Raw genomic sequence first — 144,179 nt, 5'->3', positions numbered from 1 at the left:
ACAAATGATGTTAATTCATCTCAGAGAATTACCATAAAGTAGCCTGACCATAAAATCAACATTTTGCAATGGCCATCTCAGTCTCCGGACTTGAGCTCTAATGGAAGGCTGTGGTTTGAATTGAAGAGGGCAGTCCATAAGCACAGAGAAAAGACATCAAAGATCTGGATAGATTCTGTATGGAGGAATGTATGGAGGAATGGTCTAACATCAAATCAAATCAAAGTTTATTTGTCACGTGCGCCGAATACAACAGGTGTAAACCTTACAGTGAAATGCTTACTTACAGGCTCAATGGTGCCAAAAAAACAAAACAAAAACAAAAAAAGGTGTGTGTGTGTGTAGGTAAGTAAAGAAATAAAACAACAGTAGAAAGACATTTGAAAAAAGAGTAGCAAGGCTATATACAGACACCTGTTAGTCAGGCTTATTGAGGTAGTATCTACATGTAGGCATCGTTAAAGTGACTGTGCATATATGATGAACAGAGAGTAGCAGAAGTGTAAAAAGAGGGGTTGGCGGGTGGTGGGACACAATGCAGATAGCCCGGTCAGCCAATGTGCGGGAGCACTGGGTGGTCGGGCCAATTTAGGTAGTATGTATATGAATGAATAGTGAAAGTGACTAAGCATATAAGATAAACAGAGAGTAGCAGCAGCGTAAAAGAGGGGTTGGGGTGTGGCACACAATGCAAATAGTCCTGTTCAGGAGTCTTATGGCTTGGGGGTAAAAACTGTTGAGAAGCCTTTTTGTCCTAGACTTGGCACTCTGGTAGTAGAGAGAACCGGCTATGACTGGGGTGGGTGGGGTCTTTGACAATTTTTAGGGCCTTCCTCTGACACCGCCTGGTGTAGAGGTCCTGGATGGCAGGCAGCTTTGCCCCAGTGATGTACTGGGCCGTACGCACTACCCTCTGAAGTGCCTTGCGGTCGGAAGCCGAGCAATTGCCGTACCAGGCAGTGATGCAACCGGTCAGGATGCTCTCGATGTTGCAGCTGTAGAACCTTTTGAGGATATCAGGACCCATGCCAAATCTTTTTAGTTTCCTGAGGGGGAATAGGCATTGTCGTGCCCTCTTCACGACTGTCTTGGTGTGTTTGGACCAATCTAGTTTGTTGGTGATGTGGACACCAAGGAATTTGAAGCTCTCAACCTGCTCCATTACAGCCCCGTCGATGAGAATGGGGATGTGCTCGGTGCTCCTTTTCCTGTAGTCCACAACCATCTCCTTAGTCTTGGTTACATTAAGGGATAGGTTGTTATTCTGGCACCACCCGGCCAGGTCTCTGACCTCCTCCCTATAGGCTGTCTCATCGTTGTCGGTGATCAGGCCTACCACTGTTGTGTCGTCAGCAAACTTAATGATGGTGTTGGAGTCGTGCCTGGCCATGCAGTCGTGGGTGAACAGGGAGTACAGGAGGGGACTGAGCATGCACCCCTGGGGAGCTCCAGTGTTGAGGATCAGCGTGGCAGATGTGTTGCTACCTACCCTCACCACCTAGGGGCGGCCTATCAGAAAGTCCAGGATCCAGTTGCAGAGTTTACTTTAGTTCAAGGATCCTTAGCTTGGTGATGAGCTTTGAGGGCACTATGGTGTTGAACGCTGAGCTGTAGTCAATAAACAGCATTCTCACATAGGTGTTCCTTTTGTCCAGGTGGGAAAGGGCAGTGTGGAGTGCAATAGAGATTGCATCATTTGTGGATCTGTTTGAGCAGTATGCAAATTGAAGTGGGTCTAGGGTTTTTGGGATAATGGTGTTGATGTGAGCCATTACCAGCCTTTCAAAGCACTTCATGGCTACGAACGTGAGTGCTACGGGTCTGTAGTCATTTAGCCAGGTTGCCTTTGTGTTCTTGGGCACAGGGACTATGGTGGTCTGCTTGAAGCATGTTGTTATTACAGACTCAATCAGGGACATGTTGAAAATGTCAGTGAAGACACCTGCCAGTTGGTCAGCACATGCCCGGAGCGCACGTCCTGGTAATCCGTCTGGCCCCGCAGCCTTGGGTATGTTGACCTACTTAAAGGTCTTACTCACGGCGACTACGGAGAGTGTGATCACACAGTCATCCGGAACAGCTGATGCTTTCATGCATGCCTCAGTGTTGCTTGCCTCGAAGCGAGCATAGAAGTGATTTAGCTCATCTGGTGGGCTCGTGTCACTGGGCAGCTCGCGGCTGTGCTTCCCTTTGTAGTCTGTAATAGTTTCCAACCCTGCCACATCCGACGAGCACCGGAGCCGGTGTAGCATGATTCGATCTTAGCCCTGTATTGACGCTTTGCCTGTTTGATGGTTCGTCGCAGGGCATAGTGGGATTTCTTGTAAGTTTCCGGGTTAGAGTCCGGCACCTTGAAAGCGGCAGCTCTACCCTTTAGCTCAGTGCGGATGTTGCCTGTAATCCATGGCTTCTGGTTGGGGTATGTACGTACAGTCACTGTGGGGACGACGTCCTCAATGCACTTATTGATAAAGCCAGTGACTGATGTGGTGTATTCCTCAATGTCATCGGAAGAATCCCGGAACATGTTTCAGTCTGTGATAGCAAAGCAGTCCTGTAGTTTAGCATCTGCTTCGTCTGACCATTTTTTTACAGACCGAGTCACTGCATGCTTCCTGCTTTAATTTTTGCTTGTAAACAGGAATTAGGAGGATAGAGTTGTGGTTGGATTTACCAAATAGAGGGTGAGGGAGAGCTTTGTACACGCCTCTGTGTGTGGAGTACAGGTGATCTAGAATTGTTTTTCCTTTGGTTGCACAGTTAACATGTTGATAGAAATTTGGTAGAACTGATTTAAGTTTCCCTACAATAAAGTCTCCGGCCACTAGGAGCGCCGCCTCTGGGTGAGTGGTTTCCTGTTTGCATATTTCCTTATACAGCTGACTGAGTGCGGTCCCAATGTGTTCTCCAATCTCATCAAATATTTGAGAAAAAGGTTCAGTGCCGTTATCCACACAAGGGGAGGGTGCATGTGTACTGAAAACAAGGGTGCCAATCATTTTCACCCCTCTCTTTTTGACAAAAAAATATTATTACTTGTAGCCATCCCAGATCCGGGATCGTGAATACAGCCTCAAGCTCATTACCATAACGCAACGTTAACTATTCATGAAAATCGCAAATGAAATGAAATAAATATGCTAGCTCTCAAGCTTAGCCTTTTGTTAACAACACTGTCATCTCAGATTTTCAAAATATGCTTCTCAACCATAGGAAAACAATCATTTGTGTAACAGTAGCTAGCTAGTGTAACATTTAGCGTTAGCATTAGCATTAGCATTCAGCAGGCAACATTTTCACAAAAAACAGAAAAGCATTCAAATAAAATAATTTACCTTTGAAGAACTTCAGATGTTTTCAATGAGGAGACTCTGTTAGATAGCAAATGTTCAGTTTTTCCTGAAAGATTATTTGTTTAGGAGAAATCGCTCCGTTTGGTGCGTCACGTTTGGCTACCAAAAAAACCCGAAAATCCAGTCATCAAAACGCCAAACTTTTTTCCAAATTAACTCCAAAATATCGACTGAAACATGGCAAATGTTGTTTAGAACCAATCCTCAAGGTGTTTTTCACATATCTCTTCGATGATATATCGTTCGTGGAAGTGTGCTTTCTCTCCTGATTCCCAGGAGAAAATGCCCGCACCTGAAGATTACGCACCAATTTAGACAAAGGACACCGGGCGGACCCCTGGAAAATGTAGTCTCTTATGGCCAATCTTCCAATGATATGCCTACAAATACGTCACAATGCTGCAGACATCTTGAAGAAACGACAGAAAGGGCAGGCTCGTTCGTGGTGCATTCACAGCCATATAAGGAGACAATGGAAAACAGAGCTTCAGAAATTCTGCTCATTTCCTGTTTGAAGTTTCATCTTGGTTTCACCTGTAGCATGAGTTCTGTGGCACTCACAGATAATATCTTTGCAGTTTTGGAAACGTCAGACTGTTTTCTTTCCAAAGCTGTCAATTATATGCATAGTCGAGCATCTTTTCGTGACAAAATATTGCGCTTAAAACGGGCACGTTTTTTTATTCAATAATGAAATAGCGCCCCCATAGACTCAACAGGTTTTAAAGAAAATCTCTTTCTCTGAGAAATTATATTTTTGCTCATCTTCATCAAGGGCGTCAATAATTTCAGTTATGACTGTACTTACAGTACTTACTAACTTACTAACGGGATGTTCAAATAAGTAGTCTATCATGTCGTTATCAAGTAATTTCCTAACAAATATTAGGTACTGTACATACCAGCTACAGGACTAGTAATGATTTACTGTAAACTCTAACTTCAATATGAAGTATCCACATCAATACTGTCTCAAATCATCCAAAATACAGTATAATACCACTGAAATATTCCCCTCAAGGGTAATGAAGGAGTAATCTCCAGTCGCTCTTCTCAGTTACTAGGCCCATAGTGGTGTGTATTGTTCCATAACAGCCCCCTTGGCTGCTTGCTTATCTCTGTGACTGTTGATCGGGGCGTAGAGTGCAGAGGGTTATCTCCCTCCATCCAACCAGCAGCCAGAACCACAGTTCCCCAGCAGCCCGACAAGGGACACATCATATCGAACTGCCGAATCAGTAATCAGAAAGCTAATAAGCTTCTAGTAATTTGGAAATTGTACCTAGTTGTCTGAGGATCTTGATTAACAGACATAATACATTTTCTGCCTTGGGTGTTTTTGTTCCATTGATCGGGGTGGAGGTTGTTGAACGTGTGCTTAGTCACTCTTCTTGGAAACCGTAGTTGGATCAGACTCATGTTGGGACCTGGGTAATATGTCTACCAGTTTAGACAGTTGCAGTACAAAGATTTTGGAATGACACTGGTTCCCCCTAAATATATCAATCAAATGTATTTTATAAAGTCCTTTTTATATCAGCAGTTGTCACAAAGTGCTTTACAGATACCCAGCCTAAACCCCCAAAGAGCAAGCAATGAAAAGGCAGACGCAAAAACTTACAAGGCAGGAACCTAGGAAGAAACCTAGAGAGGAACCAGGCTCCGAAGGGTGGCCAGTCCTCTAATCTCTGCAACCTTGTAAATAGAAATGGACCTCAGATCTAGCCATATTTTAATTCCCAAGTAACATTTATTGGTACCAGAAATATCAATAGTACTTGGCCTTGAACATAGGTTTCATTTGGGTTCTTATCAGCCTCAGAAGAGAAAAATCTATATCCCATTCAGGGTTATCGTGTTGTCAAACAGGTGAGGCCAAGGACGAGACATTACCTTGCTACCATGACAGTGCTATTGCTTACAGGTCTACACAGATATGGTGGACAGAGTAGAGCATTATGGGTAAGAAAAGAGGGGCAAAGCAGCTGATAGAATGTTCAATGTCAAGGTGGTAGAATTCTCCCTATAATGTAAATAATTGAAAGGAAGGAGACGTAGCCCTTTCCTGTAGTCAAATGACCTAGTGACCTCATGGGTAGAGTGGTATTCATATTTTTCATAATTTCATAATTAATCAACTTTATTTTTAAAAAGCCGGAGAAAATCCGTTGTTTCCATATCAACCAGTTCTGTTCTATTTCAGTCTTCTGTGATGTATATAAAGTGTAATATTGGGTTGCAAACTCAAAATGTAATACATTTCAACTCTATATCTGACATGGTACAGGTGTCTTCTTTTTTAAGCCCATAACATGTATGTGAGGTGTATACTTTTGTTTCAAAGTAGATTTGTTTAAGACTACCAAGAAACACTCTGTGTGATCATGATTTAGCCCACGACAGTAAAAGGTTAATAACATACAGCACAATATCTTAGAATTGTACACATAAATCATTGAAACTGATTAAAAGAAACTGCCAGCAGATTATTATTTTCATGACATGCTCTGCTACTTTATCAATCATACATATAAAATATTTGATGTATACACTAAATTAATTATACATTTAAATTAACATTTAGTGTTGTGATTCATTTTTCATTGTCAGGTCTGTGATGCTCACTGTTCCAGACATATTTCTGGTTATCTCAGTTACCAGACAAGATATTCTTTGTAGATTTCTTAGGTATAATACATTTTCTATAAAGAAGATGTCATTTTTAATTGACTTCTGCTTCAGACTTGTTTGCATAATTAGCTTAAAGGTCAAGCTAACGCCCTGCCAAGGAAGTGTTAATAATTCAAACTAGTGAAGTTGTCCTTCAGTTCCCTTCTCTTATCACCACAGCAGTTCGCTCATTTCACCATAAGCAACGTCATACACAGTCAGATTTAAGTGCCATTCACAGATAAGATATTCTGTCAATGGGATACTGGTTTAAACTGGACATGAAAGTTTTATCCCAATTTGATATTAAAAAAATATTTGGTATTTTGGGTATGCGGAAATAGAAAGTTTGATAGTATGTGAAAGTTTGAAAATGGAGTATGTTTTAAACGCTTTGAAATGATTGTATATTTGTATAAATCACATTGGTTATAGTTTATTGATAGTTTATTAATGCTGATTTGTGGAAGTTATTGTAAAGTCTCAAAGACATACATCTTGTGATATTTTATGACATCTTCAACATGCCCCAATCTTTAAAGCCAAACAATTGAAAAATATTTTGACTGTACACAATACCACATCAATGTAAAAATTGCACAGTTATGCAACAGAGTAGTGTATATAAATGCATTATTGCCACATAAATTGTGGCACTTCCACATTTCCATTACTGATGTCATCATCTGACATTCTAATCACTAGAAGACACCCTTAGCAGAGCAACATACAGTAGTTAGTCCCCTGTAGGAATCGAAACCACACAACACTTTGTGACGATGCAATACCAACTGAGCCACACGCGATCTGATCATCTGGTCTAGACATCCCGTCAAAAGGGCCTGCTTTAGTCAAAAACTATTTTTCAGCAGATGGTAAACAACACACTCCCAAACCTCATAGGAACATTAACAGGATTCACAACCATAAGCCAAACCAGTCAGGGAAACATGACACATCAGTGATTCTGTAAAAGGACTCCCACATCAGCAGCATGGTTCTCTGAACAACATTCGTTGCTCTTGCATTCCCCCAGCTGTATTATCCATTTTGTTTTCAGGATACATTAGGGGATAGCTCAAATAAAGAAATGCTGTACGTCTTGACTGTAAATGATATAAGAGCGATCAGCCGCACAGCCAGCCACTGTCTACCACACACCCATGATACAGGAGTAACCTTCTATCCAGGAGTGACCTGTGTGACGGTGGATGGATTAAGGTTACTACAGTCTAAACTCAAAGGGCAGGCTGGAAGGAGAGTGGTGTTGCAGTGTCACCACATCACTGGTCACAAGGGGCTTTTGTTGTACCTCTGAAGTTATTTAAAGAAAGAAGTTAGTTACAAAAAGGAAGAAATAAAGAAGCTGAAAACTAAACAAAGGGTTTGATATGATTTTGTTTAAACACCAGGGCAGAATTTGTCATGGATTTATCTGATTTACTGATTTGAATATCATTTTTTTGTGCATTTAATAAGGAACGTTTTCAAAGTTTCACATATAAAGTTTACCACTACAATTTTGAAAGAATCCTCTCACCCGAAAGACTACAAGTGATAAAATGCAAAGAATAAACGAGACCTTAACCTTGAAACTATGAATTGACATGACGCCAGGGATAAAGACAAAACCAGCAAGTCTTTTCAATTAATCGTTTTTCAGTCAGTTGTGGGGGTTTTTCTTCGAAAAATGTATAAATGAATATCTTCAAGTTAAATCATAAACATGCAAATGCCATGGGGCGGCAGGGTAGCCTAGTGGTTAGAGCGTTGGACTAGTAACCGGAAGGTTGCAAGTTCAAACCCCCGAGCTGACAAGGTACAAATCTGTTGTTCTACCCCTGAGCAGGCAGTTAACCCACTGTTCCTAGGCCATCATTGAAAATAAGAATTTGTTCTTAACTGACTTGCCTAGTTAAATAAAGGTGAAGTAAATACAAATCACAGGTGTTGCAATGTTCCATCCTGTTCACCTCTTCGCAGGGTTAATTTAAACTTTTCCTCTTTAATTAATGATTCTCATTATTTAATTTAACTGTCAGCTGTCTGCTGTGCATGTGATGAATGGCTATGTGCTACATTTGGTGAGATGGGAAGAAAATGGGTAGTCAGGCAAACATGTAGGAAAATAGATGAAAATCTTAGTTGCTTATTTTTATCAGAGCTTCATCGTGTGGTTAGGAGAATATAGGGCAAATGTATCTGAGTAAAAATGTATGTGTAAAGATGCAACAATCCTGCTTACAAGTTCAAAATTGTTTATTTAGATCCTGAAAATGCACACACCATATTCCCATTAACAATTATAGCCATTCTCTGTGGAAAGTAAAAATGGAATTCATATTGAGAAAGCAAACCAAATGGAACTCAAAAGAGTTCTACATTGAACTAAAAAGGATCAAATCAAATCAAATGTTATTGGTCATATACACTTATATAGCAGATGTTTTTGGGGTCTAGCAAAATGCTTGTGTAAGAAATAACAAACAAAAAATCTAAACACTGCTATGTGCTTAGGAGCTAGAAGCAGAGCTGCCATGTCTGTCGGTGTCATCATCTACAGTCTCTGGAACCATAGATTTTGTTTTTTTTAGGGCAGGTGTCTCTCAGTGTGACCCAAGCATAACCTTTGCTGATGAAATATCACATATTGTTCATCTACAAAAAGGTTCACATAACATGACACCCATTGTTCAAGTATGTGTGTCTGACTCACACTAATGTGATAGGACTTAGTCACTTGTCCAAAGTTCTACAGCTGCACCATCGCGAGCATTGTTTGCATCACCGCCTGGTATGGCAACTGCTCGGCCTCCAACCACAAGGCACTACATAGGGTTGTGCGTACGGCCCAGTACATCACCGGGGCCAAGCTTCCTGCCACCCAGGACCCTTATACCAGGCGGTGTCAGAGAAAGGCGCTAAAATTTGTCAAAGACTCCAGCCACCCTAATCATAGACTTTTCTCTCTGCTACCGCACGGCAAGCGGTACCGGAGCGCCAAGTCTAGGTCCAAGAGGCTTCTAAACAGCTTCTACCCACAAGCCATAAGACTCCCAGACTATGGCCCCCCCACACTTTTACACCACTGCTACTCTCTGTTGTTATCATCTATGCATAGTCACTTTAATAACTCTACCTACGTGTACATATTACCTCAATTACCTCGATTAACTGTTGCCCCCGCACATTGACTCTGTACCGGTATCCCCCTGTATATAGTCTCGCTATTATTATTTTACTGCTGTTCTTTAATTACTTGTTACTTTTATTTCTTATTCTTATTCATATTAATTAATTAATTAATTACTTTTTAAACTGCATTGTTGGCTAGGGGCTCGTAAGTAAGCATTTCACTGTTTCACTGTTGTATTCAGCACATGTGACTAATACAATTTGATTTGATTTGATTTATAGCAAAACAATCCTGTCGAGAGGCTCTCACCAAAAAGCTTCCATCATCCATAATACATTTTAATGTTCTGTCCTGAGGGTTCATGGAAGAGTTCATGGATGAGTTCATGGATGAGTTCAAGGGGAAATTAATTGTTCAAAATAATTATCTCTTGAGCGCGAACAAATGTATTGTTTTGATATTTATGTTGTAAGAGCAACTGAAATACAGAACCTCACATTCTCCACCTAGTTACTGGTCTCAACAATTTGTCAGAACAGGTCACAACAAGCATACACACACACTCACTCACAAACACGAGAGCGAGGGCGAGAGAGACCGAGACAGACTCACGTACAGTGCATTTGGAAAGTATTCAGATCCCTTGACTTTTTCCACTTTTTGTTGTTACAGCCTTGTTCTAAAATTGACTAAATAAAACATTTTCCTCATCAATCTACACATAATACCCCATAATGACAAAGCAAAAACAGGTTTTAAAAATATAAAACAGAAATAGCTTATTTGCATAAATATTCAGACCCTTTGCTATGAGACTCGAAATTGAGCTCAGGTGCATTCTGTTTCCATTGATCATCCTGGAGATGTTTCTACAACTTTATTGGAGTCCACCTGTGGTAAATTCAATTGATTGGACATGATTTGGAAAGGCACACACCTGTCTATATAAAGTTCCACAGTTGACAGTGCATGTCAGAGCAAAAACCAAGCCATGAGGTCGAAGGAATTGTCCGTAGATCCGGATTATGATTGTGTCGAGGCAGAGATCTTGGGAAGGGTACCAAAACATTTCTGCAGCATTGAAGGTCCCCAAGAACACAGTGGCCTCCATCCTTCTTAAATGGAAGAAATTTGGAACCACCAAGAATCTTCAGAGCCTGACCAAACTGAACAATTGGTGGAGAAGGGCCTTGTTCAGGGAGGTGACCAAGAACCCGATGGTCACTCTGACAGAGCTCCAGAGTTCCTCTGCAGCACTCCACCAATCAGGCCTTTATGGTTGAGTGGCCAGACTGAAGCCACTCCTCAATAAAAGGCACTTGACAGCCCACATTAAGTTTTCCAAAAGGCACCTAAAGGACTCTCAGACCATGAGAAACAAGATTCTGTGGTCAGATGAAACCAAAATTGAACTCTTTGGCCTGAATGCCAAGGGTCATGTCTGGAGGAAACCTGGCACCATCCAGGTGGTGAAGCATGGTGGTGGCAGGATCATGCTGTGGGATGTTTTTCAGAGTCAGGGAATGGGAGACTAGTCAGGATTGAGGGAAAGATGAACGGAGCAACGTACAAAGAGATCCTTGATGAAAACCTGCTCCAGACCGCTCAGGAACTCATACTGGGGTGAAGGTCCACCTTCCAGCAGGACAATGACCCTAAGCACACAGCCAAGACAATGCAGGAGTGGCTTCGGGACAAGTCTCTGAATGGCTGGGCCTTGAGTGGCCCAGCCAGATCCCAGACTTGAACCCGATCAAACATCTTTGGAGAGACCTGATAATAGCTGTGTAGTGACGCTCCGCATCCAACCTAACAGAGCTAGAGAGGATCTGCAGAGAAGAATGGGAGAAACTCCGCAAATACAATTGTGCCAAGCTTGTAGAGTCATACCTGTAACGATTTTGTTCCTCTTCTGACGAGGAGTAGGAAGGATCAGACCAATGCGCAGCGTTGTAAGTGTTCGTGTTATTTATTAGGAACAGAAACATTAAACAAAATAACAAAGAGAGTGAAACGAAAATGAAACAGTCCTGTAAGGTGCAGCAACACAAAACAGAAAACAACTACCCACAACCCATAGTGGGAAAACAGGCTGCCTAAGTATGGTTCTCAATCAGTGACAACGATAGACAGCTGCCTCTGATTGGGAACCATTTCAGGCCAAACACCTAGACATATAACACACAGAACAAAACATAGAATGCCCACCCCAACTCACGCCCTGACCAAACTAAAATAGAGACATAAAAAAGGAACTCAGGTCAGGACGTGACAATACCCAAGAAGACTTGAGGCTGTTTTCGATGCCAAAGGTGCTTCAACAAAGTACTGAGTAAAGGGTCTGAATACTTATGTAAATGTGATTTCATTTTGTATATATTTGCAAAGATTTCTAAAAAACTGTTTTTGCTTTGTCATTAAGGAGTATTGTGTGTAGATTGATGAGAGGTAATGAACTATTTAATACATTTTAGATTAAGGCTGTAACGTAACAAAATGTGGAAAATGTCAAGGGGTCTGATTACTTTCTGAATGCACTGTACACACACACAAATGCACACAAAGACACACAAACACTTGTGCGCGCCCACACGCATTCACACAGAGAGAGAGAGAGAGAGAGAGAGAGAGAGAGAGAGAGAGAGAGAGAGAGAGAGAGAGAGAGAGAGAGAGAGAGAGAGAGAGAGAGAGACACACACACAGAAGCGTCAAAGACCTTGAAAGCTATTTGCCAACCCAGTGGTGCTATCAGGTACAGTCCTTCAGGTAGTGTTGTCCATGGACTACAGTCAAGGCCATTGTACACACATACACTTCCATAGATTTCCTAGCGACATCTAGTGTAACAGGTTATACATGTAACAAAAACAGGAAGGCGGTGTCTTGGCTGCACCTGCTAATCATTCACCGCCACTGCTTTATTGCTTCATCTGTCATCCCGTGGCGTGTGTGGAGCACCATATAAATAGCTGCCTCAGACCTAAGGATGCCACGAACACCTCTACTGTCAGCTAGCTGTGTTCTCTCTGCTAGGGAGTCTACACTGAACCTAACCATCGGACCTCTCTAAGGCAGCTTGTGATCTGGCATCCACCACTAGCCTTCTGGAGTATCTTTAGCAACCATGATTATCACCATATCTTTGATTTGGGCAGTGGTGATTGGTTTTTGCTGCTGTCTGTGGCTTGCTCTGGGGATCCGCAAGAGGTAAGCAGAGACACGTGCGTTGTATAGTAAAATGCCTTTACATGTCAAATGTTAAAAGATAAGAAATCAGATGTGGAATTTAGACAATAGCATCATGTAATGGAACTCATTGTCATGGAAGGATTTGGGAGATGTGGAATGTGGGTTATGTAGTTCTATTTCTTTTAAGAAAACTAAAGAGCAGCTGACTGAATTGTTTTCTTTCTTGGAGGTGTTATTTGTGTCATCTGTCATTGCTCTTAAAACTCAGATTGTTTTAAAGTTTTGTTGACTTTGTGCTTCTTCATTTTTGTTGAGACTTTAGTGTTGTTCACATTTCAAAAAAGTCGGAGCTAATTCAACGTATTTGACATGTTGCACTTTAAAACCAGATGGTTATGTATAAGTAGTATTGTTATTCTTAGATTGCTGCAGTGTCATTAGGTTTCACTCTGCTGGATATGATTCATTACTTTCAATGTTGTTTGAATTGACCTAGTAGTTTGAGTACATCTTGTTTTAGCACACACTTATTTATGCATTACTATGTTGTTGTTTGGGTTACTTTGTTGCTGTTTAAGTCAAGTGTTTTAACATCTCTTACTTTATGTCTAAACATTACCTTTGTGTTTCTTATGTACAGCTTTCTCTGTTGGCTTGCTTGGGCATTGCTTTCTCGTTGTTATTATGTTACATGAGTGTTGTTGCTCTTCCAGACAACCAGGTGAGCCTCCGGTGGAGAATGGTTTGATCCCGTACCTCGGCTGTGCCCTCCAGTTTGGAGCCAACCCCCTGGAGTTTCTCCGGAGCCGACAAAAAAAATACGGCCACATCTTCACTTGCAAGATTGCTGGAAAATACTTTCACTTCCTGTGCGACCCTTTCTCCTACCATGCCGTCATCCGCCAAGGCAGGCATCTGGACTGGAAGAAGTTCCACTTCTCTACCTCGGTCAAGGTAAGGACAAACCTACCTATGAATTGTTGTTCAACTAAACATTTGGTGATATTGAGTTCGTATATCTATGTCTGTCAATGCAGACTTTCAAGAGTATAATTTTAAACCTCTCTCTGTCTCCCCCCAGGCGTTCGGCCATGACAGCATGGACCCCAGACACGGTTACACCACAGAGAACCTCCACCAGACCTTCTTGAAGACCCTGCAGGGCGAAGCCCTCCCCTCGCTCATCGAGACCATGATGGAGAACCTACAGTCTGTCATGCTGCAATCCGACACCCTCAGCCCCAGCAAGGACCGCTGGGACGTGGACGGCATCTTTGCCTTCTGCTACAAGGTCATGTTCGAGTCAGGCTACCTGACGCTCTTCGGCAAGGATCTGGGAAACAACAAGAATGCTGCGCGCCAGGAGGCCCAGAAGGCGTTGGTGCTTAACGCTCTAGAGAACTTCAAGGAGTTTGACAAGATCTTCCCGGCTCTGGTGGCCGGCTTGCCCATCCACGTGTTCAAGAGCGCCCACTCTGCCAGGGAGAACCTGGCTAAGACCATGCTGGCCGAGAACTTAAGCAAACGCCAGAACATATCAGACCTGATCTCATTGCGCATGCTTCTAAATGACACGCTGTCCACCTTCAATGACCTGAGCAAGGCCCGCACCCATGTGGCACTGCTCTGGGCCTCACAGGCCAACACACTGCCTGCTACTTTCTGGAGCCTGCTTTACATGATCAGGTATGTAGGGCTTAGTCTCATTCCCATCCTTAATGTCTCTTCTATAGACTTGTGTCGTACGTTTGGACAAGCTCACTCCAAGTGAGACTAGTCAGGCCAGACTAAGTAGGCCAGAAAGTGTTACAAAGAGTTTAGTCTGTTAACCCAGAAGTAAAATCTTGCGTAATGTGGTCAATTGCGTGAGTAACTTCTGTGTTCATACGTGTTGAACACCCCCACCGGCTTCATCCAATCCTGATGCATCCAAATAACAAGTTACAACAACAACAAAAAGCGGAACTAATGCTCCTCGGATCTCACGCATCTCATGCTGTGCTCATTGTGGTGGAGTTAAGGCCAGAGTAATGTCTTTTGTAACAGTACATTGGCATCTCAACAATGCTCTGACTGCGGCTTAGCACTGGCTCACAGTAACTCTTCGATAACAGAGGTGTCAAGAACCACTTATTAAATACAGTTGGAGAAACATAGCATTCCCTTTATGTCGTAGAGCTGCATAGAATGACCATATCCTCCTCTACCAAAGTGCACGTTGAGAATATTGTGATTAATCAATCTGTATAATCTGAACTTGATGGTTTTATTGACCCTATCTTGTCTTGTGTCTTCAGGAGTCCAGAGGCTATGAAGGCAGCCAATGAGGAGGTGAAAAAGATTCTGGAGAGTTCAGGTCAGCGTGTCGACCACAGCAAACCACAACTCACTCTCTCCCGGGAGGACCTGGACAACATGCCTGTAATAGGTAAGGGAAAGTTGCGATACACCTGGTGAAATAAAGCCAAAATTATTTAATAAATATTGTAACTAAATCATGTTTGATACCAAAGTCTGTCCATTCAATATGTGATTGTCAAATGTAATGTATTCTTGCTTACAGACAGCATCATTAAGGAAGCCATGCGTCTGTCAAGTGCGTCAATGAACGTCCGAGTGGCTAAAGAGGACTTCCTGCTTCACCTTGACAACCAGGAGTCGTACCGCATCCGCAAAGATGATGTCATCGCCCTCTACCCCCAGATGCTCCACTTTGACCCCGAAATTTACGAGGACCCTTTGGTGAGTGATGCTCAGGCTCTTTCTTTTAAAGGTGAAGGGGGTCTAGTATGAATACCTCTTAACTAGGGCCAGTTTTACTTGATTTTTCTAATACTCCTCTACCTGTCAATCCACAGACCTACAAATACGACAGATATTTGGATAACAGTGGCCAAGAAAAGACGACGTTCTACAGGGAGGGGCGCAAACTGCGGTACTATTACATGCCTTTCGGCTCTGGGGTGACCAAGTGCCCCGGGCGTTTCTTCGCAGTGCACGAGATCAAGCAGTTCCTAGCGCTGGTGCTCTCCTACTTCGACATGGAGCTCCTAGACTCAGCCGTTAAAGTGCCTCCTCTTGACCAGTCGCGTGCAGGCCTGGGGATCCTGCAACCCACCTATGATATTGACTTTAGATATAAACTGAAAACTCAGTAAGACAGACTCGACTGATATACTTTCACCATAATGTGAATTGCATACATTGTATATTTAAGAATTTAAGCCACAATGATCCCACTGGGCACACACTGGTTGAATCAACATTGTTTCCACATCCTTTCAATGAAATGACGTGGAACCAACGTGGAATAGACGTTGAATTGACGTCCGCACTCAGTGGGATTTAAATACACTGCGATGTACTGTTATAATGTTTTTTTAAAGTTGATACAGAGAGGTTTTTGTTAGCCTCAGAAAGGTAGCATTGGTGTAAAGGCCATTTTAGGAAGAGTCCTGTTTCAAAAGTGTCTTTGATGGAACTCCATATAAATGTTATCAGTAATATTTACTGAATCTTCCACGTAAGCATTATTACTGTATCACTATTGCCGACCGCAATCTTTGAACTGTGAAATCATTCAACATTTCAGTTGTGCTTCTGTTTGTGACCTTCACAATCAGTAGTTGGTAATTGCCCCCCATTTACTGTGCTGTTGAATGACTCTTTTTGCGCTGATTGAGTAGTGTAATGTACATTCTAGTTCCGTTGAAGTATTCCCTATGCTGGGATAAAATAATTGTATTATCTGTATTAATGTTTACTGTGATATACCGTACAAAACAAGTATAAAAATGCATGTGATGTTTACTTTACAAAACCAGTATAAATGCAATACATTTCTACAATGGTGTATTGTGCCACTAATTTCTTAATTGACCATTCAGTCATTACTTTGATCACTACTCACGCAAACATACACAAAGAAAAGCCACACTCATGGTATAGGTCATTCAATAAACCTCTAATAAAGTCTCTCTCTCTCTCTCTCTCTCTCTCTCTCTCTCGGGGTCTGACAATCTGGATGGAAAATTACTGAGAATAATAGCAGGCGATATTGCCTGGAGGGAAGCTGAAGTCATTCCGCTACCCAAGAATAGTAAAGCCCCCTTAACTGGCTCAAATAGCCGACCAATCAGCCTGTTACCAACCCTTAGTAAACTTCTGGAAAAAATTGTGTTTGACCAGATACAATGCTCTTTCACAGTAAACAAATTGACAACAGACTTTCAGCACACTTATAGGGAAGGACACTCAACAAGCACAGCACTTATACAAATGACTGATGATTGGCTGAGAGAAATTGATGATCAAATGATTGTGGGGACTGTCTTGTTAGACTTCAGTGCAGCTTTTGACATTATCGATCATAGTCTGCTTCTGGAAAAAGCGTATGTGTTATGGCTTCACACCACCTGCTATAATGTGGATAAAGAGTTACTTGTCTAACAGAACACATAGGGTGTTCTTTAATGGAAGCCTCTCAAATATAATCCAGGTAGAATCAGGAATTCCCCAGGGTAGCTGTTTAGGCCCCTTGCTTTTATCAATTTTTACTAACGACATGCCACTGACTTTGAGTAAAGCCAGAGTGTTTATGTATGCGGATGACTCCACACTATACACATCAGCTACTACAGCGACTGAAATGACTGCAACACTCAACAAAGAGCTGCAGTTAGTTTCAGAGTGGGTGGCAAGGAATAAGTTAGCCCAAAATATTTCTAAAACTAAAAGCATAATATTTGGGACAAAACATTCACTAAACCCTAAACCTCAACTACATCTTGTAATAAATAATGTGGAAATTGAGCAAGTTGAGATGACTAAACTGCTTGGAGTAACCCTAGATTGTAAACTGTCATGGTCAAAACATATTGATACAGTAGTAGCTAAATGGGGAGAAGTCTGTCTATAATAAAGCAATGCCCTGCCTTCTTAACAACAGTATCAACAAGGCAGGTCCTACAGGCCCTAGTTTTGTCACAACTTGACTACTGTTCAGTCGTGTGGTCAAGTGCCACAAAAAAAGACTGGTCAGCACAGTTGTCCCTTGGATGTACACAGAGCTAATATTAATAATATGCATGTCAATCTCTCCTGGCTCAAAGTGCCCTGAAGTAACTTGTCCAGTCATCAGATCATAAAACATAGAGTTTTACATAGATTTATGGATCAATGGATTCACATATTGATTTATGGATCCATATCTAGCTATCAGAGGTGGTGTCTACAACAAGGACACAGTCCACTAGCCATAACCATTCAAGGCCAGCTGTCGTCTGTACCATCCTGGCAGTGTATGTGTGCCAGCTGTGCAAGAGATCAACCCCAGGATGATAAGAGAACACTGTCACTGACACATTGTAACCCCAGCTGCAACCGTCAGCACAGCTGTCTCGCCAACATTACAACAGGCCAACGGGTTCATTTGTGAGCTACTGTCTTTCACAGCTGGAATGTAGTTATTGAATGATTATTCATGCCTTACTGTTGGTACAGCTGGGCTGAGCTGGCTTAATGATGAATGCAGCACAATTAATACGTTTGATCCTTTTTTATCTGTTTGTTTAAAAAAAAAAATTTGATCACATAATATATATGATGCTCTCTCTGTGGTATCCTCTATGGGATCGGTGTCCCTATACCGGGACAGTTGAACTAACGTGCACTAATGTGTCTAGCATGATGTTGTAAGTAACAGCAAACTTTCCAGGACATAGACATGTCTCATATGTGTAAAAAGCTTAAATTCTTGTTAGTCTAACTGCACTGTTCAATTTACACTAGCTATTGCAGTGAAAAAAAAACATGCTATTGTTGGAGGAGAGTGCACAACAACAAAACACTTTTATGATGGCAACTGGTTTGATACATTCACCTCTGAAGGTAAATAATGTACTTACATTCAATAATCTTGTATTGATTTGTCATCCTGAGGGTCACAGAGATAAAATGTAGCATAGTTTTGTTTGATATACAGTATTCAAATGTAGGAACTGGGTTCTACAGTTTGAACCCCTGCTGTCTCTGGCTCCACATCTACGCCGCCCGGCCATCTAGATGTGTCATTTTGGTATAAAAGGATCGGGAGACAGGCGCATGTCACGTTCTGACCATAGTTCTGTTATTTTATTCTTTGTTTTAGTATGGTCAGGGCGTGAGTTGGGGTGGGCAGTCTATGGTGTATTTCCATGTTGGTTTTTGTGTTCAGCCTAGTATGGTTCTCAATCAGAGGCAGGTGTCGTTAGTTGTCTCTGATTGAAAATCATACTTAGGTAACCTGGGTTTCACTGTTGGTGTTGTGTTTGTTTCCGTGTGAGTGTTTGTCACCAGTTTAAAAAAAAACACCAGTTATGTGTCGGTTTTCGTTTTCATCACATCGTTTGTTTTGTATTTCAGTGTTCAGTTCGTTTTTAATAAATCGTCATGAACACTTACCACGCTGCATCTTGGTCTGATCCTTACTCCTCTTCAGACGAAGAGGAAATCTGCCGTTACAGCGCAGGAATGCGTAATAGGGTTTTTTATTACCCCATATTACAGCGTGCCATGTAAAGGCACAGGGACAAAGATCAAACACACATATACAACACACAGGGTTGAAACCCAAACAAAAGAGTGAGGAGTACCTCAAATAAATCACACTAGCGCACAATGATTATCACACGGGATGAGACCCGTAATCATCTGCACACTCCACAATGGCACAAAAGTCAAAACAACACAGCACAGGTACTCACACTACCAACAGACATTGGAACAATAATCGACAGCCCAATGGTGAAATAAAGGGCACATTTATACAAAGACAATCAGTGGGAATGGGGACCAGGTGTGCGTAATGACACAGTTACAGAGGGATCCGTGACAAGACGTGTGAAAGTTAGTGCATAAGCTAATGATCTATCATGTATGACATTCCTGGGAGTGTGTAGACTTAAATGTTGTATTACCATATAATTTTTGTATGTACTTGAACAAAATATTGTCCAGTATTGCAATGCTTCACTGGATCAATCTGAAACTTTGCACACGCACTGCTGCCATCTAGTGGCCAAAATCTAAATTGCTCCCAAATTCCTATATTATATTATGGCCTTTCTCTTGCATTTCAAAGATGATGAAAAAAAATCATAATTTGAAAACGTGTTTTTTTGTTTGTATTATCTTTTACCAGATCTAATGTGTCATGTTCTCCTACAATCATTTCACATTTCTACAAACTTCAAAGTGTTTCCTTTCAAATGGAATATGCATATCCTTGCAAGATCGAATCCCCGAGCTGACAAGGTAAAAATCTGTCGTTCTGCCCCTGAACAAGGCAGTTAACCCACTGTTCCTAGACCGTCATTGAGAAAATAAGGATTTAATCTCGTTTAAACTAACTGGTGATTAGATTGTACAGCAATGGGACTCAGAGGTGGGTGCTCACAAAAAAGACGCTAAACCTTGCGTGTGCCAGTTTTCGCATGAAGGTTGGTATTGATCCATTTTGAACTTGACAGGTAAGTGTGTGTATCTCCACACAAATCTCAGACCATGCATGGAGAGTTGTGTGGAGGAAAGGTGGAATTAGTGGCGGGGAGGATGGAGTCTCACAGTAAAAGCGATATGGATACTAATAGATATACAGTATATTTCCAGGCCTGAGGTTGATGAGGAGAGTAACCTCACAGAAAAAGAAGAAGAGGATAAGGAGAGTCAAGAAATCCGATGATGAGTTTGAATCTGATGAAGGTAGGGCTAGCCAGCTAGCTACCCCTGTCGGAGCTGGTGGGAACATGAAGGGAATTCAACATGGAGGACATTGTAGGGATCCCAACACCTGGGTGGCGGACGAAATTGAACCTGACAAGAGTGAGGATGACTTTACCTGTAGTGATAGACAGCAGAGGGTCGAACCTTGTCCCGATGATGATAAAGATGATTCTTGCCCAGTGTGAGTGAGAATTTGAGAGAATGGATACTTGCCTTCTGACTTATCCATATTTTTTATTTATTTATTTATTTCACCTTTATTTAACCAGGTAGGCTAGTTGAGAACAAGTTCTCATTTGCAACTGCGACCTGGCCAAGATAAAGCGTAGCAATTCGACACATACAACAACACAGAGTTACACATGGAATAAACAAAACATACAGTCAATAATACAGTAGAACAAAAGAAAACAAAAAGTCTATATACAGTGAGTGCAAATGAATTAAGTGCGGTGAGAACCGGAGTTTAACCAGAGTTTATTTTTGTTCAGCTTCATGTTGACATCTCTTGCTGTTTGCAGGAGAGCTGTAAGGATTCTGTCATGATCTGCCATCGCCTCTTCATGTGTGTCACCACATCCACAGAGTAGAATGTCATCTGCGATCACACTCACTCCTTAAAGTCCCTGTAGTGCTTCACACTGTCTGTGCTGGTATTCAGCTGCTGGCTTGATTCCAAATGGCATTGTCAGCCAGCTTCATCACATCACGTTTTTTCGTCTGTCATTTCCGGTCACAACTTGCAGACTTGTTTACGTCCTGCTGTGCGTTTTGTTGCTAACTTTACTTTGCTACCTGACAACTTTACGGTTTTTACTTTTTAATTGCAGTTTATATTTTTAGTTTTTCCCTCACTCAACTTTTTTTTTTCATTCAACTTTTTCACTCCGGACGCTATATCTGGACGTGTTTCGTCAGGCCCTCCACCAGCAAGCTAAGTAGTAACATTAACATGATGCCTTCTAATTGCTGTCGCTGTACTCATAATATACAGGAGAACGACCGCCTTACGGCGAGGATAGCTGTGCTGCAAGCCCAGCTTCAGACGCAATCGTTAGGCAAGGGTAATTTCAGTGTAGGAAAGGATGAAACAGCGTCTGTGCCACCAGTAAGTATAGATAGTAACGTTAGTATAAATCCCCTCGCACGGTCCCCGCAGCCGGACAACTTTGTCATGGCTTCTGGAGGGAAATGCTGTAGGAATGATCAAACGGTGTCACTCATTCAGCCGACAGAAACTTTCAACCGGTTCTCCCCATTAAGCAGCAAGTAGGAGTCAGAGGCCGAGCCTTCTCTGGTCTCTACTCCTCCCGTTACGGGGTCTGAGACGCCGAATCCTCCCACCATTAGCTCTGACAAATTGAAAACCCTAGTCATTGGCGACTCCATTACCTGCAGTATTAGACTTAAAACGAATCATCCAGCGATCATACACTGTTTACCACGGGGCAGAGCTACCGACGTTAAGGCTAATCTGAAGATGGTGCTGGCTGAGGCTAAAACTGGCGAGTGTAGAGAGTATAGGGATATTGTTATCCACGTCGGCACCAACGATGTTAGGATGAAACAGTCAGAGGTTACCAAGCGCAGCATAGCTTCAGCGTGTAAATCAGCTAGAAAGATGTGTCGGCATTGAGTAATTGTCTCTGGCCCCCTCCCAGTTAGGGGGAGTGATGAGCTCTACAGCAGAGTCTCACAACTCAATCGCTGGTTGAAAACTGTTTTCTGCCCCTCCCAAAAGATAGAATTTGTAGATAATTGGCCCTCTTTCTGGGATTCAACCACAAACAAGACCAAGCCTGGCCTGTTGAGGAGTGATGGACTCCATCCTAGCTGGAGGGGTGCTCTCATCTTATCTACGAACATAGACAGGGCTCTAGCTCCACAATGAAATAGGGTGCAGGCCAGGCAGCAGACTGTTAGCCAGCCTGCCAGCTTAGTGGAGTCTGCCACTAGCACAGTCAGTGTAGTCAGCTCAGCTATCCCCATTGAGACCGTGTCTGTGCCTCGACCTAGGTTGGTCAAAACTAAACATGGCGGTGTTCGCCTTAGCAATCTCAATGGAATAAAGACCTCCTTCATTCCTGCCACTATTGAAAGAGATTGTGATACCTCACATCTCAAAATAGGGCTAATTAATGTTCGATCCCTCACTTCCAATCAGGCTATAGTCAATTAACTAATCACTGATCATAATCTTGATGTGATTGGCCTGACTGAAACATGGCTTAAGCCTGATGAATTCACTGTGTTAAATGAGGCCTCACCTCTTGGTTACACTAGTGACCATATCCCCCGCGCATCCCGCAAAGGCGGAGGTGTTGCTAACATTTACGATAGCAAATTTCAATTTACCAACAAAAAAAACGATGTTTTCGTCTTTTGAGCTTCTAGTCATGAAATCTATGCAGCCTACTCAATCATTTTTTTTTATAGCTACTGTTTACAGGCCTCCTGGGCCATATAAAGCATTCCTCACTGAGTTCCCTGAATTCCTATCGGACCTTGTAGTCATAGCAGATATTATTCTAATTTTTGGTGACTTTAATATTCACATAGAAAAGTCCACAGACTCACTCCAAAGGGCTTTTGGAGCCATCATCGACTCAGTGGGTTTTGTCCAACATGTCTCCGGACCTACTCACTGTCACAGTCATACTCTGGACCTGGAATAAATGTTGTGGATCTTAATTTTTATTTATTTTTTATTTTTTGAATTTTTCACCTTTATTTAACCAGGTAGGCTAGTTGAGAACAAGTTCTCATTTGCAACTGCGACCTGGCCAAGATAAAGCGTAGCAGTTCGACACATACAACAACACAGTGTTACACATGGAATAAACAAAACATACAGTCAATAATACAGTAGAACAAAAGAAAACAAAAAGTCTATACACAGTGAGTGCAAATGAGGTAAGTTAGGCCATGGTGGCGAAGTAATTACAATATAGCAATTAAACACTGGAATGGTAGATCGGCAGAAGGTGAATGTGCAGGTAGAGATACTGGGGTGCAAAGGAGCAAAATAAATAAATAAATACCAGTATGGGGATGAGGTAGGTAGATAGATGGGCTGTTTACAGATGGGCTATGTACAGGTGCAGTGATCTGTAAGCTGCTCTGACAGCTGGTGCTTAAAGCTAGTGAGGGAGATGTGAGTCTCCAGCTTCAGAGATTTTTGCAATTAGTTCCAGTCATGGGCAGCAGAGAACTGGAAGGAAAGATGACCAAAGGAGGAATTGGCTTTGGGGGTGACCAGTGAGATATACCTGCTGGAGCGCGTGCTACGAGTGGGTGCTGCTATGGTGACCAGTGAGCTGAGATAAGGCGGGGGCTTTACCTAGCTGAGACTTGTAGATAACCTGTAGCCAGTGCGTTTGGCGACGAGTATGAATCAAGGGCCAACCAACGAGAGCGTACAGGTCGCAATGGTGGGTAGTGTATGGGGCTTTGGTGACAAAATGGATGGCACTGTGATAGACTGCATTGAGTAGAGTGTTGGAGGCTATTTTATAGATGACATCACCAAAGTCAAGTATCGGTAGGATGGTCAGTTTTACGAGGGTATGTTTGGCAGCATGAGTGAAGGATGCTTTGTTGCGATATAGGAAGCTGATTCTAGATTTAATTTTCGATTGGAGATGCTTAATGTGAGTCTGGAAGGAGAGTTTACAGTCTAACCAGACACCCAGGTATTTGTAGTTGTCCACGTATTCTAAGTCAGAGCTGTCCAGAGTAGTGATGATGGACGGGCGAGCAGGTGCGGGCAGTGATCGATTGAATAGCATGCATTTAGTTTTACTTGCATTTAAGAGCAGTTGCAGGCCACGGAATGAGAGTTACAAGCTCGTCTGGAGGTTAGTTAACACAGTATCCAAGGAGGGGCCAGAAGTATACAGAATGGTGTCGTCTGCGTAGAGGTGGAACAGAGAATCACCAGCAGCAAGAGCAACATCATTGATGTATACAGAAAAGAGAGTCGGTCCTCACAATCCTGGACTATCGGACCACCATTTTATTACAATTGCAATCGCAACAAATAATCTGCTCAGACCCCAACCAAGGATCATCAGAAGTCATGCTATTAATTCTCAGACAACCCAAAGATTCCTTGATGCCCTTCCAGACTCCCTCCGCCTACCCAAAGACTTCAGAGTACAAAATAATTTAATTGAAGAAAATAAGAACAATTCAACATTTATTTTTGATACTGTCGCAAAGCTAACTAAAAAGCAGCATTCCCCAAGAGAGGATGGCTTTCACTTCAGCAGTGATAAATTCATGAACTACTTTGAGGAAAAGATCATGATCATTAGAAAGCAAATTATGGACTCCTCTTTAAATCTGCGTATTCCTCCAAAGCTCAGTTGTCTTGAGTCTGCATAACTCTACCTAGGATCAAGGGAGACACTAAAGTGTTTTAGTACTATATCTCTTGACACAATGATGAAAATAATCATGGCCTCTAAACCTTCAAGCTGCATACTGGACCCTATTCCAACTCACTGCCTTCCTGAAGACAAACAATGTATACGAAATGCTTCAGTCTGGTTTTAGACCCCATCATAGCACTGAGACTGCACTTGTAAAGGTGGTAAATGACCTTTTAATGGTGTCAGACCGAGGCTCTGCATCTGACCTCGCTCCGAGACCTTAGTGCTGCTTTTGATACCATCGATCACCACATTCTTTTGGAAAGATTGGAAACCCAAATTGGTCTACATGGACAAGTTCTGGCCTGGTTTAGATCTTATCTGTCGGAAAGATATCAGTTTGTCTCTGTGGATGGTTTGTCCTCTGACAAATCAACTGTAAATTTCGGTGTTCCTCCAGGTTCCGTTTTAGGACCCCTATTGTTTTCACTATATATTTTACCTCTTGGGGATGTCATTCGAAAACATAATGTTAACTTTCAATGCTATAGGGATGACACACAGCTGTACATTTCGATGAAACATGGTGAAGCCCCAAAATTGCCCTCGCTGGAAGCCTGTGTTTCAGACATAAGGAAGTGGATGGCTGCAAATGTTCTACTTTTAAACTCAGACAAAACAGAGGTCCCAAGAAACAAAGAGATCTTCTGTTGAATCTGACAATTAATCTTGATGGTTGTACAGTCGTCTCAAATAAACTGTGAAGGACCTCGGTGTTACTCCTGGACCCTGATCTCTCTTTTGACGAACATATCAAGACTGTTTCAAGGACAGCTTTTTTCCATCTACGTAACATTGCAAATCAGACATTTTCGTGACAAAAATTATGCAGAAAAATGAATCCATGCTTTTGTCACTTCTAGGTTAGACTACTGCAATGCTCTACTTTCCGGCTACTCGGATAAAGCACAAAATAAACTTCAGTTAGTGCTAAATACGCCTGCTAGAATCCTGACTAGAACCAAAAAATGTGATCATATTACTCCAGTGCTATCCTCCCTACACTGGCTTCCTGTTAAGGCAAGGGCTGATTTCAAGGTTTTACTGCTAACCTACAAAGCATTACATGGGCTTGCTCCTACCTATCTTTCCGATTTGGTCCTGCCGTACATACCTACACATACGCTACGGTCTCAAGACACAGGCCTAATAATTGTCCCTAGAATTTCTAAGCAAACAGCTGGAGGCAGGGCTTTCTCCTATAGAGCTCCATTTTTATGGAATGGTCTGCCTACCCATGTGAGAGACGCAGACTTGGTCTCAACCTTTAAGTCTTTATTGAAGACTCATCTCTTCAGTAGGTCCTATGATTGAGTGTAGTCTGGCCCAGTAGTGTGAAGGTGACAGCCCTTACTGTCTCTGCCTGGCCGGTTCCCCTCTCTAACCCTATTACAGAGGCTGAGTCATTGGCTTACTGGTGCTCTTCCATGCCGTCCATAGGAGGGGTGCGTCACTTGAGTGGGTTGAGTCACTGACGTGGTCTTCCTGTCTGGGTTGGCGCCCCCCCCCCCCCCCCCCCCCCCCCCCCCCCCCCTTGAGTTGTGCCGTGGCGGAGATCTTTGTGGGCAATACTCGGCCTTGTCTCAAAATGGTAAGTTGGTGGTTGAAGATATCCCTCTAGTGGTGTGGGGGCTGTGCTTTGGCAAAGTGGTAGGGGTTATATCCTGCCTGTTTGACCCTGTCTGGGGGTATCATCAGATGGGGCCACAGTGTCTCCTGACCCCTCCTGTCTCAGCCTCCAGTATTTATGCTGCAGTAGTTTATGTGTCGGGGGCTAGGGTCAGTCTGTTATATCTGGAGTATTTCTCCTGTCTTATCCGGTGTCCTGTGTGAATTTAATTAAGTATGCTTTCTCTAATTCTTTCTCTCTTTCTCTCTCTCTCTCTCTTTCTTTCTTTCTTTCTTTCTTTCTTTCTTTCTTTCTTTCTCTCTCTCTCTCGGAGGACCTGAGCCCTAGGACCATGCCTCTACCTGGCATGATGACTCCTTGCTGTCCCCAGTCCACCTGTCCGTGCTGCTGCTCCAGTTTCAACTGTTCTGCCTGCACCTATGGAACCCTGACCTGTCCCAGACCTGCTGTTTTCAACTCTCTAGAGACAGCAGGAGCGGTAGAGATACTCTCAATGATCGGCTATGAAAAGCCAACTGACATTTACTCCTGAGGTGCTGACCTGTTGCACCCTCGACAACCACTGTGATTATTATTATTTGACCATGTTGGTCATTTATGAACATTTGAACATCTTGGCCATGTTCTGTTATAATCTCCACCCGGCACAGCCAGAAGAGGACTGGCCACCCCTCATAGCCTGGTTCCTCTCTAGGTTTTTTCCTATGTTTTGGCCTTTCTATGGAGTTTTTCCTAGCCACCGTGCTTCTACACCTGCATTGCTTGCTGTTTGGGGTTTTAGGCTGGGTTTCTTTACAGCACTATGAGATATCAGCTGATGTAAGAAGGGCTAAATAAATACATTTGATTTGATTTGATATACCTACCTACAATTGTTAGATAGATGCTCACTTCATCAAGCTTTGCATTGGATATCTCTGGTAAAATCTCTTCTATTGTTGGCATCTGGAAGTGCGATCTCAGTAAAGCTTTGTTGAGTGCACTGGGGTCCATGTATATTCTTAGTTTATCAGGTTTTTCAATGACAACCATGTTGCTGATCCACGTTGTTGGCTGTGTGTCTTTCGTGATGATGTCTGCATTGTCCATTGAATGTATGGCCTTTGTGATCCTTCCCTTCAGTGGAATAGGTATGTTGATTAGAATGTATTTTCTTCAGCATCATTGAGTAGCATGCATACAGCTCCCTTCAGTGCATAGTAATGCCTTACTTGGCTCGCTCGTACTAAACTCAGCAAAAAAAAGAAACGTCCTCTCACTGTCAACTGCGTATATTTTCAGCAAACTAAACATGTGTAAATATTTGTATGAACATATCAAGATTCAACAACTGAGACATAAACTGAAGTTCCACAGACATGTGACTAACAGAAATGGAATAATGTGTCCCTGAACAAAGGGAGGGAACAAAACCAAAAGCAACAGTCAGTATCTGGTGTGGCCACCAGCTGCATTGAGTACTGCAGTGCATCTCCTCCTCATGGACTGCACCAGATTTGCCAGTTCTTGCTGTGAGATGTTACCCCACTCTTCCACCCAGGCAACTGCAAGTTCCGGACATTTCTGGGGGGAATGGCCCTAGCCCTCACCCTCCGATCCAACAGGTCCCAGACGTGCTCAATGGGATTGAGATCCGGGCTCTACGCTGGCCATGGCAGAACACTGAAATTCCTGACTTGTAGGAAATCACGCACAGTATGGCTGGTGGCATTGTCATGCTGGAGGGTCATGTCAGGATGATCCTGCAGGAAGGGTACCAAATGAGGGAGGAGGATGTCTTCCCTGTAATGCACAGCATTGAGATTGCCTGCAATGACAACAAGCTCAGTCCAATGATGCTGTGACACACTGCCCCAGACCATGACGGACCCTCCACCTCCAAATCTATCCCACTCCAGAGTACAGGCCTCGGTGTAACGCTCATTCCTTCAACGATAAACGCGAATCCGACAATCACCCCTGGTGAAACAAAACCGCGACTTGTCAGTGAAGAGCACTTTTTGCCAGTCCTGTCTGGTCCAGCGATGGTGGGTTTGTGCCCATAGACAATTTTGTTGCTGGTGATGTCTGGTGAGGACCTGCCTTACAACAGGCCTACAAGCCCTCAGTCCAGCCTCTCTCAGCCTATTGCGGACAGTCTGAGCACTGATGGAGGGATTGTGGGTTCCTGGTGTAACTGGGGCAGTTGTTGTTGACATCCTGTACCTGTCTTGCAGGTGTGATGTTCGGATGTAATGATCCTGTGCAGGTGGTGTTACACGTGGTCTGCCATTGCGAGGACGATCAGCTCCCTGTAGTGCTGTCTTAGGCGTCTCACAGTACGTACATTGGAATTTATTGCCCTGGCCACATCTGCAGTCCTCATGCCTCCTTGCAGCATGCCTAAGGCACGTTCATGCAGATGAGCAGGGACCCTGGGCATCTTCTTTTGGTGTTTTTCAGAGTCAATAGAAAGGCCTCTTTAGTATGCTAAGTTTTCATAACTGTGACCTTACTTGTAAGCTGTTAGTGTCTTAACGACCGTTCCACAGGTGCATGTTAATTAATTGTTTATGGTTCATTGAACAAGCGTGGTAAAAAAGTGTTTAAACCCTTTACAATGAAAATCTGTGAAGTTATTTGGATTTTTACGAATTATCTTTGAAAGGCAGGGTCCTGAAAAAGGAAGGTTTATTTTTTTGCTGAGTTATTGTATCACACTCAGATACACTTAACAGCAGAGCCATCTAATGGCTTGGCGACATCTCGCAACAATAATCTATTGATAAACAAAATACTGAACAACAAGTTCATATTTTCCATAGAAGTGTGCTGTAGCATTTACTTTTAAATTGTTCAAAAAGACAATCGAACTTGCAGAATGTGCTGCCAGTGTTTGGCACTCGTTATAGGTGATATGCATTTTTTTTTAAGTAACTGAAAAAGGAACGTTAGACATTCTGCCCACACCTCATACATGTGATCAAATTTGACATTACGCTTTCTTTTAGAAACTACCATGTCCCAGTTTCAACATTTCCAAATCATCCAGCAAATGAGGGCTTTGTTTTACCATAAAAGGTGAATGGAGAACATTTTTCAGGCAAGGTTGTAACGCTCGTTCACAAGCGCAGAAATATAGTATGGCTCTGCTTTATCAATGAAAGCATGTACATGTTGCATGTGATAGTTTGATAAATCCCAATAATTAGTTGCGCAAGCAAAACTTACAATCTCCAAGCACGACAGAATTTACTGAGAAATGTAGCTCTCTGTTGATAAATGAGGCCCCTGGTCTTACTGTTGAATGCCATGTTTGCTTTTCAGAGAGCAAAAGTTTCCTTATCTCTAGCTGATGCAGGAGTTGTCAGCGAAGGTTATGAAATAGGACAGTTGAGTTCACCACAGTCCAGATTCAAACCTGTCACTGCCAGCAGTACACATTTTGCAATGAGGCTGAGAGAAAATATTACAGTTTCAAAAGTCATTTCCTGTCATTCTAAATATTTTGCTATTTGAGGCAGGGCCCCTACCTCCAGGGTGCCCCCAACCCCCAAAATAATAACAGTAATCATTATTATTAAAATATATATATATTGGGGGCTGCCTACAGATCTGAGACAAGACATTCCCACCATTCCAGTCTAAAGTAAACCTAAGACGAGGGCTATTTAGTAGACAGTGTGCCCGTTGAGTAGAGATGCAGTCATTGAGTTGAGGTCTGAGACACAAGCACAAGCTGAGAGAGTGTCTGTGAGCTCATTTAGCTAGAATTTGAGGTTTCTCTGGGGCAAAATTTGAAACGCTATGAATAAATTCTGTACAGCTAGTAATTTCCTCCTTTTGTTGTTGGGTGAATAAAGTTCAAACATTATGGAATTCCCCTAGTTAGTGGGTCAAGGTCGAGAATTTCAATAAGCATTTCTCTACAGCTGGTCATGCTTTCCTCCTGGCTAACCCAACCCCGGCCAACAGCTCCGCACCCCCCGCAGCTACTTGCCCAAGCCTCCCCAGCTTCTCCTTCACCCAAATCCAGATAGCAGATGTTCTGAAAGAGCTGCAAAACCTGGACCCATACAAATCAGCTGGGCTAGACAATCTGGACACTCTCTTTCTAAAATTATCCGCCGCATTGTTGCAACCCCTATTACCAGTCTGTTCAACCTCTCTTTTGTATCGTCCGAGATTCCTAAAGATTGGAAAGCTGCCGCGGTCATCCCCCTCTTCAAGGGGGGTGACACTCTAGACCCACTCTACACCCACCCGTAGCACGCGCTCCAGAAGTTATGTCTCACTGGTCATCCCCAAAGCCAACACCCCCTTTGGCCGCCTCTCCTTCTAGTTCTGTAATGCCAATGACTGGAACGATTTACAAAAATTGCTGAAGTTGGAGACTTATATCTCCCTCACTAACTTTAAGCATCAGCTTAAAGCAGCTCACCGATCGCTGCAGCTGTACACAGCTCATCTATAAATAGCCCATCCAACAATCTACCTCATCCCCATATTGTTTTTATTTACTTTTTTTTGCTCTTTTGCACACCATTATTTCTACTTGCACATCATCATCGGCACATCTATCACTCCAGTGTTAATTTGCTAAATTGTAATTACTTTGCTACTATTGTATATTTATTGCCTTACCTCCTTACTCCATTTTCACACACTGTGTATAGATTTTTCTATTGTTATTGACTGTACTTTTGTTTATCCCATGTGTAACTCTGTGTTGTTGTTTTTTGTCGCACTGCTTTGCTTTATCTTGGCCAGGTGACGGTTGCAAATGAGAACTTGTTCTCAACTAACCTACCTGGTTAAAAAAAGGTGATATATATATATATATATTGTAAAAGGTGTGCACCCCTTTAATGAGTAGGAGGAAGTTATAGGGTAGCCAAGGACCATCCCCTTAATCAATGATTCATTAACCACGTTGTCACAAACAGCATGTAAAAATACTTTTGTCATATTGTGTTTTCTCCCAAAAGGAACATGAACATATCCTGTTAAACTCTGAGCTGTAGTTTTGGGCCCGGCACCAGGTCCACGGAGGATAAGTGGTACCCACTCCCTCAATTTCAGGCAGAAAACAGAAAGTGACATATCATTCGAAAGCTACAGCACTTTTTGGAAATCAAACTCAAATCGTACTGCTGGAGATGCCCCAGCCCCAATGTGGTCATCATAGTGCAATGCATTTCTTTTCCACCCACATTTAATATGACACTTTTGGCAATGAGTCCCTTTATCTACTTCCCCAGAGTCAGATGAACTCGTGGATACCATTTTTACTGTATGTCTCTGCGTGCAGTTTAAAGGAAGTTGCTAACTAGTGCTAGCGCAATGACTGGAAGTCTGTGGGTATCTGTAAGCACACTAGTAGATACCCATATGTGCTAAAGCTAGTTGGCATTGGCTCACGAAACGACCTATAACTTCCTTCTTACTAGACACAGATACATAAAAATAGTATGGGGAAGTAGATAAATGTAGAGGCGAAAGAAACACACACCAGTTTAGGCGAGGTGCTGGCTAACGGAGTAGAACACTTGGAATAGAAAAAGAGCGCCGCACATTCTAGGAGCTCAGATGCAATAATTGAATAACCTAATAACATACGTTTCAACAGACAAGCTGTCTTCATCAGGGTATAATGACAAACACTGTGGGTCACCAGTTTATAAAGTGTCAAAGAACACACACAGGTGTCTGTAATCATGGCCGGGTGTGGCCTGATATCATGGATTAATTCTCAGATATAAGAACATACAAAAACATGAATGGATAGCATACCATAATTAGATACAATTTGGATACATAGGCCTACAAACATTTACAATGAATAGCAAAATCACAATAATCACAAGAATGGCTTCAGCTCAAAGTCTATGTTTTGTAGGGTTAGGAGTTAGATTAAAGAGTTAAGGTTAGGGTTAAGGTTGGGGGAAGAGTTAGCTAAAAGGGTTAAGATTAGGGTTAGGGTTAGGGAAAGGTTAGCTAACATGCTACAGTATATCACAAAAGTGAGTACACCCCTCACATTTTTGTAAATACAGTGCCTTGCGAAAGTATTCGGCCCCCTTGAACTTTGCGACCTTTTGCCACATTTCAGGCTTCAAACATAAAGATATAAAACTGTATTTTTTTGTGAAGAATCAACAACAAGTGGGACACAATCATGAAGTGGAACGACATTTATTGGATATTTCAAACTTTTTTAACAAATCAAAAACTGAAAAATTGGGCGTGCAAAATTATTCAGCCCCTTTACTTTCAGTGCAGCAAACTCTCTCCAGAAGTTCAGTGAGGATCTCTGAATGATCCAATGTTGACCTAAATGACTAATGATGATAAATACAATCCACCTGTGTGTAATCAAGTCTCCGTATAAATGCACCTGCACTGTGATAGTCTCAGAGGTCCGTTAAAAGCGCAGAGAGCATCATGAAGAACAAGGAACACACCAGGCAGGTCCGAGATACTGTTGTGAAGAAGTTTAAAGCCGGATTTGGATACAAAAATATTTCCCAAGCTTTAAACATCCCAAGGAGCACTGTGCAAGCGATAATATTGAAATGGAAGGAGTATCAGACCACTGCAAATCTACCAAGACCTGGCCGTCCCTCTAAACTTTCAGCTCATACAAGGAGAAGACTGATCAGAGATGCAGCCAAGAGGCCCATGATCACTCTGGATGAACTGCAGAGATCTACAGCTGAGGTGGGAGACTCTGTCCATAGGACAACAATCAGTCGTATATTGCACAAATCTGGCCTTTATGGAAGAGTGGCAAGAAGAAAGCCATTTCTTAAAGATATCCATAAAAAGTGTTGTTTAAAGTTTGCCACAAGCCACCTGGGAGACACACCAAACATGTGGAAGAAGGTGCTCTGGTCAGATGAAACCAAAATTGAACTTTTTGGCAACAATGCAAGACGTTATGTTTGGCGTAAAAGCAACACAGCTCATCACCTTGAACACACCATCCCCACTGTCAAACATGGTGGTGGCAGCATCATGGTTTGGGCCTGCTTTTCTTCAGCAGGGACAGGGAAGATGGTTAAAATTGATGGGAAGATGGATGGAGCCAAATACAGGACCATTCTGGAAGAAAACCTGATGGAGTCTGCAAAAGACCTGAGACTGGGACGGAGATTTGTCTTCCAACAAGACAATGATCCAAAACATAAAGCAAAATCTACAATGGAATGGTTCAAAAATAAACATATCCAGGTGTTAGAATGGCCAAGTCAAAGTCCAGACCTGAATCCAATCGAGAATCTGTGGAAAGAACTGAAAACTGCTGTTCACAAATGCTCTCCATCCAACCTCACTGAGCTCGAGCTGTTTTGCAAGGAGGAATGGGGAAAAAATGTCAGTCTCTCGATGTGCAAAACTGATAGAGACATACCCCAAGCGACTTACAGCTGTAATCGCAGCAAAAGGTGGCGCTACAAAGTATTAACTTAAGGGGGCTGAATAATTTTGCACGCCCAATTTTTCACTTTTTGACTTGTTAAAAAAGTTTGAAATATCCAATAAATGTCGTTCCACTTCATGATTGTGTCCCACTTGTTGTTGACTCTTCACAAAAAAATACAGTTTTATATCTTTATGTTTGAAGCCTGAAATGTGGCAAAAGGTCGCAAAGTTCAAGGGGGCCGAATACTTTCGCAAGGCACTGTATTTGAGTATATATTTTCATGTGACAACACTGAAGAAATGACACTTTGCTACAATGTAAAGTAGTGAGTGTACAGCTTGTATAACAGTGTAAATTTGCTGTCCCCTCAAAATAACTCAACACACAGCCATTAATGTCTAAATCGCTGGCAACAAAAGTGAGTACACCCCTAAGTGAAAATGTCCAAATTGGGCCCAAACTGTCATATATATAGGGATTGACCATATAACCAGACAGTACTCTAAGTGTGATAGGACCAGGGATTGACCATATAACCAACCGGACAGTACTCTAAGTGTGATAGGACCAGGGATTGACCATATAACTGGACAGTACTCTAAGTGTGATAGGACCAGGGATTGACCATATAACCGGACAGTACTCTAAGTGTGATAGGACCAGGGATTGACCATATAACTGGACAGTACTCTAAGTGTGATAGGACCAGGGATTGACCATATAACTGGACAGTACTCTAAGTGTGATAGGACCAGGGATTGACCATATAACCAGACAGTACTCTAAGTGTGATAGGACCAGGGATTGAACATATAACTGGACAGTACTCTAAGTGTGATAGGACCAGGGATTGACCATATATACTGTCCAGTTATATGGTCAATCCATGGTCCTATCACACTTAGAGTACTGTCCAGTTATATGGTCATCTGCAGCAAAGAAAGACATAAAAAAGCTCCAAATGGCTCCAAACAGGGCTGCCAGATTAGCTCTTTATTGCTCCTAACAGGGCTGCCAGATTAGCTCTTCATTGCGCCTAACAGGGCTGGTAGATTAGCTCTTCATTGCTCCTAACAGGGCTGGTAGGTTAGCTCTTCATTGCTCCTAACAGGGCTGGTAGGTTAGCTCTTCATTGCTCCTAACAGGGCTGGTAGGTTAGCTCTTCATTGCTCCTAACAGGGCTGGTAGGTTAGCTCTTCATTGCTCTAACCGTATGAATATTATCCAAATGCATCAGAATCTCTCATTGCTTCACGTTAAAGTCTTCTAGTCTTCAGATTTTCTTTAGGAATGTTATATATTTTTTAAAAACAACAGTATTTTTCAGTCCAATTAGTACATACTAGCAACACGCATAACCACCAAAACAGACAGGCAAATTCAGGGCAGCTAAAACAACTCAAGCCAAGGACAAATCGCCTAAAATCTATAGTTTCATATAGAGCCAAAGCTGAATGGAACTTTTTACCAATCCATATTTGTCAGACAATAAGTAAATCCACCTTCAAGAAAAAAATAAAAGAACATCTAATGTGATAGACCATATGACTGAACAGCAAATAGAAAGAACATCCAATGTGATAGACCATATGACTGAACAGCAAATAGAAAGAACATCCAATGTGATAGACCATTAAAAACGGGTTATGCTTTGCCATTATGGGGTATTTTGTGTAGATTGATGAGGGGAAAAAACATTTTCATCAATTTCAGAGTAAGGCTGTAGCGTAACAACAAAATGTGGAAAAAGTCAACGGGTCTGAATACTTTTCGAATGCTCTGTATAGCGCTTCTTAAACTTGCATTCAATGAGAATGACAGATCTATAACACTAATTTCTATGTGAATGTGGTCACCGAAAAAGTTACATATTGCAGCTTTAAGTAAGCTTCTGTCTTATTTAACCATACCAAAGGTAACAACATATCATACTTATATGAGTGTCCTGTTTTAACATTTACTATGTTACATCTAGTCTATGAGACCAGGCTGCAGCGGTTTAATTAGAAGGCCACCCATTCAATCTCTCTATACTGTCCAGCTAGACTTGGATGTGGTGTAGCCTGCTGTCCACAAAGAGGCACATGGTTTGATGCAGGCTTAACGCCGAACAGATGATGTGGTTCCATCATAGGGAACTAGTAACTGAAAGTGCAAGGAAGAGGATAAGCAGAATATCAGGGGCATGTCTCTCTCTGTCCATAGCAAGTATGTTTCACTATGTTATATGGCCATATATTCTGTTGAACATCAAGTTCACAATGTACAGAATATTGTGACAGGTTCATTATGGCATGACTTGCAGAATCTGAAGAGAAACAAATCATGTGTTTAGAGTGGACACGAGCACATCCATGGCTGGCCAAAGGCAATTACAAACACCGAGCTAATCAGTCCATCCTAATCAATACAAATCTAACCTTCCTTCTCAGTGTGGCTGGATTTCTGTGAACTTTGTATCAACGTGCTTTGTGCGGTTATACTGCTCTCTAGTGGCAAACTGAGATCTGTACGTCCGTCACTGCACTCAGTTTATTTGAATGGCTCCTATATATATCCTGTTAAGGGTTTGTACAATTTCTGATAAGCCTAATGCAAACGGCCCCAAAGTGTGTGCTGGATGGGTATTTGTCGAGAGTAGGCCTAGTGGAATTAGGCCTACGTAATTGATTCGTGGTGTTTTTTCATGTGTCATCATGCGCAGTTATGGGCAAGCCAAGCATAGACACAAATGTTCACACTCTGCGTATGAAAATATTGCTGACTTGTGCAAAGAAATATAGATGGACGTATTTGCAAATAGCTATTTGAGAAAAGCCTGGTAAAATTGCAAGTGCAACAGTCTCAAGGGCACAGGATGAGGACGAGAGGGATTTTGGAGCGTCTGGCTGCATAGTGACGTCACCGGCCCTGCGCGTAATCCTCTCGCGCTGAAAGGATGCTGAAATTGCCACCTTATTCTATCGTCTGGTCCAACATAATATAGTAAAACAAATCACCGAAGAAGAATGCTGAACGAGGACGGAGCCTATTAGATCAGATTTACATTTTTTAAATTCCGCAATGGAATTAGAATTCCTTGAATTCTGAAAAGGAACTCAGACGTGATAAGAGCTATGTGACTGGGGATCATTCCTGAGGAAAGAATGCGCCATGGACAAGAATAGCCTATATGCAGTTAAAAACCGATGCAGTTTTATTTTTGTGGGTTGCGTTTGAATAAAATGATGTTATTTCTCTTTCCAGAATAGACAACCTGTGCACGGTCGGTATTTGACAGCATTTGTACATTATTTTATACAGCCTAGCATTGTTACCCTTCAACAAAACACGGGTTAGATTTGTACTCCTGTAGGTAATTGGTGTATTTGTTTTCTTTGGGTTTTTCTGTGTATTAGGGCGTTGCAGAATTGTGAAATATTTGCATTCGATATCGGATTAGTGGTGTTGTAGGCTATGGTGTTTGTTGTTGTGGTTTGGCCTAGATGATCCCCCTTCCCATCTCTGAATGAATGATTGAGGAATAACGGCCTTTACTTGGTCTTTTTATGGGGTTATTGTAATCATCATTTTATGGTGGTTAACAATTTTGCTTATGTTGCATTACAGGTGCGCAAGGACATCAAATGTGCTGCCGCTTTTCACCGTTAGGCGTTTTCATTGTTGTACAACCTCCAAAATCAGAGCAAGGACTAAAATGCAAGGCCTTGCCTGACCAATTTGATTCTCTTATAATGGCTGCCGTGGATTATCTCGTATGCGTATTGGTCCTTTCCTTATGGATAGTCTAGGCTGAATTAATTATTTTTCAGGAGCAAAACATGATCCTAATTCGAATTGGAGACGGAGGTTTCAGGAATAGACAATGGAATTCTTCTTGACCGTTTGATCGCCCTAATTGGCTGTAACACCTTATATGGAAAATAGGTTATATGGAATATTATAGATAGGCTTGCCTATCGAGACCGACGACGCCTTTTTCTCTCTGTCCATGATTTAGACTCCGGCTCCTCGTGTTCACGGCGGACCTTGATTTAAAGTCATTCAATTAAGGCACGCGGTGAATGCCAAGAGCCGAGCCCATACAGCACCAAATGGACGTGGATAATCCATTATTTTGCGCGATGTTGTTTTGTTGTTGCTGTATTTAATAGCATTGCATCTGTAGCCAAATTAATGTCGTTTGGTTCATCATAATAAATATAATTGCCCATGTAGATTTCACTCTGGTTCGTTGTCGTTGCAGAGGGACGTACGATTTGTGATTTCACGCCAAAGTTATTTGGTGTGGCACAGAGGAGCTGTCCACGACGCGTGGTGCTGAACTTGACCAGCAGCGGAATGAGCGGCCATAGTGTCGTCATCATGGTGTTAGCAAGTCTCCCTTTGGCTGCGTAGAGCGACTCTGGGTGGATGTTTACATCAAAACAAAACAAACTCAACTCTTTTGTAATTGAAAGGCAAGAGTAATCTCAAATGCTGTCCTGGTGTGTTAGGCCCACTGTTTTTTGAGAATCACAGTTGTTTAACCTCATGCCTAATAAATATTTATTGAAAAAAAGTTGTGTTGCGGTATTTAAGATCTCTCTCTCTCTCTCTCTCTCTCTCTCTCTCACACACACACAAATATACAGTGCCTTCGGAAAGTATTCAGACCCCTTGACTTTTTCCACATTTTGTTACATTACAGGCTTATTCTAAAATATATATTTTTAATCTACACACAATACCCCATAATGACAAGGGAAAATATTTTTTTAACATTTTTGGAAATGTAAAAAAAAAAAAAAAAGATGCCTTATTGACATAAGTATTCAGACCCTTTGCTATGAAACCTTTGGTTCAGACCCTTTGCTATGAGACTCGAAATTGAGCTTAGGTGCATCCTGTTTCCATTGATCATCCTTGAGATGTTTCTACAACTTGATTGGAGTCCACCTATGGTAAATTAAATTGATTGGACATTATTTGGAAAGTCACACACCTGTCTGTATAAGGTCCCACAAATGACAGTGCATGTAAGAGCAAAAACAAAACCATGAGGTCGAAAGAATTGTCCGTAGAGCTTAGAGACAAGATTATGTCTAGGCACACGTCTTGGGAAGGGTACCAAAACATTTCTGCAGCATTGAAGGTCCCAAAGACCACAGTGGCCTCCATCATTCTTAAATAGAAGAGGTTTGGAACCACCAAGACTCTTCCTAGAGCTGGCTGCCCGCCAAACTGAGCAATCGGGGGAGAAGGGCCTTTGTCGGGGAGGGGACCAAGAACCTGATGGTCACTTTGACAGAGCTCTAGAGTTCGTCTGTGGAGATGGGAGAACCATCCAGAAGGACAACCATCTCTGCAGTACTCCATCAATCGGGCCTTTATGGTAGAGTGGCCAGACAGAAGCCACTCCTCAGTAAGAGAAACAAGATTCTCTGGTCTGATGAAACCAAGACTGAACTCTTTGGCCTGAATGCCAAGCGTCACTTTTGGAGGAAACCTGACACCATTCCTACAGTGAAGCATGGGGGTGGCAGCACCATGCTGTGGGGATGTTTTTCAGCGGCAGGGACTGGGAGACTAGTCAGAATCAAGGCAAAGATGAACGGAGCAAAGTACAGAGAGATCCTTGATGAAAACCTGCTCCAGAGTGCTCAGGACCTCAGATTGGGGCGAAGGTTCACCTTACAACAGGATAATGACCTTAACCACACAGCCAAGACAGCACAGGAGTGGCTTCGGGACATGTCTCTGAATGTTTTTGAGTGGCCCAGCCAGATCCCGGACTTGAACCCGATTGAACATCTCTGGAGAGACCCGAAAATAGCTGTGCAGCAACGTTCCCCATCCAACCTGACAGAGCTTGAGAGGATCTACAGAGAAGAATGGAAGAAACTCCCCAAATACAAGTGTGCCAAGCTTGTAGCTTCATGCCCAAGAAGACTCAAGGCTGTAATTGCTGCCAAAGGTGCTTCAACAAAGCACTGAGTAAAAGGTCTGAATACTTATTTAAATGTGATATTTCAGTTTTGTATTTTTTATATATTAGCAACAATTTCTAAAGTCCTGTTTTTGCTTTCTTTGTCATTATTGTGTGTAGATTGATGAGAAAACAACAACAATTTAATACATTTTAGAATAAGCTAGCTAGTAAGCTATCAAAATGTTTAAAAATGTAAAGGGGTCTGAATACTTTCCACAGTATTCACAGACACACATGCACGCACGCACATGCGCACGCACGCACACACACACGCACACACACATTGAAGGCAGGCAGGCAGGTAGCCTAGCGGTTAGAGCGTTGGGTCAGTAAACAGAAGGTTGGCAGTTCGAATCCCGAGATGTCAAGGTGAAAAATCTGTTGATGTGCCCTTGCGCAAAGCACTTAACTCTAATTGCTCCAGAGTTGCTGTTGATAACAGAAAACCATGACCCAACTGCAGAAAAACACATTTCAATTCAACATGAGTATAACACATGTGTGAAATAGGATTAGTAAGCACCCACATTATTACATGCAGCACCATTGCTAAACAGTTATATAACAGTACCAGTTTTACACAACAGGAGTGGAGCTGACTTCTGCAGCATATTCACTCATTTTCATGGCCAACAGGAGTCAATGCATGTTAGAATCACCTTTGGCAGTGATTACAGATGAGAGTCTCTCTGGAGAAGTCCCTAAGAGCTATGCACACCTGGATTGTACAAATATTTGCATATTGTAATTTTTTTTATTCTTCAAGCTCTGTCAAGTTAGTTGTTGATCATAGCTAGAAAGTCATTTTCAAGTCAGGAATATTCAATGTCATCTTGGTAAGCAACTCCAGTGTATATTTAGTCTTGTGTTTTAGGTTATTGTCCTGCTGAAAGATAAATTTGTCTCCCAGTGTCTGTTGGAAAGCAGACTGAACCAGGTTTTCCTCTAGGATTTTGCCTGTTTTCCGTTCTGTTTCCTTTGAAGTCAACATTGGCCTCATGGTGAAATCCCTGATCGGTTTCCTTACTCTCCGGCAACTGGGTGTATTGATACACCATCCAAAGTGTAATTAATAACTTCACCATGCTCAAAGGGATATTCAGTGTCTGCTTTTTATTTTATTTTTAGCCATCTACCAATAGGTGCCTTTCTTTGCAAGGCATTGGAAAACCCCCATGGTCTTTGTGGTGGAATATGTGTTTGAAATTCAATGCTTGACTGAGGGACTTTACAAATACTTGTATGTGTGGGGTGCAGAGATGAGGCAGTCATTCAAAAATAATGTTAAACACTATTATTTCACACAGTCTATGCACCATATTATGTGACTGGTTAAGCAAATGTTTATTCCTGAACGTATTTATGCTTGCCATAACAAACAGGTTGAATTCTTATTGACTCAAGATATTTCACCTTGTAAAAATGTCTAAAAACCTAATTCCACTTTGACATTATGGGGTTTTGAGTTTCGAGCCAGTGACACAAAATCCCAATTCAAACCATTTTAAATTCAGACTGTAACACTACAAAATGTGGAAAAAGTCAAGGGGTGTGAATACTTTCTGAAGGCACTGTAGCTTTGTGAGATCTTGTCACTCTTTCATATAGGGTTAGCATGCAAACCAACCTCTTAGGGAGTCAGTACTAGATGTCCTATTGATAACAGCACTTTGAATCCTTACAAGGAAATCTAAACATTTACCAAAAAAGTATGATTTAAGAGAATTACAGAGAATGACGCTGCCCGCACCGAACTTGTCTTTTTCTCGTCATATAGACATGTAGTAATCTCCTTTGCTTGCAGCCAGAGCCGAGCCCAGGGAGACAGGCATAATTTCCCATTAAAATCTACTTTCAATACATGATACAACCAGTGCCATATACTTCAATGATACGTTATTTCATCCCATTATTCACTTTCATTCAAACACCAGACCTTGTTGTAATAAACTATATAACCAAGTCACCATGATGGTAGCTGCCTGTACCTATGGGCACCGTTTGGAGAAATTATGCTCTAGGCCTTTATCTGATATTCACACTTGAGGGCGCTGTTGTCACAAGAAAAACTTGAAGTTCCTGTTTTGTGTTCAGGTTACTTATATAATGAGTTATTTGGATATTTCAATGGTAAATATGACAGATTAAAGAGCCTCTCAAAAAGCCTGCTGGTTTCGTCTGTGTGCTTTAACCAAGCCCTCTCTATGTTCATTGTCATGCCAAAGAAGTATGTAAATGGGTTGACAAATAAGAGTTACAGTCTAATTCATGTTGTTCAGGCTGAAACAGTAAAGACTGGAGATTACTGCAACTCAGTCAATGAAACAATGTAGCATGGAGTATGACCTGGGGTTGAATTTAGATTTTGTATGTGCTGGAAGACAGAAAACAGGCCTGACCCGGTGTTAGTGTAAGATGTAAACAAACCTTCTCAGGACACTGGCCCACACCCAGGGGTTAATAAAGGTCCAATGCAGCCGTTTTCATCTCAAGATCAAATCATTTTTGGGTAACAATTAAGTACCTTGCTGTGATTGTTTCAATTAAAATAGTCAAAAAGAAACAAAAATAGCTTCTTAGCAAAGAGCAATTTCTCAAGCAAGAATTTTGCTATGATTGTCTGGGAGTGGTTTGAGTGGGGAAAACTGAAAACGAGCTGTTATTGGCAAAGAGGTTTGGAACACTCTTTCTTATTTTTCTATTAACTAATTTACCACCTGGCGATGTCACCAGGCAGGCCAAAACCCTATCCCACCAAAACAGGCTGAAAATTCAGGTGGTCTTTTCAAACAGCTCTTACACTAAAAGGGAATTATCATCATTTTCACAATTTTACAGTATTATTCCTATCTCATAGTGTGGAAATACATATAAAACACAAGAAAATTAACTGCACTTTCAACAGAGGGCTGCAAAGATTATTTTATGAATGATTTGTTTCTCAAAATCGATTTGCGGGCTAGAAAAAGGGCAGTTATTTGAAATGATAAACTGGGTGGTACGAGCCCTGAATGCTGATTGGCTGAAAGCTGTGGTATATCAGACCGTATACCACGGGTATGACAAAACATTTACAGTGCCTTGCGAAAGTATTCGGCCCCCTTGAACTTTGCGACCTTTTGCCACATTTCAGGCTTCAAACAGAAAGATATAAAACTGTATTTTTTGTGAAGAATCAACAACAAGTGGGACACAATCATGAAGTGGAACGACATTTATTGGATATTTCAAACTTTTTTAACAAATCAAAAAGTGAAAAATTGGGCGTGCAAAATTATTCAGCCCCCTTAAGTTAATACTTTGTAGCGCCACCTTTTGCTGCGATTACAGCTGTAAGTCGCTTGGGGTATGTCTCTATCAGTTTTGCACATCGAGAGACTGACATTTTTTCCCCATTCCTCCTTGCAAAACAGCTCGAGCTCAGTGAGGTTGGATGGAGAGCATTTGTGAACAGCAGTTTTCAGTTCTTTCCACATATTCTCGATTGGATTCAGGTCTGGACTTTGACTTGGCCATTCTAACACCTGGATATGTTTATTTTTGAACCATTCCATTGTAGATTTTGCTTTATGTTTTGGATCATTGTCTTGTTGGAAGACAAATCTCCGTCCCAGTCTCAGGTCTTTTGTAAGACATCAGGTTTTCTTCCAGAATGGTCCTGTATTTGGCTCCATCCATCTTCCCATCAATTTTAACCATCTTCCCTGTCCCTGCTGAAGAAAAGCAGGCCCAAACCATGATGCTGCCACCACCATGTTTGACAGTGGGGATGGTGTGTTGCTTTTACGCCAAACATAACATTTTGCATTGTTGCCAAAAAGTTCAATTTTGGTTTCATCTGACCAGAGCACCTTCTTCCACATGTTTGGTGTGTCTCCCAGGTGGCTTGTGGCAAACTTTAAACGACACTTTTTATGGATATCTTTAAGAAATGTCTTTCTTCTTGCCACTCTTCCATAAAGGCCAGATTTGTGCAATATACGACTGATTGTTGTCCTATGGACAGAGTCTCCCACCTCAGCTGTAGATCTCTGCAGTTCATCCAGAGTGATCATGGGCCTCTTGGCTGCATCTCTGATCAGTCTTCTCCTTGTATGAGCTGAAAGTTTAGAGGGACGGCCAGGTCTTGGTAGATTTGCAGTGGTCTGATACTCCTTCCATTTCAATATTATCGCTTGCACAGTGCTCCTTGGGATGTTTAAAGCTTGGGAAATCTTTTTGTATCCAAATCCGGCTTTAAACTTCTTCACAACAGTATCTCGGACCTGCCTGGTGTGTTCCTTGTTCTTCATGATGCTCTCTGCGCTTTTAACGGACCTCTGAGACTATCACAGTGCAGGTGCATTTATACGGAGACTTGATTACACACAGGTGGATTGTATTTATCATCATTAGTCATTTAGGTCAACATTGGATCATTCAGAGATCCTCACTGAACTTCTGGAGAGAGTTTGCTGCACTGAAAGTAAAGGGGCTGAATAATTTTGCACGCTCAATTTTTCAGTTTTTGATTCGTTAAAAAAGTTTGAAATATCCAATAAATGTCGTTCCACTTCATGATTGTGTCCCACTTGTTGTTGATTCTTCACAAAAAAATACAGTTTTATATCTTTATGTTTGAAGCCTGAAATGTGGCAAAAGGTCGCAAAGTTCAAGGGGGCCAAGTGTTGAAACAGTTCCCACATATGCTGAGCAATTGTTATCTGCTTTTCTTTCACTCTGCGGTCCAACTCATCACAAACCATCTCAATTGGATGGAGGCCAGGTCATCTGATTCAGCACGCCATCACTCTCCTTCTTGGTCAAATAGCCCTTACATAGCCTGATGGTTTGTTGGGTCGTCGTCCTGTTGAAAAGCAAATGATAGTCCCACTAAGCACAAACCAGATGGGATAGTGTATTGCTGCAGAATGCTGTGGTAGCCATGCTGGTTAAGCGTGCCTTGAATTCTAAATAAATCACAGACATTGTCACCAGCAAAGCACCCCCTACACCATCACACCTCCTCCATTCTTCACGGTGGGATCTATACATGCGGAGATCATCCATTCACCTACTCTGCATCTCACAAAGACATGGTGGTTGGAACTAAACATCTCAAATTTGGACTCATCAGACCAAAGGACAGATTTCCAATAGTCTTCCATTGCTTGTGTTTCTTGGCCCAAGAAAGTATCTTCTTAATATTGGTGTTCTTTAGTAGTGGTTCCTTTGCAGCATTTTGACCATGAAGGCCTGATTCACACAGTCTCCTCTGAACAGTTGATGTTGAGATGTGTCTGTTACTTGAACTCTGTGAAGCATTTATTTGGGCTGCAATTTCTGAGGCTGGTAACTCGAATGAACTTATCCTCTGCAGCAGAGGTAACTCTGGGTTTTCCTTCCCTGTGGCGGTCCTCATGAGAGCTAGTTTCATCATAGTGCTTGATGGTTTTTGCGATTGCACTTGAAGAATCTTGAAATCTTTTGGATTGACTGAGCTTCAAATCTTAAAGTAATGATTTCTCTTTGCTTATTTTAGCTGTTCTTGCCATAATATGGACTTAGCCCTATTTGGTAAAAGACCATCTTCTGTATACCACCCCTACCTTGTCACAACACAACTGATTGACTCAAACGCATTAAGAAGGAAAGAAATTCCACAAATGAACTTTTAACAAGGCACACTTGTTAATTGAAATGCATTCCAGGTGACTACCTCATGAAGCTGGTTGAGAGAATGCTAAGAGTGAGCAAAGCTGTCATCAAGGCAATGGGTGACTACTTTGAAGAATCTCAAATATAGAATATATTTAGATTTGTTTAACACTTTTTTGGTTACTACATGATTCCATATGTGTTATTTCATAGTTGTGATGTCTTCACTATTATTGTACAAAGTAGAAAATAGTAAAAAAATAAAGAAAACCCTTTGAATGAGTAGGTGTGTCCAAACTTTTGACTGGTACTGTATAGAATAAAAAATAAAAAAGGTATATATAAATTAAACATTAAACAAATTATAATAAAATAAATAAATAAGAGTTATATATTGGAAAGACATCAAAAGACAACAAAAATACAATTTACACACTATTCATACATATGAATATTCTTGTATACAGTTAAATTACATTTTTAGAAAGAGGAGGAGGCACATCTATTTATTTGAAGTTAAACCTGCCTGAGCAACCTCTTTTGGCAGAGGTTGTTCTTAACTGACTTGCCTAGTTAAATAAAGGTTACATTTAAAAATATATATATTTAACAAAATTCCATGATGACTTGACTCTATACTTAACTGAGCGACACATTAAATCTTCTTTTTTTTCAGTAGCTCAAATAGTAGAACATCTGAGGTGCCTGTCGGCCTCCTTGGCTCTTGTGAGCTCCTGCCCAAATCAAGTACTGAGCATAGCCTTCTCAGTACCTTATTAACACAGGTGGTAGTGCATTTGCCCTGTGCAGGATTTTTGGTTCAAGTCCTACTCTGACTCTTTCCCCTCAATCACTACATTGGTCCTTATTTTAACATGGCCATCTAGTGACTACATCACATAACGATTTGTGCCTTTTTATGTTGGTTGCAAAACCAATGAATAGTCTAAGCTCTGTTCATCTTGGTGCCAGACCTTCTTGGGGCCAATCAAGCTCTGACTCATAGTCTGTTGATAAATATACACTGCTCTAGGAGACACTGATGTCCACAACGCAAATGTATGATAGGTCTAACCGTCTGGCAAGGGTTTGGACTTTAGTTTGTGAAACCAGTGGTTTAGAGTAGAAATTGTGGGGAAGGCACATGCTCTTGCCGTTTTCCAAATGAAGGGGGCGGTGAGAATTTAAAATCCACTTGCTGTTGTGTTTTCTATGAAGAGTGACGCCACAACCACGTCACTTTCTGCCCAACGATGGCGACTCAACGACCTCACAGCACAAGAGGCTAGGGGCTGTTACCTCAGAAACAATGTAGTCCAAGTAATAATCAAAGGCGAAAAAACATGTTATTATAGTGACAACGTAGCTAGTTAAGATAAAGGCGGAGAGGAGCATTTTCTTGAAGTAATGTTTCGTGGCTGTCACTCAGGTTCTCCGACCATAATGTGAGACGGAGAAAAGGGGATCTTCGACCGAGCAGCACAGTCATAATCTGGATGACAAACATTGCTAAGTGGTGATTCTCTATCAAACCGGACTCGCTGGTTTTATTTTAGCTGGCTGGCTAGCTGTATGATATCCTCCATCGCAAAGAAAGTCATCTGACAGCAAGTATTTCAACGTCGAAACCCCAGAGGGGAACCACTGAGGAAGGATGAAATTCACGGAGCACCTTTCGGCGCACATCACCCCTGAATGGAGAAAACAATACATCCAGTATGAGGTAAACGGCTAGCTCGCGTTAGCTAGCTAACTGCCAAGAGAGGGATACTCTTGATAGAGCTCCGTTTTTATAACGCACACAGCTAGTAATCATTACTAAGTCATGTCAGTTTATCTGGCTAGCCAGATAAAGCAGCTAGCGAGTATAACAAATAACGTGAACTCCTAATGTTAGCGGTTAGCCGACAGTGCTAATATTGCTGGGGGGGGGGGTTGCATCTAATGGGTTTTGCAGTGTGTGACAGTGAATGAACAGTTTTTTTTTGAGACATTGAATGTCAAGCGTTTGAGCTATTTAGCGTATTTTACAAGTATTGCTTGACCTAATGTAACTCAGCGAGCCATACTAGACGTTACATTAGATGTATGGTTCATAATTCTTATTCTCTACCTTATTTTGCCAACATTACCTAGATAGAAAACTCTCTTGCAATTCAATTCTACAATTCCAACCAAATAGCTAGCTTGTTCAGTAGCGTTATAACGTTACAGTACAGTACCTGTAATACAGTGCACACTATTACACTGATCCCTAACATTCTTCAGCACGGATCAACTACAAAACCCAATGCCCCTGTTGGATGGAGATGATTGAATATACCTGCAATCTATGGAACTGGTGTGGATTGCAGCAACATAGCTCTGCAATGAACACCTCCATTTGGAGGTGATCACTGCTGCAGTCCTCAGTTCTACGCATTGCTGCTGCTTGCACCAGCACTGTCATGTTTACTGACACAGTCCCTGGGCTGGGTCCAATTCAGACCGCAGGACAAATGGCTACCTTGAAAATATTTGCTGGCAACCATCCTCTCATGTATCAACACCAACAAAGTCAAATTCAAGGACACTGACTTTTAATTAAAAAGCTCTGGAAAGGGTCAGCTTGCTCTCTTCCAGTCTGCTGGAAAATATGTGCGCAAAATGGGTCCAGACCAGTGGTCCCTAGAGCATTTCTTTGTTATGAAGTAAGCATGCCAAATACATTTATGGCATATAGATCCAAAATAATTGTTATTGAGCTTGCATTCCTCAATGATAAACATTGTCTTTTTGAATTATGATCATGCAAGTGTGTGAAATATGGTCTAGTTTTGTCCACCATATCAGCACTCTAAAACGGCACCGCCCCTTTCCTACTCCCCCCACATCAGCACTCTAAAACGGCACCGCCCCTTTCCTACTCCCCCCACATCAGCACTCTAAAATGGCACCGCCCCTTTCCTACTCCCCCCACATCAGCACTCTAAAACGGCACCGCCCCTTTCCTACTCCCCCCACATCAGCACTCTAAAACGGCACCGCCCCTTTCCTACTCCCCCCACATCAGCACTCTAAAACGGCACCGCCCCTTTCCTACTCCCCCCACATCAGCACTCTAAAACGGCACCGCCCCTTTCCTACTCCCCCCACATCAGCAATCTAAAACGGCACCGCCCCTTTCCTACTCCCCCCACATCAGCACTCTAAAACGGCACCGCCCCTTTCCTACTCCCCCCACATCAGCACTCTAAAACGGCACCGCCGCTTTCCTACTCCCCCCACATCAGCACTCTAAAATGGCACCGCCCCTTTCCTACTCCCCCCACATCAGCACTCTAAAACGGCACCGCCCCTTTCCTACTCCCCCCACATCAGCACTCTAAAACGGCACCGCCCCTTTCCTACTCCCCCCACATCAGCACTCTAAAATGGCACCGGCCCTTTCCTACTCCCCCCACATCAGCACTCTAAAACGGCACCGCCCCTTTCCTACTCCCCCACATCAGCACTCTAAAACGGCACCGCCCCTTTCCTACTCCCCCACATCAGTACTCTAACCCCCCCCCCCCCCCCCCCCCCCCCCCCACATCAGTACTCTAACCCCCCCCCCCACATCAGTACTCCCTCTGACTGCAGTACACATAATTGAATCATTTCACATCAGTGCTGCTGAGGTTTCTTCCGTTGGATTAGCCTACTGATTAGAGATGGTCAGGGCTAGAACAGAGAGTGAATGATGGCTCTGTGGCTCTTGCGGGGTCAGTTCTCCACACAATGATTACACAATTTGTCTTTCCAGACTCCTGCCAGTTGGCTAGAGTTGCACAACACATTGGGACGAAGTATCACTCGTGTATTGGTTTTCGGAAGTGTAGTCTCTTCATGTAGTGGTTTTCGGAAGTGTAGTCTCTTCATGTAGTGGTTTTCAAAATGTTTGTGAGAACATCGACCTAAGCCTGTTCATGACAACTTGTTTGTGAGATTCTGCCTAGGTGTGTGTGCATTTATCTGTATGTGTTTGAATGTGTGCGCCCATACACATATATGCATGTGTGTGAATGCATGCACGTGCCGCTCTGAGAATATATTCTAATTCCTTGTAAAGGTGTTGTATTTGGTCACTGCTCTCTCTCTATCAGGTCAAGAGGATAGCTGGACTCTGCACTCAACATTCTGTATGAGCAGAGCACTGTATAAACACCATTCTGTATGAGCAGAGCACTGTACTGCCTAAATTAGATTCTTCAGGGAAACAGGCTGAGGCTTATTGTATTCATTTGCAGGCAGCAGACATTTTATGTCTGTCATTGTACTGTTTATTCTTGTCTGAATTCATGCGGTGCATGTACACTATGTTCATGTCTGCCTTTATTCATGTCTGTGTGTCTGTGGTTACGGTTCTTGTTGAGAATAATTACCACTGCCTGTCTAAGTGACCTCTGTTGTTTTTGTATCTTTTACTCTTGTGGAGCTGATTTTTCTGGGTCATATTCATTATGGCAAAACGGTTTGCTTCTGTAAAGTGTTTCTTATTGGATACATTCTGGTAGTCCCTTCCTGTTTCAGTTCGGTGCCTGATGAATATGACCCTGATTATGGCTTACTGTTTTCTGAGCTCAGATTGGAGACGTGCAGTGGCTAACTCACCAGTAGTTAATAGCCTAATAACCACCTACTCCTTCATCTAGGCTTGTGCGTCATATATTTAATCCTATTATACGCGTGACATGACACTCAAATACTTATATATATGTGTGTGTATATGGCAGTTTTCTTTTAGCTTATTAGCCTATTTGGCAGTTGACTGCAGTGAGATTGGAGGCAGAGAATGTGTGGCCAGTTGTGGTCAGAGAAGTCACTCAACGTTCATTCTAACCAGACTCTGTCTCGTAGGCTACTTGTGTAGCCTAACAGACACCATATCTCCACAGTCCACACTGCCTTGATTTTGTCTGGACTTGTGTTGTAGTTTGGCCTGTATTACGGCCCTAAATGTGTAACACCCCAAGCAAGATACCACAGACCCGTGAAGGGCCAACAGGAGTACAGCGGTAGAGGAGGGAGGGGGGCTGAAGGGATAATCGCTTGCCTGTAGTGGTCTGCTTTGTTTAGGAAACTTACGCTTTAGAACCCGCTGATGAACTTAGTGTACACACACAGGCTCAAGCATGGGAAGTTGCCCTTTCTGTCAAGTACAAACACCATACACACACACAAACATACACAGTGGGTAGTGTGGGGAAACAAGGCTTTGGCTACACTAGTAGCACTGCGCCCTGCTGTGTAGGCTCTGTGCTGAGTATTGCATGACAGTTGGTGATCTTTGTAAGCACACCACACCATGCCATTCCTGTCTCTGTTGCTGTTATCATTCCTACCATCTCTGCCACAAACGGTTTTCTGCTCCGTAAAAACACTATCTGTTCCTCACATTCACCATTTAAAACAGAGCTAGGCTAGGGAAACACTGCTGCTAGTTCGAAAGTAGTGCAAAAAAGGGTTGATTTAAATAAAAAATAAAAAAAATAAAACACCTGCTCACGGTTTAATCTAAGGGCTAAATTCTCCCGTGGTTTTACTTACTAGCAAAGATTTGACCGCGAAGGGTCTTCGTCAGGCCTTCTCTGTGGTTAAAAACAAAAAAAACGCTTCTAAAAACGCTTCTAATTAAACTACTGGAGCATTTAAACAGAGGATTGTCCCATTATATATATATATATATACTTGCTCTCACAGTGACAGTCCCACGATCATATCAGTGTCTTCTCTTACTGGCTGGCTGCTTGACTGGCTCAGCTCCAGGGAAGAGTAAGATACTGGTCGCGTTCCAGCCCGTCGCACTGTGCAAATTCTCACAATGCCTGGAGTAGTGTTTTAACATCTCAAGAACCACATTAATGATATAGCAGTCTTATGATATGCACAGTCCAACTGTGTAAAGATGGGCTGGAACGCAACCAGCGTGTCACAGAAGACCTTAGCTAACAAGCCAGCTACACTACACCATAGACATTAAAACCAGAAGATAGTAGCGCTGACGTCATCCACATGTTCCTATGGAAATGTCCCGATGGCACATGAAGCTGGAAGTATTTGAATTTGAAGCGCGCCATATTATGGATTTGAGGCTGAATGGCACCAAAAAATTGCTAAGGATCATATTGAAAGTGGCTGTAACTAGCAAAGGATCATGGTTGATGTAGTCGTTTTCATCCAGCCTGAGTTATGCACAAAGAGCGTGCATGAGGGCGCAAGCCTCATCCGATTTTAGAGCTCAAAACGCCATACAGAAAAAAAAAATATTTTACATAGGCTTTCGAGGGAAGACAATAGGATTTTGGCACCGCTAGGTTTCTACACAGTAGCCCACCAGCAGAGCTCGTGACTTGACATTCCAGACTGGACATTGAGGGCCCGCACTACACACATTGCCATCAGTATTGTGTCAATGTGAAGTTCTACCTGCTACACCAGAAACCAACCAAAATCAACTATTTTCTCATTTATTTCCATTCACAAGATAGAATGAATGTGCGCGTCAGGCATAGAGAATTGAACCTCAGCAATTCTTGCACTTTGAAGCTGCCATTGGATGTGACACAATGCGGGCAACATAGCAGCTTTCATTGATTTCAAAGGAATCATTCCCTAAATGACTGATGGCAATGCCGTGCTCCGATAGATCTAATGTCGCAGGGCTGTAAAATGGAGGACCATAGACTGGCCCCTTGTCTGTTGGTTCTCACTCTCTCACTATTTATGAGATTCTATATAGACAAGTTCCAAGGGGATAGATGCTAGGGGCCTTTTGGGCATACATTTCTAGTGTAGGTAATTTCCCCCTCATAGATAGATAGGTTGGCTAGACTTTACCCCCAATCTCTTGTCTAGACTCTAGGAACAGTATTTCTAATAGCCCCCAAAGCCTTGGATTAAGGCAGTGAAAGCTGACCCTAGGCCTTTGCCTAGGAGTAACATTTATCTGGACACTCTAGGGGCATGTTTTGGGCTGGAGAACTGAGGACACTTGTTATTGTAGCCTGATGTTGAAGCTGTTGTTCCAAGGTGTCACGTGATGAGAGAAGGAAACAAGCATGTGAGAATGGATCTACCTACATCTTTGTTGGGAAGAGTGGGGGTTTATGGTGTTGGACACACGTTGGATAAGGATACAGTAAGTATGGAACCCTGATAAACGGCCAGCAATCATTACCGATTGATCGGTAATGATTGATTTGAGATTCCCGCTGTAAGATAATACACACACAACACAAGCATGCCAACCTACTTTTAAAATGTGCTCAACTGACTTGACTAGTAAAATGAGAGCAAATTTACAACACATCTTTCATTTAGGAAATAAAAAAACAAACTACTTTGTTTTAAATTAAATAAAAAATCTTGACCTATACCAGCCATGAATGAACAACAGAAAAGCCATTGGGTTTAGTAAACATTTTTCCAGTGACTGTAGATGGCTGGGTTAAAATATGACTGCCCATTTACAACTTTAACATTTGGTGGCGTTTTTTCTTCACAAAGAGGACCAGCTCGGCTTTGTCACGAGAGTCTGTGTCTTTTTTTGTCTACAATGTGTGAAGCTGCACTGAAAAGGTGCTCACTGGCCACACTAGTACAGGGAGCACCAAGATACTTGCGCACAGCTTTAGCTAGGATGGGGAAATGGTGCTTGTTACTTCTCCAGTATCCAAGTGGAGGGGAATAGTAGTTTCTGCAAATAATGGGAAGGGGGGGTCCTCTATTATTCTTGCATTCCAAACGTTCATTAGTCATAGATCAACATTGTCAAATGTTGGCCGATGTAGTAACAGAAAATGTAAGTAAGTGTCACTCTCACACACACTGGCCAAAAAGTTATTTTGTTGGCATTTGCACATGTCCCCATTACCAGTAAAACATAATCAAAACCTATTTTCACTTACTTGCTGTGCTGTTTTGTTAATTTGGTCAGTCGTTTCATTCTCAACCTGGATTTCCTCATACATGTCAAGCAGTGAAGTTTCAGCCCTGCCTGTCTGTGGCCTCTTCTGTCGTGGGTCCTCTTTGGTGTGCAGTGTCACTGTGTCCGTTTCCATCTGTGTCTGTAACATTTCACATAAACCCTGTTTCTTGTCTGCATCGAAGTAACGGGTATTGTTCCTAGCATCAAGCATGGTGGCGACACAGTAAAGAGGCTCAGAGAGAATGCCACCGAATCACTTGTTCACAGCGTCTAGTAGAGTACTTTTGCAAGTTTTTTTTGTTTTTTTGTTGAGCAGAGAGTATCATGTCTGCTGCAGACTCAGTTGATGAGCTTATTTCTCGAGTCAGTTGTTCAAATGGAGCTAGGAGTGTGTTCATGTTTTCAATGAGAGTCCACTGGTTTGTACTGCTTGTTGCAGGTAACTCAGGATAGTCAGCTGCATACACGCCAAGCACTCGTTTTTGTTCCAGCAGACTCTCCATCATGTAAAAAGTACTGTTCCATCTGGTGGAAACGTCTTGCTTAAGCCTTTCTGTTTTCACTCCAAGCTGCTTGTATTGCTTGCAGGTGGCTGTATGCTAGCTGTGAGAGTTTAACATAACCCACTATCTTCTTACCTGTTGCCACTGTCTCAGATATGCTGCGTTGGGCCAAAACATCTTTGTTTACAGCCAGTTCAAGCGTGTGTGCCATGCCTGGCAAACTGGCGACTCCGCATTCTTCCAAAGCCTTTGTCATGTTACGTGCATTATCATGTAGCACAGCGTGTACTTTGTTCTTTGGGATTTTCCAAGTTTCAAACATTTTCTCAAATGCCATTGACATGGCAGAAGCGGTATGAGAACCAGCACATTCTTGAGCATGCAATATTGCTTTCCTCAATACGAAATCCTTGTCGACCCACTGTGCTGTCAGACTCAGCATGTTCATGGGGCTCACGTTGCTGGTCCAAATGTCAGTCGTGAAGCTAATAGCAGTGACGCCCATAGCAAGTAACTTGTGGATGTGCATTTCAACAATACTGTGTAACTCCGGTAGCACAACATCTGAAAAATAGTGCCTACTTGGTAGTGTGTACTGGGGCTCAAGGTGCTCGACCGGTCGGCGAAAGCCAACATCATCCACAACAGAGAATGGTTGATTGTCAAGGGCAATGAATTCCATTATCTTGGTGTTAATGGATTTCGCCTTTGAGTTGTCTCGCTGAAATGTTCTTACTCTTTCAAATGACTGCTCGACTTGAACTTGTTTAGTTGTTGGAAGTGTGCGCTTAGTTTCTTTTCTGCTTTTGTTCCAAGTAGTCGCTGAACGTCTGGGGGTGATGCACTTTCAAATGAGTAATTCGGTTTGTGGTATTGAAAGATTTCACTTTCTCCCGTCCTCTGGAAATAATAGCAGCACAAACGTTGCATATGGCCTTTCTGTTATCTTCCTTTGAAACGTCAAAATAAATCCACACAGCAGACATTGTGGGCCAGGTTAGGAATGCTGTGTTGCACATGTAGCGCTGTATTTTTCGTGGGGTCATTACGTTACCTACCTACGTTATATAGGTATACACTTCAGCTTTGACATCGGTTTTCGACATCGGCGTTAAACTAGACATCGGGCCGTTGTCAATGTCGACATTTTTGGCTAATATTGTCCGATTCTGATATTCTCACCGATATATCATGCATCCCTACTACCAATGTGTTATCTTCCAGGACACTAGACTTCTTTCCCAATCATTTGTTAATTTCTCTTCATTCGTTGCTCTTGTTTGTAAATCTACTGAATCCACTCATTCATCAGAGCATGAGTGACCTTGACCATGCAGCTCTATTGGCACTGAGGACTTTCATTGTCCTCAGACTCGCTTGCTTTTCCACAATAATAAGTGACTTCTTGTTCTCTACTCTGGGGCACAGAGAGCGACTGTATTGCAGGGGTAGGCAACTAAATTCAGCAGAGGCTGGATGGTTGGGGGGCTGGAAAATAATTATTATAATTTGTGCAGTGCAAATTAACCACAACTAATCCCAATGAGTTGTATTTGAAAATAAAAATAATTTCATTCCTTGATTACATTGAGATGATCACATTGTGGGAATACTTGGCAACAGATTTCCTAAACTAATACATTTGAGCTGAATTCATGGTAATTTGTCATCATGTAGTAACCAAAAAGGTGTTAAACAAATCAAAATATATTTTGTATTCTTTAAAGTAGCCACCCTTTGCCATGATGGCAGCTTTGCACACTCTTGGCATTCTCTCAAGGACAGCCAGGATGGAGCACTTACCCCTTTTCACCCTTCTTCTCTATTGTTATATCTATTGTTATATTTACACACACCCCCGAATATCATGACCTGTTTTATCCCTCAACTTTCTGCTGCTTCCTCTGGCTGGCTGGCTGTCCTGTCTGGCCTTCTGTCTGTCTGTCTGTATACCAACATGCTGAAAGAGTATTGTACAGTGTAGCTTCCCTTATAGGTTGGAAAGGGTTTACTCTGAAACGTCTGCCTGGCCGCCTGCTTGCCTGCTTGCTCCTGGGCAGAAATTCCCTGGCTGTTTTAGCTAGTCAGTGGTACAATAATCTGGGTGCCCATGTTAAAGAGGGGCTGAACTCACTGATTTGGCCTGGCTTTTTAGCTTGTCTATTAAGAAATGCAAGAAGCCATGTATAGTACTAATGGGTGAAATCAATAGTTACATGTCAGGATACTATTTTTGACAATATACTGTATATTAATATTATTTTTGACAATATTGGAATATTATATTTGTGCTAGCTGTCTGTACCTGCGCCGAAACTCCAGTAATTGTCCTTCTATAACTTGTTCTCCATCTGCTTTTATGTGGTGAGCCAACATGTTTTTACCACTTTTATTTCCATGACTCATCAAAACAACTTTTTCCCCTCTTGTCTCTCAGCAGCAGGCATGGTGACGAATATATGTTTGGAACATCGAATTGCTATGAAATCTCAGTATCGCTTCGCAATACATATAGAATCGTGAGAATTGCAATACATGTCGTATCAGCACCTAAGTATCGTGATAATATCATATCCTGAGGTCTCTGGCAATTCCCATCCCTAGCGTATAAAGGTCCAGCAACCCAAATGTTGAGTGTTCGAATCACATCATGGAGAACTTTAGCATTTCAGCTAATTAGTAACTTTGCAACTACTTACTACTTAGCTAGCATGTTACCCAACCCCTAACCTTAAACCCAGGCCTAGCTAACATTAGCGCTAGATTAGAGCAAATACTGGAAGTATATCCCTTTTAAGCAGTGGCAGCTGCTGACTCATACACTACACTACATCATGTGCTGCTCTACCACATTGAGCTGTTGGCTTACATGTGTGTGAATACTTGGTGTAGTGCTGCATTATTGAAAGAGTCCAAGTGTCGAAACACAAGTGATGTTGCGTCGAACACAACACAATGTCTGCAGTTCATTTTATAAATGTGTCATCCCAATAGTTAGGTCAGTGACTTTATTTTTACCCCTTTCTCTTGTTTTTCTCTCTCTGCTCTGCAGGCTTTCAAGGATATGCTGTATTCTGCCCAGGACCAGGCTCCCTCTATCGAAGGTAAAATAAGATGTGTGTGTGTGTGTGTACGTACGTGCATTCTGCACACTATTCGGGCATGTCCCCCCAACATCTCCCCAATTCTACTATTTCAGTGGGGCAAAAAAGTATTTAGTCAGCCACCAATTGTGCAAGTTCTCCCACTTAAAAATATGAGAGGCCTGTAATTTTCATCATAGGTACACTTCAACTATGACAGACAAAATTAGAAGAGAAAAAATCCAGAAAATCGCATTGTAGGATTTGTTATGAATTTATTTGCAAATTATGGTAGAAAATAAGTATTTGGTCAATAACAAAAGTTTATCTCAGTACTTTTTTATATACCCTTTGTTGCCAATGACAGAGGTCAAACGTTTTCTGTAAGTCTTCACAAGGTTTTCACACACTGTTGCTGGTATTTTGGCCCATTCCTCCATACAGATCTCCTCTTGAGCAGTGATGTTTTGGGGCTGTTGCTGGGCAACACGGACTTTCAACTCCCTCCAAAGATTTTCTATTGGGGTTGAGATCTGGAGACTGGCTAGGCCACTTCAGGACCTTGAAATGCTTCTTACGAAGCCACTCCTTCGTTGCCCGGGCGGTGTGTTTGGGATCATTGTCATGCTGAAAGACCCAGCCACGTTTCATCTTCAATGCCCTTGCTGATGGTAGGCTTTGTTACTTTGGTCCCAGCTCTCTGCAGGTCATTTACTAGGTTCCCCCGTGTGGTTCTGGGATTTTTGCTCACCGTTCTTGTGATCATTTTGACCCCACGGGGTGAGATCTTTTGTGGAGCCCCAGATCGAGGGAGATTTTTAGTGGTCTTGTATGTCTTCCATTTCCTAATAATTGCTCCCACAGTTGATTTCTTCAAACCAAGCTGCTTATCTATTGCAGATTCAGTCTTCCCAGCCTGGTGCAGGTCTACAATTTTGTTTCTGGTGTCCTTTGACAGCTCTTTGGTCTTGGCCATAGTGGAGTTTGGAGTGTGACTGTTTGAGGTTGTGGACAGGTGTCTTGTATGCTGATAACAAGAATCAAACAGGTGCCATTAATACAGGTAACGAGTGGAGGACAGAGGAGCCTCTTAAAGAAGAAGTTACAGGTATGTGAGAGCCAGAAATCTTGCTTGTTTGTAGGTGACCAAATACTTATTTTCCACCATAATTTGCAAATAAATTCATTAAAAATCCTACAATGTGATTTTCTGGATTTTTTTTCTTCTCATTTTGTCTGTCATAGTTGAAGTATACCTATGATGAAAATTACAGGACTCATCTTTTTAAGTGGGAGAACTTGCACAATTGGTGGCTGACTAAATACATTTTTGCCCCACTGTAGCTAACCCTTAGCCTTTCTGTATCAAACTAATTCTGCAGAAATCAATGCAAGAACAAAGTCAATCCTCTAGGAGAGATGAGCAAGTGAAAAAAACTGAGAAAGAGCGAGAGGAGGAACAGAGTGTTGAGCTTGGGAGAGAAAGCGATGTGCACAATAATCACATCTCATCAAATACCCCTCCCTCTAAATGAAGCTTCTGGCCATCAGTGTCTTTGGTCTAACAGCGAGGAGAATGACAATGCATTGCTCATGCCTTTTTCTAGTGTCACTGGCTACTTCATAGCCGCTTTCAGTTTCATTGGAAGGCTGATCTGTTTCTACAGCGGGATTCTCAGTGAAACACCTCGTGTCCCTTTTAAGAGTTCCCTGTGGTGTTTCTGCATGGCATTGTGTGCTTGGAGACTGAATCCAACTTGTTATGTTTGACTAGCAACAGAGGCTACTCTGAACCACTGGTGGGAACTGCAGTATAGACATATATAGGTGGAGGATTGTATAGTGTAGCTATGCTCATTAGGGTAGCAACCCTCAGATGAGCCTGAAGTTAGACATAGGCGTTAGGCTAGGCAAAGTTGGAAGGATCTCAAGCAGACATGTAGGTGGAGGATTGTACAAGGTAGCTTCTCTCAAAAGAGAATGGGTTTACTAAACCTGTGTATGTCTCTGTATCAGACCTGGGTTCAAATACAATTTTAAAACATTTCAAATACTCCAGGCAGGCGAAAGCAAACGCTCAAAGTATTTGAAACGGTTCAAATATTGTGTGTGTGTGTGTGTGTGTGCGCGATAGATAGATAGATAGATAGATAGATATGAGCCTGACTGATATGGGATTTTTGAGTCCGATACTGATTTTAGGGAGGCGAAAGTTAACGATATATCTGCCGATACATGTTTTTTAACAGGTGGAATGAAAAACAGACCTTTTTTTTCACAAATTGTGCTCCAAAGGATTAACAGATACTCTAAATTATGATTTCGTAACTAAATAGGAACTCTAGAGCTCTGTCAGAGTGACCATCAGGTTCTTGGTCACCTCCCTGACCAAGGTCCTTCTCCCCCGATTGCTCAGTTTGGCCGGGCGACCAGCTCTAGGAAGAGTCTTGGCGGTTCCAAACTTCTTCCATTTAAGAATGATGGAGACTACTCTATTCTTGGGGACCTTCAATGCTGCAGATATTTTTTTGGTACCCTTCCCAAGATCTGTGCCTCAACATAATCCTGTCTCAGAGCTCTACGGACAATTCCTCCGACCTCATGCCTTGGTTTTTGCTCTGACATGCACTGTCAACTGTGGGACCTTTGACAGGTGTGCCTTTCCAAATCATGTCAAATCAATTGACTTTACCACAGGTGGACTCCAATCAAGTTGTAGAAACATCTCAAGGATGATCTTTGGAAACAGGATGTACCTGAGCTCAATTTCCAGTCTCATAGCAAAGGGTCTGAATACTTATGAAGATAAGGTATTTCTGTTTTTATTTTTAATACATTTGCAAAAAAATCAACTGTTTTTGCTTTGTTATTATGGGATATTGTGTGTAGATTACATTTTTAAAAAGCCATTTTCGAATAAGGCTGCAACGTAACAAAGTTGAAAAAGTCAAGGGGATGAATACTTTCCGAAGGCACTGTATATCCTCTATAAATACAAAGTCAGTATAACACTTGTTCAGTTTACCTTCTTAGTTACAACTTAAAGATGTCTGTCTATGGCTGTGGATAAGAAGGCAGAAGTGTTTGTGCGGAAGCACCACAAGTACACTAATAAACAAGAAGGGCTGAATGAATTAAGCTTTGTCTCAACGTTAATCTGATATTAAATCTGAATCTGCACTGTTCACAAGATCACAAACTATGCAGTGAAATCCTGTAACATGCAGTTCATAATGTCACCACTTTAGCATTGAGTAGATTCACTACGGTGCTTTACAACAGTCAAAGGTCATGTAAAGAAACACTTTGGCAACCTGCAATGAGAGCTTGTTCAGAGATACTTTTAAGGAGATGGGGAAACTCCATTGGAATTGTATCAACGGCAGGTTGTGTATGTTTTCAATGCGTCGTCAATGGACTGTGCTGTACATTCTGGGCGATTCCCGGGACAAGAAGGGCTCTCCTTCAAGGAGTGCAGGGGTCAATTGGGCACTAGCTCAAACTCAACATTAGCATGAATTTCACCAACAAGAAGTACAACATTACAAACATTTAACTTATCTGTAATATTGTTTAGCTTTGAAATTGTGACATTACATACTTTAGAGGAAAATACGCAGGTTTCTCGACGCATACCCTGACTTTGAGAAGGGGTTGCATGATGATTAGCAACCGCGTGAGGCAGCATGACAACCTGAATGCAATTGGCCGACTGTGCTGTGTGAGGCGTTATATGTTCCTCCATTCATTGCCCAATGGGATTCCTAGCTCTTCTTTTCTCTGTCTTTGGCTTGTTGTTGCGTAATGTACTGTGTATTATGACAAGCACATTCTAGCTGTTATTTTAATTTTTTTGTATTTCATTTTATTAGGATCCCAATTAGCTGCTGCAAAAGCAGCATCTACTCTTCCTGGGGTCCACACATTCATTCCAAAAATGTTTTCTTACACTGTTATTCAGTACAAAACGTGTCTGCTATATATTTCAACTGCAAATGGCTTGTGCTGATGACTGAAACATTAATGCAGGAAGATGCTTGTCGCACTGGTTTTAGTCACACATGACTAATTGAACTAGCTGGCTAGCTAACAATCTTCTCTCATCGTGAATTAAGCAGACAGACGGAATTCTAGATCTGCTCCAACTAACTACAAAAATCCCACTAACACAATAAGCCCAGAAAGTAACAGTGTTATTTTTGTGTGAAGGATGAGTCAGTGTTGACTATGTCGTCAGTCCTGTGTTCATGCATAAATAGCACAGATTGCTTGCTAGCTAGCTAGGCTAAATACATTGCTGGTTAGCCAGTGAACGTTAACCAAATGAGCATGTGATGAGGACAAGACTACTTGCTTGATGAAGTGTACTTTTGATTTACTTATCCAAATACGCTGTCCCTGGCAAGCTACTCAATGTCAAACCACCATGCTCACTCTGACTCTCACGTGGTGATTTACAAGCTGAATGATGAGCTGCTTGTAGAGCGCTCTCTTCAGGCAATCATTACCTTTTTTTAATAATGACGATTTTAATATCGGTCTACCGATTTATCGGTCGGGCTCTAATAATATCCCTCTGGGTTTATTTTTTATTTAATCATAAAAATCCCATTGAGACAGTCTTTTTTGCAAGGGAGACCTGGCTAAGATGGCAGCAGCAATCAATACAACATTTTATTAATTCAATCAGCACAACAATACAATCCAGCATTCAGGAAACATTTACTCTACTCCTGAACAGAGTTTTGTACCAGAGTTTTAAACTCAATGAGGGTCACTAGTACATCTAGTTTTAGTATACTTTGTAGAAAATTCCATGCCTCGGGTGCGTAATAGGAGGCCATTTCTTCTGAGCAACAACAAACACAGATTCCTGTGGTCATCTGAGGTCATAGTTCAACCAGCACTATCATTGATAGGATTGGCAATAAACATATCTAGCCTACCTTTGGGTCTGTGTGTGCTGTTGCTATGGCTGGACATTGGACACTAGGCCTGGAGTGTTGCCAGTGTTAGAAGTCAACTCATCAGTGTATCAGTAAAACAATCTCCGGACACTGTTGTGCTCACAGTGTGTTTTAATATAACAACGTTGTAACCAACCAGTGTTATATAACCAAGAGAACGCCGCAGTCAGCACACAGTGAAGCACGTACTCCCAACCAAGTGTTTGTTTTTTGTTAATAGCCTTAGCTCTTTGTTCAGTAGGCCTACCTGCAATTATCCTTGTTTAAGTTGCTTTAATACACCATAGATGCATTTCATTTAAAAAATAATGTAGGGTTTTAATGGTTCACCAAACCCACTGTTCGGTGCCTATTGCGGTTTTTGGGTCACTGTTCGGTTTTGGTACAGAGCCTAAATTAAAATGCCATTCACAATGTTCCTTACTTGTCTGTTTTGACCAGATTGTTATGTTGTGCCTCTCAAGTTTCCGCTCTGATGAGGTGGGAATTTACCAGTTGTGAAGTCATAAATACCACTTAAGAAATGCCGATTGGCTAATGGCCAAAAAGCTGTCAACCATAACATTAAAATACAGCTATCATGCTTGTAAACAAATGTGTAGTGTTAATAGATTTATTTTATAAGTAATGTTTTGTTGTTGCATTTAACTGCCAAAAATGTTGTTATAGAGGCCATTTCCTAAGTAGGTGACGTCAGAGGACACCATGTGGGAGAAGTGGATGCTCAGGATGATAGACGAGTTTCCCACTAGTAATTACCAGTTTGAGGGCTGTTCAAGTGGATTTTTCAGAGTTGTGGTAAATTCCCACTTCCTATTTGGTTAGGAACGCACCATGCCGCTGCATCCTTCAGTGCCAGATGCGTACTTGTGACTCTCATAACGCAGGCATGTCTGTAGCTCTACATCTCCCACTCAGGGGTAATGTGATGGGCTTTCACTGTTAAAGGTCCGATGCAGCTGTTTTTTATCTCAATTTCAAATACTTTCTGGGGAACAATTATGTAACTTACTGTGACTGTTTTCAATTAAAATGGTCAAACAGAAACAAAAAAAGCTTCTTAACAAAGTGTAATTTCTCAAGCAAGAATTTTGGCCAATTCTTTGAAAACTTTAGCTTTGGTTTGCTTATATAAATTGAGTACTACATGTTTGCTAAAATGGGTGCAATTGGGAAGTTCGTAACATGGCTCAAGCACTTTCAGGGGGGTCTGAAACTCCCTATTCTCAACTACCGAAAAAGGGCGCATATCCACGGCTATAAACCAAAGACTGTAAAAAAAGATAAACAAAATAGCCTACCTATCGCTCTTGTAATTTCTTTGGCCAGTCAGAATCAGCTGCCAAGGGCTGCTTGAATGTAGAAGGTAAACAATGGTGTGTTTGTTTATTTGTTTCCATCTTGCTCCTGTATACTGGGGTGATTTCTGCGTAAATGTGTCCACATATTTTAGGTGTTGGCAGCTGCGTATGCTATTCTCGTTGAGTGGCGACATACTGTTAATGTTTTCTCCACAACTCTCTGCCCATTGTCAAAATGTTACCAAACCGGAGATTTAAATGGAGGATCCTCCAATTCTGGTTTATCGACCCTACCACATGCCATCGTACAGTACTAGTTCCCTGCTGCCCCTCACAAAAGGACAGTTTGAAATGTGCCAATTAATATTAGTTTTGATTACAATTTTTGCATAGGCTCTAGTTGTTTTAATGGAATAGCCTGACGTTTCAGCTCAGATTTATTCGAGGCATGTGCCTACAACGCAGTGTCCCATTGTCCCATTGCACACTGTCCCATTGCACACTAGCAACTCCTGTGGCGGGCCGGGCGCAGTGCACGCTGACACGGTCGCCAGGTGAAACGATGTGCAAACAATGTGGCAAATAGAAGTGGCAATATCTTCAATTTAAGCACACTATAGAGGGTGTTCCCTCAAGCCTGGAGGGAAGCTAAAGTCATTCCACTACCCAAGAATAGTAAAACCCCCTTTACTGGCTCAAATAGCCAACCAAATCAGCCTGTTACCAACCCTTAGTAAACTCCTGGAAAAAAATGCGTTTGACCAGATACAATGCTATTTTGCATGTCACATCGTTTCACCTCTTCCACACTGACTTTACGGAATTCAAAAGTAAAATTCTTGTCTTTCATAATTTGGTCTGATATACTTGGATGTGTAGTGTCAGTGTTTGTTGCTGGCATGTCATCCCTAAGTTTGCTTATCTTGCCAATGAAAAAGTCAAAGTAGTTTGCAATATCAGTGAGCTTTGTGATGAATGAGCCATCTAATTCAATAAATGCAGAGTTGGCTTTTTTCCCCAAAAATTAATTTAAGGTGCCCCAAAGCTTTTTACTATCATTCTTTATATAATTTATCTTTCATTCATTGTGTCGTTTCTTTGTATTTAGTTTAGTCACATGATTTCTTAATTTGCAGTATATTTGCCAATCAATTGGGCTGCCAGACTTAATTGCCATACCTTTTACCTCGTCCCTCTCAACCATACAATTTTTCAATTCGTCATCAATCCAATTGGATTTAAGTTTTTACAGTCATTTTCTTAATGAGTGTGTGCTCATTAGTAACTGGAATAAGTCGTTTCCTAAATGTTTCAAGTGCAGCGTCTGGTTGCTCCTCATTACACACCACAGACCAGCAAATACAGTTGAAGTCGGAAGTTTACATACACTTAGGTTGGAGTCATTTAAAACTCGTTTTTCAACCACTCCACAAATTTCTTGTTAACAAACTATGATTTTGGCAAGTCGGTTAGGACATCTACTTTGTGCATGATTGTGGCAAAATGGCTGATTATGATTTTTTTTCAACGCCGATACCGATTATTGGAGGACCAGCATATGCCGATACCGATTAATCGGCCGATTTTTAGATTTATTTATCTATTTGTAATAAATGACAATTACAACAATACTGAATGAACACTTTTATTTTAACTTAATATAATACATCAATAAAATCAATTTAGCCTCAAATAAATAATGAAACATGTTCAATTTGGTTTAAATAATGCAAAAACAAAGTTTTGGAGAAGAAAGTAAAAGTGCAATATGTGCCATGTAAAAAAGCTAACGTTTAAGTTCCTTGCTCAGAACATGAGAACGTATGAAAGCTGGTGGTTCCTTTTAACATAACATATGGTTCCTTTTAACATAAGGCTCGTATTTATTTGTGTTATTATGTTATAATTAAGTCTATGATTTGATAGAGCAGTCTGACTAAGCGGTGGTAGGCAGCAGCAGGCTCGTAAGCATTCATTCAAACAGCACTTTCGTGCATTTGCCAACAGCTCTTCGCTGTGCTTCAAGCATTGAGCTGTTTATGACTTCAAGCCTATCAACTCCTGAGATTAGGCTGGTGTAACCGATTGTAAAATGGCTAGCTAGTTAGCAGGGTGCTCGCTAATAGCGTTTCAATCGGTGACGTCACTCGCTCGGAGACCTTGAAGTAGTTGTTCCCCATGCTCTGCAAGGGCCGCGGCTTTTGTGGAGAGATGGGTAATGATGCTTCGTGGGTGGCTGTTGTCGATGTATCCCTGGTTCGAGCTCAGGTTGGGGTGAGGAGAGGGACGGAAGCTGTACTGTTACACTGGCAATACTATAGTGCCTATAAGAACATCCAGTAGTCAAAGGTATATGAAATACAAATGGTATAGAGAGAAATAGTCCTATAATAACTACAACCTAAAACTTCTTACCTGGGAATATTGGAGATTCAAAATGTTTATTCTTTAAGTGAAATACGGAACCGATCCGTATTTAATCTAAAGGTTGGCATCCATAAGTCAAAATATTCCTGTTACATTGCACAACCTTCAATGTTATGTCATAATTACGTAAAATTCTGGCAAATTAGTTTGAAGCGAGCCAGGCGGCCCAAACTGTTGCATGTACCCTGACTCTGCGTGCAATGAATGCAAGAGAAGTGACACAATTTCCCTAGTTTAATATTGCCTGCTAACCTGTATTTCTTTTATCTAAATATGCAGGTTTAAAAATAAATACTTCTGTGTATTGATTTTAAGAAAGTCATTGATGTTTATGGTTAGGTACATTTGTGCAACGATTGTGCTTTTGTCACAAATGAGCTTTTGTTAAATCATCCCCTGTTTGGCGAAGTTGGCTGTCTTTATGGTTTGGTACACATTGGTGTAACGACGGTGCTTTTTTTCACGAATGCGCTTGTTAAATCACCCGTTTGGCAAAGTAGGCTGTGATTCAATGATACATTTCACAGGCACCGCATCGATTACATGCAACGCAGGACAAGCTAGATAACTACACATGGTTGATGATATTACTAGTTTAACTATTGATTATGTTAAGATTGATTGTTTTTTATAAGATACGTTTAATGCTAGCTAGCACCTTAACTTGGCTCCTTGCTGCACTCGCATAACAGGTAGTCAATGTAATTGGCCATCGGTGTCCAAAAACTTGAAATCGGCCCAAATTAATCGGCCATTCCGATTTAATTGGTCGACCTCCTAATTCAATACCAATAAGTCTGCCATTTTCACCCCATTCTGTGATTTTTGAGGGTTTATGACATAACCCCTCTAGTAATTTAATAGGATCTCTGTGGCTTAAACAATAACTTCATATCTGAAGTCATGCACTTTTTCTATTGATTGGTGTGGTCTCTGTGTGTATGTGTGTGTCTCTCAGAGTCAGCGAGAACGGGAGCGAGGATGTGGCCTACCCATGTGTGGTTAATTACTGAATTGAATGGCTGTGGTTTATAAATATGTATGTGTAGGGGTGTGTTGATTATCTCTGTTTTTGTGCCATAACGTAGCTCTGCGTGTGTGCGTGCGCGATAAGAGTCACTGACTCAAAGCCACAAGAGGATAGAAAATATTTCAAACGTTGCTTTTTCGGGGGAGGTAGTTGCAGAAACCTTATAATGGTTTAGTCGACTTCCTCAATGGTTGGTCCATACCTGTTATTTGCCATGGCAGACTGATGATAATCACAGGGCCATTTTAGGCCAAATTGAATGTAATTGAAAAGTTAATGATGGTCCTCCGAAACGGCTGATGTTTGCGGAGCTGTGAGGTCGGTTTCACCCGTTCATTTTCACACGGACGCCATGATGTCACTTACCTTACCAGCATTCTCACAAGTCTGACTTCACTGGCACCATCATCATAGTCTGCCCACTCTGTCGAAACTGTTTTAATGTTTTTATAAACCATTCTGTGTGCATAGAAATGGCGCAGAATTGCTTTCTTCAACTCTAGCCTGATAGGCAAATGTTGAAATACTGAAATTGTCATGAGGCGAATCTTTCTGGAAACCGAAACATCAAAAAATAGATCAATGTTTCCCCTCTGTGATTTGTCAGTGTGTCATCCAGCTGTGCATAGATTGGTTACAGGGTATCTCTCTAATATAGTCAGCTCTCCTCAGGGCCCAGTCGGCCCCAGTGACCCAGTTCTATACAGCTATATAGAGTTACCTAAACCAGTTTTAGTTTTATATAGGGGTTGACTCAGTCAAACCAGTACTACACTAACAGCTGGGATGCATTACTAGTGCTGTTGCCATTCCCTGGGGCAGTTGACAACCTTGATCAAATCCGGAGTTCAACTTGATAAACAACATCACACCGGATAAGTGTTTTATTGAGTGGGTATAGCAGGGACGGCCTATAGCCTATTAAGATTGTTGGTATTGTGACAATATCATCTGCCCCCTTGTCCAGTTGCTAAAGGAACATTTTGAGGAAAACAGTAATAATTTTGTCCATGATTCAGCCTGTGTCAGGATCACTCTGTCTGCTATAAAATAGCATCTATTTTAATAAAATGAGCTGTATTTAATCTACAGACTCACAACAACTCTTTTGGAAAGTCCCCACTCACATTTGGTCAGCATGTGTCACTGTACATTGAAACTGGAGTCATAACACATACATTTATGTGAATAAAAATGATAAAATCATGGCATTATCCATCAATGTGAAGTATCATTTCTCCCTACTTTGAACTTGTTTTGTCTCTCTTCGGATTTCAATCAAGCCCAATGGACTAAAGACTTCACCAAAGCTTGGGGAACAGTCAGGGAAAAACACTTTGTCAAAGTCCTTTATGGAGTCTGTGAAAATGTTTACATTCAGACCTATTACATTTCTCTGACCTTTTCACTGAGGGAAAGACACGGTGCAAAACAGTCTGAAAGGCCAGTAAAGGGATATTTGGAGACTTACCAACGGCACTAACACAGACTTAACATCCTGTTCAGGCGTACCGTTCCAGAAGGAGCGTTCTGAGTGGTATTTTTTGGCTATTAATATTCATCTGCACCCATCCATCATTCTACCCATTCTCTCTTCCTCCTCCAGTGGTTTCAGGCTCTAACGATGGCCTCGCTTTCTCACTCGCTCACCGCGTGACTCCAGATAGCATTTCTGGTCCCAAAACTTTGCAGACCAGTGATTAACTTTTGCTGCAAATGTCTGAACACATGAGTCCTCGCATGTGTAATGTATTCATGATTGGCTCATTCTGCAGAAAGCAGGATGGGCAGTTTTTGTTATGAATCTAGAGTTTCTCATCTGATGCAGGGCTATTAGGATGATGAATCCTTGTCCTCTTGCCTATTATGAGATTCTGGGGATTTGGTCCCAGTCATAGACCTGTATAAAGAGGCCAGTATGTCCAGATCCTCCCAGCCTCTCCCAGCCTATCACATTTCAAGTTCAGTTCAGCATCTTTGGTCCTACATGGGATTACGTGCAGTAGTTTAGAAACTGATACCGGAATACATCTGGAGTTATCAGAAGAACACTTTCATGATATGGCAAGTTACAATTTGCTTTTTGAAAGTCCTATATCTTGAAAATGTTATTTGCTGACATGCAACAAAAATGTGTGACCGTATCAACAGTGGACTAATGAATGAAATATTCCTTTAATACAGTGCATTCCGAGTATTCCGAAGTATTCAGACTCCTTGACCTTTCCCACATTTTGTTAAGTTAAAGCCTTATTCCAAAATGGATTAAATTCATTGGTAAAGAAAACAATCTACACAATAGCCCATAATGACAAAGCAAAAACAGGTTTGTAGAAATTTAGGCACATTTATAAAAAAATTGAACTGAAATATCACATTTACATAAGTATTCAGACCTTTCACTCAGTACTTTGTTGAAGCACTTTGGCAGTGATTACAACCTCAAGTCTTCTTGGGTATGACGCTACAAGCTTGGCACACATGCATCGCTGCACAGCTATTTTCAGGTCTCTCCAGAGATGTTCGATCGGGTTCAAGTCCAGGCTCTTTTTAGCAAATGTCAAAAAAATTAAAAATAGACCTTATTTACATAAGTATTCAGACCCTTTGCTATGGGACTTGAAATTGAGCTCAGGTGCATCTTGTTTCCAATGATCATCTTTGAAATGTTTCTATAACTTGATTGGAGTCCACCTGTGGTAACTTCAATTGATTGGACATGATTTGGAAAGGCACACACCTATCTATATAAAAACCAAACAATAAGGTCGAAGGAATTGTCCGTAGAGCTCAGAGACAGGATTGTGTCGAGTCACAGATCTAGGGAAGGATACTAAAACATTTCTGCAGCATTGAAGGTCCCCAAGAACACAGCCTCCATCATTCTTAAATGGAAGAAGTTTGGAACCAAGACTCTTCCTAGAGCTGGGCGCTCGGCCAAACTGAGCAATCAGGGGAGAAGGGCCTTGGTCAGGGAGGTGACCAAGAACCCGATAGTCACTCTGACAGAGTTCCTCTGTGGAGATGGTTGTCCTTCTGGAAAGTTTTCCCATCTCTGCAGCACTCCACCAATCAGGCCTTTATGGTAGAGTGGCCAGACAGAAGCCACTCCCCAGTAAAAGGCACATGACCAGCCCGCTTGGAGTTTGCCAAAGGACACCTAAAGGACTCTGACCATGAGAAACAAGATTCTATGGTCTGATGAAACCAAGATTGAACTCTTTGGTCTGAATGCCAAGCGTCACATCTGGAAGAAACCTGGCACCATCTCTACAGTGAAGCACGGTGGTGGCAACATCATGCTGTGGAGATGTTTTTTAATCGCAGGGACTGGGAGACTAGTCAGGATCGAGGCAAAGATGAACGGAGCAAAGTACAAAGATATCCTTGATGAAAACTTGCTACAGAGCTCTCAGTACCTCAGATTGGGGCAAAGGTTCACCTTCCAACATGACAATGACCCTAGGCACACAGCCAAGATAACGCAGGAGTGGCTTCTGTACTATTCTCTGAATGTCCTTGAGTGGCCCAGCCAGAGACTGGACTTGAACCCGATCGAACATCTCTGGAGAGATCTGAAAATAGCTGTGCAGCGACACTCCCCATCCAACCTAACAGAGCTTGAGAGGATCGGCAGAGAAGAATGGGAGAAACTCCCCAAATACAGGTGTGGCAAGCTTGTAGTGTCATACCCAAGAAGACTTGAGGCTGTAATCACTGGCAAAGGTGTATACTTATGTAAATGTGATATTTAAAAAAAAAAAAAAAGAAAAGTTTTAATACATTGGCAAATTGTCTAAAAGTCGGTTTTTACTTTGTCATTATGGGGTATTGTGTGTAGATTGATTAGGTAAAAAAAACGATTTAATCAATTTTAGAATAAAGCTGTAACGTAACAAAATGTGGAAAAAGTCAAGGGGTCTGAATACTTTCCGAATGCACCATACATGGGTCAGCATTCTCCACAAATCCAGTCCTTTTGTTTTATCCTTACTCAAATGCTCCAGATAAAACATGAGCTTGTAAGGGGTAAGTGAAAGTGACTCCTTGAATTATCCCAGACACCCACCCAGTTTTTTCCTGACTACAGAGTCTGGCTGTTCTGACTCACGGATAGTCGTCAGACACTGAGTCAGAGGTGCCTGTCTGGACTACCCATAGCCCTACAGTAAGTTAACCCACTTCTGTTACATTGGGAATTACCGGGAACCAACCTGCGGGCTCCTGCCCTCTGCCGTGGCTCCTCCTGGTGGCCCTTTGTGGTATTACAGGAGTGAGGTAGCAGTGTATCAAGGCACATAATGCACTTTCTCAATTATTTTAGGCGTTCCTAGAGAACTGCAATGTGTGCAGGGTTTGGTCTCACATGCGTCACTCTTTTTAAACACCCAATTCAACTAATCCACAAGACTGATTAGTTGAATCCAGTGTTTTGGTGCTGGGCTGGACACATTGTTCATTATAGATTTTCTTCACAATGTTGTGCCACTTGAATGTGCTGAATAAGCCAAGAGAGGTTAAGTAATAACTGTGTCATGTATGTACAGAAGCCTTGCTCAAAGCGGAGTCTCCAAAATAACTAACCGCATCTTTTAAGACGGCCTCTCTCAACACAGTCTTAGGGATCCAGTCGTTTTAAACATGTTTGATGGATTCCCACTAAACAAGGGCTTGCTGATTTAGTTGACTAGATGGTTGAACCAGGGGTGCTTGTGTTGAAATACATCAAATGTGAAATGAATGGGATATCACAAGTGGCAAAAATAGCAAGCTCTCAAAGACATTTGCAAACCCCTTGAAAATTCGTCAGCTTTTCTGTAAGAGATCAGATGAATAACACCTCGTTCTTTCCAGTCACAGACGAGGACACAGTCAAGAGATACTATGCCAAGTTTGAGGAGAAGTTCTTTCAGGCGTGCGAGAAGGAGCTGGCCAAAATCAACACATTCTACTCAGGTAACTGTACAATTGTGTACAACAATGTGTTGTCATTTATGTTGTTCATTTATGTCGTCCTGCACCTCATATAACCAAACCACCGTGTGTCTCTCTAGTTAGCTAGCCGTTTCTATGATTGTACAAAAAAACTACAGCACATTCACATTGCGTGATTAGCAAAAAGTTACACGCTCCTCCACTGTCCACTACTGGCCTAGGCCACTAAAGGCCCATCTGTTCAGAAGACAAACATTTAAACCCTTAGGGAGTGAATCTCCCTGCCAGAAACCAACAGTTAGGCAACAGAAACCGAATCAGACTGCCTCTCTCTTACTCAATCTCCATCTCTCTCCTTCCCATGACCCTTCCTCCTCTCTCTGGCTCTTCTCTCCCCTTATTTTCTCCCCCTCACCAGAAAAGCTAGCCGAGGCCCAGCGTCGTTTCGCCACTCTCCAAAATGAGCTGCAGTCGTCGCTGGATGCCCAGCGGGAAAGCAGCATGCAAGGCCTCCGTCGCCGCCGCAAGGCCGTGTTCCACCTGTCCCAGCAGGAGCGCTGCAAACACCGCAACATCAAGGACCTGCAGCTGGCCTTCTCCGAGTTCTACCTCAGCCTCATCCTGCTGCAGAACTACCAGGTTAGTACCCTAAACCCTACACACTACCCCTAGACCACAGGAGGCTGCTGAGGGGAGGAAGGCTCATAATAGTGACTGGAATGAAGTGACTGGAAGGGTATCAAATGATGAGTTCGATTCCATTTATTCCATTCCAGCCTTTACTATGAGCCTGTCCTCCCCAAATAAGGTGCCACCAACCTCCTGTGCCCTAGACACTATCACTAGATACTACCTCAGCCTCATCCTGCTGCAGAATTACCAAGTTATTAGACATCACCAGGGTGGGAAATGAACTTTTTGGTGGCAGGTAGATTTTTTTACCAGGCAATTGTTTTTTTCTTGTTGTTACTACAACAAAATTGATGGTCATCCTTCCTAATGTTTCTAAACTATTATTAGTAAGAAGTAATGGGGTATATTGCTTAATTTCATTTTTGTGACATGCGTCTTTTAACCAATTATGTTTAAAATAAATATTTTAAAATCCAATATTAAAAACAGATAAACAGTTCTACAACTGAACATCAACAAAGTGCCTGCCCTGCCACATATACACATAAGGCAATTCTAGTGACATATGTTGTTTAAATTATCCCCAATTCAATGGAATTGCAACCCTCTGCATGCACAGTGCATTCTTACATCACCTGTGCAGTGCACTCTTCTATCGCATGTACAGCTGATTCTCAAGACCTTGCACACTATTGAGATGCTATTGAGCCCACACTATTACACTGTCTGAGCCAAGGACTACATGCTTTCCGGTAAGTTTTAATTACAGTACTGGGTGGGGTGGATATATTTTATATGACAAACATTATTTTTTGTTAACTAGTAAATAGTAGCCTACAGCAAGGTGTATTTAAATCATTTCTAACTTGTTAACAATTTCTGCTAGTTCGTTTTTGCTACCATGTGGGTTTTAGCTTCCTTGAACCTGCTAACTGAGGAGTGTTCATTCACCTGTTTCAATACATGTTTCATTTTAAAACATGTATCTTACACAGGAGTTGTTTGATCTAACTGCTTAACTATTTATCTGTACATGGAATTGTATTTTGGGTTTTTTCTCTAATTTTTTTCCTTAATCTTCACTGGAAAATGCATGGGCACTGTCTGGTGTGTAGAGACATTTCACTGCAGCTAATGAAAAGGAAAAGCTGTGTACATTTGCTAATACTGTGCCAAATCATATGTGAAGAATGCAACAATGACGCAGAATCATCTGGCCAAGTGCATCAAGTTCCCTCAGCGCTCACAACAAGCAACCTCTGACAAAAGTCCCTCTACTTCTATTTGAGGTGAAATTATGAATTGGACACCTTATTGATAGCAACAGCTCATGGTCCTCCTGGAATCAGAAGTTATTTTGGCTCAATGGAGGAACGTAGTCAGATAAATGCTGATGAATGTCTTGCTCGAGCTGTGTATGCAACTGGTTCACTCACCTCTTCTCACAGGCAATGTGTATTGGAAGATATTTCTGAATGTTCTTTGACCAGCATACTCACCTTCAAGTGAAGGTCAAGCAAATCATAGAGAAAGCAGACTGTATTGCAATCATCTCTGATGAGTGGTCGAATGTTCCTGGGCAAGGAATAATTAACTACATCTCAACCAGTATTCTACAAGAGCACAGACACAAGGGACAACAGACACACCGGTCTCTACATTGCAGATGAGCTGAAGGCAGTCATCAATGACCTTGGACCACAGAAGGGATTTGCACGGGTAACAGACCATGCTGCGAACATGAAGGCTGCTTGGTCTAAAGTGGAGGAGTCCTACCCTCACATCCCACCCATTGACTGTGCTGCTCATGCATTGAATCTGCTCCTCAAGGACATCATGGCACTGAAAACAATGGTTACACTCAACAAGAAAGCCAAGGAAATGATTAGGTATGTGAAGGATCATCAAGTTAAAGCAGCAATCTACCTCACCAAGCAAAGTGAGAAGAATAAGAGCACCACATTGAAGCTGCCCACCAACACCCGTTGGGGTGGTGTTGTTATCATGTTTGACAGTCTCCTGGAGGGGAAGGAGTCTCTCCAAGAAATGGCCATATCACAGTCTGCCGATATGGACAGCCCCATGAGGATCCTCCTGGATGATGTATTTTGGGAAAGAGTGGTAAGCAGCCTGAAACTCCTGAAACCTGTAGCAGTAGCCATTGCACGGATTGAGGGAGACAATGCCATCCTGTCTGATGTACAGACTCTGTTTACAGATATAAGAGAAGAAATCCATACTACCCTGCCCACTTCACTGTTGCTCCAAGCAGAGGAAACTGCAGTTCTGAAATACATAAAAAAGCATGAAGACTTCTGCCTGAAGCCCATACACACCGCAGCGTACAAGTTGGACCCCAAGTATGCTGGCAAGAGCATCCTGTCTGGTGCAACAAGATCTATGGTGTCATCACTACAGTGTCTCGCCACCTTGGCCTGGATGAGGGCAAGGTTCTTGGCAGTCTGGCGAAATACACTTCCAAGCAAGGACTTTGGGATGGAGATGCAATATGGCAGCCGTGCCAACATATCTCATCAGCCACCTGGTGGAAGGGACTTTGTGGATCTGAGGCTCTTTCCCCTGTTGCCTTCATTATCCTCCAGATCCCACCAACATCAGCCGCCTCAGAGCACAACTGGTCCTTGTTTGGGAACACACACACCAAAGCACGCAACAGGCTGACCAATACAAGGGTTCAAAAATTAGTGGCCATCGGGGCAAATTTGAGGCTTTTTGAGCCTGACAACGAGCCATTCTCAACAAGGTTGGAAAGTGAGAGTGAAGATGAGGCTTCAGAGTCTGATGTTCAAGACACCATTCTGTATACATCTGGCCCATCTTTGGACACTGTTAACAAACCTCCAAACGAGCATCAACACCATACAACACTCCTTCCGTGGCCTCCAACTGCTCTTAAATGCTAGTAAATCGAAATGCATGCTCTTCAACCGATCGCTGCCCGCACCCGCCCGCCCGACTAGCATCACTACTGTGGACGGTTCTGACTTAGAATATGTGGACAACTAAAAATACCTAGGTGTCTGGTTAACTCTCCTTCCAGACTCAAATTAAGCATCTCCAATCCAAAGTTAAATCTAGAATCTGCTTCCTATTTCGCAACAAAGCCTCCTACACTCATGTTGCCAAACATACCCTCGTAAAACTGACTATCCTACCGATCCTTGACTTCGGTGATGTCATTTACAAAATAACCCCCAACGCTCTACTCAGCAAATTGGATGCAGTCTATCACAGTGCCATCCGTTTTGTCACAAAGTCCCATATACTACGCACCACTGCGACCTGTATGCTCTCGTTGGCTGGTCCTCGCTACATATTCGTCGCCAATTCCACTGGCTCCAGGTCATCTGTAAGTCTTTGCTAGGTAAAGCCCTGCATTATCTCAGCTCACTGGTCACCATAGCCACACCCGTAGCACACGCTCCAGCAGGTATATTTCACTGTTCATCCCCAAAGTCAACACTTCTTTGGCCACCTTTCCTTCCAGTTCTCTGCTGCCAATGACTGTAATGACATGCAAAAATCGCTGAAGTTGGAGACTTGTACCTCCCTCAATCATTTTAAGCGTCAGCTGTCAGAGCAGCTTACCGATCGTTGCAGCTGTACAAAGCCCATCTGTAAATAGCGCATCCAACTACCTACCTCATCCCCATATTTGTTTTTGTTTTTCTGCTCTTTTGCACACCAGTATTTCTAATTGCACATCCTCATCTGCACATATATCACTCCAGTGTTAATTGCTAAATTGTAATTACTTCGCCACTATTGGCCTATTTATTGCCTTACCTCCTTACTTAATTTGCACATACTGTATACAGATTTGTTTCTATTGTGTTATTGACTGTTCGTTTGTTTATTCCATGTGTAACTCTGTGTTTGTGGCGCACTGCTTAGCTTTATCTTGGCCAGGTTGCAGTTGTAAATGAGAACTTGTTCTCAACTGGCCTAACTGGTTAAATAAATAATATGACCCTCATGCAAGGGTGGGGGGTGGATTGAAGAGAGAGAGAGAGAAAGAGAGAGGAAGAAATGGTTTAACCTGGTTAAATAAAGGTGAAATAAAACAAAATGAAAGGTGGACATTGAGGAGGTCCAGGGAGAAGACATGGAAGCCTGAGAGGAAAACAGTCTAGAAACTAAAGCTTAGGTTATCATTTTACAGATGTGATGTGAGATGTGAGGAGATGTGATGGATCATTGGGGATCATTCAATATTCCCTTTCTTTTGTTGTTCAGTGAAATCATCCCATGTGAAGAGTCACCTCATTTAATTTAAGTTCAATTCCTAACTAAATTGTTTTTAAAATTTCTATTGGAAGGATTTAATTATTTGCAAATATGTCTACTTATGATAAGGTATGTATGTTTGTCTCCATATGATATGGTAAATATATCCAATGCAAAAAACATCTACATTTAAATGGTGTTAATATTAATTAGCATATTTCCATTAATTCCCATATATTCCCGTTATTTCCCATATTCCCGTTAATTCCCACGGAAAGTTTCCACCTCTGAATATTCCCCAAAATGTGCAACCCTAGTAATGACCGTGCTGTTTAACCAGCTTCTTGATGTGCCACACTTGTCAGGTGGATGGATTATCTTGGCAAAGGAGAAATGCTCACTAACAGGGATATAAACACATTTGTGCACAAAATTTGAGAGAAATCAGCTTTTTGTGCTTATGGAACATATCTGGGATATTTTTCTTTCAGCTCATGAAACATGGGACCAACACTTTACATGTTGAGTTTATATTTTTTTTCAGTGTAGAAGCACACAAGTAAATCTACGAGATTAATGACAAAGTTAATGGATAAATGTTTTTTGGGAGTGATTCATTATTAATCGAGCACAATCATTAGGTGAGACAAATGTTCAGCTGCCTCCTTTAAGGGCCGTAACCATGGTAACTTTCACACTTGCTTGTCTGTGATGAAAAAAATATCAGACTGTGATGTCTTCCTAGCAGCAGAAAGTTGCAGCAAACTCTAACGTTGAAAAACAACCTAGCATGTGAACAAAACGATGTAACTTTTAGTAGCCTGCCTTGTCAATTTGTCCAACTTCCACATATGGGTTTCGGATATAAAAAAAATTATAATCCTAAATATCTACCTGCATTTGGCTGGTGTTAATTTCCAACCCTGGATACTACCCTTAGATATCACCCCCTCCCTATACACTGTTCTTGGTTACTACTTCATCCTGCTGCAGAACTACCAGCGTTAGTTACCAGCTCCTAAACACCAACCCTAGACACCCAACCGCTAAGCCTAACCTTGTTGTTTGTGTCACCTGATCAATTGCAACAGGTTTTTTTCATATCAGTACGAACAAAAAATATATCTGAGGGATCCGAAAAAAGAATCTAAGAGACTCCTACTTATAACCATTCAACTGTTTCTCCTCTCGTCTCCCCAGAATCTGAACTTCACAGGTTTCCGTAAAATCCTGAAGAAGCATGATAAGATCCTGGAGACGTCGCGGGGGGCCGACTGGCGCGTGGCCCATGTGGAGGTTGCCCCCTTCTACACCTGCAAGAAGATCACCCAGCTCATCTCTGAGACTGAGGTACTGGACAGCCATTTTGTTTTCCCCTCTTATCAATGCTCGTAGCAATGTACTATAATCATTTCAGTTTTTGTCTTTTAGCTGTGACACAATCTCTCTCCTCGCAGGCCCTGGTAACACAAGAGTTGGAGGGCGGAGACAGACAGCGAGCCATGAAGAGGCTAAGAGTGCCACCACTAGGTGCTGCACAGCCTGCTCCGGCATGGACCACCTTTAGGGTTGGGTTGTACTGTGGAGTCTTCCTAGTCCTCATGGTCACCGTCGTCATCACAGGTATACCTGTCTTCCCTGCCTTTCCCCTATTCTCCTCCTACCCTCTGTCTTACTGAAGCTCTTTAAACCATGGTGGTGTGAAGCGCTTTGCAATGTGAAAAGATTGGCTTGATAGTGAGATTTTCTATGTCGATTTTTCACATTTCCCAATTCTCATTATTTCATACAGGCCCTAGTCCTCTAGTTTAGGGTTTGATAGCTCAGTTATCGACAAAGTTGCCATTATTGTGTTATTAATATGTTATGAATTTGTTATTAACCGTCCTGCCTGCTAGCTGCGGTTGTGATAGAGAATGCCAACGTGTGGCCACTGGTGAGGATCTACCGCGGCGGCTTCCTGCTGATCGAGTTCCTCTTCCTGTTGGGCATTAACACGTACGGCTGGCGCCAGGCAGGGGTTAACCACGTGCTTATCTTCGAGCTCAACCCACGCAACAACCTCTCCCACCAGCACCTCTTTGAGGTAGGAGTTTGGGGCTCTATACAGTGGTTGGATACTGATTGTGTTTTAATCATACAGCTCTGGATATTAGTTGTACCTATGTGGTTGTTTGTGTTCACATTTACTGTCATGTTACTGAATCTATCTTTTCACGTTAGTATCAAGTAATTTGCTTGAATTATCTTTCTCTCTCCCCTTACCTCTCGCTCTCTCTCCCGCATCTCTCTACCCCTATCTCTCTCTCTTTCTTTGTCTCAAATTTGAACTAGCTTTATTGATGTGAAATTAGCCATCAATTGTTGCCAAAGCAATAAGCAGTAGAATGGAATGACACGGTAATAGATTGAAAATGCAATCAAATTCCAACACCGGCTAACCTCTCTTCTCTCCTCCACATAGATTGCTGGTTTCCTGGGGGTGCTGTGGTGTGTGAGCATCCTTTCCTGTCTGTTCTCCAAATCCATTCTGGTGCCCATGCAGGCCAACCCGCTGGTCCTCTATGGCTTCTTCTTACTCTTCCTCATCAACCCCTTCAAGACCCTCTACTACAAGTCACGCTTCTGGCTCCTCAAACTGCTGGTGAGACGCTCAGAAAGCTGCTGAACATGTCTCAATGTGCTTGGCATCATGATGGGGGAAAAATATTGACATTTGATGTTGACAAGTGGTGTATCCTGAACAGTAATATATAGTTATCTCTTTTCCCCTGTCTTTCTCTCTGCCTCTCTCTCTCTACCTCTCTCTCTTTCTCGGTTTCTCTCTCTCTCGGTTTCTCTCTCTCTCTCGGTTTCTCTCTCTCTCGGTTTCTCTCTCTCTCTCTCGGTTTCTCTCTCTCTCTCGGTTTCTCTCTCTCTCTCTCTCTCTCTCTCTCTCTCGGTTTCTGTCTCTCTTTCTCTCTCTCTTTCTCGGTTTCTCTCTTTCTCGGTTTCTCTCTCTCTCTCGGTTTCTCTCTCGGTTTCCCTCTCTCTCTCTCTCTCTCTCTGTTTCCTTCTTCTCTCTCTCTCTGCCCCCCCCTCCCTCTCCTCCAGTTCCGTGTGGTGACAGCCCCGTTCCACAGGGTAGAGTTTGCAGACTTCTGGCTGGCTGACCAGCTCAACTCTCTAGGGGTGGTTCTGATGGACCTGGAGTACCTCATCTGTTTCTACAGCTTCGAGCTCGACTGGAAGCAACAGGACGGGCTACTGCAGGACAGTAAGCAATGGATATACGAGTACACATGGATACACACACACACATGCCAACATACAAGCACTGAGACACAAATACACACTCCAAGCTCCATTTGAAAATAAGCTTGTTAGTTTCAGACCTTCAATTTGGACTTTTCTTATTTCTGATGGTTACTTTTATTTTTCTTTCCTCTCCTTTGTCCCTCTCTCCTCTCTCTGTCTGTATATATCTCTTTCTCACACACAACTAAACACAACACAACTCAACACAGCCTTATCCAAACACACAAAGCTCAGCCAAAACAAGCCTACAGCCTGATCTAGCCCACACTAAACATACCCTCAAGACGTTCGTCCAAACAAACATAGCCTAGTCCACACACACAATGCAAACACAACAAACATTATCCAGTCCAAACAAACATACACACCACCACCTAACCCTGTTCCAACACATGTTTTATCACCTTTATGTTATTGATTGCAGGTGAGAAGTGTTGGAGTCAACTTTTAAACTCAAGTCATTTGTGTATATTGAATTGCATTCCTATAAAGAAAATGTCTAATCCATCCAACAGAGGGGAATTTCAATGGAACATATTTGGTGGATTTTATTGGTTGATTGATAATCATTCTGATAGGTGGAGGCATGTGTCACTCCTACTCATATAACGTGCTCATGATTTGATCTGTTTAATTTCTAATCCATGTGTATTCTGATAGGTGGAGGCATGTGTCACTCCTACTCGTATAACGTGCTCATGATTTGATCTGTTAATTTCTAATCCATGTGTATTCTGATAGGTGGAGGCGTGTGTCACTCCTACTCGTACGGTGTGCGGGCCGTGATCCAGTGTCTACCGGCGTGGTTCCGCTTCGTGCAGTGCCTGCGCCGTTACCGTGACTCCAAACGGGCTTTCCCTCACCTGGTCAACGCCGGGAAATACTCTACCACTTTCTTCGTGGTCACCTTCGCTGCCCTGTACAGCACTCACAAAGAGAATTGTGAGTGTCGTGATACTGTATTGTACTAGTGTACTCCTCAGACATTAGTACAGTTACAAAGGGTGGGTATATTACTGGAAACTTTAGAAGTTTACCAGTAAAGTACCAGAATTTTGGTTTCTTTGAAGGCTCTTTTGGGTACCTCAGATTATCACTGGTGTATTTAATCATCTTTGGCCCTCTGTGTGACCTTATCACATGTCAAATATATCAAATAATTGAATAAGATTATAAACTTTTGAGAAAAATGTAATGACAAAGCTGAAAAACATTATCCTAAATATAAGCCATCAACTTAGTGAATACCATTGGTGTTTAATGAGGATGAAACTATGTTTACACACTTATTCATTTGACCGTGTCAATGTGTTTGTGTTTTTAATATTTTGGTGTCAAACTGCCTCTCTCCTAGCTGCGAGTCACAACGAAGCTAAGATCTTCTTCTACCTGCTGATTGGCTGTTCCATAGTCAGCTCCTGTTACACCCTGGTGTGGGACCTGAAGATGGACTGGGGCCTGTTTGACCGAAACGCAGGCGATAACACCTTACTCAGAGAGGAGATCGTCTACCCCCAGAAAGTTAGTATGCACCTTTGGGGAAAAAAGCTATACCAACCAAAATGTTGAATATTGATTTAATCATCTATGAACAAAAATATAAATGCAACATGCAACAATTTCAAATATTTTACTGGGTTACAGTTCATATATGAGGAAATAATTGAATTAGGCCCCAATCTATGGATTTCACATGACTGGGAATACAGATATGCATCTGTTGGTCACAGATACATAAAAAAACAAAGTAGGGGTGTGGATCAGAAAACCAGTCAGTATCTGGTTTGACCACCATTTGACTCATGTAGCACAACCCATCTCCTTCGCATAGAGTTGATCAGGCTGTTGATTTGTGGTCTGGGGAATATTGTTCCACTCTTCTTCAATGGCTGTGCGAAGTTGCTGGATATTGTCGTGAACTGGAACATGCTATCACACACGTCAATCCAGAGCATCCCAAACATGCTCAATGGGTGACATGTGGTGAGTATGCAGGTCATGGAAGAACTGGAACATTTTCAGCTTCCAGGAATTGTGTACAGATCCTTGGGACATGGGGCTGTGCGTGATCATTCTGAAACATGAGGTGATGGCAGCAGATGAATGGCACGACAATGGGCCTCAGGATCTCGTCACAATATCTCTGTGCATTCAAATTGACACCAATAAAATGCAATTGTGTTCGTTGTCCGTAGCTTTTTCCTGCCCATATCATAACCCCACCGCACCATGGGCTATGCTGTTCACAATGTTGACATCAGCACACCGCTGTACAAGTGGTCTGTGGTTGTGAGGCCGGTTGGACATTCTGCCAAATTCTTTTTCAAATAAATTGATAGAAATATGTTTTTTGTGCAAATGGAAAATGTCTGGGATCTTTTGTTTCAGCTCATGAAACATGGGACCAACACTTTACATGCATTTATATTTTTGTTCAATATATATACACTACCGTTCAAAAGTTTGGGGTCACTTAGAAATGTCCTTGTTTTTGAAAGAAAAGCTATTTTTTCCCCCATTTTAATAACATCAAATGGATAAGAAATATAGTGTAGAACACAGGAGTGATGGTTGCTGATAATGGCCTCTGTAGATATTCCCTAAAAAGTCAACCGTTTCCAGCTACAATAGTAATTTACAACATTAACAATGTCTACACTATTTCTGATAAATGTTATGTCATTTTAATGGACAAAAAATGTATTTCAAAAACAAGGACATTTCTACGTGACCCCAAACTTTTGAAAGTGTGTGTGTGTATTGTTGGGGAAAGCCTCTGCCTCAAAGAGGAACAGAGAAGTGTCTGATAATGTAGTAAATCACCATAAAAATATTTTCAGGTCTATTATTTCAGAAGGTTTGTATGTGATTATTTGATGTGTGTGTGCTCAGGTCTATTATTTCAGAAGGTTTGTATGTGATGTGTGTGTGTGTGTGCTCAGGTCTATTATTTCAGAAGGTTTGTATGTGATGTGTGTGTGTGTGCTCAGGTCTATTATTTCAGAAGGTTTGTATGTGATGTGTGTGTGTGCTCAGGTCTATTATTTCAGAAGGTTTGTATGTGATGTGTGTGTGTGCTCAGGTCTATTATTTCAGAAGGTTTGTATGTGATTATTTGATGTGTGTGTGCTCAGGTCTATTATTTCAGAAGGTTTGTATGTGATTATTTGATGTGTGTGTGTGCTCAGGTCTATTATTTCAGAAGGTTTGTATGTGATTATGTGATGTGTGTGTGCTCAGGTCTATTATTTCAGAAGGTTTGTATGTGATGTGTGTGTGCTCAGGTCTATTATTTCAGAAGGTTTGTATGTGATTATTTGATGTGTGTGTGCTCAGGTCTATTATTTCAGAAGGTTTGTATGTGTTTATTTGATGTGTGTGTGCTCAGGTCTATTATTTCAGAAGGTTTGTATGTGATTATTTGATGTGTGTGTGTGTGTGTTCAGGTCTATTATTTCAGAAGGTTTGTATGTGATTATTTGATGTGTGTGTGTGCTCAGGTCTATTATTTCAGAAGGTTTGTATGTGATTATTTGATGTGTGTGTGCTCAGGTCTATTATTTCAGAAGGTTTGTATGTGATTATTTGATGTGTGTGTGCTCAGGTCTATTATTTCAGAAGGTTTGTATGTGATTATTTGATGTGTGTGTGCTCAGGTCTATTATTTCAGAAGGTTTGTATGTGATTATTTGATGTGTGTGTGCTCAGGTCTATTATTTCAGAAGGTTTGTATGTGATTATTTGATGTGTGTGTGCTCAGGCCTATTATTTCAGAAGGTTTGTAGGTGATTATTTGATGTGTGTGTTCAGGCCTACTACTACTGTGCCATACTGGAGGATGTGTTGCTACGTTTTGCCTGGACGATACCCCTCTTCCTGAGCACAGTCAGTGGGATACCCTCCGCTGCAGACATCCTGGCCACCATCCTAGCCCCTCTGGAGGTCTTCAGGTGAGAACAGACTACATCTCTCTATATCTCTCTACCTCGCTCTACATCTCTCTACCTCGCTCTACATCTCTCTACCTCGCTCTACATCTCTCTACATCTCTCTACCTCGCTCTACCTCGCTCTACCTCGCTCTACCTCGCTCTACCTCGCTCTACCTCGCTCTACCTCGCTCTACATCTCTCTACCTCGCTCTACATCTCTCTACCTCGCTCTACATCTCTTCATATCTCTCTACCTCGCTCTACATCTCTCTACATCTCTCTACATCTCTCTACCTCGCTCTACCTCGCTCTACCTCGCTCTACCTCGCTCTACCTCGCTCTACCTCGCTCTACATCTCTCTACCTCGCTCTACCTCGCTCTACCTCTCTCTACCTCGCTCTACATCTCTCTACCTCGCTCTACCTCTCTCTACCTCGCTCTACCTCCCCCTCCCCCACTCAATTAAATTCAAAGGGCATTATTGGCATGGGAAATATATGTTTACATTGCCAAAGCAAGTGAAATAAACAGCAGACATTGTAAAATGTCATTATGGCTATGTACAGTGTTATAATGATGTGCAAATAGTTAAAGTAAAAAGGGAAAGTAAATAAACATAAATATGGGTTGTATTTACAATGACGTTTGTTCTTCACTCGGTGTCCTTTTCGTGTGGTATTTCACCCAATATATATATATGGGAGTTTATCAAAATTGGATTTGTTTTGGAATTCTTTGTGGGTCTGTGTAATCTGAGGGAAATATGTGTGTCTAATATAGTCAAACATTTGGTTAGGAAGTGCATCTGTTTCCACCTTATTTTGTGGGCAGTGTGCACATAGCCCGTCTTCTCTTGAGCGCCAGGTCTGCCTATGGCGGCCTCTCAATAGCAAGGCCATGCTCACTGAGTCTGTACATTGTCAAAGCTTTCCTTAATCTTGGGTCAGTCACAGTGGTCAGGTGTTCTGCTACTGTGTACTCTCTGTTTAGGGCCAAATAGCATTCTTCTCTCTGTCGTTCTCTCTCGCTTTGTCGTTCTCTCTCTGTCTCTTGTGTTGTATATTTTATTTTCATTCTCTCTTCCTTTCACTTTATTTCTCCCTACCAGCTGTCTCTCAAACACCCTTTTTCTATGCCAATATCTTATTTCCTGTAAATGGACATTTCAGGGCTGACTACTATTGTGTTGACCTCTAGGTAGAGCTCTTTCCTGAAGATTTTAAAAGGCAAACATTTAGCCACTAAATACCTCAAGGACATTTCATACATAATTCTCTCTTCCCATACAAACATTGAAACACCTCAACAATATTTCACTTGCTATTCTCTTCCTCCCCCTCTCCACTGCAGGCGTTTTGTCTGGAACTTCTTCCGTCTGGAGAACGAGCACCTGAATAACTGTGGCGAGTTCCGAGCCGTGAGGGACATCTCAGTGGCTCCACTGAACGCTGACGACCAGACGCTGCTGGAGCAGATGATGGACCAGGAGGACGGAGTCCGGAACCGCCTGGGCAAGAAGAACTGGAAACGCTCCTACAGCATGTCCCTAAGACGGCCTCGCCTTGCTTCCCAGTACGGTTATAGAAGAGCTACATACACACATTGGCATGCATACACACCCACACAAAGCTACAGCATGTCCCTAAGACGGCCTCGCCTTGCTTCCCAGTACGGTTATAGAAGAGCTACATACACACATTGGCATGCATACACACCCACACAAAGCTACAGCATGTCCCTAAGACGGCCTTGCCTTGCTTCCCAGTACGGTTATAGAAGAGCTACATACACACATTGGCATGCATACACACCCACACAAAGCTACAGCATGTCTCTAAGACTGCCTCGCCTTGCTTCCCAGTACGGTTATAGAAGAGCTACATACACACATTGGCATGCATACACACCCACACAAAGCTACAGCATGTCTCTAAGACGGCCTCGCCTTGCTTCCCAGTACGGTTATAGAAGAGCTACATACACACATTGGCATGCATACACACCCACACAAAGCTACAGCATGTCTCTAAGACGGCCTCGCCTTGCTTCCCAGTACGGTTATAGAAGAGCTACATACACACATTGGCATGCATACACACCCACACAAAGCTACAGCATATCTCTAAGACGGCCTCGCCTTGCTTCCCAGTACGGTTATAGAAGAGCTACATACACACATTGGCATGCATACACACCCACACAAAGCTACAGCATGTCTCTAAGACGGCCTCGCCTTGCTTCCCAGTACGGTTATAGAAGAACTACATACACACATTGGCATGCATACACACCCACACAAAGCTACAGCATGTCCCTAAGACGGCCTCGCCTTGCTTCCCAGTACGGTAATAACGTACACACCTTATATAAAACTTATGGCTGTTTTGCCTTCTACTAAACTTTCTCTCTCTCCCTCTCAGGACCAAGACCCGAGACACCAAAGTTCTCATCGAGGACACTGACGAGGACACCTGACATCAGGCCAGACCCATTGCATCCATAGCATGGGTTCAGAACCTCTTTAAAGGACCACGCCCCTCCTAGGGGCACGCCCCCTGACCCCCTTCCTCCCCCATCAATCAGTCGATCGATCGTTTGATTGACCTGCCCCCTCGTCAGCTTCTCCAATCAGTCCATCACAGAGCTGCCTATCTGCACCTTACATGTATTGACATAAATACACACACACACACACACAGAGAGAGAGGGAGTACAAAGACATGAATATAGGAGTAGGTAGAGGAACAAAATATTACACACACCTTGGAACAGCTACTTTTAAGAAACTTTCTTTTTGTTACATTCATGGACCATTTAGGACTGAGTTGACGTCACCCGTTATTTTTCAGATTCATGGGAAAGAGACGAAACAACAAGACTGTACATGTTGATGTAGATATTAGGAAGAACAAACGGGTGGACTAACTTTTGATTTCAAGATGGCTAATCAGAAATGATAGAATATAAAAAAAAAGACTGAGAGCGTTGGACTCTGAACAGTGATTGCAGAGGAGTGTCTGACCAGTCTGGTTCTTTGACTTCCTCGTTCCATGTTTTGATGAACATGATGATGAAGATGACTATATTAATGTGGCTGTTCTTTCCATGTGCTATAAGTTCTTCCACGAATACCTTGGTTCTTATTTTATTTTGTTGAATGTACATTTAATTGTTATTTATGCGAGGGGAGAGATGCCTAAAACATTTTGGGAGTGAATTATTTTAAATTAAAAACAAAATGGGTGTTTCTGATTTGAAATGGCTTCTAAAGTCTCTGCCTGACGTTGCCCATAAGAACTGTTCCAGGACCTGTTGGGGATTGGGATTCATTCTAATGGTTAAGTGGGTCGGCCTGAATAGAAGTCTGGTCAGAGACCAATGTTTTTTGGGCATCTCATCCTATAAAAGGACTTTGTATGTTCAAAAACCCTCAGGAGGCTCCGATGTAGACAATTCTCTCAAAACAAGCCACCCCCTTCCCTGTCTTCAGAACCTTCCAATCTGGGTTAACTATAACATTATGTTTACTTTCATGCCAAATCTAGTCTTTTGTCTTTTTAGATACCAGTGTGAGCTAATGCAATCTCTCAGTAAGCTGTGTGAGAATGGCAGAATTTTCTACTATCGTTATATCGCTTGCTCTTCTCAGAGCTAGCCAAATATCTGCAACATTCCATTGAGAGCTGGACTGTGCTTCCACGGCACAACGCCGCCTAAGTCACATAGCACAGCAGATATAAATAGAATCTATAGAAGATATTTCACTATTAACAGCCCTCACTTTTTCTTGGTCATGTGACGAGTTGTCAGGTCAGGAGAAAATCAGAGCCCTACTCACTTTTTAATATATACCTTCCGTTCTAGACATCTGAGTTCTATCTGCGTTGCTTCGCAGCCTTTTGTCCCCATACAGCATAACGCAGATCTCTGTTGTCAACTTCAGTTTAGCCATCTTTATTGGCCCTGTGTTGTTCCTGGTCCGGTCCATTCCATTAGATCTCAGGGCAGCACACCCAATGCCAGTTAGGAGTCCGGTGTCTGGGGGTGTGCAGGGATTGGCCTCTTCACCAACCAATCATCTCCATTCTGATCCACCCATCCTGTTCATTCTGATGTCCACTTCCTGGGTGTGTCTAGCGTCTTTTTTAATTTTTTACTAGATAACTGAAATGAATATTTTCAGTTGAATGAAATGATAAAACATCATTATATTCCTCTGTAGTAGAAATCTAAGTCAGTCCATCCATTCAATAGTTTTTATTCGTTCCTAGCTTGAACACTTCTCACTTTGGGTCATTTGTTGAATGTATCATTCTGTTAGTAATTCCAGCCAACAAACACGGTGTGTGTGCGTTCTCACATTTAGTCCCGAAGAGAAGTGTCTGTGTTGACTCACCTAAGGAGTCTTTAATATTAGAATGCATTCAATGCATATTCTCAGTTCTAATGAAGGCAAAAGCTTTAAATGTTCTACTCTTACTGAGTAAACACAATTTCCTAGAATTCCTGCCTCTCCCAAAAGCCACCTGAGGGTTTTAACCCCCATTTGTGTGCCCTGGTAGATTTACTAACCCTGTAAAGATATAAGCAATCATTTAGGGCAGATTCCTAACTTGATATGCCCGGATAACTCGTCTCCCATTGACATTAATGCACAATATTCAAAGGTTTGAGTTAACCCAGGTGTATCTCAGGTTAGGATTTGGCCCATACTTCTTGAAGTTCAAGCTGCATTTGTAGTGTAGAGGTCAACCACAATAATGATTGTGGAAAGCCTGATGGAGCTTAAATGTCTGGGGAAACTTAAATAATGTGATGAAGAAGATAACCACATAAAGACAACACGGTGTTCGATTTGTGGCTTCATCCGAAATGACATCCTATTCTCAATATAGGGCACTTATTTTTAACTTAGTGTACTATATAGGCAATAGGGTGCCATTTCAGATATGTCCCTGTGATGCTTGAGCTTTCTTGTCGACCATGTCATGACCAGCTCAAAGGGAGCCGACTTCGGAGGCTCTTAGACTTGAATGGAGCTGGTTAGCAATAACAGCCATGCATTATCCCTGTAATAAGTCATAAGTATAAAGTGATGTTTGCAGCAGAGGGAGGAGGGACCCCAGTGCCTCAGGGCAAACTGTTGGTTTTCATTGGGCCTCAGTGTGTTGTAGATCAAATAGTTCCTATTTAACTAGAGTCACCTCATCTGAATGATTTGCCAGAAATGCACTTTAGCTGCTAAAAAGAACCATAGTAGACACAGAATAAACAGAAACGCAGAAGCTGGGGCCCAATGACAACTAATAACAATTCAACACCCTGTGCACCTTGGGTCCCCCGCCTCTTGAAAAGATTGTGATGGTCACCTGTTGTTACTTTTTCAAATATTGTGGTCTCTACCGGTCTGGAGACTGTACCACCTAGGTCAACCAATGAACCTAGTGGGGAAATAGAGAATATCTCTATCTTTTTGTTACATTCCTAAAGTAACATCTCACCCTTGAGAGAGTGAGCTGGAGGGCCCACACACACACATACAAAGCCTTGTAAATATTAATGCACACTCTCGCTGAAGTGCTTACACACACCCTGCTTACAATTATACCCTGTACACACACCCAAACACCTTGCTTGGAGTATGTTCCAGCTATGAATGCTAAGGGTGGAGTTGCACTGGACCTGTCTCCCTGTAGCTTCTCATTGGATCACTGAGCTGTCACTCAAATAGATCCTCCTATGGAAGAAGAGTGGAACCTACTGTACCAAAAGCCTGGACCAAAACAAAGCTCTTTAGAAAGTTCTTCCTTCCTTCTGCCTAGAACGCTATAAAGACGGAAAAACCCCAAGTGAAGGAAGGGCCCTGTATGAACTATATGAAACGGACTGTTGCCCATGTCCAATATGTCCCGCCAGCGTTGTGTTTTTATGTTACAGTTTTTTAATATGCTTGCCCTATGTACTGTCATCATACCCTAGTCACTGTAACTACTACCTTTAGAGTACACCTCATGCATTTGGCATTCTCTGCTAACTGAGGTGCCTGGATTGACTCCCTGTCCCTGTTACATGGTTTTTGAGTTTAAAAAAAAAAGTCTAAACATTTCTGTACTTGTACCCATTTATTTCCACTTTATACATTCTCTTCCACTGTTTCTTTGTCCTGCGGGTGGCGCTGTTGTATGACCTTTAGAGGGCATTCTATTCCAAAATGTTTGAATGTGGCTGGCCTAATGGTGAGAACATTTTGCTATATATTTTGGTTTCTTTTGCATAGGGAGGTGTCAAAGAAATGTATTCTTGTAGCTTACTCAAAGTAATAGACAACGTGTCTCGCCCATGCTTGGCAGGCTGAAACCTTTTTAATAGGTGTAAGAGAAATTCGATGAAATATTGTAATATTTGAATACTGTTCACCAGGTTTAGGCAAGGGCAAGCCACAAATTTGATTTGGCACCAAAAAATATGCCCAAGCCTAGACGTCCGCTATCAAATGTGGTCAATACGACACCGCCCTTTCGTGGAAGAAGGTTGGAGCACTTTATAACAATGGATACACTTAGTCTAGAAAAACAATACATTTTACAACCAGTTTGTAGCGTTACAATCTATTCCTGATCATTCTTCACTGGAAGTATTTCATTCCGTTTAGGGAGTGATGCATGCGGTTTAAGGCATTGCATCTCAGTGCTTGAGGCGTCACTGCTGATACCCAGGTTCGATTCCAGGCTGTATCACAACCGGCCGTGATTGGGAGTCCCATAGTGCGGCGCACAATTTGCCCAGTTTCGTCCGGTATAGGCCATAAATGTAAATCATTTGTTCCTAGTAACTGACTTGCCTAGTTAAATAAAATGTATGACCAAATAGACAACACTAGCCTGCCTTATTTGAGTGTTTGAATTGTAGCACAATGGAAAATGTATTTAGTCTAATAGCTCAAACATTGTTCAAGTCGCTGGACTAGTTTTTCCACTGTCTTGCCCTACTGCCACGTATCATGGCAGTGGACTTTAGGTCGACAAGTACTTGAAAACATAGTTTTACCCCTGACCAGTAAAAGGCTGTTTTCGTCGCATAAAGTATTTGCCTTGTTGTACAGAGGTGAGTAAGTGAGCCGCGTGCGCGTTGACGAGCGAGACTATTTCAGTAGCCTATTCTGATTGCGCCGAAGGAAGTTTCTTCATTCTCCGTTGTGTAAATAGAGTAACTTACTTTTGTATGTGATGGGCGTGAAATGTGATACAGTACCGACATGAAGTCCGGAGAGGAGACGGATTACGAGGGAGACCTAAATAGTTTGCCCGACGACTCCAACTTTGTCAAACCTTATTTATTAGAACTGAGACAGAGGGCACAGAAAGACATCATCGACCCGCAGCAAAGCTTGAATTGGTCAGACAGTTTTCTAATAAAGTTTCTGCGAGCGAGAGACTTTAATGTTGAGCTGTCACTGAAGGTTGGTATCGGTGGGTTAAAGGTATTGAGAAATTGAAACTGTTTAGGCTATGCCGCATGTTGCCCAGCTAGCACATTCGTTCCTTCGAAGTTGTGGGAACGTACGTTTTTGGTATCCCATTGGTCAGAACACTTACGAAGCCGTAAGTGTTTTGACCGGTAAAACTGAAAACGTTTTAAATGTTCTGAGAACAGAATGAAGTACTGAAATTCTCAAAGAAGAATGTTGTTTCTTAATGTTCTCAGAAAACAATTTGATAATTACTTTAAATAAAACCATGAGGTAGAAACCTGGAGGAAACATGCTGAAGTACTGAAATTCCCACCTATGTAACATAGTTCTCAGAACGTTATGTGCGAGCTGGTTATCCTGCACCATTTCCAGAAAATTGTGGGAAGGTTGTATGCAAAATAACCATAAGGCTAAGCTCAAAGAAACATGGTTCTCAGAACGTTTATGTGCTAGCTGGGTTTCGATGCCTATCGCACTTGTTTAGAACTTGGACTCAAAGACTGTTTGTCACTGAAAGAAAGTTGGGTCCATGCCAACTGGACTAACGGGGGAAATAAACTATTTGGGCTACAGGTTGTCGCTATGTGAGGAAGTTTTAAACGACCAGATTGCAGCACATGCATATTCTCTCACATGGATAATGTCAAAAACCATGTCAAAAAATACATTTTGCTTTGCAATAGTTGGACGTTTTGGACCTCTCCAAAACTAAACATTCACTGTAGGATAGGCAATGCAGGCATAGGAGAGTGAATTATATTGTATCATTCATGGTTTAAACACTTGTAAGTTCTTGTTTGTATGTGTCTTAACTGCATTCAACAAAATGTGTGGCATAGTTCATGTCTGTAGCCATGTATCCTGTTCATAGCCTACAAATGTCAGTCAGTGCATGTTTGGAAAACATTTACCAGCTTGGCGCTTAAGTGTCCACACAGCCTGACATGATTTGACAGGATGACAGCTGGCTGTGGGTCCTCTGTTGCAATCCCCAAAATATTTATTTTCTTTCTCTTTCTATCTATAGCTACTCTTTAATTACCAGCGTTGGAGGAGAGAGTGCCCAGAGATCAGTGCCAACCTGCAGCCGTCCTCTGTCCTGGGACTCCTCCAGAATAACTACCATGGAGTGCTGAGGGACCGGGACCTCAGCGGCAGCAGAGTGCTCATCTATAGGATCGGTTAGTTCTCACCTCTATGGTCTCATAGGGTGTGGTCTGGGTGTCAGGCAAGGCAAGCGGTACCAAGGCATAAAACCACCTAAAATGTGCTTTGAACATAAATCAAAAGGAATAATCTGCCCATGGCTGTGTAAAAGGCTATGTAAGGAGATGGAATACTCTTCAATATAGGTTACTCTATAGTAGGGGTATTGAACTCTTAACATACGAGGTCTGGAGCACTGCTGGTTTTCTGTTCTACCTGATAATGAATTGTACCCACCTGGTGTCCCAGGTCTAAATCAGTCCCTGATTAGAGGGGAATCACCCACCTGATGTCCCAGGTCTAAATCAGTCTCTGATTAGAGGGGAATAAAACAAATTTTAAAGCAGTGGAACTGGCTTCGAGGTCAAGGTTTGAATTTGAGGGCTATCTATAGGGTGTCATTTGAGATGTGTTGGCTTTTCTCCTCAGGCCAGTGGAACCCCAAAGACTTCACAGTGTACGAGGTGTTCCGTGTCAGTCTGATCACATCTGAGCTGATCGTCCAGGAGACGGAGACTCAGAGGAATGGACTAAAAGCCATTTTTGACATGCAGGGATGGTGCTTCGCTCACGCCCTCCAGATCAACCCCTCCCTGGCCAAAAGGATCTCCTCTGTGCTCACGGTAGGTTCTGTTGAACTGGGTCATGTTCATTAGGACACTCATTTTCAACTACTGTTTTAATGGGCCCGTCCGCTGGTTTGAGAAATAATCTTTGTATGATACGTGTTAGAATAACATGATCAGTAATTGTAAAGATCTAAGGATACGGTTAGTTCTGGATCCGGAGTTGCAGAAATCTCATGTGTTACTCTTACAGAATATCAAATCAAATCAAATATAGCTATACTGTAAGTCTGTAATAATACTGTACTAAAGGTAGAATTAGCAAGATGATGTAGATGCACAAAGCAAACAACAGTAATTAGTCAATATCCGCAACAACTAAGAGTGTTGTAGTGTGAAGCTGAACTTCTCCTCTGTTGTAGTGGGAAGCACACCCGTGCACATGCACAGATACTTTGTGTGACTGTGTGAGAGCAAAGTGTTGCACCCCGCTCATCTCAATATCTGTGGTGCTGCTCGTTGCAACATCATCTAGCTGAGTCTAGCTTTAAGCCTCTATTTAAATGTGATCCCCTCAGGACTCGTTCCCTCTGAAAGTGCGAGGAATCCATCTGATCAACGAGCCCATATTCTTCAGACCCGTCTTCGCCATGCTCCGCCCATTTCTGCCCGATAAGATCAAACAGCGGGTCAGTCGCCATGCTTCATCATTCACGTTCTTTCACTGACTCTTGTTTTCACCTGGATACATCTCTTTCATACATTTAACGGGAGTGATGGAGATGATGTTGTTTAGAGCAGGTTCTTATAACCCATGATGATGATGTCTCTGATGATAGTGACAACAATGTTGATCATGATGGCAGTGATACTAATTTATGTCAATGCCCTCCTGTCTTACTCCTAGATCCACATGCATGGCAGCACCTTCAAAGAGACTCTGAGGGATTTTTTCTCCGAAGACATCCTCCCCCAGGAGTACGGGGGCAGCGGCCCCTCCATGGAAGAGGTGTGTCAGGGGTGGACCTCCCACATCCTGCAGTCTGAGGAACTCCTCACCCAGCTTTCCATCTTCCCTGCAGTAGATGAGGTCACCTCTGACCCAGAACCTGACAGCCAGTCTGCCTACAGCTCCTGACTCCCCATAGACTACACATCCCAGAGTGCATCTCACTGACCAACCACACAACTCGTAGCATCCTTCTGAAGTCCAATTCCAATTTCTTATTCCTTCCTTCACCTTCTTTTTTAAGGGAAGTCCAATCGATATGGTTGGGGTGCACAACTTGAGCTCTCGGTCCAAGATTGTCTGCTAGTTTTGAGTTTATATGAGCATCCTGTTTATTTATTTAAAGTTTTTATCAGTAGTCGATGAAAAGATGGGATGATGACGAGGGATGCTCGGTAGGAGCTAGTGCTCAAAATAGTATCATAACACATTGTGTTTCAGTAATAATACATTGGAATTGGGCCTAGACTACTTTTCTCCATCTCATCTGTTTTATGGGTTTTGCAAACATTTATATTATTGGGACGGCAGGTAGCCTAGCGCTAAGGTTGCTAGATCGAATCCCAGAGCTGACAAGGTAAAACATTTCATTCTGCCCCTGAGCAAGGCAGTTAACACACTGTTCCCCGGGTGCAAAAGTGTTGATTAAGGCAGCCCTCCGAGGCTCTCTGATTCAGAGGGGTTGGGTTAAATGCAGAAGACACATTTCAGTTGAATGCGTTCAGTTGTAAGACTGACTAGGTATCCCCCTTTACTCAACCAACTGCTTCCATAATGTGTTAACACAAAAGACAAGGTTAAATACATATTTTAGCTATTTGTACAGTTCTGTGAATATCTACTGTAGTAGTGAAGTGTATTTTTATACAATGATTGGTGTTTTAATTAATTACGAAGATTAAGTGCTTAGTTCTTTACTCAAATCAGTATAAGCTGAGCCAGCCTGTTCTTGGAAAGATCCGTTAACCCAGATTGATAATACAAGATAGCAAAAATCCCTGAATATCCTTTGCCCAGTCTGTAGTAGCAAACTCAGAGGAAATTGATTCAGTTCTTTGCTATTTTGTCTTTTTTCTCACAGACGCTTATGAAAGAAATGTCCTCAGAAATGTTCACATTGTAGCAAAATTGGAGAGATTATTTTTTTTTAAATGTTTTAAAGAAAGACAATGTTTTCAACATCTCTCTCACTCAGATGAGAGAAGTGCTAAATACGTCTCTATTTATTATTACAGAAGCTCTAGTCCAGCGAAGGCTGCTGAGGGGAGGACGGCGCATGGTGGCTGGAATGGAGTCAATGGAATGGTACCAAACACATCAAACGCGGGGTTTGAATGTGGTTGATACCATTCCATTGACTCCATTCCAGCCATTGTTATGAGCTGCCCTCCCTTCAGCAGCCTCCACTGCTCTAGTCCATTCCCTGTCTTTATGTGAAACAGTCCAAAAGTCTAAATGCCGTCCAGAGGGGCAGTGTGTTGAGCTTACATCTCACAACATTGTGTTGAGCCTGGCTGGGATCTTTCTCAGTCTACTGTGTTGAGTTTGGCTGGGCTCTCTCCCCTCCTGACCTTAGGCCCTCAGTAAACTCAGTAAACAAGCCCTCTGTCCATGTATGAGGAGATTTCATCACATTTGGATGGCTTGATTTAATAATGTTCAGTTATTTGTGTCTGTTTGTTTGGAGTTTAGGAGCAAGACGAGAAATTATTTTTGATGAAGTGCCTCTGTTTCTCTATTGATATTCTACTTGAGGCTTGTTGGAACACATTGCTTGCTACATCTTTATGACCAATATCATTGCATTGAGGAAATGTGAACATACCAGTAATTTAAAAGAACTTTTGTAAGCTTTGCGTCATTCAGTGGTTCCTGATAGACCGTCATCTTGCTTCCTCATGGCAAAGGTTTACTTTTCCTACTATTATTAGCTATTGGAATAGTACTGTAATTAAACAACTTGCACTATTGAAAGTTTATTAAACCGCTATAGAAGGTGAATATTTTATTAAAATATCAAATTAATATTACCCTCATTGTCTTGACATTTGTAAATATTTTAAATATACCTTAAAGTACTACTTAAGTCGTTTTTTGGAGTATCTGTACTTTACCATTTTGTATGTTTTACAACTTTTACTTCATTACATTCCTAAAGAAAATCATACCATTTTTACTCCATACATTTTCCCTAAAACCCAAAAGCACTTGTTACATTTTGAATGCTTAGCAGGACAGGAAAATGGTCTAATTCACACTCTTATCAGGAGAACATCTCTGGTCATCCCTACTGCCTGTGATATGGCGGACTCACTAAAAACACATGTTTAGTTTGTAAATTATGTCTGGGTGTTGGAGTGTGCATCTGGCTATCCGTAAATTTAAAAAACAAGAAAAGGGTGCTGTCTAGGTTGGCTTAATATAAAGAAGTTTAAATTATTTATACTTTTTACTTTTGATACTTAAGTATATTTAAAACCAAATACTTTTAGACTTTTACTCAAGTAGTATTTTACTGGGTGACTTTTACTTGAATTATTTTCTGTTAAAGTATCTTTACTCAAGTATGACAATTGAGTACTTTTTCCACCACTGCTTGTTCTTACCAATTACATTTTAACTTCCAGGTTTTCTGAATTTCAGTCTATGCCCTCTGCTCTAATCGAAAGAAATGCATAGAAGTGGGAGGGAAAGCAACGCATGAGTCTATTACCATGTATTTATCTAGTTCCTTTATGAAAATTGCCCTGTAGAGGGGAGTGCAACCATTTTTCTTCCTATGGAATTCCCTTACTTCCCTGGTGAATGAGTATGGAGGAAGAAGAACTTTCAGTGGGAAGAATTTGAGTGTCCACAGACAATGTTTTCCATGACATTTCATAAAATGACTAGGCTCAAAATCATAGAAAAATAATCAGTCACAGAACGGTAGTTACTAGATATTGAACTGGTCTAGTGTTGCCATCTAGTGGGGAAAATATGAGTCCAAAGTCCAAACGCTAGTATCTCCACATCCTGAATCTCTTCACTATGACGTAAAATATTTGAGACTATCAATTCTCATTGTCAAATTACTCGTAAGTATGCCTACTATTAGACCTGACGCCATGAGCTGTACACATCTCCATAAACCCACTGTCAAGATAATGTAATCTTTATTAAATTGACTATTTTACAGACCAAAATGATTATTAAAATTACCAATTTAATCCTCTGGAGGATAAAGAGAAATCTGTCTTGTTCTTGTCATTGAGGCCCAGACAGCCAGACGGACTAGAAGAGACGAATGTGACAGATTCACATACTATTAAGTTCACATACAGTACCAGTCAAAAGTTTGGATGCATCTACTCATTCCAGGTTTTTTCTTTTTAAAAACAATTCTACATTGTAGAATAATACTGAAGACATCAAAACTATGAAATAACACATGGAATCATGTAGTAACCATGAAAGTGTTGAACAAATCAAAATATATTTTATATATATTTTCAAAGTAGCCACCCTATGTCTTGAAAACAGCTTTGCACACTCTTACCATTCTCTTAACCAGCTTCATGCGGTAGTCGCCTGGAATGCATTTCAATTAACAGGTTAAAAAGTTGTTAAAAGTTATTTAGTGGAATTTATTTCCTTCTAATGCACTAAACCATCAAGCACTATGATGAAACTGGCTCTCATGAGGACCGCCACAGGAAAGGAAGACCCAGAGTTAACTCTGCTGCAGAGGATAAGTTCATTAGAGTTACCAGCCTCAGAAATTGCAGCCCAAATAAATTCTTCACAGAGTTCAAGTAACAGACACATCTCAACATCAACTGTTCAGAGGAGACTATGTGAATCAGGCCTTCATGGTCAAATTGCTGCAAAGAAACCACTACTAAAGGACACCAATAAGAAGAAGAGACTTGCTTGGGCCAAGAAACATGAGCAACGGACATTAGATCGGTGGAAATCTGTTCTTTGGTCTGATGAGTCCAAATTTGAGATGTTTTATTCCAACCGCCGTGTCTTTGTGAGAAGCAGAGTAGGTGAGGGGATGATCTCCGCATGTGTGGTTCCCATCGTGAAGCATGGAGGAGGTGTGATGGTGTGGGGGTGCTTTGCTGGTGACACTGTCAGTGATTTATTTAGAATTCAAGGCACACTTAACCAGCATGGCTATCACAGCATTCTGCAGCCATACACCATCCCCTCTGGTTTGCGCTTAGTGGGACTGTTATTTGTTTTTCAACAGGACAATAACCCAAAACACACATCTAAGCTGTGTAAGGGCTATTTGACCAAGAAGGAGAGGGATGATGCTGCATCAGATGACCTGGCCTCCACAATCACAATCACCCGACTCCAACCAAATTGAGATGGTTTGGGATGAATTGGACCGTAGAGTGAAGGAAAAGCAGCCAACAAGGTCTCAGCATATGTGGGAATTTGAAGCTGGTTGAGAGAATGCCAAGTGTGCAAAGCTGTCATCAAGGCAAAGGGTGGCTACTTTGAAGAATCTTCGGCCCGAAGATTGAACCCTGTGGCATCCCCATAGAGACTGCCAGAGGTCCGGACAACAGGCCCTCCAATTTGACACACTGAAATCTGTCTGAGAAGTAGTTTGTGAACCAGGATAGGCAGTCATTTGAAAAACCGAGGCTGTTGAGTCTGCCGATAAGAATGTGGTGATTGGGGGGCTCCTGGGTGTGCCATCAGAGACTCTGGGTTCGAGCTCAAGCTCTGTCGCAGCCGGCCGCGACCGGGAGGTCATTGGGGCAACGCACAATTGGCCTAGCGTCGTCTGGGTTAGAGAGAGCTTGGCCGGTAGGGATATCCTTGTCTCATCGCACACCAGCGACTCCTGTGGCGGGCCGGGTGCAGTGCACGCTGGCCAGGTCGCTAGGTGCACGGTGTTTCCTCCGACACATTGGTGCGGCTGGCTTCCAGGTTGGATGCGTGCTGTGTTACGAAGCAGTGCGGCCTGGTTGGGTTGTGTTTCGGAGGACGCATGGCTCTCGACCTTCGTCTCTCCCGAGCCTGTATGGGAGTTGTACCCATGTCAGAGACGCAAACTCGGTCTCAACCTTTAAGTCTTTACTGAAGACTCATCTCTTCAGTGGGTCATATGATTGAGTGTAGTCTGGCCCAGGAGTGGGAAGGTGAACGGAAAGGCTCTGGAGCAACGAACCGCCCTTGCTGTCTCTGCCTGGCCGGTTCCCCTCTTTCCACTGGGATTCTCTGCCTCTAACCCTATTACAGGGGCTGAGTCACTGGCTTACTGGGGCTCTCTCATGCCGTCCCTGGAGGGGGTGCGTCACCTGAGTGGGTTGATTCACTGATGTGGTCATCCTGTCTGGGTTGGCGCCCCCCCCCCCCCCCCCCCATTGGGTTGTGCCGTGGCGGAGGTCTTTGTGGGCTGTACTCAGCCTTGTCTCAGGATGGTAAGTTGGTGGTTGAAGATATCCCTCTAGTGGTGTGGGGGCTGTGCTTTGGCAAAGTGGGTGGGGTTATATCCTTCCTGTTTGGCCCTGTCCGGGGGTGTCCTCGGATGGGGCCACAGTGTCTCCTGACCCCTCCTGTCTCAGCCTCCAGTATTTATGCTGCAGTAGTTTATGTGTCGGGGGGGCTAGGGTCAGTTTGTTATATCTGGAGTACTTCTCCTGTCCTATTCGGTGTCCTGTGTGAATCTAAGTGTGCGTTCTCTAATTCTCTCCTTCTCTCTTTCTTTCTCTCTCTCGGAGGACCTGAGCCCTAGGACCATGCCCCAGGACTACCTGACACGATGACTCCTTGCTGTCCCCAGTCCACCTGGCCGTGCTGCTGCTCCAGTTTCAACTGACCTGAGCCCTAGGACCATGCCCCAGGACTACCTGACATGATGACTCCTTGCTGTCCCCAGTCCACCTGACCGTGCTGCTGCTCCAGTTTCAACTGTTCTGCCTTATTATTATTCGACCATGCTGGTCATTTATGAACATTTGAACATCTTGGCCATGTTCTGTTATAATCTCCACCCGGCACAGCCAGAAGAGGACTGGCCACCCCACATAGCCTGGTTCCTCTCTAGGTTTCTTCCTAGGTTTTGGCCTTTCTAGGGAGTTTTTCCTAGCCACCGTGCTTCTACACCTGCATTGCTTGCTGTTTGGGGTTTTAGGCTGGGTTTCTGTACAGCACTTTGATATATCAGCTGATGTACGAAGGGCTATATAAATACATTTTATTTGATTTGATTTGAGTTGTAGCAATGAGACAAGATATTAACAATTGGATGCCATGAAATTGGGGAGAAAAAGGGGGTAATTTTTTTATTTAAAAAAAGATTGTGGTGATTGACAGAGTCGAAAGCCTTGGCCAGGTCGATGAATACAGCTGCACAGTATTGTCTCTTATCAATGGCGGTTATGAAATCGTTTAGGACCTTGAGTATGGCTGAGGTGCACCGATGGCCAACTCGGAAACCAGATTGCATAGCGGAGAAAATACGGTGGGATTCGAAATGGTCGGTGATCTGTTTGTTAACTTGGCTTTCGAAGCTTTATTAGGATAGATATAGGATAGATATAGGTCTGTAGCAGTTTGGGTCTAGAGTGTCTCCCCTTTGAAAAGGGGATGATCGCGGCAGCTTTCCAATCTTTGGGGATCTCAGAAAGAGAGGTTGAACAGGCTAGAAATAGGGTTTGCAACAATTTCAACAAATAATTTTAGAAAGAGAGGGTCCAGATCGTCTAGCCCAGCTGATTTGTAGGTGTCCAGATTTTGCTGCTCTTTCAGAACATCAGCTATCTGGATTTGAGTGAAGGAGAAATGGGGGAGGCTTGGGCAAGTTGCTGTGGGGTGTACAGGGCTGTTGACCGGGGTAGAGGTAGCCAGGTGGAAAGCATGGCCAGCCGAAGAAAATGCTTATTGAAATTCTCAATTATCGCGGATTTATCGGGGGTGACAGTGTTTCCTAGCCTCAGTGCAGTGGGCAGCTGGGAGGAGGTGCTCTTATTTTCCATGGACTTTACAGTGTCACAGAACGTTTTGGAGTTTGTGCTACAGGATGCACATTTCTGTTTGATAAAGCTAGCCTTTCCTTTCCTAACTGCCTGTGTAGATTGGTTCCTAACTTCCCTGAAAAGTTGCATATTGCGGGGGCTATTCGATGGTAATGCAGTACGCCACAGGATGTTTTGTGCTGGTCAAGGGCAGTCAGGTCTGGAGTGAACCAAGGGCTATATCTGTTCCTGGTTCCATTTTTTTTAATGGGGCATGTTTATTGGAGATGGTGAGGAAAGCACATTTAAAGAATAACCAAGGCATCCTTTACTGATGGAATGAGGTCAATATCCTTCCAGGTCGATTAGACAGGCATGCTCGCTGAAGTGTTTTAGGGAGCGTTTGACAGAGATGAGGGGTGGTCGTTTGACCGCAGACCCATTTCAGGTGCAGGCAATGAGGCAGTGATCGCTGAGATCCTGGTTGAAGACAGCAGAGGTGTATTTGGAGGGCAGGTTGGTTAGGATGATATCTATGAGGGTGCCCATGTTTACGGATTTGGGGTTGTACCTGGTAGGTTCCATGATAATTTGTGTGAGATTGAGGGCATCAAGCTTAGATTGTAGGATGGCCAGGGTGTTAAGCATGTCCCAGTTTAGGTCACCTAACAGCACGAGCTCTGAAGATAGATGGGGGGCAAAGCATCCCCAAACCATCACACTACCACCACCATGCTTGACCGTTGGTATAAGGTTCTTACTGTGAAATGCAGTATTTGGTTTTCGCCAGGCATAATGGGACCCATGTCGTCAAAACAGTTACACTTTTGACTCATCCGTCCATAGAACATTCTTCCAGGAGTCTTGATGATCATTCAGTTGCTTCCAGGTTATTTTCTGGCAAACTTGAATCAACTTTTTGGATGAGATGGGTCCCATTATGTCTGACAAAAACCAAACACTGCCTTTCACAGTAAGAACTTCATACCAACGGTCAAGCATGGTGGTGGTAGTGTGATGGTTTGGGGATGCTTTGCAGCCTCAGGACCCGGAGGACTTGCCTTAATAGAAGGAACCATGAATTCTGCTCTGTGTCAGAGGATTCTACAGGAGAATGTCACGCCATCTGTCTGTGAGCTGAAGCACAGCTGGGTCATGCAGTAAGACAATGATCCAAAACACACAATCAAGTCTACATGAAAATGGTTAAAAAGAAACAAATATTAAGTTTTAGAATGGTCGATTCAAAGTCCAGACCTAATCCCAATTGAAATGTTGTGACAGGCTTGAAAACCCACAAATGTCTTTGAGTTAAAGCAGTTCTGCATTCCTCCACAACGATTTGAGAGACTGATAAACAACTACAGGAAGCATTTGGTTGCAGTCATTGCAGCTGAAGGTGCCACAACAACCAGTTATTGAGTGTAAGAGGGCAATTGCTTTTTCACACGGGGGAACTGGTTGTTGCATAACTTTGTTAATTAAATAAATAAAATAAGTATATACAGTTGAAGTCGGAAGTTTACATACACTTTAGCCAAATACATTTAAACTCAGTTTTTCACAATTCCTGAGATTTAATCCAAGTAAAAATTCCCTGTCTTAGGTCTGTTAAAATCATCACTTTGTTTTAAGAATGTGAAATGTCAGAATAATAGTAGAGAGAATAGTTCAGCTTTTATTCTTTCATCACATTCCCAGTGGTATTTAGTAGCATTGCCTTTAAATTGTTTAACTTGGGTCAAACATTTTGGGTAGCCTTCAACAAGCTGCCCACAATAAGTTGAGTGAATTTTGGCCCATTCCTCCTGACAGAGCTGGTGTAACTGAGTCAGGTTTGTAGGCCTCCTTGCTCGCACACGCTTTTTCAGTTCTGCCCACAAATGTTCTATAGGATTGAGGTCAGAGCTTTGTGATGGCCACTCCAATACCTTGACTTTGTTGTCCTTAAGCCATTTTTCCACAACTTTGGAAGTATGCTTGGGGTCATTGTCCATTTGGAAGACCCATTTGCGACCAAGCTTTAACTTCCTGACTGATGTCTTGAGATGTTGCTTCAATATATCCACATAATTGTCCATCCTAATGATGCCATCTATTTTGTGAAGTGCACCAGTCCCTCTTACAGCAAAGCACTGCCACAACATGATGCTGCCACCCCCGTGCTTCACGGTTGGGATGGTGTTCTTCGGCTTGCAAGCATCCCCCTTTTTCCTCCAAACATAACGATGGTCATTATGGCCAAACAGTTCTATTTTTGTTGTGCAGTTGCAAACCGTAGTCTGGCTTTTTTTATGGCGGTTTTGGAGCAGTTGCTTCCTTGCTGAGCGGCCTTTCAGGTGATGTCGATATACGACTCGTTTTACTGTGGATTTAGATCATTTTGAACCTGTTTCCTCCAGCATCATCACAAGGTCCTTTGTTGTTGTTCTGGGATTGATTTTCACTTTTCGCACCAAAGTACGTTCATCTCTAGGAGACGAGACACCTCCAATTGACTCAAATTATGTCAATTAGCCCATCAGACGTTTCTAAAGCCATGACATCATTTTCTGGAATTGTCCAAGCTGTTTTAAGGCACAGTTATCTTAGTGTATGTAAACTTATGACCCACTGGAATTGTGATAGAGTGAATTATAAGTGAAATAATCTGTCTGTAAACAATTGTTGGAAAAATGACTCGTGTCATGCACCAAGTAGATGTCCTAACCGACATGCCAAAACTATAGTTTGTTAACAAGAAATTTGTGGAATGGTTGAAAAACAAGATTTTAAGGAGCCCAAACTAAGTGTATGTAAACTTCCAACATCAACTCTATATGTTTTTGTTATTTGTAAAGGTTCCCTTTATCTAATATTAGGTTTTGGTACAACATCTGATAACATTCAATATAGAAAATATGCAAAAATGTAAAAGGGGCAAATCCCTTTTCACCGCACTTTTTCAAGTACTTTACAAAACTGAATATAATGTAGCAAGTAATTACACATACATAAGATATTACTATATATACACAGTACCAGTCAAAAGTTTGGACACACCTACTCATTCCAAGGGTTTTTCTTAATTTGTATTATTTTCTATATTTTAGAATAATAGTGAAGACATCAAAACTATGAAATAACACATATGGAATCATGTAGTAACCAAACAAGTGTTAAACAAATCTAAATATATTTTAGATTCTTCAAAGTAATCACTCTTTGCCTTGATGACAGCTTTGCACACTCTTGGCATTCTCTCTCACTCTGTTGTCCAAATCATCCCAAACCATCTCAATTGGATGGAGGCCAGGTCATCTGATTCAGCACTCCATCACTCTCCTTTTTGGTCAAATAGCCCTTACATAGCCTAAAGGTTTGTTGGGTCGTTGTCCTGTTGAAAAACAAATGACAGTCCCACTAAGCCCAAACCAGATGGGATGGCGAATCGCTGCAGAATGCTGTGGTAGCCCTGCTGGTTAAGTGTGCCTTGAATTCTAAATAAATCACTGACAGTGTCACCAGCAAAGCACCCCCACACAATCAGACCTCCTCAATGCTTCACTGTGGGAACCACACATGCGGAGATCATACGTTCACCTACTCTGTGTCTCACAAAGACACGGCATTTGGAACCAAAAATCTCAAATTTGGACTCATCAGACCAAAGGACAGATTTCTTGGCCCAAGCAAGTCTCTTCCTATTGTTGGTGTCCTGTAGTAGTGGTTTCTTTGCAGAAATTCGGCCATGAAGTCCTGATTCACGCAGTCTCCTCTGAACAGTTTTGATGTTGAGATGTGTCTGTTACTTGAACTCTGTGAAATTTATGATTTATTTGGGTTGCAATCAGAGGTGCAGTTAACTCTAATGAATTTATCCTCTACAGCAGAGATAAGTCTGGGTCTTCCCTTCCTGTGGAGGTCCTCATTAGAGCCAGTTTCAGCATAGTGCTTGATGGTTTTTGTGACTGCACTTGAAGAAAATGTAAAATTTCTTGAAATATTCCAAATTGACCGACCTTCATATCCTAAAGTAATGATGGAGTGTTGTTTCTTTTTGCTTATTTGAGCTGTTCTTGCCCTAATATGGACTTTGTCTTTTGCCAAATAGGGCTATCTTCTGTATACCACCTCTACCTTGTCATAACACAACTGATTGGCTCAAACACATTAAGAAGGAAAGAAATTCCACTAAATAACTTTTAACAAGGCAAACCTGTTAATTGAAATGCATTCCAGGTGACTACCTCATGAAGCTGGTTGAGTGGATGCTAAGAGTGTGCAAGGCTGTCATCGAAGCAAAAGGTGGTTACTTTGAAGAATCTGAAATATAAAATATATTTTGATTTGTTCAACACTTTCTTGGTTACTACATGATTCCATATGTGTTATTTCATGGTTTTGATGTCTTCACTATTATTCTACAATGTGGAAAATATTTAAAAAAAAAAAAAAAAAAAAAAGACAAACCCTGGAATGAGTAGGTGTGTCCAAACGTTTGACTGGTACTGTAAATATATATACACACACACATTTCCCTACTTCAATCAACAATTGTGCAGTTGTATTCCGGCAAAGCATGTCTAGAATTCTCTGCCTGCCACGAACCCATTTAAGGATGATGTGGACTCCTGCATGACTGGGCACGTGAGCGCAAGTTTAGCACAAGTGTACATCACATAATTTAATATTCAACTGGAAAGTCATTATTTGTATACTACCGCATACTTGCAGTGCACGAAGGGAGTACTCTACTTTGATAATTATAGATATCCGTTTCTGAAGAATTAGAGCAGAATCAGCATTGTGCTGACACTGGATTTAAGTGTGCAAACACTAATGAGCTCATGGAAGCTACTAGGCTATGCAATTAATTGGGCTTGTTCGAAATTGCAGCCGACCGTGCAGGCAACTGCCGACTGGCTGATCTACAAAAAACCTTGCATCAATAATAACTACTCATTATTATTTGTAGATAAGTCAGTCACAATTTACCCATGACACATTACGGTTTTGATCCTCTCGAACACGGCCATTCTCTACACACGGTCTCTCGTCTTGTTTGTGATAACTCACTTTTAGTAGGCCTTTCTATCAAATGCACATCTAACATGCGCCATTAATAAAATTCCGTCACAAGGCAACGTGGCTTTAAGCGACATATTTGTTAAAAACGGGTTACAACTGCACTATGACTCCGTGATTACATAGGTTACGTAATAAAGAGCTATTACAGTACTGTGAAGAACACCGTCTGGTCTCGCGATGGATTTATCTTCTATCTTGCCACGTTCCAGTACAGAAAAAAACGGGCATGAACGAAGGCTTTCTCTAGAAGGGATACAACTTTTGTCAAAATTGACTTTATGTAGCAGGTTTACGAGAATTTACGCAGCAGATTAGGATAATTGACGTATCAGGTCCGGAGAATTAGGTCAAGGTTAGGCAAATAGTTACGGTTAGGGTTAGCGAAAACCTCCTTTTGAGGTCAAATTCGAGAAAAACTGTATCCCATCTAGACATGACCATGGACGAGGTGGTTCTAACCTGCCGGTATCCACACGATTGAATAAGACAACATCCTCTGAAAGCGAATTGGACGACATTTTCCCTTTCTCCGCCCATCTTGTCTTCGTAAAACCCTCACTGGCTGAGGGCGAAGTCACTCAAAAGTCGACGGGGTTGCTATGGGCTTCGGTTTATGAGGGCAGAGAGATTTGATTTCTACCGGGCCACCTTTATTGCAAGAAATTGACAGTGACGCTCGCTAATTTTGAATTTCCACTTGAATTCAAGCAACTTCGAATAGCCATGGTCACGAAGAAAAACCCACGAGGACAGAAACTGAAAGGTTCGTAATTTCAATTTCAGTAATGGTAGTGGTGCATGCAACCAACCTTCACTTGGCTACAGAAGGCCTTAGAAAGTTAATCGGCCGGCAAGATTTATATTTTCATTTAGGCAATGCAAGTTAGCCTACAATACTAGACTCATAACTGGACAAGATGTAGCACAACGTCCACAATGTACCCAAAAGTTCCCAAACAATTGTGTCCCTTTTTATGGAGTCACCACCAACTAACTATACATTTGTCGAGTTATAGTAAACATCACAAGTGTCTTTGTATCCAGATGATAGGCGCTTTGCCTCTCTGTTACATTGTATAACGGACGAGGCATTCGTTCGATTTGAAGCATTGTTGCAATTCGTCAGGTTGCAGAGAAGCATAGCGTGAGAGGGTATCAGGTCCATTTTTTATTAAAATTGATTGGCCCGTGCACTAATGAGGACTTTCAGTCCTATCATTCCCAATTGTGCCATTGTACGCAGCAAGGCCAATTAAATATCTCCCTCGTAGACTACAACAGTAACTACATCAGTAGACGAGGGTATCGTCCCCTTTTTTCGTTTTCGGTAATTTCTCCAAGTGTTCACGTGTCAATAATGGAAGAACGTGGGAGGGGTTACACGTGGCTTCTATCGTCGTCGAGGTTTCAAACCAGGACCCCTATGGAGACGTTTTAATAATATGGCGCCGCTCCCCAAGTTATCAAGATAATACGCTACAATGGCGTGGTCTGAGCCCCATACTTTAAACGTTAACTAGTGGTTTAAGGGCAGCCTGACTGCAAGGGGGCGCGGGATTTACATGTAGCCCACGAGTCATGCTAAATATATGTCCCCTTTGCAAAACTCCAGTTGCGTTGTGACACGTGGCCGTAGAAAAGTGTACCCGAAATGTGTGTTGGCATATGACGTAGTCGTAGAATGTGTTGCACATAGTAAAATATTGGCATAATCTCATAACATCAGTTTCAGTGCCCTTCCTACAATAGGCTAGGCTACTTCTAGAAATGTATTTCTAAATCCAATGACTTCATTCATCCGATACAGAACCCCTGATGTCCACTGTTTTGTACTCTTTAAAGAAATATGATAATCATCAGGCCACATTCATATCGATCATATCAGTGTGAATGTTACGGGCCAGACTTTTGACTGAGCTGCAATAGTAAAACGTTTAGAAAAGTAATCAAAAAATGATTTACAAACGTTATATCAATTTAGTGGTTGCAAATGAGTTGAAGATGGGTCAACACACGTCGTATGTCCAGTGATAAAGGTAGAATGATGTGTTTTTTTAAAACTTTGGAACATTATGTACAGTTATCAGAGTATTTCACAAGACAGCCTCCTCCTCCTTCATGTATGTTGACCGTTGATCAGGAAGTTGCAGAAAGAAATGTAGTGTAATATGTAGAGGTGACATAATTTACTATTCTACACGACCGAGAAGCATCTGTCACACATTTATGAGTTAACATTGGTTACGTTGCACCGCCCTGAACAGGTCTCATACTCACTGCCCAACGTCTGACTATGAACTGTCTGCCTATAGCTATAGGGATGTGACTTATTGATACATGAAAGCGAAAGCTGTTTTCGATTCTGCATTTATGATTATGTAATAAGCAGGTAAAAGTATATGGCAAGTCAAATTCTGTACTTTATGACCAATCTAAAAATGTATGTAACCAAATATTTTCAAATGTTTTCTTTTGAATGTGCATTCTTTCACCATATTGTTTGTTTAGAGGTTTGATGGTCAATGATATTCTACAATGGTTTTCTATGCACATTTTATTATGTATTATCAAATTGATATTTCTAAAAAAAAAAAATGAAATTGCCCCATCCCAGGCTTCCTCATCTCTCAGATGCTTGGTTTAATTGGACGAAGGCCAAAGAACTGGTAAAGGCAACAACTGCTTGCCCTGACCTGTGTGAACATGTTTTTTCTTTGCAGTGTATTTACCCCAAACTAAATGCTATTCTTGAGAAATAATCTTGCATGTGTGGTGTGAGCTTGTTTGTATGGGATGTTTTGTTTGAGCTTACTTGTACAAGAGTGGCAGGATTGGAAAAGGTTGTATAAACTTTGCACATGCTCTTCAGCAGTGCTGAAGTTGTTTGTTTTTGCCCTCACTGATGCTTGAGTTAATTGTACTGCTATTGAATTGATAACACAGAAGTATCAATATTTGGATCAGAGTTAATCTGCCCATTTTATTGCTAGAGTCCTGCGTACAGTATGTAGGCCTGCTGCATCTCAGAGCCTGGACACGGTTTGTTCAGTTTGAACTATGCCTATGCATTTCGGGGTTCTACAACTATTGAAGGAGAGACAGGCTAGTCTTTATGGAGAGTCAGTAATATGGTTTTGAGATGATTTTAGCCTTTTAAAATATTCATTTTTAGTGTTGTCACGATACTAGAATTTTTACCTTGATACCAAGTTTAGTATTTCAACAGTAGCGGTGCGTGGATGAAGTAACAGAGGATGCCAGGTCATGAAGAAAAGCCATATTACAACCTATTTGATGTGGTAATAGCGTTGTTTATAACCTGTTAGTTCATATCCCTTACCACCGTGAGATAGATAGATACACACACACACACACACACACACACACAGTGTATTCGGAGGAACGTATTCCGACCCCTTGACTTTTGGAATGCATAGTGTTTTTCCTCAGTCTACACACAATACCCCATAATGACAAAGCAAAAACAGTTTGTTTTTTTTGCGCATTTTTTTAAAATAAAACAGAAATATCACATTTACATAAGTATTCCGACCCTTTACTCAGTACTTTGTTGAAGCACCTTTGACAGCGATTACAGCCTCGAGTGTTCTTGGGTATGACGCTACAAGCTTGGCAAACCTGTATTTGGGGAGTTTCTCCTATTCTTCTCTGCAGATCCTCTCAAGTTGGATGGGGAGTGCCGCTGCACAGCTATTTTCAGGTCTCTACAGAGATGTTCGATCGGGTTCAAATCTGGGCTCTGGCTGGGCCACTCAAGGACATTGAGACTAAAGCCATTCCTGTGTTGTCTTGGCTGTGTGCTTAGGGTCGTTGTTCTGTTGGAAAGTGAACCTTCGCCCCAGTCTGACAAAAACCAAACACAGCCTTTCACATTAAGAACCTCATTCCAACGGTCAAGCATGGTGGTGGTAGTGTGATGGTTTGGGGGTGCTTTGCTGCCTCAGGACCTGGAGGACTTCCATTAACAGGAGGAACCATGAATTCTGCTCTGTATCAGAGAATTCTACAGGAGAATGTCACGCCATCTGTCTGTGAGCTGAAGCACAGCTGGGTCATGCAGTAAGACAATGATCCAAAACACACAATCAAGTCTACATGAAAATGGTTAAAAAGCAAGAAATATTACGTTTTAGAATGACCGATTCAAAGTCCAGACCTAAAAAATGAAGCACACCTAGCACGCGTTGTCAGCATCATGCGCAAGAAGCCTGGATAGCTTACTACTGCCCCCTTGAGAAGACAAGAAGCCTGGCTATCTTACCACTGCCCCCTTGAGAAGACAAGAAGCCTGGCTATCTTACTACTGCCCCCTTGAGAAGACAAGTAGCCTGGCTAGCTTACTACTGCCCCCTTGAGAAAACAAGTAGCCTGGCTAGCTTACTACTGCCCCCATGAGAAGACAAGTAGCCTGGCTAGCTTACTACTGCCCCCTTGAGAAGACAAGAAGCCTGGCTAGCTTACTACTGCCCCCTTGAGAAGACAAGAAGCCTGGCTATCTTACTGCTGCCCCCTTGAGAAGACAAGAAGCCTGGATAGCTTACTACTGCCCCCTTGAGAAGACAAGACGCCGGGCTATCTTACCACTGCCCCCTTGAGAAGACAAGAAGCCTGGCTATCTTACTACTGCCCCCTTGAGAAGACAAGTAGCCTGGCTAGCTTACTACTGCCCCCTTGAGAAAACAAGTAGCCTGGCTAGCTTACTACTGCCCCCATGAGAAGACAAGTAGCCTGGCTAGCTTACTACTGCCCCCTTGAAGACAAGTAGCCTGGCTAGCTTACTAATGCCCCCATGAGAAGACAAGTAGCCTGGCTATCTTACTGCTGCCCCCTTGAGAAGACAAGTAGCCTGGCTAGCTTACTACTGCCCCCATGAGAAAACAAGTAGCCTGGCTATCTTTCTGCTGCCCCCTTGAGAAGACAAGTAGCCTGGCTAGCTTACTACTGCCCCCTTGAGAAGACAAGAAGCCTGGATAGCTTACTACTGCCCCCATGAGAAGACAAGTAGCCTGGCTATCTTACTACTGCCCCCCTGAGAAGACAAGTAGCCTGGCTAGCTTACTACTGCCCCCTTGAGAAGACAAGTAGCCTGGCTAGCTTACTGCTGCCCCCTTGAGAAGACAAGTAGCCTGACTAGCTTACTACTGCCCCCTTGAGAAGACAAGAAGCCTGGATAGCTTACTACTGCCCCCATGAGAAGACAAGTAGCCTGGCTATCTTACTACTGCCCCCCTGAGAAGACAAGTAGCCTGGCTAGCTTACTACTGCCCCCTTGAGAAGACAAGTAGCCTGGCTAGCTTACTGCTGCCCCCTTGAGAAGACAAGTAGCCTGACTAGCTTACTGCTGCCCCCTTGAGAAGATTCAGACAAATTACTAGACAGATTCCATCCTCTCAATCTGTATTCCGTATTTGACGAGACAAATTTGACAGACGTACTGAAAGTTTTAAAAATTTCTAGTACAGAACCGTTTTTTGTGTTCTAGTGTCGAAAAAGTAGAGACGTTTCGGGTATACCGTGCAACACCATTCATTTTAGATTTCAACTAAGCACCATTGTTAGGCTAATTTCCCGATGTTTCCACATAGCCTATATAATGCTATCACAATGCTGTTACGTTACTGGCAATGTTAGTAGTATCACTAAAGGTCACTTTGGTTATACATGCAAACTAGTGTGTTGGCTCCATGTGTTTAGAAGGAGTTTTCAGCAATATGGTAACCCTGTATCTGGTCTGGAGTCTCTTTTAACTCTACTATCTGTGAACTTGGTGACTTGGGACTGGCCCTTTTAACCAAACCATTACAGTGTGTAGGTGTATGAGGGTGGGGCATCATGTGTGGGATGGATACCAAGCAGGTTTTATGGTTATAACCTGAGGGCATTCTCTGGAAAACTGAACACATCATGATTAGATCAAACTGGCCTTGGGAGAGTCTGGGGGTGGGGGGGGGTCGAGGACGGGAGTAACATTAACTTGTGACCTTGACAATAGCCACCAATTTCTGTCCCAAAATGTCATGGTGTGTGTTTTGAGGGTGTGTTTGTATGTTTGAAAGAGAGAAAAGAAGGGGAGTGTGTCAAAGCAGACATTCCACAGGATCCTTATGTAAGCTCAGACTGAACAATATGTACTCACAAACGACAAGCAGAGACCGAGAACAGGGAGAAGGAGTCCGTTTCCTCCAACTAACTTACTAAAGATTTGAAAAGAGGTTACAGTGGAACTACTGGGGTGTTGTGGTCATGGAGCATTCAGCCGAAAGACACGGTGCGTGTGGTGTGCTTGTGTGTTGAATACGTTCACACTGTAAATGTTATTATTGCGTCAGAGGATGTGTGTGTGTGTTAATACGTGTCTGTGATAGGTAGTACACAATGGCAGCCTCATTCAGTTGGTAATCTTTACTTTTCCCTCCTACCAGCACTGACTTTGCTGATAGCTACTTTGAGGAAAAATGGACTTACTATGACTGAGATATGTGGTCGTCCCACCCAGCTATATTAAGATGAATTCTCTGGATAAGAGCATCTGCTAACTGACTACAATGTAAATATAGGGGGGAGTTGGTTATGAGGCTCTCCAGAGAGTTGGTAGGGAATTGTGTGCAGTAAACGCCTGCACAAATGGCTCAGGGGACATGAGAACCAGGTCTGCTAGATTAGGGCAGCACCCTTTTCACGGTTGTCAGTACCAATGTTCTCATGAGGATTGCAAACTGTTTAGAAAGTTTGTCTGCTTACTTAGGCTTTTTTCATTCTGTTGTAATATTGTGTAGGCTTAGTGTTCAGAACTGTATGCCTACATCAAGTAGCAAATACTTTAAACCAAACAGATTCTGGTTTTAACATGACCAGCAACTTTCTGACCAAGGTTTGGACAATGACCAGGGTTCGGACAGATTAGCCTGCCTAGTGGTTGATTGTTTCAGCAGTTTGTACGGCCTCCCAAGTATTTGAATGTGATTTTCATGTGTGCTTGGCAATGTGTGGCTCATTGTGCATTCATGTGTTTGCTTGCTGTTCCTTGCTATGATTTGTGGTCATGCGAGGGATGTTCTGGATGAGCAACATTTAACACAAAAAATAACCCAACCCCTTCCCCCAACTTGCACACTGTTTTTCAGCAGATTGTCCTATGTCACAGGTAAGGTGCATTTGTCACAGGTAAGGTACATTTGTGAAAGGCGTTGTCCCTCATTTCCTGAGTAGGCAGAGTAGTCTGCAGTTTTGAAATGCCTCCACTCTCTCTGAGCCTGCTTAAACCGCCCATGTAGGGCTAACGAGTATCCCCCTGACAACCAGGCAAAGTCACTGAAAGCCAGGATTTGCATGGCCTGTGGCCTGTAGCCTTTAAATCCCTCTCCCTCAGTCCGCTCAATCACACGGCAGTATGTGTGTGTGATTAGGTGTCAGCCAGTTCTCCTAGTAAAGATCTCCCCCTCTATACCTGACGCTGTTCTATTGTTACCGGAGCGGGGGGCAGCTGGTGATGGGGGAGGGGGGCGAATCTATACAGTATCCATTTTATTCATAATTATTTTGCAAAGTAGCATTAGCGAAGGCTAGTTTGATCATCCATTTTTAAATAGTGAGCCAACCTTTTTTTCAGCACTTTTATTTCCAAGATTGATCAAAACTACTTTTTTCATGCTGTCTCTTCTCTCTACAGCAGGCATATAGTGAGCAATAAGTCTGGAACATCAAATCGTAATAAAATCACATTATCAAATCGCAATACACAATACATATTGAATTGTGAGAATCGCAATGTAAAAATCATATTGGCACCTAAGTATGGAGATAATATCATATCGTGAGGTCCCTGGCAATTCCCAGCCCGAGAGGCAGCACTATAATGACAGCCAAGAGGGATGCTGGGTAATGTCCCGTTGGCATGGCATTAACAGAGCCTCTCCATATGAGTGCCTGAATGTCTTCTGGCTGGACAAGAGGACAGCTCTAAAAATAGCCTTATTTGCTGGTTCAGGTCCCATATCAGGTTCCGGCTGAGTTTGCCAGGAACAAAAAGAGGAGGAGGGCACAGAGGTTTGGGGGAAGGAAGTATAAGGGTGATAAGAGACGCACAGAGGCTTTTCCCAATCAGACTGGTCAGGGCAGTCTGCACAGATGGAAGCGCCGATAGTCGAACCCACCCGGGTGCTTGAACCCACGGTGGTTGTCGAACAGACTGAAGGTAGATGGAGCGACTCTGTCACATAACAACGTCATCCGGAATGAGGAATATGTTGATTCGACCCGTGTCATCTGTTTTTGGTGATGGTAGAGAAACCGAGGGGTCCAGACCTTGAGAAACCGTTTTTTTCTGAGGGGTTCAGACCTTGGGGTAATACTTTGGCTTTTGTTCTGCTCAGCTTAGGGACGAGAAGAACAAAGGACACCGCTCTGTGGAAAAGGATTGAGTGTTTGGGTTGGTTTTGGTGCAGATGTGGAACAACTTTATTTAACTTTTAGAATTAAACATCAGAAACTGTAGTGTGTGGATGGATTTGCAAAAAAGTGAAGTTGACTAATAGGTGCATTAATTATGACAGAGGGCAATGGGATATTTTGTTGGGACTTACCGAGACATATTTTTATAACTGTCACGACATTGACATGAGCAGGTGCTGTGTATCTGAATATGGTGCATCTGCCTATGTGTGAATGGTTTGACCTAGCTTGAGGGTAGGGGACTCGGCACCTGTTCATTCTTCCATTGCCATCTCTTCGAATACATTGATATTTTTACCCATAGTGCTCTGTGTACAGTGTCAAATGCACCTAGAATAACTAGCTACTCTACTGATTTTGTCTTGTTGCCTCTCTAAGGGCAATCATAGATTTATTGGGCTTTTGCTTGAACATTCACACACTGAATTATAATTCAGTTAGTTGAAAACTCTCGGCTTATGTTTAATCCTCGTGAGGTTTGTGACATTCATTTAGTTTTCGTGCTATTTTTAGGCAATACTTGATATACCATTTGCTCTTGTAAGTGGCAAAAAAGTAGTCAGTGGCATGGGTTTTCTCTATTCTTACTCATTTACTTCCTTTTTTGGTATATGAATGCAATAACAAAACAACATATAATCCACAGTATTATGGTGCAGTATCTCTCTTAGCTGTCAGCTTCTTTTAACTACAAAGGCTTTCTGATTGGGATAACATTTAGACCTGTATTTTGACCATCACACAACTCAAATGGAACAAATTGCGTTTGTGTGAATTTGTGTGTAGCCATTATCCTGTACAGTATTGGCTTCAGGTCTGACTCTTTTCTCTCTCGCCCACCGTTACAGAGGGCAAAGCACAGCTAGCCAGTAAGAATGGCAAGAAGCCTGAGGGAGCAGGTGGAAGCTCCTTCTTCACCTGGTTCATGGTGTTGGCCCTCCTGGGGGTCTGGACCTCCGTGGCCGTCGTCTACTTCGACCTGGTCGACTACCAAGGCACCATCGGTAAGTGACACCGTGACACGAAAAACAACAGTTAACTGTAGGAAGGCTACATTTCCTACTAGCTACAGCAAGCAGCCTGTCACAGTCTGTTGACAGAACTTTCAGCCTTCGCCAGTCACAATGTCATTGAGTAATAACCCAAAGTGATACTGAGTGCTTTGATGCATTTTAACATTCAACTTTAAACTTTTCAACCTTGACGTTGTTTTACCTTTGGTGCGTGTGTGCCCCTGCTCAGTGTGTGGCTCGGAATATGCCTGTACACTAATCATGTTTGGATTCATGTTTAAATAATGTCATTTCTCCAATGTGAATGTTTTCGTCTGGTCTTAATCTTGCATGCAGCCAAGGCAAAGGACATGCACAGTACCCTCTCTGAGACACTGCAAGGTATGATATTTGTGCCTATGATCATGCCCCCTCTACCATTTCACTCACTAACCTTCCTGTCCTAATTGAAATAATCCATTTGTTTCCCATACATGTCATCTAATCACTTGCTTTTGACTCAATTCTTATCGAAGAAAAGATAACTCATTTGAAGTTTTGCATTAACATCATAGGAAAGACTACCTTCACACTGTATTTCTAATTATTAATATCAATTCAATATGTTCCCATAGATACAATGCAATGTAAATGAACAAATGTAATGCAAAGCTGGCAAAATAATATTTTCCTTGCTTTTTTAATGCTGAACTAGCCAATTTATACAAATAATACGTAGCCCTGCTATGTTGTGATTATACCTCATAATTAAAAGTAAATAAATATTGAAACGCTAACATGATACTATAATGCTAATGTGATTTTACCAGAAACACTAGTATGATCATTTAAATAATTGCTCATGATAACATTGCTAATGATAATTAATAGCAATTTAACGATGTAACTTCTGGAAATGCAGAAATGAATGTTAATGATTATACGAATAATCATGTAAGAATAGTGGCAATGAACATGTTATTATAACTTAAATGCTATTGTTTCCCCGTCCCGCTTTCGATTCAATTGCATAATGTATTATCCCACCTCATTTCACCATTCATACCCAACCCCCATTGACCCGTGGCTAAAGACTGGCTCCTGTTTCTTTGCTAGGTAAACTTTCGTCCTATGACGCCGACGGAGATGGTGACTTCGATGTGGAGGATGCTAAAGTATTACTAGGTAAGTTCATCGATTTTACTGGATTGTTATATATTGACGTGTTTGTGTGATAATCAGGGGAGGCTGGTGGGCTGTGCTAGGAGGATTGGCTCATTGGAATGGCAGAAATGGAACGGAGTCAAATGTGATTTCCATATCGTTTGTGTTTGATTCCATTCCAGTCATTACAATGAGCCCATTCCAATGAGCAGCTCCTCCCACCAACTGATTTGGGTTTTGTTTTGCATGACTGACTTTGGTTTATCAGATCTCTACCACGAGACTATTTTAGTCAATTGTACCAAATGAACTGAACAATGAATCCACGAGGTCTGCATGTGCATGGTGTGAAATGGTGTCTGGAAATGGATTCCATGCTGACCATTGTGTTTCAGGCCCACACCACTGACATGACATTCATTTATCAATAGACATGCACAACAAATAGCACAGGGCCAAACTGCTGCATGCTTTAAGAAGAACTTAAGAAGGACGTAGATGTGGTGTTCTCTCATCTCAAAGTCGCTTGTCATATCTTAAAGTTGCTATTTTCTTTATAAACAAAAGGGAGAGAACTTACTTCAGGAGTGTTTTCTCCAAAGAGGTGGTCCCATGTTCTGATATTGTCTCCTCTGCCGCTCTCTGCCATAAAGACTCCTGCTCTGCTTTGTTGCCCAGACCACTGCCTGTCTGGCACAGCTGTTGTCCCCCTGCTGCTAGTGATAGATTCTGTAGAGTCCCTCTGCATGCCCCTCTCTAGGCTCTTCTATTGCTATCCTCTCCTCTCTTTAGTTTCTAACTCTGCTTCATGCGACCTTAGACCTACATATAGTTTCCCTTGCTGCCTAACCTCGCTTAAAACTTTCCACCCTCTCCTTTCCTCCTTTTTCCCTGCTCTACCACATCTTTCTCCTCTCTTTCCTTTTCTCCCTTCCTTCCTCTCTTTCCTTGTTTTCCCCTCTTTGCGTAGGCCTGACCAAAGATGGCAGTCAGGAAAGCTCGGACTCCCTCGAGGAGGTCCTGGATATGTTAGCGGAGGAGGGCTCTGATTGGTTTCAAGGCTTCTTCACCTTCCTCTATGGCCTCATAAACCCGTTTGAACCATTTGAGGATGAGGAGGGAACAGCGGAGGAGGAGGAAGAAAGTGCTGGCACTTCTCAGACTGACGAGGTTCTGCGAAAGGGTTGTGTGATCTTAGGTCTCCACAACCAGTAACCGGTAGCCATATCCCTCTTGGTATGAGGTCCCAACTTGTTGCTCCTTTAGACTTGTTTCCCATTGCTTGAGGAGCAAGCGTTTGTGGAAAACCCCTCCTTAAAATCACCAATCCCTAGTAGAATACTTTTTAAAGGGTTTTATCATGGCACAGTCAACCCCTCAAGCCTCTTTTTGAAGATTTCCTATTGAGGGACGAAGACTATGCCTTCAAGATTTTTGGAGCACTTTCCAGACTGAATAATGCTTTTCTAGGATACGTGCATTTCCACTGAGAAGACTGCTTGCAATACCCAGCAAACTACGAACTTATGCAATGAACAGTTTCACTTTGACAACAGATGGTTGTCTCCTTTTTCCAACCACAGTACTGCATGCCCTAGGGTCCTAACCACAGCACATATTTATCCACTTAGCAGGAATTATATTTCTATTTTTTTACTTGAGTTCATCATTCCGTGTTAGTTTATTGAAGCTTGTTGAAGTGTATTCCCTCATTATGGTGTTTCTTTGTCTCTTGTCCGTGTTAGTTATGAAATATGAGGTCGTTTTGGGAAAGCGTGCTCCCTGTTGAGGATTCCATGCATTTGGAGCTTGACTCAATGGCTAAAATGAGTTCAAGGACTTTTACCAAATTCCACACCCCATGAACATTTTACCTGATTTGAGACACAGAAGATATGGCATTATCCTCATGTCAACCCCAACGTCAGCACCTCAACCCCAGATCTCTGAAACGGATCAGTGCTGACTCACACTCACACCCTAAAGAGACTCACCCAGCTAGCTTAGTCTTTAAATGCTAAACATTGTAGCCTATAGGTGGAACTCAGCAGCTGGAGAGGGAAGTTCCAGTCATTTGTAATTGCATGGTAAAATAAATGTTTAATCTACATTGAACGCTTTTTTGTAAAAAACACAGGCTTCTAGAAAGTATTAGCAAACACAAAAGGTACAAGGAATAGCACTGTTGAATATGCAATAAACCTGCTGAACAAGCTTTTGGGTGGAGCCCATTCAGATTTCATATTGGCTTCAATAATTTAGAATTGACTTGGTGCCCAAGTCCAATGCCTGAACAACGACAGTATAGCTACATGACAGGTTCAACTGGTGAGGTTAATGGGGGACTATCGTCTATTGTTTTATTTGCTCTTTGGCACCATTGACAGAAGGGTCAATGATCCTCATTGAATGAATATGAATCCAAATGTATTGGTTAGGTGTAAAAGTCCTTATACAGTCATGTTACACTCACGTGGTCGTCATTTCCGAGTTGTACTCACTCCTACAAGTAATGTAATGAAACCATCAGAATAGGACATATGGGTAAGCACTATGCAGTCGTGAGTGTGTTAGCATGTGTTGTCTATGAGGTGTAGCATGGGCATGTTTTGAGTTGTCAAATATTCAGATCATTTTTTTAATGGTCACCTGATTGTTAGCTACTAATGCCATGTTCCTTTTGAAAAATATCAGATGAACCTCGACGCGATCGGAAAAGAGCGAGACACAGAGGTACCCCACCCCAATTATCTCTGCTGAGAGTAAAACGTCAAGAAGCTCTGAGTAGCCGACTCAGCCAAATGTCTACTTTTTAGATGTGTGAATGCATGGCATCACATTCATGGAAAGCTGGTCTGCTAGTTAGAGAACCTGTATATCCTGCTAAAATGTTGAAAACTTAACATGACTAAGTTAGTGATGATTTCTTTCAGTAGTCATTGTTTTTTCTTTTCCCTATCGACTTAGTTGAAACAGAATCTCCAAAAACAAAGTTCAAGAAAAATAAGGCGACAGAAGGTACTTTATCGTGGATCAATGTCCAGATTGCATTGTAGGTTGCCTAGTTGTAGAATTTTGTCAGCTTTTCCGTGTTTTGCCTATATCTCAGACTCTATGATTGAGGTCTGGCTCGTTTTGTTTTTGAATTCATACTGAATTTGCCCCTAAATTGTGACTATACCCCAGCTGCTATGGTACAAATAACTCTTAATACGCCGAAAGCTGTATGTCAAAGGCTTTACTATTAGATTGTGAAAGAAAAGCTTAGCCCCGCTGGATAATAAATATTTGCCTGTGTGTAAGCTTACCAATGGTGTCAGTGAAAGCTGAGCGGGGTACAATACTTCCATCTGTTATTGGTTGAGCTTGGTTTTGTTCTGTTGTAATAGTTGCTCTCCCCTACTATTGGTAGGCTTTTCGATTCGGCTGTTCCTATTGGTGGTTTAGTACCAAGCAGATACACCCGTATGAGACTATAACCGTATTTAACTTGTTGTTTTCCTAAACCTCAGATGAAAAGCCAAGACATGCTGCCAAGAGAGAAGCCCAAAAAGGTATTGAATGAGGAACCGTGTGTGTTCCAGTGTACAGTAGCTAAAAAGGTATTGAATGAGGAACCGTGTGTGTTCCAGTGTACAGTAGCTAAAAAGGTATTGAATGAGGAACCGTGTGTGTTCCAGTGTACAGTAGCTAAAAAGGTATTGCATGAGGAACCGTGTGTGTTCCAGTGTACAGTAGCTAAAAAGGTATTGCATGAGGAACCGTGTGTGTTACAGTGTACAGTAGCTAAAAAGGTATTGAATGAGGAACCGTGTGTGTTCCAGTGTACAGTAGCTAAAAAGGTATTGAATGAGGAACCGTGTGTGTTCCAGTGTACAGTAGCTAAAAAGGTATTGCATGAGGAACCGTGTGTGTTACAGTGTACAGTAGCTAAAAAGGTATTGCTTTCGTTCTAATAACCACATTGTGGTCTTTAGAATGTCTATTTACTAGTAGAATGAAGTTTGAATTGATATTGAATTGATGAAAATTACGATTATGCTTCTTGGCATAAACACGTGAATTGGTTTCTAGTCGCATGCTCTATTTGACTACCGCTTTTGTAGTAATAGGGTATTTGGTATGAAATCATTGAAATTCACCTTGTCAGTGGTGTGCTAGGTGTTATATTGGACAGAATCATATAACTGTTGGACTAACTGAATCCCATCCGTGTAGTAAGAGGTGTCAGACCAAGCCCCTATATAACTTATATTTTGACAGGGTCAATTCTAGCGACACCTTTCTAAAGTGCAGAAAGATGCCACTTGCTGTTATCCTAACACTCCCAGTCAGCAAATACAAATACCCAGGGTGCTTTGCAACCTACTAAATGCTTGGAGTGCGGTCCGACAAATGCTTGCAGTGTGATCCTAGCAGCCTGGTGGCAAATATTTTTTCAAAACAGCTAAATGGTATTCTCGTATCCCAGAACACCCTCTGACCAAAGATGTGGGCTGGAAGCTGAGGGAGGCCCTGAAACAGCAGCTAGCCATCATCCATGAGCGAGTGGAGGCTAAAAAGATTGCCAAGATGGCGCTGGCCGAGGTGAGGAACATCCTGGCCAGGGAGGAGGAAGAGAAGGTCCTGGGGCTGACGAGGGATGAGTCGGCAAAGAAGGCCAAGGTGGCGGTGGCAGCTAGGATGAAGGAGGAGGAGGAGAAGATAGAGAAGGAGGAGTTTGAGAAGGCCTTGGAGAAGATTAGGAGAGACAAAGAGCAGGAGGAAGAGAAGGGCAAGAAAGATAAGAAGGAGAAGAAGCCAGAGAAGAATTCAGGGAAAGAGGCAGAGGCAGTGGGGCAGAAGGCAGAGAAGAATTCAGGGAAAGGGGCAGAGGCAGTGGGGCAGAAGGCAGAGGCCAAAAGTAAAGAGGCCCCCAAAGCTTCTGCTAAAAAGCTCAAGGTGTATGATAGGGGGGTGAGGAAATGATGCGAGAATCTTCACACCTGCACTGATGTCGGTGATCATTCAACCGCCCCTGATGACAGTGACACAGGATGTTACAAGATCAATGAGAAACCCCTCCTGTGAGAGGTCTCACTCCAGTTACAAACCTCTGCGAATGGGAGTAGGAAACCCCGTATTGGGCAGGGTGCCCATTCCCGCAATGTATAGTGCATATTGTTTTAGCAACTCCCTGCTTGTGAGAATCACAATGCTGTCCTCTATAGAAGTATGAACTGTTAAATGAACGGTGCCCAGAGGACCACAAGGTGCTATAATCTTACATCAGAAATATGACTTTCTTTAGAGGCACTCTAGAATACAGTAGTAGAATTGGACAAGGACCCAGTCATTTATTTAGCATTTAGTGGAGATGAAACTCGTGCTTTTATCCAGGGACAAATGATAGATTTGAAAGGATCAGCTGTGTGTGTTCCGTGTTAATAAAGTTGCTGGATACTTGAAGGTTTCCTGTCTTCAAGTGCACTTGTCTCACACGGTTCAATAAGATGCTTTGGTGTTACACAAATGGGCATCACATGTATACACAAGGTGCCGAAAAGGAACTTTCTCCTGTTCTACTGGAACACTCTTCTTTTGTTCTCCTATCCTGATCTCTCTCTCTCAGCACTATAGACCTCGCTTTTTCACAGCATATTGGAACACAATACAAATTCAGTGTTGAAGCGCAAAAGTCAACCCAAATCAGCCTTTAAATGTTGTCTTTTTTTGTTGTCCTTTTGAATGATGTTTGTTTTCTAAAAGTTGATACGTAAGACCTCCTAGATCTCAATCCTAATGTTACTATATTATTACTAGCCATGAATATTACTAAGCCACCTAACCAAATACAGTATACATGATATGGAGTTGTGGCCTTCGTAAAGGCACTTCTCCTGAACATGAGTTGTTGCCATGTCATCCTCACCCCCCTGCATCACATGTAAAACCCCCAGGACTGAAAGAGAAGGCTACTGTCGACATTAGCAGAGAGGGAGCACCAGAGGAGGCTCCTGCAGCACCTGTGGAAGAAGGTACAACTCCTGCGGGTCTGCACACACACACGTGCACACACACACGTGCACACACACAGCAGCATTTCATTGTAGTAGATGGTAAAGCTCATAAGAGGTAGCTTATGCTTATGCTCTCTCAATGAATCCCACCCAAAGGAGAATACTCCGGCAGCATCGGTGGTGGGCAAATCCCTTGAACACCATACAGATGCCACAAACACATTCACATTTGAATCATTTAGCAGACACTCTACCACACTGTTGTATACCTTCTGTACATTAAGAATGTGGCCATACTCAAACATAGCCTACTACCTCATTTCCTCATATTACAATTATATTACTTCCCCTCGTCAGACGTTTATGCAGTATCCTAATTGCTTAAACATGCAAGTTATTCCTCACTATTTTTATTGAATTTGAACTGTGGGCTGGACTAGACTAAATTAGAACTAGAATCTCACGAGGCTGACTCGCTCTTAAGGGATGGTCTTTATGAAACCTATGGCCTCAGTAGGACTGTGTCCACCACCAGACACCCACATGGTGCTTCTGTAGCTATCTATGTCAAGAGTTAATCAGTAAAATCATTGTACAAACATGTAGACTCTATTTATTCCATATGTCTGCCACCTGTCCAGTCTACACATGTTTCCCCAGAGGGGCTGTCATTGGTTGAGGGGACATAGGCCTCGTCTACCATTTATCCATTGGCTCTGATAATCAGTTTTTTCCAAATACCTGGCACTGCTGTGTACACGAGATGCTTTCACCTACTAGACTATTAGACACCTGTACCTGTTGTGACATAATACAAGCTAATGTACCAGAGCTATACCTACCATGGTTTTAGTCAGCAGTTTCTGTACTGTAGGTCTAGAGGTTCATGATTTATTTGAGCTTTTAATAAAGGAGCATACACTTTTTTGACTTTCTTATTCTTTATTGACACACAAACTTAGCAGTTTCTTAAATGTGTCTCAAGGAAGACATTTGAAATGTTCTGTGCTAGAGGAAGACTATGAAGTATGCCAGGTAATGCCTTAGTTCAAGTTAATGACCAGGTGGATGGTCTTAACGGTTCCCCTCTGCCCCCTTATCTCTCCCCGCTGCCCCTTGCTTCATCCACACCAGAACACGTTGTTGAAGAAGTGATCGAGGCCGCCAAAGCAGAGGAAGCTGCTGCTTTCCCACCAGGTGTGTGTGTGAGCCTGACAACATTTTCTAAGATGTTTGAATGGATTGTGGCTTGAAATTGTCAAGTTTAAAATGAAAAAATGTCAACCAATATCATAGACTCGTATAACTTAGTGTCATGTTCAAACTTGCTTTAGTTGGCTTTGTCAGGAAATCCACGTTATCAGCTAAATTGCTTAACACTGTCTTTTCCCTCCAGAGCCTGAGGTTGTTGAGGAGGAAGAGCCTGAGGTGGATGTGCCTGAAATCTTTGAGGAAGAGCCCGAAGTTCTGGAGGATGATTTTTCTCCCTTCGAGGAGCATTCTTTTCCCTTCAAGGAGGATTCTGCTCACTTCGAGGAGGATGAGCCTCAAATGGAGGAGGATGAGCCTCAAATGGAGGAGGATGAGCCTCAAATCGAGGAAGAGCCCGAAGTACTGGAGGATGAGCCAGAGGATGAGGAGGAGGAGGAGGTTATTGAGGAGGCCGTACCAGTTGAAGAAGAGGCTGCCCCTGTGGAGGAGGTAGTTGCCACTGTAGAAGAGACCTTCGAGGAAGAGGCTGCCCCCGTTGAGGAAGAGGTTGTAGAGGAAGCCGCCCCAGTCAAGGAGGAAGCCGCACCTGAGGATGAAGAAGATGAACCTGTTGAGGAGGTGGTTGATGAAGAGGCCACACCTGAGGAGGAAGAGGATGCACCCGTTGAAGAGGAAGCCGTCCCAGTTGATTGGGAAGTCGCTGCCGTGGAACAGGCTGTTGAGGAAGAGGCCAACCCCGCAGAAGAAGAGGCTGCACCAGTTGACGAGGAAGCTGTGGAGAAGGAGCCAGCTGCAGAGGAGACATTGGAAGAGGAGGCAGCACTAGCAGAAGAGGGTAAGGAAAGATAATCCAGAACAGAACAATAGGTTTTTATTCCAGGTAGGCTTAATCTGGGTCTAAAAAGTATTGAACCAAAAATCCTTTCAAGTGCTGACGAGTCATTTTTCTTCACACTGCTCTCAGAACGAGCAGTGTTGAACGCCAGGTACTGCATTGCTGAAGTGTATGACACATTATCTGCTGAGAATAGCTACATGTATGTAGAGAGATCATGCACAGGCCCTTCTCACATCTCATCTTGGGGTAGTGAAAAGGGCACTCAACGTCTCCTGTCCGTTTTTATTGCTTATGTCACCTTTTGGAAAATAATAGATTCAATCAGTGTTTTGTAAAATAATGGTGTTTTCTTATATCTATTGTTGCTTTGCCCCAAAGAAGAGGTAGAAGAAGAAGAAGCAGCAGAAGAAGAAGAGTCTGAACAGGAAGTAGAAGCTGAATCAGAAGAAACTCAAGAGGAGGAAGCTCTTCAGGAAGAGCTTCCAGGTAGGTGTTTGTGTGTGTGTGTGTGTGTGTGTGTGTGACTACATATGAGCACATGCAAGCATATACAGTTGAAGTCGGAAGTTTACATACACCTTAGCCAAATATATTTAAACTCAGTTTTTCACAATTCCTGAGATTTAATCCTAGTAAAAATTCTCCGTCTTATGTCAGTTAGGATCACCACTTTATTTTAAGAATGTGAAATGTCAGAATAATAGTAGAGAGAATGATTTATTTCAGCTTTTATTTCTGACATCACATTCCCAGTGGGTCAGAAGTTTACATACACTCAATTAGTATTTGGTAGCATTGCCTTTAAATTGTTTAACTTGGGTCAAACATTTCAGGTAGCCTTCCACAAACTTCCCACAATAAGTTGGGTGAATTTTGGCCCATTCCTCCTGACAGAGCTGGTGTAACTGAGTCAGGTTTGTAGGCCTCCTTGCTCGCACACGCTTTTTCAGTTCTGCCCACAAATTTTCTACAGGATTGAGGCCAGGGCTTTGTGATGGCCACTCCAATACCTTGACTTTGTTGTCCTTAAGCCATTTTTCCACAACTGTGGAAGTATGCTTGGGGTCATTGTCCATTTGGAAGACCCATTTGCAACCAAGCTTTAACTTCCTGACTGATGTCTTGAGATGTTGCTTCAATATATCCACATAATTGTCCATCCTCATGATGCCATCTATTTTGTGAAGTGCACCAGTCCCTCTTACAGCAAAGCACCCCCACAACATGATGCTGCCACCCCCGTGCTTCACGGGTGGGATGGTGTTCTTCGGCTTGCAAGCATCCCCCTTTTTCCTCCAAACATAACGATGGTCATTATGGCCAAACAGTTCTATTTTTGTTTCATCAGACAAGAGGAAATTTCTCCAAAAAGTACAATCTTTGTCCCCATGTGCAGTTGCAAACCGTAGTCTGGTTTTTTTATGGCGGTTTTGGAGCAGTGGCTTCTTCCTTGCTGAACCAGACTTGTGGAGGTCTACAATATTTTTTCTGAGGTCTTGGCAGATTTTGTTTGATTTTCCATTGATGTCAAGCCTATCAGAAGCTTCTAAAGCCATGACATCATTTTCTGGAATTTTCCAAGCTGTTTAAAGGCACAGTCAACTTAGTATATGTAAACTTCTGACGCACTGGAATTGTGATACAGTGAATTATAAGTGAAATAATCTGTCTGTAAACAATTGTTTGAAAAATGACTTGTGTCATGCACAAAGTAATGTCCTAACAGACTTGCCAAAACTGTAGTTTGTTAACAAGAAGTTTGTGGAGTGGTTGAAAAACGAGTTTTAATGACTCCAACCTAAGTGTATGTAAACTTCCAACTTCAGCTGTACCTCCAGATGTTGCAACCGTGAATGTAATTTACTTTCATTCTTTCTTCAGTGCTCTCTTTCTCTCTGTGTGTCTTTTTCTCTGTGTGTCTTTATCTCTGTGTCTTTCTCTCTCTCTGTGCCTCTCTCTGTGTCCCTCTCTGTGTCTTTTTCTCTCTCTGTCTCTGTCTCTCTCTGTGTCTCTCTCTGTGTCTCTCTCTGTGTCTCTTTCTCTGTGTGTCTGCGTCTCTCTCTCTGTGTCTCTTTCTCTCTGCGTCTCTCTTTCTGTGTCTCTTTCTCTCTGTGTCTCTTTCTCTCTGTCTCTTTCTCTCTGTGTCTCTTTCTCTCTGTGTCTCTTTCTCTCTGTGTCTCTTTCTGTCTCTGCGTCTCTCTCTGTCTCTTTCTCTCTGTGTCTCTTTCTCTCTGTGTCTCTTTCTCTCTGCGTCTCTCTCTGTGTCTCTTTCTCTCTGTCTCTCTGTGTCTCTTTCTCTCTGTCTCTTTCTCTGTGTCTGCGTCTCTCTGTCTCTTTCTCTCTGTGTCTCTGCGTCTCTCTCTGTGTCTGTCTCTTTCTCTCTGTGTCTCTTTCTCTCTGTGTCTCTGCGTCTCTCTCTCTGTCTCTTTCTCTCTGTCTGTCTCTCTGTGTCTCTGCGTCTCTCTCTGTGTCTCTTTCTGTGTCTGTCTCTGTCTCTCTGTGTCTCTGCGTCTCTCTCTCTGTGTCTCTGTCTCTCTGTGTGTCTGTATGTCTCTCTGTCTCTCTTTCTCTCTGTGTCTCTGCGTCTCTCTCTCTCTGTCTCTTTCTCTCTGTCTGTCTCTCTGTCTCTCTGTGTCTCTGCGTCTCTCTCTGTGTCTCTTTCTTTCTGTGTCTGTCTCTGTCTCTCTGTGTCTCTGTCTCTCTGTGTCTCTGCGTCTCTCTCTCTGTGTCTCTGTCTCTCTGTGTGTCTGTATGTCTCTCTCTCTGTCTCTCTTTCTCTCTGTGTCTCTGCGTCTCTCTCTCTGTGTGTCTGTATGTCTCTCTCTCTTTCTGTCTCTGTCTCTCCCTCAACTAACTGCAACTGTTGCTTTTCTGTTGCAGAGGAGGTAGATGAATTTGATGAGCCATTTGAGGAGTTCACAGGTTGGTGCTAAGATAACTCAGTCCAGTGTCCTAACTAGGAACAGCTCTTCTCTCTGTGTTGTATTCTTTCATAGTGGCCATTGGTCCTGTTCTCTGAAAGCATGGCTTTCTGCTCTGTAGTGTACTCAAGACTGTTGAAGCTGTCTTTTAGTTCCAGCTGTGGTTTGTTTTGTTTCTACAGAAGAGCATACCGAAGTAGAAGAACAGATTGAAGATGCACCAACAGGTAAACTTGAACTAAGAATCAACATTTCACAGAATCTACATTTTCCAGCTGGATGTAGCCCTACTATACTGAGTACATAATCATTGTTTAATAGATAGTTTTCCCTTTGGATATTAATCAGCAGTACAGTATAATACAGTATTGTATCATGCTATCTAAGAAAACGTGTCCCTAGAAACCCAGCTTTTCCAGTGAGTCTGACCTTTGGACTTGTTTCCACAGCAGACAAAAAATAGCCTGTCTGTGTATATTGTACGATAAGATTTTCCTGACTTCGAAGCCCATGCCAGGTAGGAAACGCTTGATCAATAGGTAGTGTTGTCTATAATGTGTAGGCCTTATGGCACGTCCTGCCAAAGAGAAGACAGATTGGTCACACTATTTGGCGTTATGGTTTTATTGTGTTGTGTTGAAGCTTAATATGGACTTTGTGTAAGCAATGTTGACTGCAATTATTGGTCAGTGGATTAATCCTATCAAGATAGGTTTTGTTCAAAGGACTTAACTCTCAGCTAGTGCTAGCCGTGATCCTTACCCTGACCCTTACTTAAACTTAACTCGTAAATTTCAACTTCAATGGGGTTACTTACATCAGGTGGGATGTCCCAAGGATCCCGTTTAGGCTTTCCCCTAACTCTTCCTTGTGGTGTGTAATGGAGGCCAGTGCAGCTATTTGTAGTGTAGGCTGTAGCTCCCCCTTGAGGCTGGTTTATGAAACAGTTTATAAAATGGCTTGGGCAATTCCACTCATTTGACATATTTTCATATTGTTTAAGGGGATTTATTGATCCTATTAAACAACTTATTGCAAGATTACTTATGATGTGAGTAGAACTGAAATGGAGGGCATCAATTCTGTTTTTATCAAAATTATTGTGCTGTCATTTTGTAGTAATGATGTAGTAATCATATACATTGTATTAGTACATTATGTTGTCTCAATATTTTCTCTACAAGATTGTAATTGAAATATGAACTAAATTGAATGATAACTTTGATTTGAATTCTGCTGTTGTCCTCAGTCACTGTCACTTACTGACCTCACTATCTTCTTCCCATAGAAAGGTAGAGCCTGCGGTCTCAGCGCAGTAAGACGGAGCGAGGACCAGCCCACTGAGCACGTGCAGCCGTGCTTCCCCACCTCCAGAGAAAGAGTAGCGTTGTCTCCGTTTTTTCACTCACACACTCAGAATTACGTTTTTCTTCCATTAGTGTAAAATCTCACTGTTCCATTACTTGTTTGATTAGTATGTTGTTTTTCTCTCTTGCCTTTTTGTTTTCTTTTCTGTTCTACTTTGTTTCCACGTTTTTTAGTTTAAAGAATTCCCATTTCCTGTAATGGAAAGTATCATGTGATCATGTGAGTTGTAGGTTGTTTTTCCTTTCCTGTGTATAACAAGCAGAGGCACGTGTTGCTTTGCTAGTGAAAGATCTTCACATGTCTGAACCGAGTTCAGCAGTGTGCTTTCACCCTGTTGAATCGTGGGTCAGAACTTCAACATTTTTTATGTTTTTTTTGTTAAGCGTGAAGGTATTATGCAAAGCTGCACTGATCTTTCGTGGCAATTTCACTCTAAGTTTTGTATTACCAGTATGTAGTGAGTCTACTACACGTGGAAGGTAAACTCGGACAAGTCAGGTGACGTGTTGGGCGAGTGTGTGTGTGCTTTAGTGTGTATGACTGAGAATGTGTGTAGATGTTTTGTGTGTGCGTGCGACTGTGTGTCTGTAGACATATCGCTTTGGAAAACAATCCCTATTAGCCGTAGTTCTCATTAAGATGTGTTTGAGACTCTTCCTCATTTCATTTTTGTTTGTTCCAACTCCTAGTACCTCTCACTCTGATATTTCTTAAGTACTGAAAGTGTTTTTGACTCACTCAGGCCTCGAGCCACAACAAGTGAACATCTTTTTGTATTTCTTAGGATCTATGGGAACACATTTATTTTCCAGCAATGCGAGTTTTATTTTATTGAAACTTTCTTTTGTCACTTTTGGACAGTATTTCGGTTGGAAGTAAACTCTCCAAATGGAAGATATGTTGGCATATGTTATTTTGTTCTGGGAAAAACAGATACAAAAACAACACAGGGAGATGAGGGAAGGGCAGGGTGTCCAAGTATATGGTCGTAACTCTTAGGTTTAGCTGAGTGTGGATGTAGCTGCTCTGGGCTAACGGTCTGACACAACCCCACCCAGTCTCCTGGTGAAACAGGCACTCCTGACTGCTGTGCAGTGTGTGTCCCAGGTCCTCCCAATAGGTCTGCCACACACACACACACCTGGTCCAACAGGAATCTGATTCATCCAAATTCATAATTCAATACACTTAAACAAAAAAGTCTGCGTCAACAAGCCCCTAAAACCAGCTGTAACCAACTGCTCAAAGAGAAATGCTGTAGTACGTCTAGAATGGAACGTGACTGTGTAACCTGTTAACTAATATCCTAACCACACCCAACTCGAATTTGGCTAGCATTTACTATTGACGTTATTGTCATTAAGGTTGTCATTGTTGTTTTTACTACAAGGACAATGCTAGCTCGTGATCTGGACTTGAGGCTGGAGGGTTAAGATCATGTTTATTATTTTGAAGGAGTTACGTGTTTAGTCTGTGTTCAAACTCCTCCGTAATGTTTCTGTGAATTCAAATTGGTGTGTTTTATTTTTTAAATCTTTCCATTGTAGCAGTTTTCTGTGCATTGTGGTATTAAGGGGCCAGATGATATGATGCTGATTTAATGTGATGGACTGTAGGAAATGCTGCAATGCAAATCTTTTCTGGGGGGTGGACGGTTTGTTTTGACATATAAAACAAGTCAAGTGGTTGCAATATAGTTTTTAGTACATATTTTGTCTTTTTTCTATAACACTAATGGGTATTTTTCTATTCCCTAACACTTTTGAAGTTGATGTGAATTTTTAACGTGGTGTTAATTTTACATTATACAAAACTTTACGAGATCTGTTCTAGATTTTTAAATAAAAATACACTTTCTAGGATCAAAACTATTTTTCTGAATTTTAAAGAAAGTGTTCAACTTTTTTGAAAGCCATACGTGAAAGGTGGGCACTGCTGTTCAGAACAGACTTGATTAACTCCAAGGGGAAGCCATTGCACAACTAGCAATAACAGAAAACATCACTACAATCTCAAATTGCAGTTCACATATGAACAGAAGTTCACACACAGAAAAACATGTCAGAGGTTTACGTAGTATCCTGCTGTACAGGCTAAAAGGTTTTTAAATGATTGTGAAAATGCATCCTGTATGCAGGGTTGGATGACTGTCACAGTTTCTGTAAATGTTCTGTTGAGGGGCTGCAATAAAGGTTTGGGACAACACCATGGTGTAATTTATTCTCGTGCTTACCCCTCTCTGGGCACAGTAGTCCACCAAAGCATGCATGGTAACACTGTTGAAAAGGGTCAGCCGTATGTAAACCCAGTCATTCACAAGCACCAAAGTTGTTTGTTAATGTCTGTCTAGAAATGACCCCCCATTAAAGGGTACCTTATAGTAAAGTGTTACCCAGTGCACTACACAATCGTCTGAGAATATTACCACAATACAAGGCAGCTTTGATGCAGAGGTAAAGCAGCAAGAATACTAGAACATCTACTGACCCACTTTGGTGTAACCTAGTGTGCAGTATAAACTACATCTTTGGTAAAAGATCATATGCTGTACTTCTATGCCTTGTTCCTCGTTCCACCACCAGATTACACGTTTTGTAAAGTTCCCGAAATATATATGCTATGTCGAACAAACATGCCTCTGACATGTTCGATAAGGAATCACGTCGTCGCTATTCGTGACATTTCTGTCTGCAACGGAATGTGGCCCAGAAAACCTTTTGCCATTTGAAGTCCGTTCACAGGTGCACGTGGAGATTCTCAATCCAAAAGTTCAGGCAGGCCTACCGTTTTATTATATAGTAGCCTAACATGGATTATAGGTAAGTATTAAAGGGTATTGTGTGATTTTTATTGCGCCTTATTGCTTCACTTTGGGCAAGTTCATTTTGAATAATTGAATTGTTGCATAATCTTATTTTTCGGGCAGGCTTATGCTAATTGACGTAGACCTACAGTACTTACAGTGAATTCGGAAAGTATTCAGACCCCTTGACTTTTTCCACAATTTGTTAGGTTACAGCCTTGTTCTAAAATGTATTTTTAAAGAAATGTCCAATCTTTTAAAGAACGGAAATATCATATTTACATAAGGATTCAGACCCTTTACTCAGTACTTTGTTGAAGCACCTTTGGAAGCAATTACAGCTTCAAGTCTTCTTGGATATGACACTACAAGCTTGGCACACCTATATTTGGAGTTTCTCCCATTCTTATCTGCAGATCCTCTAAAGCTCTGTCAGGTTGGATGGCGAGCGTTACTGCACAGCTATTTTCAGGTCTCTCCAGAGATGTTCAATCGTGTTCAAGTCCGGGCTCTGGCTGGGCCACTCAAGGACATTCAGAGACTTGTCCCGAAGCCACTCCTGTGTTGTCTTAGGGTTGTTGTCCTGTTGAAAGGTTAACCTTTGCTCCAGTCTGAGGTCCTTAGCGTTTTGGAGCAGATTTTTATCAAGGATCTCTCTGTACTTTGTTCCGTTAATCTTCCCTCGATCCTGACTTGTCTCTAATTGCTCTTGTGGTCTGAGAGCAATTAGGTGCCTTTTGGCAAACTCCAAGCGGGCTGTCATGTGCCTTTTACTGAGGAGTGGCTTCCATCTGGCCTCTCCACCAATCAGGCTTTATGGTAGAGTGCTGCAGAGATGGTTGTCCTTCTGGAAGGTTCTCCCGACGAACTCTGGAGCTCTTTCAGAGTGACCATTGGGTTCTTGGTCACCTCAATGACCAAGGCCCTTCTCCCCCGATTGCTCAGTTCTAAGAAGAGTGTGTGGGTGGTTCCAATCTTCTTCCATTTAAGAATGATGGAGGCCACTTTGTTCCTGTGGACCTTCAATGCTGCAGAAATGTTTTGGTACCCTTCCCCAGATCGGTGTCTTGAAACAATCCTGTCTCTGAGCTCTAAGGACATTCCTTCGACCTCATGGCTTGGTGTTTGCTCTGACATGCACTGTCAACTGTATGATCTTATATAGTCAGGTGTGTGCCTTTTTAAATCATGTCCAATCAATTTAATTTAACACAAGTGGACTCAAATCAAGTTGTAGAAACATCTCCCTGATGATCAATGGAAACAGGATGCACTTGAGCTCAATTTCGAGTCTCATAGCAAAGGGTCTGAATACTTATGTAAATAAGGTATTTCTGTTTTTGCTTTGTCATTATGGGTTATTGTGTGTAGATTGAGTTTAAAAAAAATCTATTTTAGAATAAGGATGAAACGCAACAAAATGTGGAAAAAGGGAAGGGGTCTGAATATAATCCGAATGTACTATACTTATTAGCTAGCATGATAACACATGACATTTGAAATATCTTTATTCTTTTGGAACTTTTGTGAGTATAATGTTTACTGTAAAAAAAGGTATTGTTTATTTGACTTGTGTTTATTATCTATTTCACTTTCTTTGGCAATGTAAACATGTTTCCCATGCCAATTAAGCCCTTAAATTGATTTGAATTGAAAACAGAGGCTACAAGCTGCAAAACTGTAATGATCGCTACTGATAAGCAGATGTAGTCTGGCTGTAGTTTTTCACTATACAAACAAGTAGTAAAAACGACATGATTGCTATTGAAAAGCCTGTGTAGTGAAGCTGTAGTGTTTTGACTACTTATTTACAACAAACGTCAAGTAGTAGAAGTCTTTACCTGATTACTACTGGAAACAACTGTTTTCCTACTGAATACTACAAAACTCTACTTGTGTATCTTGAGTAGTATAAACCACACCATTCTTACAAAAATCTACATGGTCACCACTGCACAAATAGTTTTTGTATAGTAATTCGGTAGTACTTTTTTCATGAGGGTATACACCTATCTCAAAGGATAGAATAGGTGGAAACAATGTGGTGGAAAACCTCTTCACTGAGCCCACAGGAAGGCTAGGTGGAGCTATAACCACGTTATAGCCATCCTTTCAGATCCATGTGTCCAGGGGAAGGGGTTAGAAGTTGATTTGGGACTGATAATGTGTCCCCTCTCACTAAGACAATAATAGAGTACTTTGGAGTAGATCAAATAGATCCACGTGTCTTTTAAATGAAAAGTGAGAACAGAAGGATAAGGAGAAAAGATACGGAGAAAATACTCTCTGGAGAATTAAGAGCGCAACAAGTCTTTATGAGGAAAGGAGAGGACGGCAACAAGTCTTTATGAGGAAAGGAGAGGACGGCAACAAGTCTTTATGAGGAGAGGAGAGGACGGCAACAAGTCTTTATGAGGAGAGGAGAGGAGAGGACGGCAACAAGTCTTTATGAGGAGAGGAGAGGAGAGGACGGCAACAAGTCTGTATGAGGAGAGGAGAGGACGGCAACAAGTCTTTATGAGGAAAGGAGAGGACGGCAACAAGTCTTTATGAGGAAAGGAGAGGACGGCAACAAGTCTTTATGAGGAGAGGAGAGGACGGCAACAAGTCTTTATGAAGAAAGGAGAGGACGGCAACAAGTCTTTATGAGGAAAGGAGAGGACGGCAACAAGTCTTTATGAGGAAAGGAGAGGACGGCAACAAGTCTTTATGAGGAGAGGACGGCAACAAGTCTTTATGAGGAAAGGAGAGGACGGCAACAAGTCTTTATGAGGAGAGGATGGCAACAAGTCTTTATGAGGAAAGGAGAGGATGGCATCAAGTCTTTATATGGAAATGAGAGGATGGCAACAAGTCTTTATATGGAAATGAGAGGATGGCAACAAGTCTTTATATGGAAATGAGAGGATGGCAACAAGTCTTTATGAGGAAAGGAGAGGACGGCAACAAGTCTTTATGAGGAGAGGATGGCAACAAGTCTTTATGAGGAAAGGAGAGGACGGCAACAAGTCTTTATGAGGAAAGGACGGCAACAAGTCTTTATGAGGAAAGGAGAGGACGGCAACAAGTCTTTATGAGGAAAGGAGAGGAGAGGACGGCAACAAGTCTTTATGAGGAAAGGAGAGGATGGCAACAAGTCTTTATGAGGAAAGGAGAGGACGGCAACAAGTCTTTATGAGGAAAGGAGAGGATGGCAACAAGTCTTTATGAGGAAAGGAGAGGACGGCAACAAGTCTTTATGAGGAAAGGAGAGGATGGCAACAAGTCTTTATGAGGAGAGGAGAGGACGGCAACAAGTCTTTATGAGGAGAGGACGGCAACAAGTCTTTATGAGGAGAGGATGGCAACAAGTCTTTATGAGGAAAGGAGAGGATGGCATCAAGTCTTTATATGGAAAGGAGAGGATGGCAACAAGTCTTTATATGGAAATGAGGGGATGGCAACAAGTCTTTATATGGAAATGAGAGGATGGCAACAAGTCTTTATGGGGAAAGGAGAGGACGGCAACAAGTCTTTATGAGGAAAGGAGAGGACGGCAACAAGTCTTTATGAGGAAAGGAGAGGACGGCAACAAGTCTTTATGAGGAGAGGAGAGGACGGCAACAAGTCTTTATGAGGAAAGGAGAGGACGGCAACAAGTCTTTATGAGGAAAGGAGAGGATGGCAACAAGTCTTTATGAGGAGAGGATGGCAACAAGTCTTTATGAGGAAAGGAGAGGATGGCAACAAGTCTTTATGAGGAAAGGAGAGGACGGCAACAAGTCTTTATGAGGAAAGGAGAGGACGGCAACAAGTCTTTATGAGGAAAGGAGAGGATGGCAACAAGTCTTTATGAGGAAAGGAGAGGACGGCAACAAGTCTTTATGAGGAGAGGACGGCAACAAGTCTTTATGAGGGGAGGAGAGGAGAGGACGGCAACAAGTCTTTATGAGGAAAGGAGAGGACGGCAACAAGTCTTTATGAGGAGAGGATGGCAACAAGTCTTTATGAGGAGAGGATGGCAACAAGTCTTTATGAGGAGAGGAGAGGACGGCAACAAGTCTTTATGAGGAAAGGAGAGGACGGCAACAAGTCTTTATGAGGAGAGGACGGCAACAAGTCTTTATGAGGGGAGGAGAGGAGAGGACGGCAACAAGTCTTTATGAGGAAATGAGAGGATGGCAACAAGTCTTTATGAGGAAAGGAGAGGAGAGGACGGCAACAAGTATTTTTGTTCTGTCCTCGTGATATCACGGCTCCACCCCCTCATTACGCACAGGCTCACTAGCAGGGGGGAGGGAGGAGAGGTAGAGGGGGAGAGTTGTTTTGTTGGAAGGGGGCTCAGCCAGAGCGGCTCTTTGTGTTATACAGCGATGTGGTTAATCTAAAGACCTATCATGGACATCACAACCCCACCCCTCCTCCTCCCCCTCCCTCAGAGTCCTGGGTGGTTAGGGGAGGGTATGGATGGCGTGAGGAGGGGGGAGGGGGGAGGGGTTGATGGGGCTCGTGGGAGGTGATAGGTCATTAGTCAGCATGGTGAAAAGCAGCAGGAGATGGGACACTTTTTCATACTTCTCTCTGTCTCTCTCCCTTTGTCCTCCATCTCTCCCTGTGAAGTAGATCATATACAAAAGTGAAATAAAGAATAAAATGAACGGTAAACATTACACTCACAGAAGTTCCAATATAATAAAAACATTACAAATGTCATATATGGGTTGTATTTACAATGGCACACTGGGATTTTAACCTAGTAGATATGGGAGTTTATCAAAATCGGATTTGTTTTTTAATTCTTTGTGGATCTGTGTAATCTGAGGGAAATATGAGTCTCTAATATGGTCATACATTTGGCAGGTTAGGAAGTGCAGCTCAGTTTCCACCTCCTTTTGTGGGCAGTGTGCACATAGCCTGTCTTCTCTTGAGAGCCATGTCTGCCTACGGCGGCCTTTCTCAATAACAAGGCTATGCTCACCGAGTCTGTACATAGTCAAAGATTTCCTTAATTTTCGGTCAGTCACAGTGGTCAGGTATTCTGCCACTCTGTACTCTCTGTTTAGGGCCAAATAGCATTCTAGTTTGCTCTGTTTTTTGTTCATTCTTTCCAATGTATCAAGTAATTATCTTTTTGTTTTCTCATGATTTGGTTGGGTCTAATTGTGTTGCTGTCCAGGGGCCCTGAGGGGTCTGTTTGTGAACAGAGCCCCAGACCAGCTTGCTTAGGTGACTCTTCTCCAGGTTCATCTCTCTGTAGGTGATGGCTTTATTGTGGAAGGTTTGGGAATTGCTTCGTTTTAGGTGGTTGTAGAATTTAACAGCTCTTTTCTGGATTTTGATAATTAGCGAGTATCGGCCTAATTCTGCTCTGCATGCATTATTTGGTGTTTTACATTGTACACGGAGGATATTTTTGCAGAATTCTGCACGCAGAGTCTCAATTTGGTGTTTGTCCCATTTTGTGAATTATTGGTTGGTGAGCTGACCCCAGACCTCACAACCATAAAGGGCAATGGGTTCTATAACTGATTCAAGTATTTTTAGCCAGATCCTAATTGGTATGCCAAATTGTATGTTCCTTTTGATGGCATAGAAGGCCCATCTTGCCTTGCCTCTCAGATTGTTCACAGCTTTGTGGAAGTTACCTGTGGCGCTGATGTTTAGGCCGAGGTATGTATAGTTTTTTTGTGTGATCGGTGTCTAGATGGAATTTGTATTTGTGGCGCTGGCAACTGGACTTTTTTTGGAACACCATTATTTTGGTCTTACTGAGATTTACTGTCAGGGCCCAGGTCTGGCAGAATCTGTGCAGATTATTTAGATGCTGCTGTAGGACCTCCTTCGTTGGTGACAAAAGCACCAGATCATCAGTAAACAATAGACATTTGACTTCAGAGTCTAGTAGGGTGATGCTGGGTGCTGCAGACTGTTCTAGTGCCCTCACCAATTCGTTGATATATATGTTGAAGAGGGTGGGGCTTAAGCTGCATCCCTGTCTCACCCCATGGCCCTGTGGGAAGAAGTGTGTGTTTTTTGCCTATTTTAACCGCACAATTGTTGTTTGTCTACATGGATTTTATAATGTCGTATGTTTTCCCCCCAACACCCCTTTCTATCAATTTGTATATCAGACCCTCATGCCAAATTGAGTCAAAGGCTTTTTTGAAATCAACAAAGCATGGGAAGACTTTGCCTTTGTTTTGGTTTGTTTGTTTGTCAATTAGGGTGTACAGGGTGAATACGTGGTCTGTCGTACAATAATTTGGTAAAAAGCCAATTTCACATTTGCTCAGTACATTGTTTTCACTAAGGAAATGTCTGCTGTTAATGATAATGCAGAGGATTTTCCCAAGGTTGCTGTTGACGCATATCCCACTGTAGTTATTGGGGTCAAGTTTGTCTCCACTTTTGTGGATTGGGGTGATCGGTCCTTGGTTCCAAATATTGGGGAAGATGCCAGAGCTAAGGATGATGTTAAAGAGTTTTAGTATAGCCAATTGGAATTAGTTGTCTGTATATTTTATCATTTAATTGAGGATACCTTCAACACCACAGGCCTTTTTGGGTTGGAGGGTTTTTATTTTGTCCTGTAGTTCATTCAAGGTAATTGCAGAATCCAGTGGGTTCTGGTAGTCTATAATAGTTGACTCGAAGATTTGTATTTGATCATGTATTTAGGTTTTTAGGCACCGTCACATTAAATACTTGCGTTTAACCGCTGTATGATAGCAGGGTAGACGTCTTTTCATACCCTCTGTAGTGCCTTGCGGTCGGAGGCCGAGCAGTTGCCATACTAGGCAGTGATGCAACCCGTCAGAATGCTCTCGATGGTGCAGCTGTGATAAACAAAAGTTAAATAAACTTAAAATCAGAAATGAACAGTAAACATTACTCACGTTTCAAAAGAATAAAGACATAGTTCTGGCTATTTAAAGTGTTGTAACAATGTGCAAATACAAAAGGGAAAATAAGTATAATTTTCTTGTAGCAATAGGTCACACATCTTGCTGCTGTGATGGCACATTGTGGTATTTCACCTTATAGATATGGGAGTTTATCAAAATTGTATTTGTTTTCAAATTCTTTCTTTCTCTAACACACACACACACACATACACACGCACACTCAGCCTCTCCCACACACACCACCCCCTCTGCGTTTGACAATGTTGTCCCCTCTCGTCCTCTTAATGACAGTGTGAGTGTGAGAGGAGTCTCCGTGTGAGGGCCCTAGCTGCCCTCTCCCTCAGGCTCTTTGTAGTGTAATGTAGTGGCAGTGCTAAGCAGGTGGCTGGGTCTGTAAGTATGGCTGCTAAACAATCAGCAGCACCCTCTCCTCATCCCCTTAGCAACAATATAAGATGGGGATTGGAGGGGTGGGGGTTGGAGTGATAAACACACATCCCAGTCCCAGTGTGTGTTGCAGTGATGTCGGGGCAGGCAGAAATAAAAATAACTGTAATGAAAAATATACATTTAATTAATAATCATTTTGTCATATTCATGTTTCATCATGTCTTTTCTGCACAACATTTCTGAACTAGTACTTACTTCCAAAATGTGTGGTGATGTGTTACAAAATGCACAAGGAGGCCAGGGGAAAGGTAGCCTTTCTCCTGCCCTTCAAACTCCATTGACATGACTTCTACCTTATACTGCCAGCTAACAGATGCCGAAAGGCAGGCAGAGCGCTTCACTGGCTTTCATGTGTCAATATTTCCCATTCATGGCCTCCGAGTGGCGCAACGGTCTAAGGTACTGCATCGCAGTGTTAGCGCCGTCACTACAGATCCGGGTTTGATACTGGGCTGTGTCGCAGCCGGCCGTGACCGGGAGATTCATGAGGAGGCACACAATTGGCCCAGTGTCATCCAGGTTAGGGGAGGGTTTGGCCGGCCGGGATGTCCTTGTCCCATCACGCTCTAGCGACCCCGGTGAGGGCCGGGTGCATGCACGCTGACTTTGGTCTTCAGGTGTACAGTGACTCCTCTGATACATTGGTGCAGCTGGCTTCCGGGTTAAGCGAGCAGTGTGTGTCAAGAATCAGTGCTCTCGACCTTCGCCTCTCCCGAGTCCATTGGGGAGTTGCAGCGATGGGACAAGACTGTAACTACCAATTGGGGAGAAAAAAGTTCAAAATAAAGTCATTGCACTCAAATAATAAATGTGCATGTGTATTAGCATGAAAAAAGTAATGGGAATGGCAGGAGGACAGACAGAAGGACAGGCAGGAGGATAGACAGAGCTCGTTCTGCCTGTGAACGTCACATGTCATCTGCCGCCTTTTGGCTGTTACGTTCATTTTCCTGCTAGCTAAAGTAAGCTGATCAGGATGGTAACATATTGTATCTGGAAACAGTTTACAAAGATGGATTTTCTAACAAAACAGCGTGATGAGAGATGGAAGACCAACCCCTGAGCTTAGGAACCTACAGTACATCAATACAGAAGGTTTGTGTGTGCAGGCTAAGCGTGTGTATGTGCACTGTACAGGCTAAACGTGTGTATGTGCACTGTGCAGCCTAAGCGTGTGTATGTGCACTGTGCAGGCTAAGTGTGTGAGCATACATTAGGCGTCATAATGTGGCGACAGGGTAGCCTAGTGGTTAGAGCGTTGGACTAGTAACCAGAAGGTTGCGAGTTCAAACCCCCGAGCTGACAAGGTACAAATCTGTCGTTCTGCCCCTGAACAGGCAGTTAACCCACTGTTCCTAGGCCGTCATTGAAAATAAGAATTTGTTCTTAACTGACTTGCCTGGTTAAATAAAGGTCAAATAAAATGAAAATAAAAAATGTAGCGACCTCATCAAGGGGTTTGGACCTCTTAACGTAATGGTTAAGGTGTTGGCTAGACAATCGCTGGACCAGGGTTCGAGTCTCAGTCGGGGCTACCCCCTGAATTTGCTACAATATGTCTGTGCAGGCTTGTGTGTTCTGCCCACCAGTGTTGTTGACATTATTATGGATGTAATATTTGTCCTCCATTCTTGTGGAGCTTTCACCATACTTCTCTATTTTTTGGGATAGTGACTGAATAAATATCAGAGGAGGCTGGTGGGACCGTGGGAGGACGGAATGGAATACGTGGAACCGAGTCAAAACACAGAGAGATAGAGAGCGTGAGAGAGAGAGATGACTCAATTAAGCCCCAAAACAAGACAGACTGGGGAGTATGGACATCGCTCAGCTCACAGTGGACATCCATCTTGGCCCAATCAATATTCAGTGTCATGATGAGGTAATTTATGGGGCCAGAATCTTTATGAGAAATGAGACAGAGAGAGACATGATAAAACACTGTAGCAGCTGCCTGAAGACGGATGCCTCTAAAAACCTGTGCTCATATTTCACCAGGCCTCTCCTTTAATTTAACACCTGGGTCCCAAAATCTGAGCCACAGATATCGCCCAGGTAAAGTATGCGTAATGAGAGTATCGGCATGGCTTGATTTTACTGTGAAATACGGCGCCCAGATAAGGTCTTTATTGTGAATTACTGCACCCTTAATCCCAATGGTCTCTCAAAGATATGGGATGTTGGAATGCTGGGATTTACTTCCTGTTTGTTGAAAGTTGATTTGAATTTCAGAGATAAGAGTGATTATTGATTTTGTAGGAGTATTTACATCAGAAAGTCTCTATGAAATACAAAGGTTTATATCATCCAATCAAACACAGCCCCAAGATTTGTGGGATAAGTCAAACACATCTGAAAATGCTTGTGTTGAAGGATTATGTGCAGCCATTCAATGCGTAGTGCTGAAGATCTGGGCTACAGCATGATTGAAATTTAAAGGCAAAGTTTACACATTCGCAGAGACCGCATTCACAGTAAACACTGCATATTCCGGCTCAATCAGAAATTACTTAAACATTTCAATCACGCTGTAGCACAGCTCTTCAGCTCTAGGGATTGTAGCTAGCCCTAACTCAGCAGTACATTCATTAAACACACTTTCCCACCTTGTGGGGAGAATGTAATTTACTGACTTTCTCCAGGAATCCAGTTTCCATTTTTGATTGATTTGGGCCCTGAGTCTTTGTTAGGCCTTCAAGCTATAGGGAATCCCAATGGTTACATACAGTTTCTTTCTGATTTCACAGTTTTTTTCACAGTATATCTGCCCCCAATGCCAATTCAGTGTTTCCCAAACTCAGTCCTGGGGACCCCAAGGGGTGCACGTTTAGTTTTTTTGCCATAAAACTACACAGCTGATTCATATTATCAAAGCTTGATGATTAGTTGATTATTTGAATCAGCTGTTTAGTGCTAGGACAAAAAACAAAAATGTGCACCCAGGGGGCCCAAAGACCGAGTTTGGGAAATCCTGCGTTCATTTCAGTCTGGCCCTCAAGCTACAGAGATGCTTTCACTGACTAATACAGCACAGTCTCTCTTGGGCCTCAGAGCTACAGGGAAGCTTTGTTGTGAAATATGGTTTATTTTCAGATTTCACAGCTACAAGAGGGAGACTTTCCAAGGTTTTAATATCCCTGAGATATACTGTTTCCTCACTCGGGCCCTAAAACTACAGGGAAGCGGAATTTTACTACTATAAATTCCCTGTAGGACCATTGAGTGAAAGGCCCCTGGTTGGTTTCTCTCTCTGGGTTTTCACAGTTAGAGTGGCTGCTAAACTTCAGAGTGAAATCTGGTGTCACTGTGAAGACCTTAAGTGACAGTACTGGAGGACTGTGTGTGGGTGCGTGTGTGTGGGTGCGTGTGTGCGTGTGTGTGTGTGTGTGTGTGTGTTATGTCTCCATAGAGTCCAAAAGGACAGAAGAGCCAACACCCATCAATGAAACCATGATGAGTCACCACCTCAGGCCTGATTCAAATGACAGCGTTGCGCAGCATTGTGCTGCATGTGTGCTAATAATATAGAATTATAGGACAGAAGTACATTGTGCTGTTGTCAGGGATTGTATCAAATCCTAGAGTTTGTGCTGTTGTCAGGGATTGTATCAAATCCTAGAGTTTGTGCTGTTGTCAGGGATTGTATCAAATCCTAGAGTTTGTGCTGTTGTCAGGGATTGTATCAAATCCTAGAGTTTATTTGTACCCCTTATGTATGCTACTTGACCCAAACCTTCCCATAATGCTGGCTAACTCCATGAATGACAGCTGACAGGAAAGTCGAAGAGCATTAGCAAGGTGTGGAGGTGAATAGTACTAACATGGGTCTTCTATTGCAGTGTGAATACTGTACAGGTTTTGTGCTGTTGCTCTTTCAGCAGAAACCTCACCTAGCATCCAGGGCCTGATGGTTGGTTCTCTGTAAGTGAGAAAGTGTGCATGCATGAATGTCAGTGTGTAGGTGTAGGAAACTTATGTACACATGTGTAAGCGTGTGTTTTACTGCCGCCAAATGTATGTGTGTGTGAGTGTTTGTGTGTGCGCATCAGTGGGTCTTTGAATGTGTGAGGCAGGGGAGCAACTTTCACTGGGGACAGGAGGGACATGTCCCCCCACATTTTGAAATGGCATTTTTGTCCCCCCAGTTTTATCATTGGAATGTGATATAAAACTAGGCTACGGTGTGCTTTAGGACCATGCGGACGCCTCCGAGCGTCAGACAGGCTGTTTGGAGTGTTTATCCGACTCAATAAAAAATTACAATAATTATGTCCCCCCCACTTCTAAAACCAAAGTTGCGCCCCTGGTGTGAGTGTATAAGTGTGTGTGTGTGTGTGTGCGTGCGTGCGTGCATGTGTGTGCAGTGACAGGAGCAAGATACTCATCATGCAGCCCGCCCTCAATGTCACGCGCCACTCATCCGTCTCCCGGGGAACCGGGTGGTGTGAGAGCTTGTGACACTTTTAAATCCCCTCAGGTGGAGAGGAGGACATCTGCCCCCTCCTTTCCCCTCCTCTTTTCTCTCCTTCCCCCTTTCCCACCCCTACCAACCGGTGTCTCCAGCACAGGTTACTGTGATCAATCACGTTGCCGTGACTGCGAGGCCCTGGGTCATCACGGCGATTGCAGATGGCTCTTTATCTGCGAGGAGCAGAGCCCCGCCGCCATGGATGGGCTGAATTAGGATTTATCCGGCTGCACTTTCAACAAACAGCCTTCTGGACTGACTAGGGCTGCAGCCTGCAGCAGGATCTGGTGAGAGGTGGACCTCTGGGCAGCTTTAGGCCTGGAATAGCTATTTTGCCTGTCGAAATACTGGACTGACCAGATCTAGTTTGGAATATCTATTCTTTCTGTTGAAAACTAGACTGGGCAGTTCTAGGTCCGCAATGTCTATTGTATTTTGTCTGGTGAATGGGTGGGCTGGCTGGATATAGCCCTGGTATGTCTACAGATCTATCAGGCATAAAGGTATATACGTAGATAGTAGTAGCTAGCTGGTAGCTTACCTAGGCTAGGGACTATGTAAATTCACTAGTACTAGTATATTCTCCAAATAATGTGAAATAGTCTGAAACACACTAGATTATATGCAGACACTAGGTTTGTATGCAGACCAATGGAAAGGTGCGGCATGCATGCAGAAGTAGGCCCAAATGGCATCCACAGATGTGTATTAACTCATTAGGGCCTCGCAATTAGGATTAGTCTCACTCCAGCAGGCCAGCCTTCTATACTGAGCACTGAGCAGTCACAGGCTGCATCTCAATAGTGATCATGGTTTCCTCTCCTAGTCTCCTTATCTG

General features: G+C 42.4%; 4 protein-coding genes across 18 annotated transcripts; all 4 read left to right on the top strand.

Annotated features, from left to right (window-relative positions):
- Positions 1-12,154: 12,154 nt before the first annotated feature.
- Positions 12,155-16,193, top strand: LOC110508825 (cytochrome P450 7A1). The gene is made up of 6 exons (XM_021589665.2): positions 12,155-12,366; positions 13,062-13,302; positions 13,430-14,034; positions 14,646-14,776; positions 14,912-15,090; positions 15,207-16,193. The coding sequence occupies exons 1-6, from the start codon at positions 12,284-12,286 to the stop codon at positions 15,504-15,506; spliced, it is 1,539 nt and encodes a 512-aa protein (XP_021445340.1). The 5' UTR covers positions 12,155-12,283; the 3' UTR covers positions 15,507-16,193.
- A 30,210-nt stretch (positions 16,194-46,403) lies between these two features.
- LOC110508198 (xenotropic and polytropic retrovirus receptor 1 homolog) lies at positions 46,404-89,589 on the top strand. The gene is made up of 14 exons (XM_036966011.1): positions 46,404-46,905; positions 56,686-56,737; positions 71,296-71,397; positions 71,795-72,015; positions 77,458-77,607; positions 77,715-77,880; positions 78,156-78,343; positions 78,722-78,901; positions 79,351-79,513; positions 80,296-80,496; positions 80,909-81,075; positions 83,365-83,504; positions 84,837-85,058; positions 85,907-89,589. Exons 1-14 carry the CDS (start codon positions 46,837-46,839, stop codon positions 85,959-85,961), a joined length of 2,076 nt encoding a protein of 691 aa, XP_036821906.1. The 5' UTR covers positions 46,404-46,836; the 3' UTR covers positions 85,962-89,589.
- A 1,007-nt stretch (positions 89,590-90,596) lies between these two features.
- LOC110508824 (alpha-tocopherol transfer protein) lies at positions 90,597-95,763 on the top strand. Its single transcript, XM_021589663.2, has 5 exons — positions 90,597-90,945; positions 91,985-92,138; positions 92,593-92,786; positions 93,308-93,418; positions 93,637-95,763. The coding sequence occupies exons 1-5, from the start codon at positions 90,742-90,744 to the stop codon at positions 93,865-93,867; spliced, it is 894 nt and encodes a 297-aa protein (XP_021445338.1). The 5' UTR covers positions 90,597-90,741; the 3' UTR covers positions 93,868-95,763.
- Positions 95,764-106,327: 10,564 nt separating this feature from the next.
- LOC110508822 (probable serine/threonine-protein kinase kinX) lies at positions 106,328-130,941 on the top strand. Of its 15 annotated transcripts, none has more exons than XM_036966002.1 (14): positions 106,328-106,533; positions 115,091-115,246; positions 115,592-115,636; positions 116,351-116,419; positions 119,093-119,131; positions 119,366-119,416; positions 119,911-119,952; positions 122,338-122,415; positions 123,532-123,594; positions 123,794-124,444; positions 124,826-124,933; positions 127,328-127,369; positions 127,551-127,595; positions 128,657-130,941. In XM_036966002.1, the coding sequence occupies exons 1-14, from the start codon at positions 106,494-106,496 to the stop codon at positions 128,662-128,664; spliced, it is 1,437 nt and encodes a 478-aa protein (XP_036821897.1). In that variant the 5' UTR covers positions 106,328-106,493; the 3' UTR covers positions 128,665-130,941. The 15 variants fall into 15 exon arrangements, with proteins under 15 accessions (XP_036821897.1, XP_036821903.1, XP_021445334.2 ...); XM_036966003.1 differs by lacking the exon at positions 106,328-106,533 and adding an exon at positions 111,906-112,059; XM_036966001.1 differs by lacking the exon at positions 106,328-106,533 and adding an exon at positions 113,771-113,985 and having other exon boundaries at positions 124,829-124,933.
- Positions 130,942-144,179: the final 13,238 nt, after the last annotated feature.

The sequence above is a fragment of the Oncorhynchus mykiss genome, chromosome 28 (assembly GCF_013265735.2).
Source record: "Oncorhynchus mykiss isolate Arlee chromosome 28, USDA_OmykA_1.1, whole genome shotgun sequence".
NCBI classification, from domain to species: domain Eukaryota; kingdom Metazoa; phylum Chordata; class Actinopteri; order Salmoniformes; family Salmonidae; genus Oncorhynchus; species Oncorhynchus mykiss.
The sequence above is the reverse complement of the archived record's forward strand: the minus strand, read 5'-3'. Positions and strand labels throughout refer to the sequence as shown.

Excerpts from the sequence above, each read along its gene's own strand:
- LOC110508825 (XM_021589665.2), top strand. The coding sequence starts at position 12,284 with ATGATTATCACCATATCTTTGATTTGGGCAGTGGTGATTGGTTTTTGC. Across the intron at positions 14,777-14,911 it reads GGACAACATGCCTGTAATAG|ACAGCATCATTAAGGAAGCC; the intron begins GTAAGGGAAAGT and ends TCTTGCTTACAG. Across the intron at positions 15,091-15,206 it reads AAATTTACGAGGACCCTTTG|ACCTACAAATACGACAGATA; the intron begins GTGAGTGATGCT and ends GTCAATCCACAG.
- LOC110508198 (XM_036966011.1), top strand. The coding sequence starts at position 46,837 with ATGAAATTCACGGAGCACCTTTCGGCGCACATCACCCCTGAATGGAGA. Across the intron at positions 80,497-80,908 it reads CAGCACTCACAAAGAGAATT|CTGCGAGTCACAACGAAGCT; the intron begins GTGAGTGTCGTG and ends CCTCTCTCCTAG. Across the intron at positions 83,505-84,836 it reads GCCCCTCTGGAGGTCTTCAG|GCGTTTTGTCTGGAACTTCT; the intron begins GTGAGAACAGAC and ends TCTCCACTGCAG.
- LOC110508824 (XM_021589663.2), top strand. The coding sequence starts at position 90,742 with ATGAAGTCCGGAGAGGAGACGGATTACGAGGGAGACCTAAATAGTTTG. Across the intron at positions 92,139-92,592 it reads AGTGCTCATCTATAGGATCG|GCCAGTGGAACCCCAAAGAC; the intron begins GTTAGTTCTCAC and ends TTTTCTCCTCAG. Across the intron at positions 92,787-93,307 it reads GGATCTCCTCTGTGCTCACG|GACTCGTTCCCTCTGAAAGT; the intron begins GTAGGTTCTGTT and ends TGATCCCCTCAG.
- LOC110508822 (XM_036966000.1), top strand. The coding sequence starts at position 113,919 with ATGGAAGCGCCGATAGTCGAACCCACCCGGGTGCTTGAACCCACGGTG. Across the intron at positions 119,132-119,365 it reads GAAAAGAGCGAGACACAGAG|TTGAAACAGAATCTCCAAAA; the intron begins GTACCCCACCCC and ends CTATCGACTTAG. Across the intron at positions 122,416-123,531 it reads TGCAGCACCTGTGGAAGAAG|AACACGTTGTTGAAGAAGTG; the intron begins GTACAACTCCTG and ends CATCCACACCAG.